The sequence below is a fragment of the Leucopleurus acutus genome, assembly GCF_964270905.1.
Source record: "Leucopleurus acutus genome assembly, chromosome: 15".
NCBI lineage: Eukaryota > Metazoa > Chordata > Mammalia > Artiodactyla > Delphinidae > Leucopleurus > Leucopleurus acutus.
This window is the reverse complement of record NC_139157.1, coordinates 75,561,093-75,705,271: the sequence shown is the minus strand read 5'-3', so window position 1 is coordinate 75,705,271 and position 144,179 is coordinate 75,561,093. Positions and strand designations below refer to the sequence as shown.

At 38.0% G+C, this 144,179-nt stretch overlaps 1 long non-coding RNA gene and 1 pseudogene across 2 annotated transcripts; one reads left to right on the top strand and one right to left on the bottom strand.

The window, feature by feature from the left end:
* The first annotated feature begins 88,987 nt into the window (after positions 1-88,987).
* On the top strand, positions 88,988-90,668 carry LOC309972390 (transmembrane protein 41B-like; annotated as a pseudogene). Its single transcript has one exon. The product of its transcript is annotated as a transmembrane protein 41B-like (transcript).
* A 4,955-nt stretch (positions 90,669-95,623) lies between these two features.
* Positions 95,624-143,416, bottom strand: LOC309972443. Its single transcript, XR_014326803.1, has 4 exons — positions 143,171-143,416; positions 121,975-122,045; positions 116,820-116,911; positions 95,624-95,813 (listed from the first exon to the last, which is right to left on the bottom strand). It is a non-coding gene; the product is annotated as an uncharacterized lncRNA (long non-coding RNA).
* Positions 143,417-144,179: the final 763 nt, after the last annotated feature.

Below are 144,179 nucleotides of genomic sequence, written 5' to 3'. Positions count from 1 at the left end.
GTAGAAATTCAGTTTAGTCAGATTACATTGCTGATGCATGATATTAATGAAAAAATGGGTATGAGGTGAGGTTTTCTGTTTGTTTTAGACTATCTCTTGAGTGTGGGTGCGTAATGCATGTAACTGAACCAGGTTCTGTGCCCTTCCATGCGTTTGCCTGCCCCACCCTCCTCCAGCCCAGGAGAGCACTCAGTCTACTGTTCTCTGTCTCCTTCATCTTTCAGTCTCCCCCCATCCTTGCTCCTGGAAGATAGGTCTTCATGTATAAGAATGCATCAAAACTACGCTGGGAGAGAGATCAATATTAGTAAGAGAAGAATCGGTTTATGTTATGCATCTCCCACTCCGAGGAAATTTAAAGATTCCGGGTAACTTAGAAATAAGTGGGCTTTGGCTCCAAGGGGATAGAATTTAGGTGGGGAGAGGCAAAGAAAAGGAAGAAAAGGTGAGAGACAGGAGGGCTTCCAGTGCCCACAAGAAGTGAAACTGGCTCTAAGAAGCGACCCTGAGGGGACACATAAGAACTGTTTGCAGTGTTCTGGACTCTCCATGTATTTCTAAGCAGCTGCACACAAGATCGGGTCTATTCTAGGAACAGACTGAGTCGGTAACTTTTTCCAGCTATTGCCAATATATATAATCAGCACAATTTCACACATGTAACTCTATGGGTCAGGGTGTTACTTGCCCACAACAGCTAATAAAAGGGGAAAAGTCAAGATTTGAACTTATGGTCTGTCTGAATTCCAAGTTTGCAATATTTTCTCTATATATCTTGCTGAAAGGTTTATTTAGGAGGTTGGAGAAAGGCAGAAGCAGAGAAAAGAAGGGCCAAAAAGAGGGGGTAAAACAAGTAAGAACTAATTTGAGCTTTTCCCAAAGGAGCAGATCTGGGTAGAGTTCAAAGTTAGCATTGTTTGAGATGGGAGAAGGGAAATTGGTAGAAAGCCAAAGATCAGAATGAAAACCCTATAGTCTAAGAGAGGGGAGATAGCACAAAGTAGCTTCTGAATTTTCCCTGAAGTTGGAGCTGTCCCTTAGTGCCCCTTCCACATCCGGTAGAATGTATCCTATGTAACTACCCTAATTCAGCCCAGCCCACTCCAGCTCCTCTCAGATCCCTTCCTCGACTCTGCCTAAGGAAAGGTTTTCAGCAAGATAGGTGTAACTCCCCCCCAACAGTAGTGATGATCTGATACAGAGGTGATTGATTGAGATTGTACCCTTCAGGGTAGTAAAGAATTCAGCAATTAGGCTGGTTTATGATAATACAAATACAAATGCCTTCCATGCAAGGCATTTCTCCCAAAAGCATATATTACTATAAACTTTCAGAGTGTCTGTTGCAAAAAGCAAGTTTGATCAGTCCTATTTCAATTGTATTTATTTATTGTCTTCCAACTTAAGAGGCTTACAGAGTCTTGTGGAGTCAATAAGCAAAAAAAAAAAAAAAAAAAAGTCTGTCAATCATTGATGAACATGACGAGGCAAAGAGCTGTATACATAATCCAAAAAGAAATTACTCCCCAAAAAAGAGGATCTTGGAGATTTTCTTGCTCTTCTAGAAAAAAAAAATTTTAATTTAGAAGAGGAGGGATTTGGTATTAATTCACAGATTTTCAGACACCCCATTGTAGAGGTCCTTCTCTCATCTTTCACTGGAAACAAGTCTGCACCATCTAGTATCGGTTATTCATTGTAAATATTTATTGAATATCGGCAGAATGACATCATATTGAGAGATCTGGCAAACAAAATAAATAAGATAAAGAGATGTAGTAATGAGTAGTAGTCAAGCGATAACTCAAAATCACCGTTAAAAAATAAAGCCATAGTCGGGCTTCCCTTGTGGCGCAGTGGTTGAGAGTCCGCCTGCCGATGCAGGGGACACGGGTTCGTGCCCCGGTCCGGGAAGATCCCACATGCCGCAGAGCGGCTGAGCCTGTGAGCCATGGCCGCTGAGCCTGCGCGTCCGGAGCCTGTGCTCGGCAATGGGAGAGGCCACAACAGTGAGAGGCCCGCGTACCGCAAAAAAAAAAAAAAAAAAGATAATGGACTTTTTGTTTAGAACTTATTTCCTATGAATTTTCATATCAATAGGTTAACATTAACAGTTACTACTTTAGGGACACCTACTCTGTGCCATGCACCTCAGTGAATTTCAAATGTTCACTCGGAAGTATAAGAATATTTGTGAGAGCTTGTTAAAAATGAAGATTCCTAGACCCAACCCCTGGGAATCTGACTTGGTAGAAAGGGTTAGGCCAGGAAGCATCCCCAAAGCCTCCAGATAATTCTATGCAGCACACTTACAGAAATCCCGACAATTATGATTTAAATGTGGTGTAAAGGGGTTTTATAAGTAGAAGAGTGCTCCCAAGCTGAGGCAGACAGAGGTCAAATAGAAGATTTATAGTAATAGTGTATTAAGAGAGTGAATTGGTTAAATTTTGGCTCAAGCCCAAGGACTCAGCCTTGGAATGAGATTCAGTTTTCTGAAGAAGCTCTGGGGAAATCACAGGCTTCTCTGTTGAACTTGGCGTGAATCCCCTTTTGTCTGTAGAGAGGAGCTGAGCAGGGAAACAGGCAGTCCCTGAGAGCACTGGATACTTTTCACTATGTGGGTCAATGACCACAACTGCTGCAGCAGCACTTTCAGAGACAGAAAAAGCCGGTGGGAAAGCAATTCCATAGGCGGCACCATAGGCTCACCTTGCATTATTGACCTGGGGCCTGGCTGCTCCGGATCAAAGGGCAGCAGGCCTGGTGGCTTCTGAAAAAGCAGGGCGACAGCAGTCCAGCCACAGACCAAGGAAAGTGACGTCCACAGCCAATGTGGAGCGAGCAAAACCCAACCGCCTGGGCTTCCCTGGTGGCGCGGTGGTTGAGAGTCCGCCTGCCGATGCAGGGGACATGGGTTCGTTTCCCGGTCCGGGAAGATCCCACATGCTGCGGAGCGGCTGGGCCCGTGAGCCATGGCCGCTGATCCTGTGCTCCGCAACGGGAGAGGCCACAACAGTGACAGGCCCGCGCACCGCAAAAAAAAAAAAAAAAAAAAAAAAAAAAACCAACCGCCTGCAGTTGAGCCAAAGTTCTGCCTTCTACTTAATCAAAACTAAATATCAGATCACAAATGGGGACCAACCTCATGGTCTGTGCATGAGGACAAACTTGTTTGTTCCCAGAATCCTTCCTACTCAGCCCTTGGGGGAAAGGGAGGAGGTGGATACTGTCTCTTTTCAAATCATGTTATTCACAGCATTCTGTGCTTCATTAATAACATCAGCTGTGAGCGCTCCACCGTCATCACTAATGCTATTCAGGTTATCAACGTGTTTGTTAAGGGCATTTGAAAAATAAAACTAGTAACCAATGTTGTGAAGTTACCAGAGTGGAAGAAACACCAAAAGAGTTTGCCAACTGTTTACCTACAAGCAATCTTGTTTGGCCAGTTACATGCTTCACAAGCTAAGCCTCTGTTTCATTAAAATCACTCTTTCTTGAACTTCTGCAGTAAAATGTGCATCAGTGGCCAGCCTCACCCCCAGTAACCTGTTGTGGCCCAGCACTTTCTTCAACCAGACCCACAGCAAACCCAGGACCACCATCCATTTTACTGAAGTGGGAGCCCTGCCGCACCTGCGATCTGTCCAGTAAAGTGCTGACTTCCAGTCCACATTGAAAAGCATTTCGATGGGCTAACAGATGGAGGAGAGCTCTTCTGTCTCCTGAGGAGCAAACCTAGTCTCCCCAGCATGCCACCAAGCGTGGCCACGCTGCAGGCCTTGGCCCTCAGACCTGTCATTTAACTAACAGAGATCCAGTCAAGAAAACCAGGAAGTTCTCAACTGGGGTTCATAGGTTTTGAAGCACTGAAATTGTTCTATTCTCTGGGGAGTTCAGTGTTCTAGATGCACCCCTTCAGGGTCAGTCCAGCCCTCCAAGGGGAAGAGCACAAACAGGAAAAAGGAGACGAATGTTTAGAGACATTTCCCTTTAAAATGAACTTTGTTGGAGACCCATGTATTTAGCAAATAGCTGCTGAGGATGTACCATGTTTCAGATGCCATGGTGGCACTGGATTTATAGTGATGTGGGTGTGGGTATGCATGGTCCCTGTCTTTGTGCAACAAACAAGCAATGAACATCCAATGAAGATGTTAAAAAAAAAAGAATAAATGAATGAATATGTTGTACCTATAAAAAAAAAGCAATGAACAACCAATAAAGATGTTAAAAAAAAGAATAAATGAATGAATATATAAAAAAACAAGCAATGAAAAATAAACATATATTTATGAATGCCGATAAACTCTCTGCTGATAGGAAAGCGTATAATGTTGTAAGTAATGAGGCCAACCTAACTCAGATGGGGTGAAGGGCGGCTCTGGGATTGAAACAACAGGCCAGCAGGGCCGGAACAAAATGTGCAGGTAGGAGAGAGGCAGTAGCTAATTCTGGGGGATGGAAAAGGGACAGACCACCCAGGGCTTGTAGGACTTGCGGTTTCATTTGAGCCGCAAGGTGAGCCGTTGCAGGATTTTAGGAAGAGGAATGACATAAACTGAGCTGCATTTTTAAAAGGCCACAGGCTGACTGTGCAGAGGAAGCAGGAAGAGAAGCAAGGAGACAAATACTGAAGGCATGTAAATATGGCAAGTGATGTGGTAGGACAGAAATGGACAGAGAGAGAGAGGTAGATAGGTAGACGGATAAATAAATGTAATTAAAAACAAAATCTCCCAACCCAGAGATCCGCACCACAAAGGTAGTGGAGAAAGAAAACACGTTTATTACTGAATAAACATGAAACCAGAATGTGATATGCATCACAGGCAATCTGCTAAGAGATGCAAAGACAGAAAGAAACCCCACTCTTTATACCACCATGAAGATACACCCCATTCCAGACATGTTCTCAAGATAAATAGTGACTAGACTCAGGCAAGAAGACTTGACAACTTCATTTGTCACACGCAGTTCACCTTAGATTCACCTGGTCACTGGGGTAGCCATCTGTGTTTGCTAATTGGCTTTATACAAAAAAAAAAAAAGAATAAACTTCTCATATCTTTAAGGAGATAGTTTTACAAGTTGCAATGAGGCACCCGCCAAGTCAGACTCCTACCCTCACACAGAGACTAGGAGACAGGGGTGCTATCTCCCTCCCTAGATATTTATATTTCAAAGAGATGGCTCCCAAGTCTTAGAGAAAGGCATTCCTGGGTCATAAAGCTGTGAAGAGAATATTTAGCTTTTAAAAAGATTTATATACATTTCAAATAGCCACAGAAAGAACTTACAAGTTTTCTAAAGTAAATGCTCTAGGAAAAGAGAGGAAGGGGGCAAGTCTCTTCCCTTATTTTCAGAAGAGAGAATTAAACCTCTTATTTTTATATGTGGAACCTAGAAAAATGGTACAGATGAACCTGTTTGCAGGCCAGAAATAGAGACACAGATGTAGAGAACAAATGTATGGACACCAAGGGGGGAAAGCAGCGGGGGCGGTGGTGGTGGTGGGATGAATTGGGAGATTGGGATTGACATGTATACACTAATATGTATAAAATTGATAACTAATAAGAACCTGCTGTATAAAAAAATAAAATTCAAACAAACAAACAAAAACTCTTATTTTTAAATTGTATTTGCCCTTACAATATATAGAGAGATAGATTTAAGATTAATGTAATTGGATTAGATGTGAGGATTGGAGAAAAAAGAGGAGAAGCTAAACTGATGACCAGGAGTTTATGTCAACTTACTGAAAAGAAAAAGGCTCTCTGTTCTAAAAGGCGGGAAATGCTTGTCTGCAGGCTGAAGTGGCTGTCCCATTTGAATGTGGTGAAAATTATGTTAAGTATACGCAGCATCTCCAGGGAGCTAATTTCACGAAGTTGTCCCCCAATTGCATCAACAGCAAAAACGCAGCCATGCCCAGCTCAGCAATTACACAGGCAGCCAGTCTCCATGAGGAGTAGCCCCGCATTTGCAGAGATCTGGGTACATCTAGGTGCCTACCCCCAAAGCAGGCAAATGACTTCTTCTGGTTGAGAAACAATTTTCTCTCAGCAACAGACCCACGCCTGCACACCGGGCAGTAGGCTCCTGCTAGGCCGTGCTAAGGGCTAGAGGAGACGGAAGGCTGGAGGAGGAAAAAACAGACCTGCACCCCTCTTGCTCTGCTTCTCGTTTCTCACAAATTGCTGCAGCACTGACCCTTTGCCCTGGTAGGGGCAGTTAGTTCCCATCTCCAGCTTTTTTCCCATCTTCTCAATCTCACTGTGCCCTTGCAAGGTACCAGCAGCCGCAGGATAGCGACCCTCCTCAGAGGTCTGAGTCCCAGGACCATGGGGCCCTACCTCTTAGCTTCTAGATTCTGACAACCCAAGCCCTTCCCTTTGTTCCCCCAGCCCAAGGGGTGGGAGCTGCTGCTTTCAGTTATTATCTCCATTCCCTCTACTCCTCTTTGCTTTTTTTAGCTCTCCAACACTTAACGAATTTCCTACCTTAACTTGTCTCTGTCAAAATCCCTAGTATGGGTTTTGTTTCCCTGACACGAGTGAAGGACCCTGTCAGTCATAGAAGTGATAGAGTGTCCTTTCATTCTGCCTTTAAAAGTTTGGCTGTGACAATCTTGTCTTGGAAAAATAAGAGAACAGAGTAGTGAATTCATTTTAAAATAAGACATTTTCTTTTTTTTTTTTGCATTTTATTTATTTTTTTTTTATACAGCAGGTTCTCATTAGTTATCTATTTTATACATATTAGTGTATATATGTCAATCAAGACTGATTTTCTAAATAGTAAAAATGTGAGTTCATTTCTACTGTTGCCTTATTTTGTATTTCTTTAAATGGACTTAGAAACCACACTCCTGTGAAAATCAAGTTTGCTTCTGAGTCATCCGACTTGGAGGAAGTGAACCAGTGAGAGCATTTCCCAGGTCTCAGAGGCAGGGTTCTGGGAAAGCAACACCAAAAGCCTGAGCTTCGAGCCAGTGATGCTGATGTACTCAGAGGAAGCTCTGAATACCGACTTTATTCCTTGGCCCCCGAGAAAAATCAACTGAGATAGAAACTGGGGAACACACATGCCAAGGCTCAGCAGGAGTTGCCGCCATCGACTCCGTCTCCGGACACAGGGACTGAGAATCCCCTACGTGGTATATGGGCACCCAGAGACAGGAATGACGTATAATGCCATAGGACTCTTTTATGCCCAAACGGGGCCTGTCTCAGTGAATGCTGTGAGTGCTCATTTAGCTGAACCATTTGGCTGGGTGGGAGCAGTTTAGAATAACATGCTCCTCTTTTTTTTTTTTTAATTAATTAACTTATTTTTTATGAGATAGTTTATTTACAATGTTGTGTTAGTTTCAAGTGTACAGCACAGTGATCCAGTTATATACATATATATATATATATATTCTTTTTCAGATTCTTTTCCTATATAGGTTATTACAAAATATTGAGTATACTTCCCCGTGCTACAGAGTAAGGAAACAAACTTATGGTTTCCAAAGGGGAAAGCTGGGGGGGAAGGGATAAATTAGGAATTTGGGAGTAACATAAGCATGCTCCTCTTTGAGAGACAGTCTTACCTTTCCTTGAGCTCAGCCTCAGCTCTAATGACAATAATTATAATAGTAATAATACCAGTTAATATTTAGTGACTGCATATTATGCTGTAAACACTACAGAGATTAGCTCACGTAATCCTGACAATGCAATGAGTAAGGAACCCATTTCGCAGATGAGAAAAGTGAGGCATTGAGAGGTTATGTAGTTAGTATGCAGACAGGATGTAAAGTCAAGTCTACTTCTGGTAGACCTCGTCTGAGCCTCTTTAGTTTTCCTGCCCCTGATCTCATCAAACAGCTCCTCTCCTGCCTGGGGACTTCTCTAGATGCTGCTCCCGTGTGCCCCATGGAGCTTCCCTGTCTCCCCGGAAGAATGAAGCCTGCATGGATAGAAACAGCATCTTGTTCACCATGGTCTCCCCTAAGCCTAGGACTATATCTGGCATATAACAGACAATAAATATTTGATGAATGAATAAATTATACATTTTTAAATGTTGCCTCCATAGTTACTTATCTTACCATTTTATTAGTCCCCCATGTTATGTAACTATGGCTAATTCAAACTTCAAAAGAATTATTTAGAACTCTGTGATACCTGAGTTCTCTCTCCAGGTAGGGGAAAGGCACTACAGGAAGCTAAACAAGACTTAAAAATCATGTTTAAGATATCACCTGCCGGGAGGGAGGGAGATGCAAGAGGGAAGAGATATGGGGACATATGTATATGTGTAACTGATTCACTTTGTTATAGAGCAGAAACTAACACACCACTGTAAAGCAATTATACTCCAATAAAGATGTTAAAAATATATATATATCACCTGCCATGTTGCATTTAGGGAAATACCATGCCTTTAGCTTTCCCAGGTAGTTTCCTGGCCTCCCCTGAGGCCACCCTGCGTGCAGTGGAGAGGTAGCTGCAGAGCGCAAGGCAGCCACCAAACCAGTCCACTGGCTGAAGAAAGTTTGCTGGGAAGGAGAAGTCAGGTAGAGCAGTAGCTAAAAGAAGCAGGGTAAAAGAGTTCTTTCTTGTGTTGCTGCTGTTGTTTTAATATAAGAAAGATTAAATTTAAATGCTTCTATGAAAACAGCTTAATGAGGAAGAAGCTGAAGAAAGAATGAGAAGTGACAACAGTGGGGGGTGGTTCCTAAGGTGTTTGGAGGGGAAGGGAGCCAGAGCCCAGGTCGGGATCACTTTAGTTACAGGCTCAGGGACATCTGGTAGAAGTGGCCATGGAGAGGGCCTTGAGAGCCAAGGGGGAGGGAGACAGAGTCACCTACAACCACATCTGGTGAGGACACTCAACCACGACATACTATTAATGGTTCTTGATAGATCTGACATCTTCTAGTGTGTCTGCATATTGCTCATGCTTCAATTCACAGCCAGAAAGCCAAGCTCAATAAATCATTTCATGTTTAACCTCCTCCGATCAAGGCATAAAGTTTTTTGATGGAACCAAAAATACAATTTTCTAGAATCAGAAAGTTAGAAACAGACAGATAATGATTAATTCACTAATTTTAGAGAATTTGGTCTTTATTCAAAACATACGTTTCTTGACTGTGATTAACAGGGACAATTGTATTCATTTCAAAAATGAAAATCATACAGTGACAAGAAGAGCAGGGAAGACTTTAAGCATTATTACCACACAATGAATCATCATAGCACATCCAACCTTAAAACAGCTTCAGAATTTTAAGAACCTAGGTTACTTGCTTGAGATCAAAGAGCAAATTCAATTTTATCTGTTACTGTAACTCAGAATCGAAATGTTATGTTATCATGTCAAATGTAGACCCCATGTTTTGGATTGTATTTTCCGGACTTTTTTTTTTGGTGGTGGGGCAGGGGGCCTGCAGTTTGGCTCAAAATTGCATGAATCAGTCTCTTATGGAACTGCAGTTGAATGTATAGGCCCTTCTCTCACACAGAGAAAATCAGCCATCGTGCCATCAGGAGGTATTTTGTCACTTAACAACCTACAGTAGAAGTAAACAAGAAAGTAAATTTTTCACGTCTTTTTTTTCTTTTAAGTCTTTCACAGAGACCTACAAACCATTATATTGTAAATATATCCTTTGGCACATAACCAATATATTTCTTTTCTGTCTCTAGCTCCAGTAACTTTTGTCTTTGTTGAGAGGACAGCATGCTACCAGTGCCTTCTGGGGTCTATAATTTATCTATATGACAATTTATCTATATGATTTTGTGGTGCAGAGAATTTTCTATCGGTCTTTCCTCCAACTGATTTAGAGCAAAATAAGGGGTGTATGCAATGTGAATTTTAACACCGTTATTACAAAGGGAAGAGAAATGAACACAAAAGCCTGTAATTTTTTAAAATAAGACATTGAATTTATCTCAAAGTAGAGAAAGGAAGTTAAGAGTCGTCAACCCAGCATCTTAAAAGCAATGCAAAAGCAATGATAATCTAAGACAACATTTGTAACTGTTGTTTCATCAACTTTTAGCTTCAGAAGGAAACTGTTGGAGAGAGCACAGTACTCTGCAAAATGAAGTAGTACCTCCCTAAAAGGGCTGTTGAGCGGATTCAATGAGATTACATTTCTAAAGCACATATCCTGACACAAGGAAAACACAGGGTACATAGCAGCTGAGAGAAGCAGTGGCAACAGTAGTCAAAAGATCAGGATCTCAGTGCACTGTCTTTACCTACTGTTGGCCTTGAGCATGTCATGTAACATGTCTGATCCTCATAGATAGAAAAAAATTATAATCCCTACTCAAGACCTTCCTCACATTGTTATGAAATCAAATGAGAAAATCAACATCACACGCGATAGAGAAATCATTTCTAAAGAATCTCTGGAACATAGTCATTCAGATTATGATTGAATGTCAGAATGATTAATAACTCACTACTTACAGTTCCAGCCAGCTCAAGGCAGGCAGGGACACACACACCCACAGACATCAAAGCATTTGTAATTTCCGCCTTTTGTCAGTAACCCAGGACCCATCTTAGTGGGTGGTCAATGGTAGCTAGAATTAGAAAAAAGGGCATGGGAATCATCGCAAAGCCTTTCATTCTTCTCTGAGTCCATTCACAGACTACAATGTATGTAGTTTAAACATATGATTAAAAATAAAGTACATGAGAGTTAAAGGGAAGAGAAGTCTGTGAGCTATTACTGTCTTCCAAGTCTTGACTTTACAGGCAAGAATATCTGGGGGAGTTTGTTTGAGTCAGGAAATAATTGATGTTCCATTAAAATTTCTTATTTATTTGGTTAGTGCATGCTAGCTGACCCTAATGAAAATAATTTACTTTCTCTTTCAGGTATGTGTACCTTTTGTTAAAGTTGAATACACAATAGTAGTATAAAATTAGATAATCAGATAGATTATAAAGCCATAGAGAGACAGAGAGAAAGAAAAAAGAGATAATATTTGCAAATGCTTTTAGAGTATGCTAATATTGACGGATCTCTAAAAGTTAGTTAAGACAACAGGAAACTGAGAAATTAAACCAACTCTTCATTTTCTTTGAAGTCTAAATGGCATATTGATCTGTGCATTGGGTTATAGGTTTAAAAGGAGACACACACTGATTAAGACTGTGACAGTGGAATAACTGTTCTTCTGTGCTCCATTATGGAGCTGTTTATACATGAAAGTAAGTGCCGCTCTTCACCTTAAACATAAATAATTACACTCTACCAGATAATCAAGAGGTACATACCAGTATACTGCTACTGTGTTATTAAAACAGCCACTTAAATGTTGTACTATTTGACAGTTATATGGCATAATTACATGCTAGATGAGAACATTCATTTTACAAAGTGTCTGTATAAAAAAATTTTAAGTATTTTTAAAAACGTCAAACATTTTAAAATAATGCCCGAGTCAAACTAAAAACTGCAAATAGCAATGAAACCATGACAAGACTGATCATATACTCAAGGCTAAAATGACGATGTGCCTGTGAATTAACATCTCTACAAGACTAAACTTAGAACGACATCTACATTGATCTGATCCAAAAATGTTCCTAGCATCAGACTGGGTGTGTGATAGACAATCATGAAAGAATCTAAGACATTTTAGACAAAACATAAAAGGATCATTATTAAATATTGCTGCTTTATTATTCAGACTCAAGCAAGATATTAATGGAATTCACAGTTGAACTAAATGTGAAACAAACTGGAAAGTTTAACTGATGTTGATGTTAGAAAGAGTTGACCAGAGTTTTGAGAGAAACTTTTAAAATCATCATCGTCAAGTAAAAATGACATGTGTATTGGTTTGAGGAAACCCCAGTATGCCCTCCAATAAAGCCTATCCCCACATATAACCTTGTTTAGAAAATGGCATTTACTAGAACTGAAATGTGGCTGATGCATAAAACATTTTGGAATACAGAAAATTAAAACCAACCTATTTGCTTTCCAGCTAACCTGGTTGGTGAGTAATAGCCTCAGATTAAAACACAAAAATGTAGCTTGCAATATAAAATGGTATGTATTTTTAACAACAAGGTTTATTGTAGAAGGAAATGAATGAAAACAGAAGTTCAAAATCACTAAAATTATATGACTTTTCCATTTGAATAAGTTAGGTATGTTCAAATAATTAATTTATTTCAAAATTGCCTGAAAGGAAACAAAGTTGGGTTTAGCACTCTGACTGCTACTCTCTCTTTTTCAAATCTGGAAGGTATCACTGTTTTCCATCTGCAGCTGGGGGCCTAAGTGGTATATCACCACATATATTCAATATAAACACATGATAGAATCCTGTATATGAAGGAGGCCTGAGAGTTCCTTACTATGGCCTGAGGAATAGTTCAGCAGACTACAAAAGATCGCATTATCCAAGAAAGGTGACTGCAGGACCTTGGTAATCATTAGAGCATTTTCCTACTCCAGCCCATGTCAGAGGTCTTTGTTGTGCCTGATCTTGCTAACACCTGGGCTTATTCTCCCTCATTGTAAAAGTCCAATGACAGGCAAAAGTCAGTAGTAGAACTGAAAAGATTTAGAAATATATGACCAAGCTTTCCATTCTCTCTGGGCTCCACCTAAATTAATAATGTAATATTTGACTTTCAGAGTCAAAAATTAATAGAGAAGCTTTTATCTCTAGAAGCAGGAAAAAGTTGTCTTTAGATTTTTAGATTCATATTCCTCATGCTCATTTGTCAACTTCATAGTAGAGTTGGTTGCATATTTTGGGGGAGAAATGGAATATTGTAATTAGTAGAATGAAAGCATGAAGTGTTATAACTTTTAAAGAAAGTTAAATCAATCATTTATGTGCAAGATTAAAGTTCCATGTTAATAAGATACTACACTGTATTGCGTTTATAAGCACCTCATCTTTTCCTCCCAAAGTGAGTATACACACACACACACATACACACACATGCATGTGTATGTTGGAAGAGAAGGAGGGAAGATAAATTGGGGTTTTTCGGGAAAAAAACATAATCCATAAAAATTAAAAATCTATACCATTCTATGGAATTCGTATCTTATGGGGTGGGGGGTAGCATATATTTCATAGAAGAGGGATCAGTGACTGAAAAACTAAACTCAAAGGCAGGTGAGACGGTGAAAGAACTGGGATTAGAAAAATTAGAGTTTGAATCTTGTAAGTGTAACCAAGTTCCCTTTATACTAGATTAGGTCCTCTTTCGAAAGCATTATTTCAAGTCAACAGGACAGCATCACTCCCGTTATTTAAAAAAAGTGATGCCCTCTAGTGGCTGCCTTTAAAATAGCATTAAATTAAATTTACAAGGTCATCTTTACTCCAAATGGTGAACACCAAAAAAGTCTATTTGGATACAGTGGGACAAGAATTATTGAACGACAAGAATCTAATACACCACCCCATTTAAAGCAATAGTGTTATCTGGAGGGAAGAACATTGGTGTGGAGGCCTCAGTCCTTGCCCTGATCTATAGTCGTCATTGAGCCATACTGAGTACATTCCTGCCATGAAATTCAAGAAGTAACTATTCAGATCGACAGTAAGTAAAATCCATTAGACATTTATTCAAAAATCCATTGTCTATACTTTTTCACTAATCAATCTTCAATGCTTTTGCCAGTCCTCTTTTCTCTTATTGATAATAAATCTAATTCTCTCTTTATTCCTTTTCACCTTCTTTCTGGAACATTTGATCATATTAACAATTCTTTCTCTTTATAAACTCTCCCCAAATAAACTCTGTGGTGTGTTCTCTTGCCTCTCTCCCTTCATACCAAAACCAAATGGCATTTCTCCTCTGTGTACCTAAAGCACTTCCATCTCTGAATATCCAAAGTCTACATGTCACTCAGGACTTATTCTAATGTCATCCTCATGAGGTTTTCATTGCCCCTCCTAGGCAGTACTTTCCCGATTCATTGGAACTTCCATAGCACTCTATACATGCCTCTTTTAGAATATCTACAATTTCCTGCGAGCATGCACTTGCCGCCAGAAGAGTTTTGCATATGACCACCACCACCAGCACTAACTGTTTCCGAGTATCCTGGAATAAAAATGTAGCCACCTAGCACATCACACCTCCTTGCTGGCCCTAATGTACACTGTTCCTCCTTTGTACCACTGCTTCTATTCTGCCTTCCACTAATTATCACCTGAATCCACTTTGGGACCCTTGAAGTACCTGCTGTCCGACAGTCCACCTCCAACTGAGAGAGAATTCTTCCAGCCCCTTTCGTATCACACTCAAATACAGGGCCATCAAATTAGTTCTGAGGCCCCAATATCTTACCTAAAAAGCACCACACGTCGTGTCCCCATATGGCTTATCTATGGACATGAGTACATGGTGGTCTGAGCCAGAAACGAATCTGACACATTGAAATCTCTCCTCCCACTGAATAACTAAGGCCTCATTACTAGGTTAGGTTGTCTTCCACATAAAATGAGCTCATTTCCAAAAAGCCCCACAGTCCCTATTAAAATAGACTTAGAGCACACTCACCAGTTTGTCACATAAGGCTGTGTGTATTTACAGTGTAGACTGAAACTGGATTTTGCTCTCCCATCCCCGCTCCGCCTGTGCTAATTCCCAACTGCACTGTGGTCAGTGTAAAGGGCAGGCTCCGCATCTATATCACCATTATTTCTCCAATCAACTTCAGCACAGTGCTTCTCATATAGTAGGAAGAGTTAATGATAAAATGCAAATCCAAATTCCATTTTTATCTATTTCTCATGAATTAATATACCGTTATATGAGAAATATCACACTCTACAACTGATTTCTATTAAAATCAGAATACATTTAAAGGAAAATCGAGAACCAGGGGTTTTTGCTTTCCAAAGCCTTGTTCGATTTTAAATAAGTGAGAAGTTTAAATTTTTGTAAATAAGTGCGTACAAAATAGTTACATTGAGGTAAATTTTCATTTCTTATGCTCTGAAGCCTCTATTTTTAGTCTCTGTAAGATGAGACTAATGTAGAAAATGGTATATTTTCTAAGAGTTTTGCTTTGGGTGAGATTTTTCTTGGTTCCACAGAGGGGTAATATTCTTCTGGTAGATGTTTCCATATTAAATATCATTCACTAACGTTAAAACAAAGTACTCGAAAAGTCCAAGTTTGGGGAACAAATACAAGACACAGTGAGGAAAACAAGAAATAAATGTTTATTAGCTAAGATTATTGGATTCTTTTCTCAATTAAACAAAATTGATAGGGGAAAAATCTGGTGTCTTCTGTGCAAGAGACTAACTTAAGAGACTTTTTTTGTCTTATAGCTGTTCTCTTCATCACAAACTGAAAATACAATAAAGACAATCAAAATAGACTTCATTATAATTAGTGGAAATATACCATGCATTTCATTACTCCCATGAAGTGTATTTGGACACCCAATAACTGATTATTATGGCCGGTAGTATCTCTAGTTGGGAATCATCATTATATTAACATTTTTATCCTACATCTAAAAATTTGCAGTAAATCGAGTTATTTTTGCAGGTATGGAAGAGTCTGCTAGATATTTTCCAATATCCACTTTCATTTTCTTTCTTAGTTGTACCTTAATTTTATTTCAAGATATTGCTACCTGACATAAAAACTATCCTTTCCACTTCTTTGGAGCTAGGTGGCCATATCTTGTTCTATTTCTGTATGCTAAATTTATCGCAGTTCAAAATTATATTTTTCCAAACCTTCAGACTTTTTCTCCTTGACTATTTGGTTAAAATACTATACTACATCCTGGCCTCTTGGAGTTTCCAGTCCAAGTTTCCAAAACATCTCTGGTGTGGGATATTGAAGCCAGAAAATTTTTCAGTGTTTCATATTTTGTTTGTATTTAACGTTGTCTGGTTCTTTACTTTTCTGTTTCACTTTCTTTCTTTGTGGCAATTTGGAAGTTCACTAGTTTCATGAATAGGAAAGCCTCAGTATAGAATGGGAACCCAAAACATATGTCCCATGAGATGAATTCTTCTGTGGGGGTGAGACAGGTAGAAGGTTTTTTTTTTTTTTTCCAACTTTATTGAGATTGGCATATCATGTGAGTTTAATGTGTACAATGTAATGAGTTGATATATGTGTATACATTGAGAATGATTACCACAATAAAGTTAGTTAGCACATCCATTGCTCATAGTTATCTTTTTTTGTGTGGTGAGAACTTTTAATACCTACTCTCCTAGCAACTTTCAAGCGTACACTACAGTATTGTTAACTACAGTAACCCTAGATCCCCCAGGACTTATTTATCTTATAACTGGAAGTTTGTACCCTTTGACCACCTTCACCCATTTCCCCCATGCTCCTGCCCCTGGCAACCACCAGTCTACTCTGTTTCTATGAGTCTGGCTTTTAGATTCCACAAATAAGTGAGATCATACAGTATTTGTCGTTCTCTGTCTGACTTATTTTACTTAGCATAATGTCCTCAAGTTTCAATCCATGTTGTCACAAATGGCTTTTGTATGGCTGAATAACATTTTTATATACATATGTATTTCATATTTTCTTTATCCAATCATCCATCAATGGACACTTAGGATGTTTCCATGTCTTGACTACTGTAAATAATGCTGCAATAAACATGGCGGTGAGACATTTCTTTGAGATAGTGATTTCATTTCCTTCAGATACATCCCCAGATGTGGGACTGCTGGATCATATGGTAGTTTTATTTTTAATTTTTTTGGAGAATCTCCATACTGTTTTCCGTCGTGGCTGCACCAATTTACAACACCAACACTGTACAAAGTTTCCCTTTTCTTCACATCCTTGTTATCTTTTGTCTTTTTTATAATAGTCATTCTAACAGGTGTGAAATTATATCTCATTGTAGTTTTGATTCACATTTCCCTGATGACTAGTGATTTTGAGTATTTTTTCATATACCTATGGGTCATTTGTATATCTTCTTTGGAAAAAATGTCTATTCAGGTCCTTTGCCCATTTTTCAATCAGATTATTTGTGGTTTTGTTATTGAGTTATATGAGTTCCTTATATATTTTTATATTAACCCTTTATCAGATATATGATTTGCAAATATTTTCTCCCATTCCATAGGTCACCTTTTCATTTTGTTGATTTTTTTTTTCTTTTTGCTGTGCATAAGGCTTTTAATTTGATATAGCCCCACCTATTGGTTTTTTTACTTTGTTTGTGCTTTTGGTGTCATATCCAAAAAGTCTATCTCAAAACTTATGTCAAGGAGTTTTTTACCTATATTTTCTCCTAGGAGTTTTAGTTTCAGGACTTATGTTTAAGTCTTTGTCCAGTTCAAGTTCATTTTTGTGCGTACTGTAAGATAGGGGTCCAAATTCATTTTTCTATACATTGTTATCCAATTTTCCCAAAACCATTTATTGAATAAGAAATATCCTTTCCCCACAGAGTTCTGGCTACCTTGTAAAATACTGGTTGACCATTTAATGCAGGGGGTTATTTCAGAGCTCTCAATTCTGTTCCATTAGTCTATGTGTCTGTTTTTATTCTAGCATCATACTCTTTTGTTTATTATAGCTTTGTAGTATAGTTTGAGATCAGAAAGTATAACGCTTCCAGTTGTATTCTTCTTTCTCAAGATTGCTTTGGCTACTCAGTGACATTTGTGATTCCCTACAAATTTTAGGATTTTTTTTCTGTAAAATTGCCATTGGAATTTTGATAGGGATTGCACTGATTCTATAGATGGCATTGGGTAGTATGGACATTTTAACAATATTAAGTCTTCTGATATGTGAACATGATATATCTTTCCATTTCTTTGTGTCTTCTTCAGTTTCTTTCATCAGTGTCTTCTAGTTTTCAGCACACAGATCTCTCATTTCCTTGGTTAAATTTATTCCTAAGTATTGTATTTTTCTGGATAATATTGTCAATGGATTGTTTTTCTTTATTTCTCTTACAGATAGTTTGTTGTTAGTGTATAGACATGCAATTGAATTTTGTATGTTGATTTTGTATCCTGCAAATTTACTGAATTTGTTTAATAGTTCTAATAGTTTTTTGGTGGTGTCTTTAGAGTTTTCTATGAATAGTATCATGTCATCTACAAACAGTGACAGTTTCACTTCTTCCTTTCCAATTTGGATGCCTTTTTTTTTTCTTGTCTGATTGGCTAGGACTTCCAATACTATGTTGAATAAAAGTGGTGAGAGTGGGTATACTTGTCTTGTTCCTATTCCTAAAGGAAGAGCTTTCAAATTTTCACCATTGAGCATAATGTTGACTGTGGGTTTGTCATATATGGTCTTTTTATTTTTTATTTTTTTTTTTTTGCGGTACGCGGGGCTCTCACTATTGTGGCCTCTCCTGTTGTGGAGCACAGGCTCCGGACGCGCAGGCTCAGCAGCCATGGCTCACGGGCCCAGCCGCTCCACGGCATGTGGGATCTTCCCAGACCGGGGCACGAACCTGTGTCCCCTGCATCAGCAGGCGGACTCTCGACCACTGCGCCACCAGGGAAGCCACTGTCATATATGGTCTTTTCATTATGTTGAGGTATATTCCCTCTATACCCACTTTGTTGATATTTTTAATTATAAATGGATGTTGAGTTTTGTCAAAAGTTTTTTCTGCATCTATTGAGATAATATAGTTCTATCTTTCATTCTATTTATGTGATGTATCATATTTATTGTTTGCATGTGTTGAACCATCCTGGCATACCAGGGATGAATCTCACTTGATCATGGTGTATGATCCTTATAATATTCTGTTGAATTCAGTTTGCTAGTATTTTGCACCTTTTTTCATCAGGGATACTGATCTGTAGTGTTATTTTCTTGTAGTTTCCTTGTCTGGCCTTGGTATCAGTGTAATGCTGGCCTCATAAAATGAGTTCGGGCGTGTCCCATCCTCTCCTATTTTTGAAGACTTTCAGTTGGATTGGGATTAATTCTTCTATAAGTATTTGGTAGAATTCACCAGTAAAGTTATAAGGCCCTGGACTTTTCTTTGTTGGATGGTTTTTGATTATTGATCCAATCTCCTTAGTCATCATTGGTCTGTTCAGATTTTATATTTCTTTGTAATTCAGTATTGGTATTCTTAGATTTCTAGGAATTTATTCATTTCTTCTAGTTTGTCCAATTTGTTGGCATATAATTGTGCATAGTAGTTTCTTATGCTCTTTTGTATTTCTTTGGTATCAGCTATAATGTCTTCTTTGTCTACAATTTCATTTATACTTTTACTCCCCCCACCCATTTTAGGTTATTGATGTTACAATTTATATTTTTATATTGTGCTTCCAGTAACAAATTATTGTAGTTATAGTTATTCCATACATTTAGTTTTTAACTTTTAAACTAGAATTGTAAGTGATTATGCACAACCATTACAGTATTAGAGAATATGAATTTGACTATGAATTTACCTTTATTGGTGAATTTTATACATTCATATGTGTATGTGGGCAGGGCTGCAGATTGTGCTCTGCAATCATTCCTGGTCAAGTGAGCTCTCAGGTTTATGCTTCCTGACCAGATGGTGCCACTTGCTGGACTTCATGTTCAGGTGCAGCTGCATGCTGTGTTCTGAAGTTGGGCAAGGCCACAGGCTGGGCTTTGCAATTGTGTAGGCTGTTGGTTGGGCTCTACTGTTGGGGGAGGTCACTGGCCAGGATCTCTGGTCAGCAGGACTTCCTGCTATACCATGCAGTTGGGTGGGGCTGAAGACTGTGGTCTTGGTTGGGTTGGGATGCTACCTGGGATCCCTGGTCAGGTGGGGCTGCAGGCTATGCTCTACAATTGGGTGTGATCACTCATTGGGCTCCCTTCCTGGACCAGGCCACAGGCTGTGTTCGGCAATCAGGCAGGGCCTTAGACTGAGCTCTGCTGCTGGGTAGAGTGGTAGGCTGGGCTCCATGATGGCAGGACTATATGCTGGGCTCTAAGGTTGCTCAGGGTCACTGTTCAGTTTCCCTGGTTACATGCAGCCAGAGGCTATACTTATCATTTGGACAGGGCTTCTGACTTGGCTCCCTGCCCAGGGATGTGTTCCACAGCTGCCAGGCATCCTGCCCAGGTTTCTCAGAGGGGCAAGACTGAAGGCTATGCTCAACAGTTGAGACTAGGAATCAATTCCAGGAAGACAACTGAGAAAACAAATGTGTGAAGACTAAACAACATGCCACTGAACAACCAATAAATCAATAAAGAAATCAAAGAGAAAATCAAAAATACCTTGAGACAAATGAAAATTAAAACACAATGATACAAAATCTATTGGAAGCAGTAAAAGCAGTTCTAAGAGGGAAGTTTATACTGTTATAAGCCTACCTCAGGAAATGAGAAAAATCTCAATCTAACCATACACCTAAAGGTATTAGAAAAAGAAGAAGAAATAAAACCGAAAGTTAATAGAAAGAAGAAAATCATAAAGATCAAAGCAGAAATAAATGAAGTAGGGCCTTAAAAAAAGAAATAGAAAAGATCAATGAAACTAAGAGCTGGTTCTTTGAAAAGATAAACAAAATTGATAAACCTTTATCTAGATGATCAGGGAAAAAAACAGAGACAGACCAAATAAATAAAATCAGAAATGAAAATGAAAAGGAGAATTTAAACCTGGCACCACAGACATACAAAGGATCATAAGAAATTACTACAAGCAATTATATGCCAATGAAATGTATGACCTAGAAGAAATAGATAAATTTCTAGAAATGTACAATCTCCCAAGACTAAATCAGGAAGAAATAGAAAATATGAACAAATCGATTATCCTTCTCAAACTGTTCCAAAAACTTAGAGAAGAAGAAACACTCCAAATCCATTATATGAGGCTAGCATAACCCTGATAGCAAAACCACATAATGACAACACAAAAAAAGAAAATTACAGGCCAATGTCATCGATGAACTTAAATGCAAAAATCTCCAACTAAATATTGACAAATTCAACAATACAGTAAAAGGATTACACATCATGATCAAGTGAGATGTAGCCCAGGGATGCAATCTTTTTCTACATCTATTGAGATTTCTGCATCTATCAAAATTCAACATCCATTTATGATAAAAACTCTCAACAGAGTGGATATAGACAGAACATACCTCAACATAATAAAGGCTGTATATAATAAATATACCCAATATCATACTCAACAGTGAAAAGCTGAAAGCATTCAGGAAAAAGACAAGGATGCTCACTCTCACCACTTGTATTCAACATGGTACTGGAAGTCCTAGCCACAGCAATCAGAGAAGAAAAAGAAATAAAAGGAATCCAAATTAAAAGGGAAGAAATCAAACTGTTTGCAGATGGCATGATACTATATATACAAAGTGCTAAAGACACCACCAAAAATCTACCAGTACTAGTAATAAATTCAGTAAAGTTGCAGGCCACAAAATAAATATACAGAAATCTGATGCACTTCTAACACTAATAATGAACTATCAGAAAGAGAATTTAAGAAAACAATCCCATTTACAATTGCATCAAAAAGAATAAAATACTTAGGAATAAATTTAACCAAAGAGGTAAAACACTTGTACTCAGAAACCTATAGGACATTGATGAAAGAAACTAAAGGTGACACAAACAAATGGAAAGTTTTACTATGCTCATGGATTAGAAGAATTAATATTGTTAAAATGACCATACTGGGCTTCCCTGGTGGTGCAGTGGTTGAGAGTCTGCCTGCTGATGCAGGGGACATGGGTTCGTGCCCCGGTCGGGGAAGATCCCACATGCTGCGGAGCTGCTGGGCCCGTGAGCCATGGCTGCTGAGCCTGCGCATCCGGAACCTGTGCTCCACAACGGGAGAGGCCACAGCAGTGAGGAGCCCGTTTACCGCAAAAAAAAAAAAAAAAAAAAAAAGACCATACTACCCAATCAAGGAAATCTACAGACTTGGTGCTATTCTTATCAAAATTACAATGGCATTTTTCACATAACTAGAAGAAAGAATTCTAAAATTTGTATGTAACCACAAAAGACCCCGAAGAGTCAAAGAAATCTTGAGAAAGAAGAACAAAACTAGAGGTATTATGCTCCTTGGTTCCAAACTATACTATACTATAAGTATTCAAAACAACATGGCACTGGCACAAAAACAGACACAGATCAATGGAACAGAATAGAGAGTCCAGGAATAAATCCACACATACATGTTCAATTAATCTATGACAAAAAAGGCAAGAATATACAATGAGGAAAAGATAGCCTCTTCAATAAAAGGTACTGGAGAAACTGGACAGCTACATGCAAAATAATTTTTTTTCTTTCTTACACCATATACAAAAATAAACTCAAAATCTATCAAAGACTTAAATGTACAGCCTGAAACCATAAAACTCCTAGAAGAAAACATAGACAGTATGCTCTTTGACATCTGTCTTAACAATACTGTTTTTTTGGAACTGTCTCCTCAGGCAAGGGCAACAAAAGCATAAAATAAACAAATAGCACTACATCAAACTACAAAGCTTTTGCACAGTGAAGGAAATTATCAACAAAACAAACAGGTGGCCTACTGAGTGGGAGAAGATATTTGCAAACAATATATCTGATAAGAGGTCAATATCCAAAATATACAAATAACTCATGCAACTCAACATCAAAAGAACAAACAACCCAATTAAAAAATGGTCAGATAACCTGAATAGACATTTTTCCAAAGAAGACATACAGATGGAAAACAGATATATGAAAAGATGCTCAACATCTCTAAAATGTAAATCAAAATCACAATGAGCTACCACTTCACACATGTCAGAATGACTATCACCAAAAAGGCAACAAATAACAAGTGTTGGTGAGAATGTAGAGAAAAGTGGAGCTTCATGCATTGTTTTTGGGACTGTAAGTTGGTAGAGCTACTATGGAAAACAGTATGGAGGTTCCCAAAATAATTAAAAGTAGAACTACCATATGACCCAGGAATTCCACTTCAGGGCATTTATCCAAAGAAATAATCACTAATTTGAAATATATATGCAATTTTCATTGCAGCATTATTTATAATAGCCAAGATATGGAAGCAACCTAAGTGCTGACTGATAGATGAATGGATTAAGAAGATGTTATATGCACAGACACACACATACACACACACACGGAATGTTACTCAGCTATTAAAAAAATGAAATCTTGCCAACTGTGACAAATAGATGGTTCTAGAGGGTACTATGCTAAGTGAAATAACTCAGACAGAGAAAGACAAATATTGCATGATCTCCCCTATACACAGAATCTAGAAAATAAAACAAATGAACAAAACAAAATGAAATTTGATTCATAGATGCAGACAACAAACATGTAGTTGCCAGAGGGCAGGTTTTGGGAGGAGCAAAAAACAGATGTATGGGATTAGGAGGTACAAACCTCTTAATAAATATTATTTATATAATAAATAAGTCATGGGGATGGAATATTCAGCATAAGGAATATGGTGAATAATATTGTAATAACTTTGAATGGGGACAGATTGTTACTAAACTTATCATGGTGATCATTTCATAATATATGCAAATGTCAAATCATTGTATCATTCACCTGAAACTACGTCAACTATACTTCAGTATAATTTTTTATTAGAAATAAATAAATAAATAACATCCTAATACAGTACCAGTGCACTACCTTTTAAACATTAGAGATTCAAAGATGTTTGCCCTGAAAGATCTCACTGCCTACTGGGGATTCAAATATTAAACAAATAATTGAAGTGCAGTCCAGGAAGTGCTAAACCAGGACATATAAAATGATCAGGGAAAGAAAAGTCAACTTTTATTAGGGTGGGTAGAGTATGGAAATCAGAAAAACAGGTACAGAGGAGAAAATACTTGAACCATGCTTTGAAAGATGTATAGCAATTTTCCATGCAGAAACTGTAGAGAATATCATCTCAAGTGGAGAGACCAACATCTCTATAAAACAGAATTTTGTTTTTAGAAACTACAAGGAATTTGTCAAGGAGATATTTGGTTGAAGAAGTAGGCAAATTCATATTCCTAAACTTGAGTCATATTTGAAAAACCTATGAGAAACAGGATTATTGGCCAAATTAGACAGAGATTATATATCATCTGTGTTAGAATCATACAAAATGAGGAAAGCAAAACAGCAATGATTGCATTTCCCAAAAAGAGTGAGAGTCTGAAACATAGAATAAAATGTAACATGAAATTCAAAGAGAACTGGGAAAGTTTTAAGAGATAATTTACATTGTAGGAAAGTAATTTCCTACGTGTGGCAAATTTCAATTTCTCTTTTGGATAATGAATGGAGAAGTGAGTTGGAAACAATGGGTACTTGACAGGAAGAGAAGGAATTTTGACTTTAGAAAAAGAACATAGATTTCACGGAGGAGTGGTATTCCCAATCTGCCTGACAAACTACAAATTTCCACAGCATAAGCCTGAATACCTTTGGAAGCTCAACCAACAAAATGCCTGGCACAGAGATTGGCATGGTACACAGCTAGAGATGGACAAAAAATAACATAAAAAAGATGCTTTGGAAATCACAGATAAGGTAAAGGCCAGTTGACTCCTGGTAAACAGCTGGTTATTAGTGTACTAAGCATTTTATATTTCGTGATGATGACAAGGATTCTAGTAAAGGCTGCTATGGGAAAGATCTAGAAACATTAAAAGTATACTTTATGTTCATAATTTTCTGATTATGCCTTAATTTTCAAAATACGTTTCCACTCCTATTCCACTGATTTTTCTCCCGGTAACCTTCCCACCTCTCTCTAACTAACTCTAAAGCAACGGTCCCCAAACTTTCTGGCACCAGGGACTGGTTTCGTGGAAGACAATTTTTCCTCAGACTGGGGGTTGGAGGGGTGACGGCTCAGGCGGTAACGAGAGCAGTGGGGAGCAGCAGATGAAGCTTCCCTCGCTGGCCTGCCACTCACCTCCTGCTGTGTGGCCCGGTTCCTAGCAGGCCCGGGGGTGGGGCCCTGCTCTAAAACATCCACTGCTTGATTTTTCCAAGTTCGTTTCCTCTTCTCAGTGTTATGGCTCTGTAACAGTGACTGCACGGAGGTGACAAAGGCTCTCAGCTACGACACCTCAACCTTCCTTTCTTTTTACCTATAGACGTCTTTATATCTCTATCAATTTTGTCTTCTTCCTCTTCTGTCTTAAGAGATGAAATGTCCTTGATCCTTTCCAAGGCTGACCTTTCAATCTATCACTTCTGAGCCCATGTGACTCCCAGAACTTTCCTCATAACTTCGCTCTTTCTTCATCACCATCTCTCATATCTTCCCCTACAAACATGATAAAGGCTTTCTGATGCTAAATAAGTTGCTCCTCACCTCTACCTTCCACGTTTTTCTTTTCATGCCTGTGAACACCCCCAGAAGTAACTCTCCCTCAATTTCTCCTCCTTCTATTGTTCAATTTCACCTTACCTTCTAGTCTGGTTTCTATCTACACCATTTCAATGAAACTCTTTCTTAAAAATCATGAGGGGGAACCTTCAGGATGGCAGAGGACTAAGATGTGCAGATCACCTTCCTCCAAACAAACACATTAAAAATACATCTACACGTGGAACAACTCCTACAGAACACCTACTGAACGCTGGCAGGAGACCTCAGACCTCCCAAAAGGCAAGAAACTTCCCACGTACCTGGGTAGGGCAGAAGAAAAAAGAAAAAACAGAGACAAAAGAATAGGGACGGGACCCGCACATCTGCAAGGGAGCTGTGAAGGAGGAAAGGTTTCCACACACTAGAAGTCCCTTCACTGGTGGAGACAGGAGGTGGTGGGGGGGAAGCTTCAGAGCCACGAAGGAGAGCACAGCCACAGGGGTGCGGAGGGCAAAGCGGAGAGATTCCCGCACAGAGGATCGGTGCCGACCAGCACTCACCAGCCTGAGAGGCTTATCTGCTCACCCGCCGAGGCGGGCGGGACTGGGAGCTGAGGCTCGGGCTTCGGAGGTCAGACCCCAGGGAGAAGACTGGGGTTGGCGGCGTGAACACAGCCTGAAGGGGGCTAGTGCACCACGGCTAGCCAGGAGGGAGTCCAGGAAAAACTCTGGAGCTGCCTAAGAGGCAAGAGACCATTGTTGCAGGGTGCATGAGGAGAGGGGATTCACAGAACCACCTAAACGAGCTCCAGAGATGGGCATGAAACGCTAAGACTGCTGCTGCAGCCAACAAGAAGCCTGTGTGCGAGCACAGGTCACTATCCACACCTCCCCTCCCGGGAGTCTGTGCAGCCCGCCACTGCCAGGGTCCCAGGATCCAGGGACAACTCCCCCAGGAGAACACATGGCGCGCCTCAGGCTGCTGCAACGTCACGCTGGCCTCTGCCGCCGCAGGCTCACCCCGCATTCTGTACCCCTTCCTCCCCCTAGGCTGAGTGAGCCAGAGCCCCCTAATAGCTGCTCCTTTAACCCCGTCCTCTCTGGGCAAAGAACAGACACTCTCTGGCGACCTACACACAGAGGTGGGGCCCAATCCAAAGCTGAACCCCAGGAGCTGTGCGAACAAAGAAGAGGAAGGGAAATCTCTCCTACCAGCCTCAGAAGCAGTGGATTAAATCCCCGCAATCAACTTGATGTACCTGCATCTCTGGAATAGGTGACAGACAATGAATCGTCCCAAAATTGAGGCAGTGGACTTTAGGAGCAACTGTAGACTTGGGGTTTGCTTTCAGCATCTAATTTGTTTCTGGTTTTATGTTTATCTTAGTTTAGTACTTAGAGCTTATTATCATTGGTAGATTTGTTTATTGATTTAGTTGCTCTCTTTCCTTTTTCTCTTTTTGTGACTGTGTATGTATGTGCTTCTTTGTATGATTTTGCCTGTATAGCTTTGCTTTCACTATTTGTCCTAGAGTTGTGTCTGTCTATTTTTGTTTTATAGTTTTTAGTGCTTGTTATCATTGGTGGATTTGTTTTCTGGTGTGGTTGCTCTCTTCTTGCCTTTTTTTATATTGCTTTTTTATTTTTAATAATTTTTTTTTACTTTAATAAATTTATTTATTTATTTATTTATTTATCCTTCTTTCTTTTTCTCCTTTCTCTTCTGAGCCTGACAGGGGCTCGGTGCTCTGGCCGGGTGTCAGGCCTGGGCCTCTGAGGTGGGAGAACCGAGTTCAGAATATTGGTCCACAAGAGAACTCCTGGCCCCATGTAATATCAAATGACAAAAGCTCTCCCAGAGATCTCCATCTCAACGCTAAGATCCAGCTCCACTCAACAACCAGCAAGCTACAGTGCTGGACGCCCTATGCCAGAAAACTGGCAACACAGGAACACAACCCCACCCATTACCAGAGAGGCTGTTAAAAATCATACTAAGTTCACAGACACCCCAAACACCCCACTGGACACAGTCCTGCCCACCAGAAAGACAAGATCCAGCCTCACCCACCAGAACACAGGCACCAGTCCCCTCCACCAGGAAGCCTACACAACCTACTGAACCAACCTTAGCCACTGGGGGCAGACACCAAAAACAATGGGAACTATGAACCTGCAGGCTGTGAAAAGGAGACTGCAAACACAGTAAGTTAAGCAAAATGAAAGACAGAGAAACACACAGCAGATGAAGGGGCAAGGTAAAAACCCACCACACCTAACAAATGAAGAGGAAATAGGCAGTCTACGTGAAAAAGGATTCAGAGTAATGATAGTAAAGATGATCCAAAATCTTGGAAATAGAATGGAGAAAATACAAGAAACGTTTAACAAGGACCTATAAGAACTAAAGAGCAAACAAACAATAATGAACAACACAATAAATGAAATTAAAAGTTCTCTAGAAGGAATCAATACCAGAATAACTGAGGCAGAAGAATGGATAAGTGACCTGGAAGATAAAATAGTGGAAATAACTACCGCAGAGCAGAATAAAGAAAAAATAATGAAAAGAATTGAGACAGTCTCAGAGACCTCTGGGACAACATTAAACTCACCAACATTCGAATCATAGGGATCTCAGTATAAGAAGAGGAAAAAAAAGGGACTGAGAAAATATTTGAAGAGATTATAGTTGAAAACGTCCCTTATATGGGAAAGGAAATAGTAAATCAAGTCCAGAAAGCACAGAGAGTCCCATACAGGATAAATCCAAGGAGAACCGCTCTAAGACACATATTAATCAAACTATCAAAAATTAAATACAAAGAAAATATATTGAAAGCAGCAAGGGAAAAGCAACAAATAACACACAAGGGAATCCCCATAAGGTAAACAGCTGATCTTTCAGCAGAAACTCTGTAAGCAAGAAGCAAATGGCAGGCCATATTTAAAGTGATGAAGGGGAAAAATCTACAAACAGGATTACTCTACCCAGCAAGGATCTCATTCAGATTCGACAGAGAAATTGAAACCTTTACAGAGAAGCAAAAGCTAAGAGAAATCAGCACCACAAAACCAGCTTTACAACAAATGCTAAAGGAATTTCTCTAGTCAAGAAACACAAGAGAAGAAAAAGACCTACCAAAACAAACTGAAAACAATTAAGAAAATGGTAATAGGAACATACATATGGATAACTACCTTAAATATATATGGATTAAATGGGACCTCATGAAACTTAAAAGCTTTTGCACAGCAAAGGATAACATAAAAAAGACAAAGAGACAACCCTCAGAATAGGAGAAAATATTTGCAAATGAACTGACAAAGAATTAATCTCCAAAATTTACAAGGAGCTCATGCAGTTCAATATCAAAAAAAGCAAACAACCCAATCCAAAAATGGGCAGAAGACCTAAATAGACATTTCTCCAAAGAAGATATACAGCTTGCCAACAAACACATGAAAGGATGCTCAACATCACTAATCATTAGAGAAATGCAAATCAAAACTACAATGAGGTATCACCTCACACCAGTCAGAATGGTCATCATCAAAAAATCTACAAAAAATAAATGGTGGAGAGGTTGTGGAGAAAAGGGAACCCTCTTGCACTGTTGGTGGGAATATAAATTGATACAGCCACTATGGAGACCAGTATGGAGGTTCCTTAAAAAACTAAAAATAGAACTACCATATAACCCAGCAATCCCACTACTGGGCATATACCCTGAGAAAACCATAATTCAAAAAGAGTCATGAACCACAATATTCATTGTAGCACTATTTACAATAGCCAGGACATGGAAACAACCCCTAAGTGTCCATCATCAGATGAATGGATAAAGAAGATGTGGTACATATATACAATGGAATATTACTCAGCCATAAAAAAGAAATGAAATTGAGTTATTTGTAGTGAGGTGGATGGACCTAGAGACTGTTATAGAGTGAAGTAAGTCAGAAAGAGAAAAACAAATACTGTATGCTAACACATATATATGGAATCTAAAAAAAAAAATAGTTCTGAAGAACCTAGGAGCTTGACAGGAATAAAGATGCAGACCTACTAGAGAATGGACTTGAGGACAAGGGGCGGGGGGGAGGGTAAGTAAGCTGGGAGGAAGTGAGAGAGTGGCATTGACATAGATACACTACCAGATGTAAAATAGATAGCTAGTGGGAAGCAGCCGCATAGCACAGGGAGATCAGCTCTGTGCTCTGTGACCACCTAGAGGGGTGGGATAGGGAGGGTGGGAGGGAGGGAGAAGCAATAGGGAGGAGATATGGGGATATATGTATATGTATAACTGATTCACTTTGTTATACAGCAGAAACCAACACACCACTGTAATGCAATTATACTCCAATAATGATGTGAAAAAAAAAAGAATGTAAAGGAGAAAAAAAATTACTTAACCTCTCTATATCTCATTTTCTTTATCTGTGAAATGGACCTAAATAAATAAAAAAGAAATGAGACTGTTGAAGTTAATCATGTACTGGGAATATGTTTTAAATGACATGTACCCATTAAATATTAGCTTTATAGTATTATCATATAGATACATGTGATGTTGAGCTTGAAGTCTATAGATTCTTGACTGTAAAATCTAAAAGAAGCTTGAAATATTTACCAAGGAGAATTCTAAGTAGAAAAGTCTTAGCTATAAGAAAAGAAAAGCAAACATACATTTTATTAAACACATATTATTTTCCAGACATTGTGTTAGCCACTCACATGTTATCTCCTTTGATTCTCAAATCAACCCTGCATAGGTTGCATGTATCATGACTACACAGGAAAGAAAACAAACTTGAGACTTTCTGACATTTTCACAGGACTACCCAGCTTATTTGAGGCAAAGATGACTTCCTAACACAGGTAGATCCACCCTCCAAATTCACATGCTTTCATCAAACCATGATGCCTTCACAATATATTCAGTGAACACTTCCCACCACTAATTGTGTCAGTTCCAATGAATCAATATGCCCAGTGTGAAAACAAATCAGCTTAAGTTATTATGAAGCATTTGTAACAATTGCAGTAATTTCAACAAAGAGAATATACAACAATTAACATACCTAACCACCAGGGAGTAAAGATAAAGAGTTTACTCATTTTAACTGTTATTAGACCCATCAGCTGTCATTCTGACCTTTACTACTTAGAAAAATACCCTTTGCAGGATAACGCAAAAGGAACATTAAAGAAGCCAACCTTTGTAAAACGCTTTTTTTCACAAGGAGGAAACTTTATTGGTGTCAACAGATTCAGTGATGTGCCTTCAGGTACGTGAAAACCCTGCTTGCCAGCTGCTGTTCTGGGGTTAATATTTTACTATTATATAGCAACTTTTCCCTTCTGAGGGTTCCTAAGAGCTTTATAACTTTACAATCTAACATCTCTGCAGTCAGTATTCTTCGTTTCCTAAATGAATATAAATTCTGCTCAAATTCATCAGGGAAAAAGCACAATGACCACTCCATTGCTTCATTAGCACTGGCTATGCCAGCCACTGGACTGGAGCTGCACTTTTTAATATAACTGCTATAGCTCTTGCCACATTGTCACATAATTATTAATTCATACTCCTGTCTCATCAAATAGCCAGTGGGCGGGCTTCCCTGGCGGCGCAGTGGTTGAGAGTCCGCCTGCCGATGCAGGGGACGCGGGTTCGTGCCCCGGTCTGGGAAGATCCCACATGCCACGGAGCGGCTGGGCCCGTGAGCCATGGCCGCTGAGCCTGCGTGTCCGGAGCCTGTGCTCCACAACAGGACAGGCCACAACAGTGAGAGGCCCGCGTACCGCAAAAAAAAAAGGAAAAGAAAAAAGAATATGGCTCTCTACAACTAGGAAATCAAACCAGGATTGTGGAAGAACAGAGCAGTGAATCAGAACTTGGGCTCTTCACTGCCACAGTCTCCTGCCTCACCTCAAAATACATTCATAAAACTAAATTAAAAGAGTAGTTATCAAGTGCTTGTAAGACAGGAAAATCCTGCCCTGAATATTCTGGTCAGGAAGAGAACACATGCAAGACATTTCTTTCTCAGTTAAGGAAAGGCCTCTCTTGTTTATTATCTCATCAATAGGCCTGAAGATGGGATTTGTTATCCACAGGAAAGAGAAACTTTCTCTTACAAAGAACATTCAAGCTCAGTGCCAGCTAGTTATCTGCCCGATAAGAATAAGCACAGAGAAAATGCCAGCAAATCAGAAGCAATACTAAGATACAATTAGCCCTAGATTCCATTAAGGCTCTTAAGTAAGGCTCTACCTGGAACTCAGTGCTCAAAACATTTTTTAAATGAACGAAAGAATGAAAGAATGTATGTATAAGCTGTTCCTGTGTATGCAAAGGCCAGTTCTGAGCAGCTCCACAGCCCTGAACATTAATAGCCTATAAGGAAATTAACATTAATTGTGCTATTTAAACTCTCACACATATTCCTGAAAGTAATATATTATTTTTGCTTGCTTATAGGAGAGGAAACCAAGATTAAGAAATGTGTTCAAGATCGCATAATAATGGCAAAATTGGGATCAAACCCAGTTCTGACTGCTCGTATACTCTACCATGATGCTTCTATGATTTCCCAGTAGCTAAGCATGATTTAATGCTGACCTTGGAATGTTATTTCCTCTCTGACTCAAGATTCCAAGCAGATAGCCATTTGATTACACTACAGGACACAAGGCCCGAGCATCCTGGGAGACAGTGTGGGGCTGCCATCAAGGAGGTCTTCCAGGTAGGTAAATTAAACCAATTCCTTAAAATGAGTATGACGGTTTTGTGCTGCAACATAATCAGGCATGATTTATGAGCAAGTGACTTTAATGACTGGAAATTATTAATATTTTCACACACTCTCAACAAGTATCTAAGGGGTTAATTATTGGAAGGAAAGAGGAAAATGAAACAGGAATAAAGCTGCTCTGACTCCCTTCTAAAGACCTACCTGGATTGAGGCATCTGATCTCATCAATTCTCCATCTGTGTCACTCCCTGCCCAGCTGACAGCTAGAAGGAAATACCCAGGGCTACCCAGGTTTCTTTCCCCTTGCCTGTCCCTAGAGCCCATACATGTAGACTTCTGAGTGCTCAGTCACAAATTATCACCCCCGTTTTGGCTGAAATCACAACATGCAGTAATTAATTTTGTTTAGTAAGCAAGTGTCCCTGGTAGATAGGAGGTACCAGGCATTTACAACTTAGAATCAATTTATTAAAGCAGCTCCCTCCTAATTCCGTGTTGGAATGAATATACTATAAATGTGGTAGTTCTAATAGATGGAGAAGAATGGATAAAAATTTTGGAGAGAAGGGTAAAGCAGAAGGGATTGTCACAGGGGAGGTAGCCAGAGGGCAATGAGAAATTCAGAAATCCTAGGTTCTTTCTCCAATCTTGACAATGGCATCAGTCTTACAAGCGTGCTAAGGCAGGAATATATTGGGTATAAGAAGCAAGTACAATGGCACTGCCTAGGGAAGAAGATACACATATTGGGTTACAGCTAAGCTTCCCAATCAATGTGCTACCAATACTAAAGCCCTCAGGTCTCACCCTCAGGGAGAGCAATTGGGGGTATGGATTGTTGCTGGAGCAGCTGGAGCCCTGATGTGAAGGATGTTGGAATACACTGAGTTAGAGCATGGGCTTTACAGTCAGGAAAATACAGCTTTACTAGTTTACCTGCTGTGTGATCTCAGGTAGGCAAGTTACCATCTCCGAATGTTCCAGTTCCATGCATGTAAAAAGAGAATGCTTGTCTAGGGTCACAGGTATTGTGAAGTTAAATATGTGAAAGGCTTAGCAGAGTTTCAGACTCATATAGGTATTTATGGAGGAATAATTGGCTAATTCAAACTATTACATTTACTATAATACATCCATGAAATGTAAGACTATTCTAGCTGTTCGTACATTTGTTGACTTTTTACCATGTAAAATTCTAAGGCAGATCTGGAAATTACACCGAGAGATAACCTAGAGTGCTGTGAACAGAAAACAAAGATTTAATGGCTAATAATCTCCAGAGAAAAATGGTTGCCATGCTGTGTAGATGTGAAGAACAGTGTACGTGTCAGACATGCTCCTAGAGCTGCTGTTTCTGGGAGGGACAGGATGTAACTATTCCTTTCCTTGATATTACTTAACATCTGGAATGTCTACCAAAGCAGGGAGCCCATAAATGCTCTTGCTGATGGCTACCTTAAAATCCTTGCCAGCAGGCCTTGGGGGGACCTAAGTTCCATCCAACAGGAGTTAATTGAAGGGATGCAAAAGGTAAAAAGGCAGTTTGAATTGTATTCTGGTCAGTACAACAATCTCATTAAAGGTTGAAAAATGTGTCTGTCATCTAAATAAAACATGTATGTGTACTAATCATTGCTTCTGTTGCAGAGGTTCAACTCTTTCCCTTTTTCTGATTTTAATATCAAAAACCAGAATTCTGATTGGTTTCCTGTAATAGATTCGGAAGATAGTTCTCTAAGCTCTGGTCAGCATTAGTGGCCTAAGGAAGTTGGGAGGTAGCTTTCATCATTCCTTCCATGCCTTTTATCCTCAAGCCCTACTCATACTGTGCTTGTGGGGTTAGAAGTGCAATTTTACCCAATTATAGAGGTGCTGGAAGGAGAATGGGAAAGTTGAACTAGTTCTCTTTTAAGGGAGGCATAATAAAATCTTAATTTGAAAACTGCCTAAGAAAAGCCTTCTCAGTCAATGTAAGGAGAAGAAAATTCATCTAACTATGCAAAACAGTATGAAGAATTCACAAGTATTGTCCTTATTTTAGATATATCATTTCAGCCCTCAGGAAAATTCCACTGTCGTCCATGGTTATCAAAATGATTTTGTTTCTAGAAGCTGATATTAACTATTCCAAATCTTGGAAGAGTTTTCCTATGCCAGATTTGTATACAATTCTTAGAAAATCTCAAAATAAACCAAAATATTCCCCAGCAACATTTCCTGGAGTGCTTACTGCTCCATGAGGTTTAGAAGAGACCCTCTAGAAATCCTAAATTCTGTCTTAAAGAGTATTTGTACTAGGTAGTTCCCTATCAAGTACAAGGAGCTGCTGTTGCTTCCATAGAAAGTACATTTGTTAAAAATGGACACCGTATTTATAAATTCCTAATGGGTTAGTCAAAACTCTTTCAGTGACTGCAAGGATATAATTTTAGTTTGTCACATATTTTGTGGATGAAAACAAGTACTATTCTCAGTTTTAATTCTGGAGAGAGTAGATGAGGGGGTAACTTTTAAACAGCTGTACAGTGGGCAGGAACAAAAGATGTGCAAAGGAGTAAAACTTCTTTCCGTTTTTCCAAGTGATATAATAAAGAAGCATATTTTAGGCCAGACCAATATTTTTCTTCACAAAGTAAGCTGATAAGAATGTTGGAAAACTTCAAAGCACGAGGCCACATAAATCAGAAGGTGTTTAACTGCGGACAAAATTTCAATTTCTTTAGTGTAACTCCCTAAACCCCAGCTAGAAATATGACTTGAATACTCTAATGGAAGACCAAAGGATTACAAAAACTTAATCCAGAGTTTCTCCTTTAGCTGAACACTGGGAGACAGGCAAAGCCCTGAGCCACAGGAAAAGCACTCATTCAAAAGGACTAATTCAAAAGTGTATTAGCATTATGGATGTGTCTAATAGCCATTTAATAAAGAGAGCCTCTTGGGAATGAAAAATAATTCATCCAGTTATTAAGGTGCACCAAAATACAATACATTATAAATTCATTCCCCCGAAGCTGTGACAGTTGGCTAATTCTGTTCCTTGCATAAGAAGGATATTGAACAACTGGAGACATAGCACAATCTATGAAAAATGAAGAGCTTTCAAAATGTGAAAAAATAAAAGAATGAATATTAAAGACTAGGATTTCTCTGGTTTTCCTCCCAAACATCAAAGCTGGACTGCCTCCAAACTTAACCAGACTGCCTTTAAGATGTACTTGAGGGCTTCCCTGGTGGTGCAGTGGTTGAGAATCCGCCTGCCGATGCAGAGGACACAGGTTCGTGCCCCGGTTCGGGAAGATCCCACGTGCCGCGGAGCGGCTGAGCCCATGAGCCATGGCCACTGAGCCTGCGCGTCCGGAGCCTGTGCTCCGCAACACGAAAGGCCACAACAGTGAGAGGCCCGCAAAAAAAAAGAAAAGAAAAGAAAAAAAAAAGATGTACTTGAAATTTAATCTATTTAAAGGTGTTGAGGGGGACGGGTCCCAGAAAACAGGAGATATAATGGATTGTGATCTGAATGACAGCAGGAAAGACTAACTTCACCCAATTTGCCTCTAAAACCATCCTGGCATAGAAGCTAAAACACTCATTCACAGCGTCATTTCTTTGATTTAAGGTTTGGTCTCCGAAAGCCGTCTAATGAAATATAATTCCTTGAAACAGAATACACAATAAAATCTACTGATAGAATAACTTGTAAGTCCATGTCTCCACTAGCAAAGACATGAGTTGACTAATGGAACAGGGAAAAGAGTATTTCAGGGGTTAAGGACCATAGCCTTAAACACATGAACTGAGGATAGTTGAGAACAAGGGGATAGACCACGACACGTGGAAAGTCAGACCTTGAGACGAGGGTTGAAGAGGGGCAGACAAATGAGAAAAGAAAGTCTTAGACAATTTTTTCCCTTTTCACCTTTTTTTCCTAGGGATGGTCCTAGGTAGTGAGAGTCAGAGTTCTCTCCCTAACTTTCTCTCCAGCTCCACAGTGCAACTTTGTCTTCTCTCTTCTTTTCTCTCTTCACTTTCCTGTTACTATCGCCCTACCCTAAACAGGCAGTTTTATATAATAATCTATTTCCTACACTGAGTTCTTACTTTGTGCCAGGAATTGCTCTAAGTGTTTTTCATGTTATATATTATTTAATGCTCATATGAACCCTCAGAAATTATCATTTTTAAAAATTAGGTAATAGTATGATATTATTTGACAGATGAAGAAATTGAGGATATCCCATATCTCACAGGTTTCTTAGGCAGATTAAATAAGATGACACACTAAGAAAGGTGCTCAATCAATACCATGCCCCTCTGTTTACCTCGCCCTCACTTGTGGCTTGGGTCTCACCTTCGGTGACTGGGAAATCCATTGTCCAGCTGCTTATCAAGTCAGGCTAACTCCTGGAGAGCATAGATTTTTCTGTGTCTAACTGGTTCCATCACCTTCCATTATCCTCTTCAGTTAACAATCACTTCAGACCCTCAGCTTCACCTTTTGGTGACTACGTGTGCTGCTGCTAGAAAATCGCTTACTCTCAGGAGACAAAATCTGAAAGCACCTTTAGCCGTCCCCCCTCCCTCCATTATAAAACATCCCTGACTCATTTTGTGTCCCAGGGTGCTCTTTGGAATATGAAATGACATTACAGACGGCCTATCACAAGGAAGATCCACCATCATGGAGCCCCAGTCGCCCAGTGTTTAGTAGGCATGCAACAAAGATTTCTGAGTGAATAAAGGAATTAAAGAACTCCATTACATTTTTAAATCAAAGAAAATAGTTTAACGTTCTTTGTGCTGATAATTCTGTTCAAAATCGTACATTATGTAAGGTTCAGAGGCAAATATGGCTAGTTTCATGTCCTCCATCTGTCATATTCATTTTCTGAAGAAGAATTTTTAGAGCACTGGGAAATCTCAGGGAAGACATTTTAATTAAGTGAGTTATAACGATGCCTTATTTGAAGTTCACTACTCGGCGGAAGATAATTTAGCTAAATCAGAGCCTTGAAGGATTGCTCTCAGTGATATGGGCCTTCTTCCAGTCCATTCATTCCTTCATTGGGCAGAATAAAGACCTCAGCCACCCCAGCACTAAAGTGAGTTGACTGTGCAAAGGCTTCTCTCATTTTACATTCATAGGAGACTGGAAATAAATCTAGAACTTGCTGACTAATTCTCCTGGCAGATATCAGCTTTTAACATGTATGAGATATTCCCACTGTCATTTGTCTGAAGGGCATCAGAGGAAGAGAGGGAAATGTACTTCCTCAGAGTGAGCTTAGTCTAACTTCTCACACAATCAATATTATTACATTTTTCTTGGATTCCAGGCACAAGGAATTGTGACACATAACTAATAAAAAAGAAAAAATCTGTCACTATTTCATCATCACATCTCAGTAAACATCAAAGTGGAACAGCTCAGATGCAGTCAGCAATTTCTTCTACTAGGATTCAATGGCTTCAATGACTAGACACCTTCTGATTGGATAGACTCAGTTGGACAGTTTTGGTGTATCCTAGTCCTCTAAGTATAGCATCTTCTTGCTGATATAAGCACCTATGACCATGACAGGACTTGAACTGCTCACCATTACTCACCATTTACAAAGGGAAACAAGAGCCATTGCTTATGTTCATTGGTTGTCTCATTAATTACCAACAACAAATCCAAGTCATTTGTTTTCTCTCTAAATTAACTTAACCTAATAGGTAGCCCACTCCAGTTGTTAGAAAAGCATAAGGCAAGGTAAGAGATACATTTTTTAAAAAAAATTCTGAATGAGTTAGCACTACCTTTAGTAAGTATAAAAATACTTACTAAAAAAGAAGTGGGGGCAGTGATGAGAAGGTATACATCAGAGTCTCCAAAATTTCAATACTGATAAGTTACCAAAACAATCTCAATGACAGCACACTCTGCAAGTAGAAGAGCCTTTCAGCTTTACAAAGAAAAGTAATTTCATTTCATTACTCTGTATGACCAGCATGAAAATGAGCGATAAGCATACAGAAACTGGAAGAAGCAGAGAGAAAACAAAAAGAACACAAATGAGAAAAAGACAGAGCCAGAGAGAATAAAAAATTAGCAGAGGAAGACAGACGGGAAAGAGACACAGCAAAAAAATTAGCAGAGGAAGACAGAAGGGAAAGAGAGCAAGAAAGAAGTATGCACTGAGCAGAAGATGACATGGTATAAACAAATCTTGGTTTGTACCTTCTTCCCCCCAATCCTATGGCCTGTGAATGTTAACACTCATCTCAGGACCTGTGCAAATGGTGGGGCTTGCGGGGAATAAGAGGCTTCATTGATCCCAACTTTGAATGTCTCCAAAAGAAAGCTGAAGCCACCCCAACATTTTACCCCTTTTAGGTAACAATCTTTTTGCTCAAACATCCTACATTTCTTCCTCTATCTTTGAAGTTCTATGAGAAGTAAGAATTAATCCATGGAAGACCAATCCCCTGCAGGTTGGCCCCTGAAAAAAGTGTTGCCCTTCTACAAAACTCCTTGGAATTCAGCCACAAACAGTGCTATGGAAATCAGTCCTGGTCAACTTCAAGGCTGGGGGCACAGTGTCCTGATCACACCAGAGTAAAAGCTGAGGTAATGAATTTTGCTACTAGTTCATTATGTCACAGGCGCAATTGCAAGGCTTGACTCCAAATCCCATATTACATCAGAGGTACATAGGGGGCTCCCCTAACCATGAATGCTAATCTGGCAGATTAAGGTGGGAGCCAAGATTTTGCCACAGTGAAAGACTGTTGATCTTGATCAGTCAGAAGGCAACCAGTGCTTCCTTAACCATACAATTTATAGGCTCCCCTGTTCAAGGGTTAGAATCCCAACCCTGGAATCTGACATTTAGTCCTGCCACATCTCTGTGCACTGACTCAGAACATAATCATTTCTCCTGTCTCCCTGAGTTTCCCACCAATAAACATCACTCCATAAGCCTAACAGGCATGCTGCAGGGTTATGTAACATTGTTTGCATAATAGCTAGTGGTTTTATAAAGTGTATCTTATTATGGAAATTTTACCCAGATTTTAACATGACGGACTACAAAGTCTGTGAAACTATTTGAATTTAATACTACCTACACTGCTACTCTATTCCCCACCTCCAAAAATATATATATTTTTTATCACTAGGACATGTAATTAATGGGATTAGAACCAACCCAAACCTTAGTTTGAAGCACAGAGCCTCTTCACTCGTGCCTCACCGTGTCTTGCGTAAGAAGCCAGTCCATTCCTCTCTGAATGACTGCCCTGTGCACTCTGATTCCGAAGCACTTCTCGTGGCAACACAGAGAGATGGTTAGAGGAATGTCAGGAGAGGCAGTTATTCATTTCATCTCCAGGTGCAAGGTAGTTGTGATCGCTTCCAGACACTAGGTTGCTATTTTTACTGCAGTCAGCCACAGGTGACACAAGTAAAAGAACAAGAAAAAACTGACACAACCTAGTAACCCTACAGAAAAAAAAAAAAAAAAAAAAAGAATGCATGCTGGTAATATTGGGTAATCAGCATATATAATCTTTCTACAGAGCAATCAAAATGCCAGCATCACTGTTTGGGATTAAGGGATATACTTAGCAACAAAATGGGTTTCCCATGCTAAGGGAGGAATATGAGTTCTGCTTGAGGAAGAAAACACCGATTTCCACAATTATAACCCGTAACTCTCATAGCCTCCCGTCCTCTAGTTAGACAGGAGTCTCTCTGGTTGTGACAACGCATCAGCACACTAGCAATCTCTTTGTATTTGAACAATTTAAGGAAAATAATAAGAGATTGGCTTAAACAGCATTGAGGACCTTCTTAGTCTCCGAAAAATATAACCTCATATAAAAGTGGATACCTGGCTAATTTCAAAATGGAATTGAAAATTCATTTCGGTGTTACTTTTAAATTTTTGATAGTCCTTTGAAATTGCATTTTTAAACTACTTCTTGTTCTGTTCTCAAAAGACTTTTTTCCTCCTATTTCTCTCTGAAAATTTTCCCTCAAACAAAAATTTTATCTGAAGTTCTGAAAAACATGCTGCTCTGTTCTCTTTTTTATTTTGAATTACTTCTCCCTCACTCCCAGCTTGTTTTTTTCTCTTCTGATTTGAAAGCAGAGTTGGAAATTCTATGAGACATGGAAACTTTGAAAAGTAAAAAAGGCTTGTGTAGACTTCTCTCCATCAGTTAATAAAAATAAAACCTTTTTTCTAAGTGCTTTTTGCTTGTGGAGGCTCACTTACACTGAACTAGGTTTTTTTTTCACTGAGCAAACAAAAAAATCTGTCAGCAGGCATTTCTCAGTGTAAGAGGTCTCAAAAAGGCAACAGCAAATCTACTTTCTTTGCTGGAGATATTTTTGATGTTGATTCTTAGCCTATTTCAAGAAGTAGGTGCCCCAGGGGACTGATTATAAGCTGCCGTATCTTTCGTGACTAAATAATCAGCTTGAATTTGACGCATCTTGGCACCAAACCTATATCCATGCCAGCTGAAGACCTCTTACAATCTTCTCTCCCAGGTGACACTACTAAGAGGCTGTGTGCTAGAGGTTTGAGTACAGGCTTGGGGATCCTAGCTCTACCCCTTATCAGCTGGACAAGCTTCTTAATGTCCCACTGCCTTCATGTCCCCATTTGTACATGGAAATGATGCTGATGAAAGCACCTAATTCACCTTAGGAGAGTCCTTGGCACAAAGAAAGCACTCAAAAGCATCAGTGATTGCTCTGAAAATCACATGTTCAGAGGGCAATGAATTAAGCTGTCTTACCACAGTTCCTACAACTTCATTTTTATGAATCTCTTTCTGATATTAATTACTGCACAGAATCACTCCTCTATAATGTTTTGATAGAAAAATCAGTTATGGAGTGACAGCAGGTTCCAGAGACACTCTGGAAGGCTCTCGTTCCCCTTCATCTGACAACAGCTCTTTTCAGAGAACTGAGAAACCAGCTCTATGAGGCTATGGACTCAAGAGCTCTTGATTCAAAAGGGCCAGTTTCAGAAATTTCCCAGAGTCAGAAGTCTAGAGCCTGAGCCTACTGAAGTGAGCAATTCCCTCAGGGTACCTCAGCAATGACAGGTACGTTCCCTAGACTAAGCTTCACGCTCCCACCCAGTATACTAACCCAGGCATGTCTAAGTTATCTCATCCACAACCTCAATCCCTGATTCAACTAAAAAATACAACCTATATAGATAAGTCTCCCAGCAAGCCAGGCACATGGCAGTCCGCATATGTTTGCTTAGAGTTTCATGACTCTGTTTTAGGATCCTTCTCTACCCTGTGAGACTTTGGGCAAACTGCTCACCCTCCCTCAGTCTCAGCTTTTATGTACAAAAGGATGGGGATAAGAAGAGCCACCCTACAGCATTTACCATGGGAATTCAAGGTAAAATACTTAAAGCTTCCAATACGGTCCTTCACAAAGAACAGATTTAAAATACATGGGTATTTTATTATTGCTATTATACTCTGATAAAAAAATATAGTATATATGACTTCCTTACGCATAAGGAACTCTTGGGTGGATCTGATGTTAGTGAAGCTGGGGAGCAGGAGAAGGAAAATAAGAGGGAAAGTGATCAGAGTAAAAGCTGAGAGAGAAATTAGAGAGGACAGACCTATGGACTTGTCTTTTATGTAGCTTTACATCAGAGGCCATAGACCTTTTGAGAATCTGATAAAACCTAAGGATCCTATCCCTAGAAAAACAAATCCATAAATTTTATGGCCCCAAGAACTCCAGGATATGGACTACGAGAGTCTAAACCAGTATTTTCCAAACTGTACACCATAATCCACTGTGGGTAAAATCTAATCAGTCTGACCAGCTTATTTTAAAGAAATACATATCCTATCTATGTCCACAGAAAATAATATAAGAACATATTGGGAGGTATCACATATAATAGTATTATTACATAAAATCTTTGTTTCAGCTGTGTACGTGTGTGTGTGTGTGTGTGTGTGTGTGTGTGAATTCATAGGTACACCAGATCACAGGGTTAAATACATTTCTTCCATATTTTATGGTCAAAACGTTTGCGATACACTGCTTAGCTAGAGTGATCAATACAACTAATTACCTCTAATACAAATTTCTCTAACAAGAACCCACCCTAATTTGAACTCACCTGTGATGAACTGCTTAAGAAATATCCAAACCTTCTTCTCAAACCTTAAACATAGTAAGAATACAAACTCAAAGGTAACCATGCCTATTATTAAATAGTAGGCATGTTATCAATACAATAAGAAATATAGTATCGTTTCAGTGAATAATATAGAGCTACAACTTGAGGACATCAGGGTAACAGAAATTATTTTTAAAATTCAAAAGAAGCTCCAAATAATGTGCTGAACACAATGCAATTGCTGTGTTACAACAAAAAACTTTTGAAATTTAACATACACCCTTCTGTTTCATGTGAGGAGCAAACAAGTTAGCACATAAGTAATCTAGATCATTACCTAGAAGTAATGTAGATTCTATCTTTGAGAAGAGCCTGAGGGAGAAGAGACATTGAGCTCTTTTCAAACATGTGTGAAATGTGAAATCACTCTAGCAAGGGGAGCCTCTCATCTGTATGAAAATGAAGAACAAACAGGCAGAGAGAACACTTCTCTTCAAGTAAGTACCAAGAATCAACAGGTAAGGCTGGATACTAGGAGGCATGTTATGGAAATACACAACACAAGAGGAACCATTGTATTAAGAATAGGCCACCAATAATCAGAGCTGCTTTCACTTTTACATAATAACATAAGAATCCACCCAGGACAAAAGTCTGCCACCCTTTCTCTTATTCCCCAGACCCTTAAGAGAATCTCATCTATGTTCATGCCCCTTTCCATCAGTCATTTAAAACTCAGCACACTGTCATCCTCACTACAGAGCCTCACTCTTAAGATGCATATCGTGTACTCTTAACAGCAAAAATGTTATGGAATAGGGATTGTGGATAAGAAAAATCTTTAGTCTCGATGCTTGTCCTAATACTGTTACTGAAACAATGAAAAAATATATTCCTTCGGAATTCCATATTTGTGTTTCAGGGACAATTTGCAGAGAAATAGGAGAAGATGGGATGAGAAATGGCCTGACCTATTTTGAAATTCCACTATCAAACCCATGATGTATAAGGGAAAAGTTAAAAGAGGAAATGACAGGGCACTTTGCAGTGTGGGAGTTTGAGGTGAAGGGTTCCCAAGGTGGTAGCAACTTCTCAAGAGACCTGCAGAGACAGAGCATTTTTTCCAATAAGCAGAGGCAACAAGTCTCCTCATGCTTCTGATTATCTTCATCAATATCTTCTCAATAGAGTAACAACGAAAAAAATCTACATCACTTTATAAGAACTTTAGACAATGTAAATTATCCTAACTCTTTAATGTGATTAGTCTTTTTTATTACTCCACTTGAGTCAGCATTTTATGGTTAATACAAACCTAAAAAACTAGTATTGCAGTTAGTGGAGAGAATATTATTAGCTCAAAATCTGGGGTAGAGTATGGTCATAGTTACTCTAAAAGTGGCAGCTCTTCTAAACCTAAGGGGCACTCAAAGATGGAATACTGGCAAGAGCCACCACACCAGTTAATAAATGCATTCTGAATCAACAAACAGCACACAACGTTACCAACTTACAAAACACAAAGAAGTAATATCCAGGCTCTGCCAAGGAGAACTCGAAGAATGTTTTTTCAAAATGAAATGACAAACTCAAATCCGGCAAAATAGAAACACCTCCAAATATAAATTGGCTCAAATAATCACAATTTTAAAATAGGATAAAGGTTCTTCATAACATCAATGTATTAAAATATTAAAGTAACTACAGAATAAAAAACAATCAACACCTTCAACAATAGAATAACATGAGTAAAAATCATGGCGGCACACCCCACCACCAGCCTAATGAACATAAAATAACTAGTAACAGATATATATTGCTAGGAGAAGGGCAAGATCATGATAAATGGCCCTCTCTGAGGCACGATGCAAAGGGAAAACCTAAAGATAAACATGGAGCAGGCATTTAGAACAATCCCCTGGAAAGAGAGCCCCCGGCAAAGAGAAGGTAATACTGAAGGACACTGAAACCCACAGATCACTGAGAGTAATGAAGGAACAACAAATCCCAAACCCAGCTCAGTCCCGGACGAGATTGACTCAAAACCCCACACTGAAGTCCTGGTCGAAGGACAGGAGTGCCCATATACAGGCACAAAAACTACTCACTTCAATCTCTACTATTCCACACAAGATGCATGTCTTTCATCAGTAAATTAAGAAACACACAAAAACGAAGAGAAAAACAAACAAAAAGCACACCATCAAGAGACAAAGCAATCAATATAACTAGACTAAGATATGACACAGATGTTGGAACTACCAGATTATGAAATAATTATAATATGTTAAAGGCTTTAATGGAAAAGACAGACTCCATGCATTTGTCAAAATTCATGGAACAGCACAGTAAAAAAAAAAAAGTGCATTTTACTGTATGTAAATTAAAGGACATATAAATATTTTTAATATGGGTTCAAAGAATTTTAATACTGTGGAAGAAAATGTTTTAAAGCCAAACCTGAGAAACCTCTTTCATGGGCCCAATTTTATAATTATAAAAATATTACATTGAGTAAAGCTCCCAACAACCTAAATGGGAGAATTTGAAAAAGAATAGATATGTGTATATGTATAACTGAATCACTTTGCTATACACCTGAAACTAACACAACATTGTTAATCAACTATACTCCAATATAAAATAAAAAGTTAAAAAGTATATATGTGTATGTACATAATTCAAAGAATAAAAACTGGGTAAAAGTACAACAAAATACTGATGGTTGTCTATGTGGGGCAAAATTATACATTATATTTTCTTCTTTATATTTTTCTGTGATTATCAAAACAAGTACATGCTAACGGGAAGAATATTCAAAATGTGTCATGGTTTCAGACTATTATAGCATATTATATATGTTATATTATATATACCATTATAAAACAAGGTTTGCCCTGTAAGTTTCACAAGGTTCAATTTGGATGGTTACACTTTAAAATCTTAGTTTTTAAATGTATATTAGAAAATCAACCTTAGTTTCTACACATTTTAAAACATAATAGTATCCCCAAGTAACATTCTCTGGGTACTTAATTCTAAAAAGTTATTCAATAACTACATTTATTTCACACTGAAAAAATAAACAAGCCTCTCTAAGGCTTTCTACTCACCATGGACCTTTTGGATCACAAAGCACCCAACAGTGCTTCATATCCTCATTTCATCAATAAAACATTTTACATTTGTATGGTGCTTCTCATATTTTAGAACACATTTGTCATGTTGTAATCGATTTCTCTTCCCTCCATATATTTTCAGACGATCTCACGATATCTTATCCTAGGAACCTACTGACCATCAAAACCCCAGTTCACTTCTGCTGGTAAAGTGAATAAATATGCATAATTGTTATTTAACTTTAAGAATAGTCTCTCACAATCAAGTTCTGAAGGATCTATTCCAACTAATATGTAGTTATAAAAGTCAAGGAGGGGACTTCCCTGGTGGCGCAGTGGTTGGGAATCCACCTGCCAATCCAGGGGAAATGGGTTTGAGCCTTGGTTTGGGAAGATCCCACATGCTGCGGAGCAACTAAGCCCATGCACCATAACTACTGAGCCTGTGCTCTAGAACCCATGAGCCACAACCACTGAGTCCACGTGCTATAACTCTGAAGACCGCGTGCCCAGAGACCATGTTCCACAACAAGAGAAGCCACCACAATGAGAAGCCCGCGCACCGCAATGAAGAGTAGCCCCCGCTCACCGCAACAACTAGGGAAAACCCACGCACAGCAGTGAAGACCCAACACAGCCAAAAATAAGTAAATAAAATAAATTAATTTATTAAATAAATAAATAAAAGTCAAGGAGGGTGAAATGGAGTAATGTAGAAAGACATGAAAATGCATTGCTTTGATTTTTTAATTAAATAAGCCATTTGAAATATCCCACACTTACTTTCTTCTTCCAAAAGGGAAAATTTTACTTAATACCTAGACAAAAAAACCAATTGATATACTACTACTATATCAGAGTAATTTGGAACAAATTTTTCAAGCTATAATACTAACTTTATTAGTAAGTAGATATATTCTCCACATGACATAACCCTAACATTTGCTATGTACGTGTGAGATCATTATCTTTCTCATATAAGTTTGCCAACAACTAAATTGATACAAAGTATTAAAGAAAATTGACTAAGAATTTAGGAGAGCATATTAAAAGATGATTGCAGAGAACAATCTATTCAAAGAAATCCAAATGAATGCTTTTTATAAGAAGGTATTGGTGATCATGACTAAGACAGGACTACCTCATATTATTGAGAAATGTATCTTACAATAAATGAATAAACAACTGACAGTAGGAAAAACAAGTAGAGCATTATCTTTACTTAATAAGTTCATATATAGAGACAAGGGTTGGTCTGACGGTTCAACAATATCAAGATACACATATTTTCCAACCATCTTATCAACCATCATCAACATGTTAGCATTTTTCCATGATTTCAGGTATCATGACCACGTTCAGAAGCAGGAGGAAACTGGTAGCCTGGCTACTCTCTCTTTTTTTTTTTTTGCGGTATGCGGGCCTCTCACTGTTGTGGCCTCTCCCGTTGCGGAGCACAGGCTCCGGACGCGCAGGCTCAGCGGCCATGGCTCACGGGCCCAGCCGCTCCGCGGCATGTGGGATCTTCCCGGACCGGGGCACGAACCCATGTCCCCTGCGTCGGCAGGCGGACTCTCAACCACTGCGCCACCAGGGAAGCCCCTCTCTCCTTTTCTAACTTTCTCTGACAGCACAGTGAATTCCCTTTGTGTAGCACTGGGTAGAACTTGGTCAGATAACCCTCCTAACAAAAAAGGAGCCTGGGAGATTGAGTCTGTGGCAAAGAACATTACTGTCATGATTGGCTTAGACAATGGCATGCTGCTTCACAACAAATTCAGGATTATATAAGAAGGGAAGAAATTGTTGTTGCTTAGTGTCTGCCACACATATGTAATTATACAGCCAGTCGTACATTGAAGCAACAGAAAGCTGGATGTGATATTTCTACAAAATTCCCTGCCTGCTAAAAATATAATTTTACAGATTTTTGTCCTTCCCTATAATCAATGCCTTCAAGGTTACGTTGTCAATATGGTCTGGGCTATGTATATAGCATTTCCTGCATTCTGCCTGATTATATAATTTCAGTTTTACTGATATTGATAATTCCCTCAGAAACATACAGGCGAACAAGTAACTAAAACCCCCTTTCAGGTCTTAGCAAAGTAAGAGAGGTTGCTTTTACTAACACTCTCTTCAATAACCTTATACGAAAGGACAACTCCAAGATGGAGATTAGACCATACCTGTGTGGCATGCAGACCATAGCAATGGTGCTAACAGAAGCTAAGCTGATCCTAAGCCTTTTCAGAACTAAAGATGAGTTGCTCCTGCTGCCTCCAGACTAGAGAAAGTTCTTAGAAATCCCAGCAGCACTCAGGGGAATACAAGCTAATCTACGTAGTAGCCCGAAAGGCTGAACAGGATAGCAGTCCTTGGGCAGTCTCCTTGAAGTCTATGGGACTTCTCCAAGACTCTGAAGGGTCCCAGAAAGTACCAGGACATCTTTAGGTTCCCATCCTCCCATCCTTCCTTGAAGAGTCACTGGTTTAAAAGGAACCAACCCTTCTCCCATAATCTGGACATGCTCCTCCAGAAAGGAGAAGAAGTAATGGGGTAGGAGAAATGAGAATGTAGGGCAACAGAGGCAAGAGGTAACTCAAAGTGGAAGAGGTCGTCAACACTGTGAAATATTACAGGGTGGTGGGAAAGGGAGATGCCAAAGAAAAAGTTGTTTAACATTTCAAACTTTTAGAGGGAAATTTCTATATAGTAGTAGAAGTTGACACCGGGACCTAAGAATAGAATGGGAAATGAAGAACGGAGAGAGCTTGTGAAGACTACTTTTTCTAACTCTTCTGCTCAAGACCAGAGAAAATAGAGTGGGAGTTCAAGTGGATATCACTGGCAAGAAAAGTTACATGGAATGGAGATGTTCCTGGACTCCAGATCACAGACAGCTCAGCCAGGCGTCTGATTCTCTTCTAAATATTTTAAACATATAAATTACCATCAAATGTTCATTCTTAATAACAATCATCTGGTAAAATACTTCATAGACAGTTGAACACTATGGAAATGGTCTTTTCCTAAAAGCTTACATTCCTTCTTAGTTTCTTAAAGGAAAAAAAAAATGTGTATGTGAGGCAAAAGTAAAGAGAAGCAAACAGACAGCGATTCCCTAGAGGAAATTAATGGTTCAGAAGTAAGATGACTATATCGGGAGTGATGCTGACCTAAGAGGTGAACAAGAAAACTCCATTAGTGTGGTTTTCCTTTCCTCTGAGCTGTAGTGCTCTATCCCTTGAGAATGTTAAGGGAATTTTTACAACATAAGGGCTTCTCATTTATTGCGGTGATTCTCCAGAGTTGCAGAGCTTTTTCAGATAAAGACCCTTCTGCTGTCTGTCATGGCATAGTTCAAATGATTCAAGTGTTTCTTACCCAGGTTTAAAGCCAAAGTCTCTCAGGTTACTGCAGGGGCCTGTAGTATTTCACCTGCTGTTAAGCTCACCTTCAGCTCAGGCAGTGGGTTCAGAGAGCGGGGGCTGCATGGGTTACCTGCAGGGTACTTAAGTCTTAAGTAGCGTGTCCAAGTGAGATTCCTCTTCGTTTTCCAGCTTTCTGGACTAACCCTTTTTCCTTGGTCTCCAAAAGTCTGGAGAAACTACATGCAATCATGCAGATAGGACACAGCCTTTCTTTCTTAGAAGAGCCAAGCCGCTAAATATTACTGAAAAAAAATACATTTTTACAATCCTTGGCATAGCAAATGCTCAAGCAATAAGTAATTGCTAAAATAAAACTGCACTGTCAAAGAACAAATCTGCAAAGACAGCTTCTTCTATGAGCATGTTTCGCTGGATACCCAAAAAGCCTATTGCTGTCTGTATCATTTTTATTAAGTCTTATTTGGTAGCAAAACTCTGATATAGATCTGCAAATAGGATATCCAGGTAAAACTAGTAACAGCTACCAAAACTGCCATGCAAAATCTTAAGCTTTTGGCAAGACATTGCATAACCATCTTTTCCTAGCTTGGCAGATGGTGGTTATGTATTTACTGGAGGCTAGCAGGTGGTTGAAAGAGCAAGCTCTGATTCAAGCTGCCTGAATTTGTATCACATCTCCACCACTTACGAACTATGTGACCTTGGGCAAACTACTTAACGTTTATTAGCCCCAGTTTCCTCATCTGTGAGTGGGGATAATACCTTCCTTAGAAGAATGTTGTAAAAATTAGATAAGGTCTTAAGGGAATACCCAGCACATAGTAAAGTTTTCAAACTGTTGTTTACTTATTAGTAGTAGGAAAATACTTTTCTCCCATTATTTTAGTAATTTCATTCTTGGCACCTTCCTTTCAGAACTTAGTCTTTACACTCTCAGTCCCAGTTTGGACTTGCCCTTGAAGGAAATGCTAAAAGTCAAATTTGGCCTCCCTCAACAACAAAAACTAATAAAAGGACGAATTATCAAAGAATGTACCTTTTTTTGGTGGGGCACAGTTTTTCTTTAAGCCAACAAAAAAGTGAAACATTCAGTCCGTATATCTTGGATTACAATACCCTGGATTTGGTCACCTCTGGGTTACAATAGCAGCAGCAAGTTAGAAACTGGGTGAAAGGAAACACTAAAACAAGAGAGTATTTCCTCTTTTCTAAATGCCACTCATGGTGATTCAACATTCAGGTCTCATATGAATTCTGATTTGCACAGTAGTTTGGCACTTTAAAAGCACTTAATTATGCAAGATCTCATTTTTTTTTAATATCCACAACAATCCCTGTGAAAAAGAAAAACTATCACATATCTTTTCCTAGATAAGGAACTTGAGGCCTCTGGAGGACAAGATTTCATCCATGCTCACACTGTTAGTGGTTGGAGAACTGAGGCTTTCTGTCTCTATTACTGATGCCTTTTGTTTTTTGGGTTTTGTTTTTTAAACATCTTTATTGGAGTATAATTGTTTTACAATGGTGTGTTAGTTTCTGCTGTATAACAAAGTGAATCACTTATACATATACATATATCCCAATATCTCCTCCCTCTTGAATATCCCTCCCACCCTCCCTTACTGATGCCCTTCGAAATATTCCAAGCTTCCTCCAAAATACAATGATTACCAATAATAATAACAGATTCACTAATCCTCTAAGTAAATTTTTTGGAAACATTGAGACAAACAGTAGTGACCAAATCAACAGATGCTTTTGGAGCATCCTAGGTCATTTACTGAAGGAGCCTTGAGTCAGTTCCTTGTTCTCTGTGTTTATTGAGTTCTCAGAAAAGGGAATTAATGAGCAGGTCCTTTAAGTATTTAAAAAGTGCTTCTAGGAGCACAAAGAAATATGAAAGACTATATAGCTTTTAAATCTACCACATGCACTCAGTAATCACTCTCACACCCTCACCCAGAGCCTGTAGGTAGGGCAGGTGGTTTTACTATATCAAAAATTCCATCATCCAAAATACATTACAACTATGCCTGAAGGATCAACTGGTCCAATTAATAATATTAAGGTCTGAGATCATTTCAGATCAAGCAATAACTAAGAAATAAGAATTTACTTGGGTTGGAGTATACTGACACTGGTTTTCTGAAGGAAACTCATATTACATATTGATCCTATCTGTTTAAAAGTTCGAATTTTACTTTACTTTGTTTGGTTACTGGCTAAGGATGCCAGGGTAGAATGTACCATCCTCATCCACTCTGAAGAGGCAAAACGATGTCAAAGAAATAGTCTGAGGTTTGGAGACAGAGAGCCTAGGCCTATATCCCAGATCTGCTATTTACTAGCTGAGAGCTTTGAAAAGGTCCTACTATATTTCAGACCCTGCATTGTCCAGAAAAGGGCAATAATGATGACATTTTACCAGCTAGTTGTGAAGATTAAAATAGATCATTTATGTAAAGGGCTTATAGTGTTTATTATTATATTTTCTGATTATCCAGCACTTTTTGAACACCTTTCCAAAGTTTCGGAAATTTCCAGCCTTATGGCCCCTTCTCCTGAAACTAGAAGCCAAGAACCTCAACCGTCCTTACATCTAGAGTGCAGACATGTGACCTAGGCTTCCTTGCCAGTCACACGCACCTCCCAGTGGGCACGCCCAGTGTTGGCAGTATGGATTGGAACCTGTACCCTGCAACATAGCGAATAGGATTATCCTGGAACAATCTAGCAATGTGATTTCAGCTAATATCACTTCATAAACCAATGTAACTTAATAAACTTTTTTGAAAGACTAGCTGGAGTGTTTTTTTTTTTTTTTAGCAACAAAGAAACCCTAATTAAAGCAGCAACAATTCTAGAATATGACAGGAAGTACACACCCAACAGATGCCAACCATCCTGCTGTGTAGAGTCCACTATATTAAAGAGCACAACCTAATAGTTAAATTTTGTGAGTACTTACTATGAGCCAGAAAAACACAAAAACTAAAGCAGAAGGATTATATCAATTTGCGAAGTTCAAAGGGCTAGGAAAAACAATAGAACCTGACTGGATCATCGTCATCTTCATAAATAAAAATGAATTTTATAGATAAGAACTCCCCAAGGTCACAGAGCTCAGAAGCTAAGCAGCCAGGGTTTCATATGGTACTACTACATTTTCCTCTATTTTCAGTCAGAGCAACAGGTCTTATCCTTTTTTTTTTTTAACATCTTTATTGGGGTATAATTGCTTTACAATGGTGTGTTAGTTTCTGCTTTATAACAAAGTGAATCTGTTATACATATACATATGTTCCCATATCTCTTCCCTCTTGCGTCTCCCTCCCTCCCACCCTCCCTATACCACCCCTCCAGGCAGTCACAAAGCACCGAGCTGATCTCCCTGTGCTATGTGGCTGCTTCCCACTAGCTATCTACCTTACGTTTGGTAGTATATATATGTCCATGCCTCTTTCTCACTTTGTCACAGCTTACCCTTTCCCCTCCCCATATCCTCAAATCCGTTCTCCAGTAGGTCTGTGTCTTTATTCCTGTCTTACCTCTAGGTTCTTCATGACTTTTTTTTTCTTAAGTTCCTTATATATGTGTTAGCATACGGTATTTGTCTTTCTCTTTCTGACTTACTTCACTCTGTATGACAGACTCTATGTCTATCCACCTCATTACAAAGAGTTCAATTTCATTTCTTTTTATGGCTGAGTAATATTCCATTGTATATATGTGCCACATCTTCTTTACCCATTCATCCGATGATGGGCACTTAGGTTGTCTCCATCTCCGGGCTATTGTAAATAGAGCTGCAATGAACATTTTGGTACATGACTCTTTTTGAATTATCGTTTTCTCAGGGTATATGCCCAGTAGTGGGATTGCTGGGTCATATGGTAGTTCTATTTGTAGTTTTTTAAGGAACCTCCATACTGTTCTCCATAGTGGCTGTACCAATTCACATTCCCACCAGCAGTGCAGGAGTGTTCCCTTTTCTCCACACCCTCTCCAGCATTTATTGTTTCTAGATTTTTTGATGATGGCCATTCTGACTGGTGTGAGATGATATCTCATTGTAGTTTTGATTTACCTTTCTCTAATGATTAATGATGTTGAGCATTCTTTATAATTGCTTTACAATGGTGTGTTAGTTTCTGCTTTATAACAAAGTGAATCAGTCATACATAAACATATGTTCCCATATGTCTTCCCTGTTGCGTCTCCCTCCCTCCCACCCTCCCTATCCCACCCCTCCAGGCTGTCACAAAGCACCGAGCCAATATCCCTGTGCCATGCGGCTGCTTCCCACTAGCTATCTACCTTACTACGTTTGTTAGTGTGTATATGCCCATGACTCTCTCTCGCCCTGTCACAGCTCACCCTTCCCCCTCCCCATAACCTCAAGTCCGTTCTCTTGGAGGTCTGCGTCTTTATTCCTGCTTTACCCCTAGGTTCTTCATGACATTTTTTTTCTTAAATTCCATATATATGTGTTAGCATACGGTATTTGTCTTTTTCTTTCTGACTTACTTCACTCTGTATGACAGACTCTAGGTCTATCCACCTCATTACAAATAGCTCAATTTCATTTCTTTTTATGGCTGAGTAATATTCCATTGTATATATGTGCCACATCTTCTTTATCCATTCATCCGATGACGGGCACTTAGGTTGTTTCCATCTCCGGGCTATTGTAAATAGAGCTGCAATGAACATTTTGGTACATGACTCTTTTTGAATTTTGGTTTTCTCAGGGTATATGCCCAGTAGTGGGATTGCTGGGTCATATGGTAGTTCTATTTGTAGTTTTTTAAGGAACCTCCATACTGTTCTCCATAGTGGCTGAACCAATTCACATTCCCACCAGCAGTGCAAGAGTGTTCCCTTTTCTCCACACCCTCTCCAGCATTTACTGTTTCTAGATTTTTTGATGATGGCCATTCTGACTGGTGTGAGATGATATCTCATTGTAGTTTTGATTTGCATTTCTCTAATGATTAATGATGTTGAGCATTCTTTCATGTGTTTGTTGGCAGTCTGTATATCTTCTTTGGAGAAATGTCTTCTGCCCATTTTTGGATAGGGTTGTTTGTTTTTTTGTTATTGAGCTGCATGAGGTGCTTGTAAATTTTGGAAATTGATCCTTTGTCAGTTGCTTCATTTGCAAATATTTTCTCCCATTCTGAGGGTGGTCTTTTCATCTTGTTTTGGTTTCCTTTGCTGTGCAAAAGCTTTGAAGTTTCATTAGGTCCCATTTGTTTATTTTTGTTTTTATTTCCATTTCTCTAGGAGGTGGGTCAAAAAGGATCTTGCTGTGATTTATGTCATAGAGTGTTCTGCCTATGTTTTCCTCTAAGAGTTTGATAGTTTCTGGCCTTACATTTAGGTCTTTAATCCATTTTGAGCTTATTTTTGTGTATGGTGTTAGGGAGTGATCAAATCTCATACTTTTACATGTACCTGTCCAGTTTTCCCAGCACCACTTATTGAAGAGGCTGTCCTTTCTCCACTGTACATTCCTGCCTCCTTTATCAAAGATAAGGTGACCATATGTGCGTGGGTTTATGTCTGGGCTTTCTATCCTGTTCCATTGACCTATCTTTCTGTTTTTGTGCCAGTACCATACTGTCTTGATTATTGTAGCTTTGTAGTATAGTCTGAAGTCAGGTAGCCTGATCTCCGTTTTTTGTTCTCAAGATTGCTTTGGCTATTCGGGGTCTTTTGTGTTTCCATACAAATTGTGAAATTTTTTGTTCTAGTTCTGTGAAAAATGCCAGTGGTAGTTTGATAGGGATTGCATTGAATCTGTAGATTGCTTTGGGTAGTACAGTCATTTTCACAATGTTGATTCTTCCAATCTAAGAACATGGTATATCTCTCCATCTATTTGTATCATCTTTAATTTCTTTCATCAGTGTCTTATAATTTTCTGCATACAGGTCTTTTGTCTCCTTAGGTAGGTTTATTCCTAGATATTTTATTCTTTTCGTTGCAATGGTAAATGGGAGTGTTTTCTTGATTTCACTTTCAGATTTTTCATCATTAGTGTATAGGAATGCAAGAGATTTCTATGCATTAATTTTGTATCCTGCAACTTTACCAAATTCATTGATTAGCTCTAGTAGTTTTCTGGTAGCATCTTTAGGATTCTCTATGTATAGTATCACATCATCTGCAAACAGTGACAGCTTTACTTCTTCTTTTCCGATTTGGATTTCTTTTATTTCCTTTTCTTCTCTGATTGCTGTGGCTAAAACTTCCAAAACTATATTGAATAAGAGTGGTGAGAGTGGGCAACCTTGTCTTGTTCCTGATCTTAGTGGAAATGGTTTCAGTTTTTCACCATTGAGGATGATGTTGGCTGTGGGTTTGTCATATATGGCCTTTATTATGTTGAGGAAAGTTCCCTCTATGCCTACTTTCTGCAGGGTTTTTATCATAAATGGGTGTTGAATTTTGTCAAAAGCTTTCTCTGCATCTATTGAGATGATCATATGGTTTTTCTCCTTCAATTTGTTAATATGCTGTATCACATTGATTGATTTGCTTATATTGAAGAATCCTTGCAGTCCTGGGATAAACCCCACTTGATCATGCTGTATGATCCTTTTAATGTGCTGTTGGATTCTGTTTGCTAGTGTTTTGTTGAGGATTATTGCATCTACGTTCATCAGTGATACTGGTCTCTAGTTTTCTTTCTTTGTGACATCTTTGTCTAGTTTTGGTAAAAGGGTGATGGTGGCCTTGTAGAATGAGTTTGGGAGTGTTCTTCCCTCCGCTATATTTTGGAAGAGTTTGAGAATCATCGGTGTTAGCTCTTCCCTAAATGTTTGATAGAATTAGCCTGTGAAGCCATCTGGTCCTGGTCTTTTGTTGGTTGGAAGATTTTTATTCAGTTTCAATTTCAGTGCTTGTGATTGGTCTGTTCATATTTTCTATTTCTTCCTGGTTCAGTCTTGGAAGGTTGTGCATTTCTAGGCACTTGTCCATTTCTTCCAGGTTCTCCATTTTATTGGCATATAGTTGCTTGTAGTAATCTCTCAGGATCCTTTGTATTTCTGCAGTGTCAGTTGTTACTTCTCCTTTTTCATTTCTACTTCTATTGATTTGCGGCTTCTCCCTTTTTCTCTTGATGAGTCTGGATAATGGTTTATCAATTTTGTTTGTCTTCTCAAAGAACTAGCTTTAAGTTTTATTGATCTTTGCTATCGTGTCCTTCATTTCTTTTTCATTTATTTCTCAGCTGATCCTTATGATTTCTTTTCTCCTGCTAACTTTGGGTTATTTTGTTCTTCTTTTCTAATTACTTTAGGTGTAAGGTTAGCTTGTTTATTTGAGATGTATGTTTTTTAAGGTAGGATTGTATTGCTATAAACTTCCCTCTTAGAACTGCTTTTGCTGCATCCCATAGGTTTTGGGTCGTCGTGTTTTCATTGTCATATGTTTCTAGGTATTTTTTGATTTCCTCTTTGATTTCTTCAGTGATCTCTTGGTTATTAAGTATTTTATTGTTTAGCCTCCATGTGTTTGTATTTTTTACAGATTTTTTTCCTGTAATTGATATCTAGTCACATAGCATTGCGGTCAGAAAAGATACTTGATATGATTTCAATTTTCTTAAATTTACCAAGGCTTGATTTGTGACCCAAGATACGATCTATCCTGGAGAATGTTCCATGAGCACTTGGGAAGAAAGTGTATTCTGTTTTTTTTTGGATGGAATGTCCTATAAATATCAATTAAGTCTATCTTATTTAATGTATCATTTAAAGCTTGTGTTTCCTTATTTATTTTCATTTTGGATGATCTGTCCATTGGTGACAGTGGAGTGTTGAAGTCTCCTATTACGGTTGTGTTAGTGTTGATTTCCCTTTTTATGGCTGTTAGTATCTGCCTTATGTATTGAGGTGCTCCTATGTTGGGTGCATAAATATTTACAATTGTTATATCTTCTTCTTAGATTGATCCCATGATCATTATGCAGTGTCCTATTTTGTCTCTTGTAATAGTCTTTATTTTTAAGTCTATTTTCTCTGATATGAGAATTGCTACTCCAGATTTCTTTTGATTTCCATTTGCATAGAGTATCTTTTTCCATTCCCTCACTTTCACTCTGTATGTGTCCCTAGGTCTGAAGTGGGTCTCTTGTAGACAGCATATATGCAGGTCTTGTTTTTGTATCTATTCATGCAGTCTATGTTTTTTGGTTAGAGCACTTAATCCATTTACATTTAAGGTAATTATCGATATGTATGCTCCTATTACCATTTTATTAATTGTTTTGCATTTGTTATTGTAGGTCTTTTCCTTCTCTTGTGTTCCTGCCTAGAGAAGTTCCTTCAGCATTTGTTGTAAAGCTGGTTTGGTGGTGCTGAATTCTCTTAGCTTTTGCTTGTCTGTAAAGATTTTAATTTCTCCATTGAATCTGAATGAGATCCTTACTGGGTAGAGTAATCTTGGTTGTAGGTTTTTTCCTTTCATCACTTTAAATATGTCTTGCCACACCCTTCTGGCTTACAGTTTCTGCTGAAAGATCAGCTGTTAACCTTATGGGAATTCCCTTGTATGTTATTTGTTGTTTTTCCCTTGCTGCCTTTAAAATTTTTTCTTTTTATTTAATTTTTGGTAGTTTGATTAATATGTTCCTTGGCATGTTTCTCCTTGGATTTATCCTGTATGGGACTCTCTGTGCTTCCTGGACTTGATTTACTATTTCCTTTACCATATTAGGGATGTTTTCAACTATAATCTCTTCAAATATTTTCTCAGTCCCTGTCTTTTTCTCTTCTTCTTCTGGAAACCCTATAATTCAAATCTTGGTGTGTTTAATGTTGTCCCAGAGGTCTCTGAGACTGTCCTCAATTCTTTTCATTATTTTTTCTTTATTCTGCTCTGCAGTAGTTATTTCCACTATTTTATATTCCAGGTGACTTATCCGTTCTTCTGCCTCAGTTATTCTGCTATTGATCCCTTCTAGAGAATTTTTAATTTCGTTTGTTGTGTTCTTCATCATTGTTTGTTTGCTCTTTAGTTCTTCTAGGTCCTTCTTAAACGTTTCTTGTATTTTCTCCATTCTATTTCCAAGATTTTGGATCATCTTTACTATCATTATTCTGAATTCTTTTTCAGGTAGTTTCCTATTTCCTCTTCATTTATTAGGTCTGGTGGGTTTTTACCTTGCTCCTTCATCTGCTGTGTGTTTCTCTGTCTTCTCATTTAGCTTAACGTACTGTGCTTGGGGTCTCCTTTTCACAGGCTGCAGGTTCGTAGTTCCTGTTGTTTTTGGTGTCGTCCCCAGTGGCTAAGATTGGTTCAGTGGGTTGTGTAGGCTTCCTGGTGGAGGAGACTAGTGCTTGTGTTCTGGTGGATGAGGCTGGATCTTGTATTTCTGGTGGGCAGATCCACATCTGGTGGAGTGTTTTGGGGTGTCTGTGACATTATGATTTTCGGCAGCCTCTCTGCTAATGGGTGGAGTTGTGTTCTTGTCTTACTTGTTGCTTGGCATAGGGTGTCGAGCACTGTAGCTTGCTGGTCATTGAGTGGGAGCTGGGTCTTGGCGCTGAGATGGAGATCTCTGGGAGATTTTCGCCATCTGGTATTACATGGAGCTTGGAGGTCTCTGGTGGACCAGTGTCCTGAACTTGGCTCTACCACCTCAGAGGCACAGCCCTGATGCCTGGCTGGAGCACCAAGAGCCTGCCATCCACACAGCTCAGAAAAAAAGGGAGAAGAAAAGAAAGAACGAATGAACAAATGAACAAAAGAAAGAAAGAAAGAGATAAAATAAAATAAATTTATTAAAATAAAAAATTATTTTAAAAATATTTTAAAAGTAATATAAAAAGAAAGAGCAACCAAACCAAAAACAAATCCACCAATGATAACAAGTGCTAAAAACTATACTAAAAAAAGAAAGAAAAAAAAAACACAGACAGACAGAACTCTAGGACAAATGGTAAAAGCAAATCTATACAGAGAAAATCACACACAGAAGCATACACATACACACTCACAAAAAGAGAAAAAGGGAAAAAATATATATATCTATCTTTGCTCCCAAAGTGCACCTCCTCAATTTGGGATGATTCGTTGTCTCTTCAGGTATTCCACAGATGCAGGGTACATCAAGTTGATTGTGGAGATTTAATATGCTGGTTCTGAGGCTGCTGGGAGGGATTTCCCTTCCTCTTTGTTTGCACAGCTCCCGGGGCTCAGCTTTGGTTTTGGACCAGTCTCTGCGTGTAGGTCGCCTGAGGGCGTCTGTTCTTCGCTCAGACAGGATGGGGTTAAAGGAGCAGCTGATTCGGAGGCTCTGGCTCACTCAAGCCGTGGGGGAGGGAGGGGCATGATGCGGGGTGACCCTGCGGCAGCAGAGGCCAGCGTGATGTTGCACCAGCCTGAGGTGCGCCGTGCGTTCTCCCAGGGAAGTTGCCCCTGGATCCCAGGACCCTGGCAGTGGCGGGCTGCACAGGCTCCGGGAGGGGAGGTGTGGACAGTGACCTGTGCTTGCACACAGGCTTCTTGGTGGCGGCAGCAGCAGCCTTAGCGTCTCATGTCCGTCTCTGGGATCCGTGCTATTAGCCGCGGCTCACGCCCGTCTCTGGAGCTCCTTTAAGCAGCACTCTTAATCCCCTCTCCTCGCGCACCAGGAAACAAAGAGGCAAGAAAAAGTCTCTTGTCTCTTTGGCAGCTCCAGACCTTTACCCGGACTCCCTCCCGGCTAGCCAAGGCACACTAACCGCCTGCAGGCTGTGTTCACACCGCCAACCCCAGTCCTCTCCCGGTGCTCCGACCGAAGCCCAAGCCTCAGCTCCCAGCCCCGTCCGCCCCGGCGGGTGAGCAGACGAGCCTCTCAGGCCGGTGAGTGTTGGTCGGCGCCGATCCTCTGTGCGGGAATCTCTCCGCTTTGCCCTCCGCGCCCCTGTTGCTGTGCTCTCCTCCGTGGCTCCGAAGCTTCCCCCCCTCCGCCACCTGCAGTCTCCGCCCGCAAAGGGGCTCCCTAGTGTGGAAACCTTTCCTCCTTCACAGCTCCCTCCCAGAGGTGCAGGTCCTGTCCCTATTCTTTTGTCTCCGTTGTTTCTTTTTTCTTTTGCCCTACCTAGGTATGTGGGGAGTTTCTTGCCTTTTGGGAGGTCTGAGGTCTTCTGCCAGCGTTCAGTGTGTGTTCTGTAGGGGTTGTTCCACACGTAGATGTATTTCTGATGTATTTGTGGGGAGGAAGGTGATCTCTACGTCTTATTCTTCCGCCATCTTGAAGCTCCCCCCACCTTGTCAGTTTCTTAACTTTGTGCTTGTCTCATTCCCGGAAATACAATAAACAGAAAACAAAAGAACCAGAGACACAGAAGCAAAAGCTGTTCAAAGTGTTCCTATTCACACTAGCAACAGGAAACCATAAAACCTAAGAAAATATTCTTAGTCTCATTTCAACCCTAACCAGATCTGAATGATCTGAGGGATGATTTGACTACACACGAACACTTGATGCTCAGCTGAGACATCAGATTTCTTTTGACATCTCCAAGACAGAAGTGACACAGCTGTGCCCACAGTTTTGAAAATGAAAACCTAGGCAATAATCTCAATGTTTGAGAAAAAGAGGTTAGACTCAGTTTTTTACTGCATCCATTTGATCACTTGTTTTGGGCTCATTGCTCTGCAACACTTTTTTTAGTTTAAGAACAAAAGGAAGCATCAAAAAGGCAGCATATCTCTTGGAGTCATGTTGGGACAAAAGAAGTACATAACTGAAGATTGGCAAGTCAGGAGAGGGGGCATTTCAGGCAGTGAGCAGCAAGCGTCAAACTGAGGGAACACAGGGCTTCTGCATCTCCTAGAGAAAACACAGCTCTAGGCCTGCTGTCCCTTGGCTTGTAACAGCAGAGACTGATCCTTGAAGTCTGAAGGCAAGCGTGCACGTGACTGTATTACACTACCAGAGATGCCCAATACTAAGGAAAGGGAGACAAGGTGCCCGAGCAACAAGGCTGGGAACACAGCATGGGATCTTGGGGAACAAAAAGATACCGGAGGCGCATGAAAATGCCAACCAAAAGGGCACTTTGTTTCCTTGGCTCTGTGTGTGATCACCCACGGCTAATCATGCTAAACACCAGAGATCTAACATCTTCTCTGCAGACCCATTAGAGAGATGTCAGAGAAAACACTGGTAGGATGTTTGTAAGGCTGAATCTCCAAAGTAGCCTCAAAGGGAATTGTAAGATGTGAGAACATCAGGGGAAAACAGTGCTGTATGCACAAAGGAAATGTTCAGCTGTACCTACATATCTGTTCTTTCGTATACTTGTTCCAACATGAGATTCATCAAAGCTTAACTGAAACTTACACAGTTACATAAGAGGACATGTTTCAGGAAAGAGTAGACAACCAGGATTTAGATAGGATGTCCCAGTGTTCCTTGGTCAGTGACAACTTGTTCTTAGTAAAAGGAATTTAAAGTCTGCTTATTCCCCTGCTTTTCCTCCTTCCTCCTAATTATTAAACCAAATTCCCAGGTACTAAGGTAACATTATTTTGATTAATTTGGTATTAAACAGGAAGTAATATACTTAAACTTCTCAAAGGAAATTTTTCCCCCATAAACACTCTTGTTAACCAAGATCAATCACCAATGGATAGACAACTCTCCCTTCACTCTCCTAACAGCAGGCATTTCAGACTAGAGGGACTTTTTGTCAGCAATCTTCAAAATATACCTCGGAGCTGACTACATGGGACTAAGCCTAATACTAGCTGTGATCAGTACATTGGATTTACACCCTGAATTCCCTCTGGTGCTAATTAATATTTGCAAAACGGAAATTTTTGATAAAATTTTTGTCACTAAAGTACAATAAGAACCAACATTTGTAAAAGACTTTGAGCTTTGCTGAAAAATAAATGAGGTTAAATATACCTTTTTATCACCATGTAAAATTTAGGGAAGTTTCTAGTCTAATGTAATCACATATTTTTGTAAAATATGTAAAATTAAAGTTTTAATAACTAAAATCAAATAAAAATACATATATCAAGGATTCTTTTTTAAAAAATACTAAAAATAAAGTCTATAATATTGCATCTTTGTATGTACAATATTTCATCCATCTCCCCTTGGAAAGCTAATTTTAAGAATAATAGAAGCTTATAAATATTAAATTTATATCATAACTATTTAACTCTATAAATATGTTCACTGAACAATTTAGACAACTTTAAAATGCCCAACTCAGAATGATACAAGAAATATGACAAGATAAATGAATACCAAAAGAGAACTCAACCTAGTATATTTTAGATACTCATTTTTTTTTTTTTTTTTTTTTTTTTTTTTTTTTTTTGCGGCACGTGAGCCTCTCACTGTTGTGGCCTCTCCCGTTGCAGAGCACAGGCTCCGGACGCGCAGGCTCAGTGGCCATGGCTCACGGGCCCAGCCGCTCCGCGGCATGTGGGATCTTCCTGGACCGGGGCACGAACCTGCGTCCCCTGCATTGGCAGGCGGACTCTGAACAACTGCGCCACCAGGGAAGCCCCTAGATACTCATTTTTAAGTAATAGAAATCTTTAAATAATCTCAAAAGGTGAGAAATTTTACATTGTATATTGAGCCAAGAGCTAGGATAATAATCAGGGATCTACTAAGTTATAGTTCTAGTCATCACTTCCTGTAACAAGTGTAATTTTTTTGTCAACATAACTGGACCACTAGGTACCCAGATGCTTGATTCAAACATACTCTCAGTGTGCCTGTGAGGCATTTCTAGATGAGATTAACATTTGAATTGGTAGACTGAGTAAAGCAGATGACCCTCCCTAATGTGGGTGGACCTTGTTCAGTCAGTTGAAGGTCTCAATAGAACAAAAAAACTGATCCTCCCTCCAATAAGAGGGAACTTCTCCTGCCTGCCAGATCTCAAACATTGGTCTCTTCTGTCCTTTGTCTTAGACTAAAACATCAGCTCTTCTTGAGTTTCAAGTCTGCTGGCTTCTAGACTGGACCTACACATTGGCTTTCCTGGGTCTCTAGCTTGCTGATTACAGATTTGTGGACTTCTCAGCCTCCATAATCACCTGAGCCAATTCCTTATTATATATTTTATAGGATATAGATATAGATATATCCTATTGGTTCTGTTTCTCTAGACAACCTTGACTAACACACTAAGTGTAGCAGACAATGTTGTGATAAAAGAAACTCACTAACCCTGCAGGTGACCCAAGCTTCCCTTTTCTGAATAACTTCAAGGAAGTTAATATTTGTTAAAAACAGAATGGGCTACACTTCCTAATGATCAAATGAAACTATTTTTTAAACACTGAAAACAAAATATGCGTACAAGACCAAAAAAATTCTTGAAACTTTCTTAATGGGTCAACAGATTCAAAACAAACATGAGAAATGTACAAACAAGCTAACAAGATCTGAAATTCAGTCAATGATTTCTTATATTTAAAGAAAAAAGCTTATTAGGTATTTTATCAAAGAATACAGTATCATAGTGTTCATTTAAAAGAAAAAAAAAGAAAGAAAGCTGGACTAGAAAGAGAACCCAAAAGAAGAAGAAAGTCATCAAAAAAAAAAAAAATCTAAAAGGAAGGACAGAAATTCCCCTTTGTCTATTTACCATGATCTAAAGGAAAAAAAAAAGAAGAAGAAGAAGAAAAGAAAAGAAAAGGGAAAAGGGAGCAAAGTTTGACCAAAAGCAACTCAATGGCTTTTCAATAAGAAGAGTAAGCTTTCAATATTTGAGGTGCTTACAGAAAACTGGAGTATTTTCTTCTGATTAAATTCATATCAACTTCTCTTAAATCACCACTTACTCCAAATTTCCAATAGATTTTTTCAATTCAAAATATCCTAGACATGTTTAGTCAAGTGAAGATTTGGTAACAAATCTTCAACAGAATTTGTTATAAACCAATTTATCAAATATTTAGATGGAATAATAAATTCATTTAAAGGTTCCTCACTACTGGGGAAAAAGACATACTATTCAGTAAAGAGACTTGCCATATTTGAAGGGAAAATATAGTAAATATCTGCATCTCACACCAAATATACAATAAATTTCAGATACACTAAAGAGCTAAATACAGGGGTAAAAACATAAAAGTGCTAGAAGAAAATATAGAATATCTTTTTATAGTCTTCTGGTGGACTAGGTAAGACCCCAAACTGAGAAGTCATAAAGAAAAAGACTACTAGGTTATAGATGGGTGGGATAAGGAGGGTGGGAGGGAGGCTCAAGAGGGAGGGGATATGGGAATATATGTATACATATAGCTGATTCACTTTGTTGCACAGCAGAAACTAACACAACATTGTAATGCAATTATACTGCAATAAAAATATAAAATAAAAAAAGAAAAAGACTACTAGGTTAGATTATATAAAATGCTAAATATCTGTGAGGCAAAAATACTTATTTACTGTAATAATAAGTCACAATCTTCAGTCCACATTCCCATCCTAGTTAATTAACATTGACTCTTTGTAGGAGATGTTATCATTGGCAACATTCTAGAAAATTTCTCACTCAGTAAAAGATTCAAGCAGTAACATCCATCCCCACCCCACCTTCCCAGCCAGTCACTTCTTGCCTTGTTACTTGTTACTACAGGAGCAGATTCAGATTCTGTGGGCCTCAAAGTATATATAAATTTATATATAAAACTTCATGAAAACTAATATCATATTAAAAATATAAAATTAGATACACAAGTTAATCTTTATTGAAAATGAGAAAATAAATCACCTTTAAAATTTTAAAAATTGATATGCAACATAAAAATTATAAAATCTAGAAAAATAACAGTATTCTTATTAACTGTACAATACTATACATTTTCTACACTTTTGCCTCCTATTCTTCGATCCACTTTTATGATAATTGTGTACTACTATTTTCTAGAGAGGGTAAAATGATAATTCAGTCTTTCTTCTACAAAAGTTGATGGAAATTTATTTTGTTAACAGATTTACAAATATTTTTTCTAGCTTCACAACAATAAGCACCAGAGAACACATTCACATTCACTTTGGTCGTGAATCTGGATGAAGTAGTACCTTTCCTGGAAGCCATTCCTACACCAGATGGCCTAACAATAGTTTAACTATATATAGAAGTGACTGAGAGTCATCTACAGCCTACTAAATCCAGACTAAATGACGATCCATCTCATTTTCCCCTTAGCCAGATCCCAAAAATATCCACAATAATTCCAAATCCACCTGACAAGAGAAGAAATGGGATGGAGGGGAAACGTGATGGAAAAAAGAGAAAAGTTTTAACTGATGGTGATTAAAGTGTCTTACTTTGCAAATTTTACAAACATATATAGCCACATAAAAGCATTACTAGATTCCCTCCCAGAGCCTTCAAAGGTGCCCTTGCCACTGAGGGGTTGTGAAACTTAAGCTGTATTAGATTAACAGTAAATCCATCTCTAGTTTCTTCCCATGACAGGCAAGTGAAAAGGAGCTGGAAGGATGAGAGGCAAATGAATAGAGAAAGCAGTGATATTAAGAAGTCCATAATCATAAGTCAGCATACAACCTGGCCAATTCTAGGCAGGTGGTGAGTGGGGAGGGGGCAGTTGTTGGTGTGAAGTAGAGAAGGGAATACAATCAAAGTGAAATGCATTAGAATGTATCAGTCAGAGCAGGAGCCATGTGAGCACTGAATGTACTATATCATGCAGCAGATTCACATGTACAGAACATACATGCAACGGAGGAGGTCTACTGACAGGGAGCAAAGAGAGAGGAGGAGACTGGCACTGGCTAAATACTTCACAGACATGATTTCATTTAACTCTCACAACAATCCTAGACAGTGGGTATTATTATGCTCATGCTCTGAAATTAAACATCAGAGATTATATAATCTTCTCAAGGTCACAAGCTAAAAATTACTAACCCTGACCCCCACTACCATTGTGCCCTACTGCCCACCCTCACTGGCAGTAAAGAATCTTTCACGCAACTCAGAAAATAAATGCCAAAACATAGGGACTTTTCAGTACAAGGTCACAGCCATTCATACGGGCCTGTGAAAGTGACTAAATTCGTAGTTAGAGAAAACAAAGCAAGTGATTTAGTCTGTGGTCAATCTTGTGTAAAGTCGTTGAGGACAATTGAGAAAGGACTTCCCAGCAGATGGCAGTTCAGTAACGAGGCTGTTTTGCAGCTTTCCATCAGACTTCTACCTAAATGCTATTGTAGGTATCTGTACTTCCTCCTGTAAACTGAGATGACTGGAGATTATGAGCTTGAGTCAAGAGGGCATTGAATGAGAGGTGTCCATTCGCCTGACAGGGACTTTGCCAGCAGTGTCTCATGAAATACAGGTTCCAAGCTGGGAAAATTCAAAGTGTGACTGGCATGGGAAAATTGTCAATATAAATAAGAAGTGGGCTACATATATGAGAACTGGACAGACAGTACACATATAGATAAATAGATCAGAAAGGAGAGTTCTGTGAGGTGAGTTTGGGGGGTTAAGATGTCAGTATTTGGAAATCACAAAATTAGTGTGTTCTTCATTGTTAGAAAATAGAGGCAGGATTAAACAATGACTCATTTACATCTTAGATAACTTAGGCCTATTTTCTCCTTTATTGAAATAATACTTTCAGTGATATAATCTCCAGAAAGTGAGATATACACATGTGTATATATTTTTTTTTCCAAAACATATTCTTTTGTACATTACCAATACATGGTGATATTGTAAAAGAGCTAAGAGAAAATATTTTAAAGGCAGTTGATGAAGGGGGGAAATTAATCCTCAATAGAATTTTCAAAAATCAGTGAAAGTACAAGTAAATGATAAGTGAAATTGTATATTTCAATTGAAATTGTATGCACATAGGCACATAAAAGAAGATAACTTTTGAAAGACTGAATTTCCCTCTTCATTCTGGAGAGAAAAAAGTGAAGGTTTTATTTTACATAGATGTTATAGAGTGGAGCATTTGCTGTCCCCAGCATTTGGAAGTGTAACAGATCTCAAGATTGGGCTGCAGAACCTCCTTTAAAGGGTATCATATGTATGAAATCCATACAGTCACATGGAATGAAAGCTAACACCTTGGTTTTCATGGATACAACTAGTCCTTTAAATAACTTCTCAGATTAGGGTTATACTAAGGAAAATGAGAATCTGCCTAGAAAACTACCCCATTTAGAAACACAATTAACAGACAAATTCCATCCCAGCTCAGGTTTTTTTCTCCAGCAAATTAAAAGCTAGTGAAAGTTAAATATTTTGAGTTTTTTTCTTTCTTTTTTAAATAGACTGCATTTTTTAGAACAATTTTAGGTTCACAGCAAAATTGAGAGGAAGGTACAAAGATTTCCCACATACTTTTTACCTCCACTCATTACCAACTTCTTCACCAGAGTGGTGCATTTGTTACAACTGATGAACCTACTTTGATACCTCATTATCACCAAAAGGCCATAATTTACATTAGAGTTCACTGGAGTTGTACATTCTATGGGTTTGGGCAAATGTGTGGTGACACACATCACACATGTAACGTATCCACCCATATAGGAAATACTTTGAGATTTTTTAAATGTCATTTATTCATATTTTAACTAAAACTATGGGATGTGTTTTCTCCAAATCATCTTTTCTTTTCCCCACACATCATAATCTTTAAACATGATAGTTAGTGGTTTTGTTCTGTATGGTATTTAGATATAGGTCAAGGTACTTTGGTTAGGTAATCTGTCTATTAAAGACAGAATCATTGTATTTATGATAATAACTAGAACATAATAAAGTATAACTAAATATAAAACCGCATGAGACATAATTGAATACTTTTATTGTAATTGTAATTTGGGCATGAGGAAATCATCATAAACTCCAGTTACCTCTCTGCAGGGTAGCTATGGCAGTAACTGAGACACCTTATTGACAGAGACCTTGTTCTCACATTAACTTCAATGAGCCGAGTTGACTAATCAGATAGCTAAGCAAGTGTAGGGTACTTGTCTCTAAACTCCCAAGGACAGATTTTCAATTGATTTGTAACTACTAAAAACTGGTGTATTATTAGAAGAAATGCTTGTATAAGTGAAAATGGGGGTGGGGGGAGTCAAGGAAGGCTCAGGGAGCTGTCAATCTCTATGCAAATCTGAAGCAAGTTTGAAGGGAAGCATCCTGGAACGCTGTGCTATCTAAGCAAGGGCATCAGGGAGGCCTCAAGCCACAGCCGACTGTCAGAGGACTTCTTTATCCTACATGGAACTAAGTATTCCTGCCATACTCAGTCACTGACTCCAAGTAGCCCTGGGGAAGAGCAGCCTCAGTGCTTCACATAATATATCCATCCGTTCCAGGACGTTCACTTCCCTCAGCCTCTGTCTTCCCACCTATACAGTCTGCCAGGGCAACCTGGGCAGTTCTGTTTTACTGAGAAGTCGTCATATTTCCATGTTTCCATTAGCCACCTCAATAGCCAGTTTGCCCCAGCTTCTGGGGTCTTTGCTAGGGTATAAAGTCTTGTGACCCAAGAAAGTGCTCCCAGGTCAAAAAGACCTAATAAGACCATTAAAACTCCCATTGAGTCCCCATTTCCTGGCCTCAAGTGTACCCAGCCTAACTATTGCAACTATCATATGATGCTTAGAGGAGACAGAAGCAGGTAAGCAGGGCCTATTACAGAAACAACAAGGGCTCATTGGCAAAATTAACATTCCTAATTAAGCATCATCCTCAATACCATACTGAATATACCACTGGATCCCAAACTTGGCTGTCCATCAAAACAACCTGGGAAGATTTTTTTTTTTTTTTTTTTTTTTTTTTTGCGGTACGCTGGCCTCTCACTGTTGTGGCCTCTCCCGTTGCGGAGCACAGGCTCCAGACGTGCAGGCTCAGCGGCCATGGCTCACGGGCCCAGCCGCTCCGCGGCATGTGTGATCTTCCCGGACCAGGGCACGAACCCGTGTCCCCTGAATTGGCAGGCAGACTCTCAACCACTGCGCCACCAGGGAAGCCCCTGGAAGATTTATTTTTAATACCAATTCTCAGCCCTCCTCTAGAATTTATTGAATTTAGACCCTTCAGAAGTACAGTTCAGTAAGTTGAAAACAAGATACATTGAAATTAATCCTTGTGTGAATTGATTAACTGGCTTTGAGAGAAATTTCAGGGAAATAAAAGGCATCTCAAAAAAATTTTTAAGCTACAGCAAAATTTTGAATAATGATTTGACTCTCTTTTACAGTTATATTTTATACTAGTGTTTTGTTTTGTTTTGTTTTTTAATCTCAGTGAGTAAGGAAGAACCTGCTTTCCTGGTAATAGATATCTGAGTAGTCTCTTTCAACTGTAAAAAATAGAGGTTTAACATCCTGACCTCCATGCCAAGAGACAGTCAAGACCACAGCATTAAAATCAAATGCTAGTAAAGTAATAGAATATACAATTAATCTAGTGCCCACTGATGCAAGGACTTTTAAGGCTTTTACTCAAGTAAGTATAATTACTCTCGTGATTATTCTGCCTTTTGTGAACATACTGACTGCTTGTAGATGTTTTAAAATAGGATAAATGAGAAAAACAGTCCATATAAAATCAAAATCCCAGCAACATAAACATACACATTTTATTTCTCCAGTCACACAAGTGCAAGGATTTACCACAAAGCCCAAAACGATCATTATATTGATATTTCATGATTAAACACACATTTTTCTGAAACAGCTTCAGGAAAATGTGACACAATTTTTAATACATTCCTAGGCGTAGAAATCACCTGTATCTTCATTGAATCACCTCTAAATTCAACAGCAATCTAAATGGAGATTCATACAGACACAAAAAAAGCAAAGAAAATAAGTAGAATTCCAGTAATTCATGAGGTACGTGATGAAGGAAGAAATATGTGTGTATTGGTGATGAGAGAGAACCACATGCCTCATACATGACTTAAGGCCTTTGTAAATAGTCTAGTTTGTGTAAATAATCTGAATGGCTTGTCAGATTTTTGTATTAAATTAGTATCTGTCACTCACTCTTTATTCAACATATGAATGCTGATAGATGGGCAGATGGATGGATGAATGGATAGATGGTGAAAGTAAAATGAAAAAATTAAATGGCATATAATTTCAAAGAAACTATGTGGCATCACAGTTAAAACGTGAGCTTGGAGCCAAGCATACAGGGATTAAATCTCATATCTATTTACTAGCTATGCAATCGTAGGAAGTTACTTAGATCATCTGAGCCTCAAAATTTTTTGTCTGTGAATTAGAAGTACTAATATCTACTTTGTATGCTGTCTGGGAGGATTAAATAAGCGAATCACATACACACACACACACACACACACACACACACACACACACAAGTACTACACTTTACATGTAATAAATCTTATTACCAGTCTCCCTCTTTTCTCCTGAGAAGTATAATGCACCTAAGTCTAGCTACAGCAAGTCTTTGGCATTCACCATTGATCCATAACATAAAAGACTTTTTTCACTAGACCTACGAAATGTATTAACTATTAACTTCTTGGTTTTCACAGAAGTGTGCTTGTATAAAAGAAAAGTAAGTACATGAAGCTGTAGACAGGAATCCTCTAAGTCTAAACACAGGTCTTGAATAACATGAAATGACATATAAGTTGTCAACGTGAGGTTCATATACTAGCAAAAATCTATACTTAAAAACTTTTGCCACCTGCCTGTAAGACAAGTTTTTTAAATACTCCTATCCTTCTTATGGTTTTAAATTATTTTGTTGTTCTTCTTTGCAAACAATTATATTTCATGTTTTTAATATATTACAGAATATGTAGTATTTAACATCCTTGTAATTGGCAACAGGTTAACCATGAGCTTCCCTAAAGCAATCCTGCAAGGGAAGTAAAATTAAAAGTGCAAGTATGAGAATAATGGAGCCTATATCAGGAACGTGAGGAGATAGCTCTAAGAGGAGGGACCTGAATGACATGATTTGAGAGGCAAAACTAAGGGTCCCCTGCCCAAAAGCTGTCTTCCCACTGCCACTGTCAATATATAAATCTAAATGGTTCATTGTTTTCAGGGAATTTATGTATTTTTAAATAAACCATTTGGTTGAAGTATACATATAGAGAATCACATGGGCAGCATAATGAATTTTGGCAAAATATACCCACCCATGTAACCATCACCCAGTTCAAGTAATAGGACTTCATGGGCACTCTGAAGCACTGTTCCTCTCCCCCAGGGCTTCGATATCAATATACCTCCTCCTTTCCAGAGTTAGCCATTATCCTGACTTCTATTACCATAGATAAGTTTTTGAACTTCAAACAAATGGAATTATACAGAAATATTCTTTTAACTCTATTAATAAATTTTCTGCTTTCTAAGATTCCTCCATGCTGTGGTATAATTATGACTCATTCATTGTCATTGCCATGTAGAATCCCATAATATAAATTTACCACAATATAATTATCCATTATACTGTTGACAGACACTTGGATTTTTTCCACTTATGAATTTGTTCATAGTGCCACCATAAAAATTATTGTGCATGTCTTTAGGTGTATGTATGTTATGTGTGTCCACCTAAGAGGAGAATTGCAGGGTCTTTGGATATGCTTACATTTAACCTTAGTAGACATTGTCGTTTTCATCCCTGATATTGATTATTTTTAACTTCCTTTTATATTATTTATAAACTTTGAAAATAGCTTATCAATTACATTCATCTTTACAAGGAACAAACATTTGAATTTTCTTTATTATTATTTATTATTCAATTTTTTATATTTGATAAATTTCTTCCCTTTATCCTTTCCTTCCTTCAATCTTATTTGCGTTTAATTTTGTAACTTCTTAAGTTAAATATATAGCTCAGTGTTTTTCTGCCTCTTTTTTTCTAATATATGAATGTAAGATTATCTAAGCTCAGATTTACCTACACTTCACATATTTGATATACTGTATTATCATTCTTATGTAGACAATATTTTTATACACTGCAATAATTTTATAACTTTATTGCAATATATTCTTTGACTATAAGTTATACGCTTGAGGATATCAGTGAAAATCGTGGAGTAAGGAACTCCAAAATTCTGCCCCTCCATAAAAGTGATGGAAAAAACTGTCAGTATCAAATTTTTCAGAACTCCAGAACTTAACCAAAAGCTGCAGTAACCCAGAGAGCATTTATTCAAGAAAAATACACCATTTATTGAAGAGACTGTCCTTTTCCCATTGTATATTCTTGGTTTCTTTGTCCTAAATGATTTACCATGTATGTGTGAGTTCACTTCTGGTCTCTCTATTCTGTTCCATTAATCTGTGTGTCTATTTTTATGCCAATACCATGCTGTTTTGATTACTGTAGCTTTTGTAGTATAGTTTAAAATCAGGGAGCATGATACCTTCAGCTTTGTTCTCTCTCAAGATTGCTTTGGCTATTCAGGGTCTTTTGTGTTTACACATAAATTTTAGAATTGTTTGTTCTAGTTCTATGGAATAAGCCATTGGAATTTTGATAGAGCTAAAACTGAATCTGTAGATTGCTTTGGGTAGTATAGACATCCTAATAATATTAGTTCTTCCAATCCGTGAGCATAGAATATATTCCCATTTATTTGTATCTTCTTCAATTTCTTTTATCAGTGCCTTATAGTTTTCAGTATACAGGCCTTTCACCTCTTTGGTTAAATTTATTCCTTGGTATTTTATTGTTTTGATGTAATTGTAAATGGGATTGATTTCTAAACTTCTCTGATAGTTCATTATCAGTGTATAAAAATGGAATAGATTTCTCTATATTAATTTTGTATCCTACAACTGAATTCATTTATTAGTTCTAATAGTTTTTTGGTATAGCCTAAAGGGTTTTCTATATATAGCCATGTCATCTGTAAATAGGGACAATTTTACTTTTCCCTTTCCACCTTGGATATCTCTTTCTTTTTCTTGCCTAACTGCTGGGGCTGGGATGTCCAATACTTTGTTGAATAAAAGTGGTGAAAGTGGGCATCCTTGTCTTGTTCCAGATGTTAGAGGAAAAGGTAGGTTTTCACAGTTCAGTATGATGTTAGCCATGGGTTTGTCACATATGGCCTTTATTATGTGGAGGTGCATTCCCTCTATACCCACTTTGTCAAGAGTTTTTATTATTAATGGATGTTCAATATTGTCAAATGCTGTTTTGACATCTATTGATATGATTATATGATTTTGTTTATTCATTTTATTAATGTGGTGTATCACATTGGTTGAACTGCAGATGTTGAATCATTCTTGCATCCCTGGAATAAATCCCACTTGATTATGGTGTATGATCCATCTTGATTATAGTGTATCCTTTCTGTACAATATTGACTTAACTTTGCTAATATTTTGTTGAGAATTTTTGCATCTATATTCATCAGGGATATTGGCCTATAATCTCCTTTTTTGTGGTATCTTTATCTAGTTTTGGTATCATGGTAATGCTGGCTTTGTAAAATGAGTTTGGAAGTGTTCCTTCCTCTTCAATTTTTTGGAATAGTTTGAGGTCAGATATTAAATTTTCTTTGGATTTTTGGTACAATACACCAGTGAAGCCATTTGACCATAGGCTTTTGGTTGTTGGGAGGTTTTTTTTTTGCTGATTCAATCTCCTTACTAGTAATTGGTATATTCAGATTTTTTGTTTTATCATGACTCAATCTTGAAAGACTGTATGTTTCTAGTAATTTATCCATTTCTTCTGATTTATTCAATTGTTGGTGTATAACTGTTCTTAGTAGTCTCTCATGATCTTTTGTGTTTCTGTGGCATTAGTTGTAACTTCTTTCATTTCTGAGTTTATTCATTTGAGCCCTATCTCTTTTTATCTTGGTGAGTCTAGCTAAAGGTTTATCCACTTGTTTATCTTTTCAAAGAACCATCTCTTAGTTTCATTGATTTTTCTGTTATTTTTTAGTCTCTATCATTTATTTTCACTTGGATCTTTATTCTTGTCTTGCATCTAATAACTTTGGGCTTCATTTGTTCTTCTTTTTCTCTTTCCTTTGGGTGTAAAGGATTTGAGATTTTTCTTGTTTCTTGAGGTAGGCCTGTATTGCTATAAACTTCCTTCTTAGAACTGCTTTTGCCACATCCCACAGATTTTGTAATGTTGTATTTCCAATTTCGTTTGTCTCAATGTATTTATAGATTTCCCATTTGATTTCTTTGTTGACCCATTAGTTGTTTAATATCCATATATTTGTGCTTTTTCCAGTTTTATTCCTGTAACTGATTGCTAATTTCATACTATTTTGGTTGGAAATATGCTTGATATGATTTCTGTCTGCTTAAATTTATTGAGACTTGTTTTGTGGCCTAATATGTGACCTATCCTGGAGAATGTTCCATGTGCACTTGAGAAGAATATATATTCTGCTGCTTTTGGATGGAATGTTCTATACATATGTATTAAGCCTATCTGGTCTAATATGTCATTTAACATTGATGTTTTTCTTATTGAGTTTCTGTCTGGATGATGTATCCATTAATGTAAGTAGGAGAGTAAAGTCCCCTACTATTATCCTATTGTTGTCAATTTCTCCCTTTAGTTCTGGTAATATTTGCTTTACACCTCTAGGTGCTCCTATGTTGGATGCATATATATTTACAAATGTTATATCCTCTTGTTGGATTGGCCCCTTTATCACTATGTAATGCCCTTCTTTTCTTTTATTACAGTCTTTGTTTTAAAGTCTATTTTTGTCTTATATAAGTACAGGCACACCATCTTTCTTTTTGTTTCTGTTTGCATGGAATATCTTTTTCCATCCCTTCACTTTCAGTCTGTGTGTGTCCTTGTATTTGAAATAGGTCTCTTGTAGGCAACATATGAATGAATCTCCCTTTTTTATCCGTTCAGCCATTCTGTGTAATTTGATCAGTGCATTTAGTCCACTTACATTATTGATAGATATGTACTTATTGCCATTTTGTTGGTTGTTTTCTGGTTGTCTTTGTAGTTCTCTGTTTCTTTATTTTTCTCTTTGTCCCTACCCTTGCGGTTTGATGACTTTCTTTAGTGTTATGTTTGGATTCCATTCTCATTGTCTTTTGTATATCTACTATGTTTTTTGGCCTATTGTTACCATGAGGTTCACATATAACAACAACCTATATAAATAACAGTCTATTTTAGGTTGATAGCAACTTAAGTTTGAACACATTCTAAAAACTACATTTTTACTCCCTCTCTCTCTGTTTTATGTTTTTGATATTATATTTTACATCTTTTTATTTTGTGTAACCCTTAACTAATAATTGTAGTTATAGTTAATTTTAGTCCTTTTGACTTGCAGCCTTCATATTAGCTTTATAAGTGGTTAATCCACTACCTTTATTATATATGTGCCTTTACCAATGATATTTTTACTTTCATACGTTTCCTTGTTGCTAGTTAGTGCCTTTTTTTTCCAGCTTAAAGAAGTCCCTTTAACATTTCTCATAAGGTCAGTTTAGTGGTGATGAACCTCTTTAGCTTTTGCCTGTCTGGAAAGCTCTTTATCTCTTTCACTTCTGAATGATAACCTTGCGGGTAGGATATTCTTAGTTGGAAGTTTTTTCCTTTCAATACTTTGAATATATTGTGCCACTCCCTACTGGGCTGCAAATTTTCTGCTGAAAAAATCAGGGGATAGTCTTATGGCAGTTCCCTTGTACATAACAAATTGTTTTTCCCCTGGTGTCTTTAAGATATTCTCTTTATCTTTAACTTTTGACATTTTAATTATAATATGTCTTGGTATGAATCTCTTTGGGGTCATCTTATTTGGAACTCTCTGTGTTTCCTGGACCTGGATGTCTGTTTCCTTCCCCAGGTCTGAGAAGCTTTCAGCCATTTTTCTTCAAAAAAGTTTTCTGCCCCTTTCCATTGCTTTTCATTTCTACCTGAATTACCATGTTTCTGTATTGGATTTTTTTCTTTTTACTATTTAGTATTTCTTTTAGTGCAGATCTGCTAGAAACAAGTTTTTTTTCTGTTTTTTTGTTTTTGTTTGTTTGATTGTTTGACTTCAAACATCTTTATTTTATCCTTCAAAATATTTGAATGATATTTTTACTGGGTAAAGAACGCTAGGTTGGAAGATATTTTCTTTTAGAACACTTTTTACTTTTTCATTGCTTTCTGGCTTTGATCATTTCTCTTGAGATGTTAGTTGTCAGAGTTGTCATTGCTCCTTTGACAGTAAATTTGACTTTTTTGTCCCTGACTGCTTTTAGGTGTTTTTTATTCCTTTTATTTTTTTGGTCTTTGTTTATCAGCAGTTTTATTATAATGCACCTAGGTGTGGTTTTATTTGTATTCATACTGCTTGGGGTTTGTGATGCTTCTTGTATCTATAGATTGATGTCTTCTAGTTTGCATGAAAAATACTCAATTTCTCATCAACTACTGTATCTGCTCTATTCTCTCGCCTTTCTCCTTCTGGGACTCCAATTACACATACATTAGATGTTTTAACAGTGTTTTATATATCTCTGGTGTTGTTTCTGTGTTTTTCTTTTCCATGCTTCAGTCTGAATATTTTCTGCTGACTCATCCTCCAATTCACTTATTTTTCAGCTGTTTTTAATTTGGTGTTAAATTCACCATGAGTTTTTAGGTTTTTTTTTTTAATTTTTCAGTATTTTTTCTATTTTTTTGTTCAAATTCCCTATCTCATCATTTATATTTTGAAAATATTAATCACAGTCATTTTTAAGTCCACGTCTGATTCATCCAGTACCTGGATTGCCTAACGGTTTATTTGTTTTTGTCTATTTTTTCTCTTGGTTTTTCATTTTTTGAGCCTGATCTTTGGTATGCTTAGTAAGGTTTTTTATTCAATACAAGCATTTTGAAGGAACGAGGAATTAACTGAGGCTTTAGATGTTATCTGCTTCCACAGAGTATTTACTTATGCTTCTGTCAGAAAGAATAGAGGCTGATTACCTTAATTCAATCATGATTGATCTATCAATATTTCAAAGCAGTTTCAGTCATTATGATGGTTTCTTTTCCAGTTTGTCATTATTCTTAGAATATAGTCCTTCAGGATTCCCAAATAAAATCCTTCATGATTTATCAAGGCTCTTGCTCTTTAATGGGCATTAAATTTGAATTTTTTTCTCCCCAGTGAATAGAAATAACTGAAAGTTCTACTTAGATTTTTAGTCTTTCTATAATAATTTTTGCTCAGTCTCTCAACCTCTCAACTGCTGCTTCCAAATTAGTAAATCACTCAAAGGACAAGCATTGCAGAATACTGGACTAATCTCAATGCATTTATATTTCTTTTGGAAATACTGGCATCAAGCCTTGTTACTTTGTAGCTCTCCAATATCTTCAAACAAACATTTCCCCCCAAAATGTTTGGGATTTATCCAGCATTTCTAGTTGGTCTCAATGCGGAAATAGGTCTGATATATTCTACTTTCTTATCTGGAAGAGGAAGTTGGCCTATTTATTTGTAAAAGGACTCTTTCAAGGTATGTTGATACAATAATTGATTACCTAGTTTTTAGAGTAACAATGAAGTGTTAGTTTACTTTTTTCTGGGAAAATATATAACTGTTAATATATTTCACATATACAAATATAATATAGGTTTATGTAGAACTTTGAAAGTTAAAAAAGCATAAAGAAGAAAATAAAATCACCTGTAAGCTTACCACCAGAGATAAATCCTGCTAGACATTTGATATATATTCTTCTGTTGTTTTTACTCCACAGTATTTTTTCCCCAAAATATGATTATAGTATATACACAGTTTTGTAACCTTCTAACTTAAAATATATTGTTAAAAGATATATTATCTTTTATATTTATATCTAATAATACATAGACATATAGTTAAAATATACAAAATGTATTATTAAAAGATATAAAACATCTTTCTATGTCATTGAATATTTTTCTCCTGCATATTTTTGTTTTAGACAGTTATCAAAATTTAATAAATTATCATTATTAGATAGTAGGTTGTTTCTCAATTTGGGATTGTTATAAACAGTATTTAGATAATTATCTTTATATACATTTATGAATTGTCTAAATATAAATTCCTATAAGTGGGATTGCTGTGTCAGAGTACAAATACCTAAAGGTTTTTGATACATATATATAGCTAAATTGCCTTCTAGAAAAATTATCAGTTGACTTCCTTCCAAGAGAATATGAGAATGCCCATTTCCCTACAGCATCTATCACTGAATAAAATTCATTTTTATTGCCAAATTGATAGATAAAAATGGATCTTGGGGCTTCCCTGGTGGCGCAGTGGTTGAGAATCTGCCTGCTAATGCGGGGGACACGGGTTCGAGCCCTGGTCTGGGAGGATCCCACATGCCGTGGAGCGACTGGGCCCGTGAGCCACAACTACTGAGCCTGTGCATCTGGAGCCTGTGCTCCGCAACAAGAGAGGCCACAATAGTGAGAGGCCCGCGCACCACGATGAAGAGTGGCCCCCACTTGCCACAACTAGAGTGGCCCCCACTTGCCACAACTTGCCTCACGCAGAAACGAAGACCCAACACAGCAAAAATAAATAAATAAATTACTAAACTCCTACCCCCAACATCTAAAAAAAAAAAAGGATCTTTTTTACTTGCACTTTTGGTTGCTAGGAAAATTTGCTTAATAATTTAATTGTTAATTAGCTGCAAAATTCATTTGCTAACCATACTGGAGAATTTCCTATGGATCTGATAATATAATAAATAAAACACTGCCATGATTTGGAGATTTCTGATTATTTATGTTTGACTACATACGCTATGTAACTGCAACTAAAAGGCCATTTATTCAGTACCATCTCATTATCTTCTCTTCCTAAGAATGCACCACTAACATGCATAAATACAGTTTGCACAAATGCATGAAGGAAGCAGAGGAGACTGGCTAATTATGAGAAGAAGGGCACAGGAAGAGATAACCGAAGTGGCACAAGAATGATAATCTTTAAATAACTTATAACCAAGTAACATCAAATCAACAGATATTTATTAAGATGCTCCATCTTTTCCATTCTTGATTCCTGTATTATTCTGCATTTTTGGCAGGTTGCCGACAGGCAATCTTCTCTCAAAAGTATTGTTGGGCTCTAATATGTCTGTAAGATCTGTCTTCAGACTCTCCTATTGCTGACTGGTATCAATTACACAAACCTACTCTATAGAGATGCAACAGGCAAAATCTTCTTGCCTGGCACTTTAATGCAGTCAAATTCAGCACCACGATAGCAGTACTTACCAATTCATTTCTAGTATAGCAGCCAATAAGGAGACCTTAATTTCTCTCAGAACCTAGGTAGCATGTAATAAATTCTCCATATCTTCACAAATTTTTAAACGAAATATTTTTACTCTTATTCTAACCTTCAAAAATGCACTATAACCAGAACGCAAAGACTAAAATCAAATGTAATAACATCATATGACAATAACACTTCATTTTATTTAAAAAAATTTATCAATATAAATTGATATATAAATTATAAAATTATAACTAAAAGTTGAGAAAGCAACTACCACAGCACAGTGGTACCAGACAACTTGAGTTCTAACCCTGCACCCACCACGTACTAGATGTGTGGCCTCTGCATATTTCTTAACATCACTGTGCTTCATTTTATTTGAGTGTAAAATGAGAACACTAGTAAATACTTTATAGGGTAGTTGCAAGGATTATATGGATTCCTACGTGTAAAGCCCCTAGTGCCTGACACATAGTAAGCACCATAAATTGCGTCTGTTATTATTGTTATTACTACTATCGTCAAATAATAAAAAAAAGGCTATCCATGAGCTTTCAGGGAAAAGAAAGTGATGATCGTCAGGAGCCAAAATGTGTTCACAGTGAGTTACCTTTCTTTTACCTTACACAACTGCCAATTCAAAACATGTACAAAACTTGCCCATCTTTCTTTTTTTGAAGTTTCAGTTTTTATCTGTGGAAAATAAGTAAAAAGAAAGACTACTTCCATAATTAAAGAGATTTTTTTAAAGAGATATAGGAAGATAAGTTATTAATTCAACAATTAGGGCTTCCCTGGTGACGCAGGGGTTAAGAATCCACCTGCCAAAGCAGGGGACATGGGTTCAAGCCCTGGTCCAGGAAGAGCCCACATGCTGTGGAGCAACTAAGCCCGTGCGCCACAACGACTGAGCCTGTACTCTAGAGCCCACAAGCCACAACTACTGAAGCCCGCACGCCTAGAGCTCATGCTCCGCAACAAGAGAAGCCACCACAGTGAGAAGCCCGCGTACCACAATGAAGAGTAGCCCCCTGCTCGCCGCAACTAGAATAAGCCACGCAGCAACGAAGACCCAGTGCAGCAAAAAATAAATATTTTAAAATAATAAGATATTAGAAAAAAAACAATTAAGCAGCCTGAAGCCTTTAGCTCTGAAGCACCTTGTTTCTTGCTGACTTACACCATACAAGTTATTAAAACAATCAGACTAGCAAGAAAGTGCCTCCAGAGTTTCATAGAGCGAAGACCCTACAAGGACTCAATACTCTAAGTGAAGACTAAGAACAGGCCAGCAATATTAACACTGTAATAAACGGCAATTGTCAATAAGAAGAAAAAATTAAAAGGAAGTGGCGGCATCTACAAAAGGCAGTATTTTACTTTCTTGCTTGCTTTATATTTAGATCTTGTCTTTTAATGTTTCCTGTAGACTCTGGATTTATCCATATGCCAACCATATCCAAACCACTGATGTCTGAATAAAAAAGTGTTTGTAGGTGCTTGTGTATGTGTGTATTTTAAACAAAACTGGTTTTCTTTGACTTCTTAATCCTTTTCTTTGGATGCTTAACATAACATTCTTGGAAACAACTCGACTGCACAAACATGCAAACACTGCCACCTAATGGCAGCAACCCATTTTAAGGTAGTCAACCGACACAGACTGCTGTGACATTTGAATGTCTTTCTCAAGGGAAACAAATATCACACAATCAGGCATCATGGCTCAAGTTCTAAAACCATCCATCACCCTTATGGTCTCTTGAGAAATAAGTAATCACAAGAAAAACCTCCCTAAAACTCTTCCCTGAAACTTCCCTTCAGCCTTGCTTACAGGATCCTTAATCTTTCTTGTCTTTCTCCTATCAGTGGCTTTCATCTTGGCTGCTCTCCTCTTTTACAGCATCTTATCTGTAAAAATTATTTTAAATATAACAAACTCTATTTTTAAAAATACAAAAATGGATTTAATTTGACACACTAAGGTCATCAGTTACTCCTTGGTCTTTAATTAGATGACGAACTTCATATGAATTCTTTCTCATGAACTTAAAGGAAAAAGAAAAAGAAAAACAACTCAGCCATTCAGTTCAATTTTGTTTCTCCCTTCTTGTCTCCAGCCACCAAGTATCTATCAGCCTAGCAGGACAGTGGCAGAAGCCTGGAGTGATGCTGGATTCTAGATCCTTCTAAGCACATTCACACACAACCTTTTCATAAGGGAGTCAAATAGCCCCCAAAGCTTTCACGTTTGGCACGTCCTCCACACAATCTTGTTTTTTAATTTCTTCTCCTAAAACCACTGAAGCCCAATGAAAGATTTACTGTCTCTTCCCTTTTCCACTTTTTCCATTTAAGCAGGCTTATTTGGCTCTGGACTCACCAATTCAGCAAAAACAGTTAATTACTTAAAGCAAGAATAGATTGTGCCCTATGATATTGTCTCCATCTGCCATAAAAGAAAATTGCAAACCCAACCTACTAGCTATCATTTTCCAGATTGTGCTGATAAAGAACAGGCTTTAAGTGACTTCCCTGGTGGTCCAGTGGTAAAGAATCCGCCTTCCAACGCAGGGGACGTGGGTTCAATCCCTAGTCAGGGAACTAAGATCCCACATGCCACGGGGCAACTAAGCCCACGCACCACCATTACTGAGCCCTTGTGCCTCAGCTAGAGAGCCCACGTGCTGCAAATTACAGAGCCCACGCGCTCTGGAACCTGCGCACCACAACTACAGAGCCCACACACCCTGCAGCCTGTGCACCACAACTAGAGAGAGAAAAATCCGCACCCCACAACTAGAGAGAAGTCCGCACGCCACAACGAAAGATCCCCCATGCCACAAAGACCCGATGCAGCCAAAAAATTAAAAATAAATAAAAATTTTAAAAAAGAGCAGGCTTTGAAAGTCAGTAAATGTTCTTGTGAGCAGAGCTGACGACAAAATTTGTAAGGCCTAGTGTAAAATGAAAGCACAAGTTCCTTTTTCAAAATACTGGGGATAAAATTGCTGTTGAAGTTACTAAAATGTAAAGCTTTTTCCTTTCTTCCATAGTCTTTCTTTTGACTAGTTACAGTGTTTTTTATTTGCTACTTAATGTCATCTAAGTTAACAAAAATTAAAATTTTAAATTATTATTATAAATTAATAAATTGAATTATTATTTAAATTTTATTTTTTTAATTATTATGAGTTTTACCCTTCATATTTATATTATGCAATAACAGTTTTTAAACACAAAAGGACTTAACTGGTTGCAGAATCATTGAAATTACATAATTCATGTTTCATAGCTCATACATGCATATGTACTTCATTCTAGCAGAGACGTAGAAACGATGAACAACACTAACTCAACTGTTTTTATTTCATTTCTTGGTACCAGCACATTCTACCAACACTCTCTACATTTGGTTTACTAGTAAGTAAAGGACTGAAAGAAAAATAACTGTCCATTTCTATATTATCACTTCTAGCATAAGGACTTAGCTAGCAGAGGGCCAGCCAATAGAGGTTTCCACAGACATTTCTATTTCTGAGAATGCCATTGCCTTTTTTTAAATTTATTTATTTATTTTTGGCCACACCACGTGGCTTGCGGGATCTTGGTTCCCCAACCAGGGATCAAACCCAGCCCCCTGCAGTGGAAGCACAGAGTCTAGCCACTGAACCACCAGGGAATTCCCAACCATTACCTTCCTTTGGCATTCAAAACAAATTCTAGTTCAAAAAAGGTGTGTTATCAGGACTTCCCTGGTGGTCCAGTGGTAAAGAATCTGCCTTCCAATGCAGGGGACAGAGGTTCAATCCCTGGTGGGGGAACTGAGATCCCACATGCTGCAGGGCAACTAAGCCCGCACACCACAACTACTGAGCCCGCGTGCCTCAACTAGAGAGCCTGCGTGCAGCAAAGAACAGAGCCCACCCACTCTGGAGTCTGCATGCCACAACTAGAGAGAGAAAACTCACACGCCACAACTAGAGAGAAGCCCACGCGCCACAACGAAGAGCCCACGTGCCACAACAAAAAGATCCCACATGCCGCAACAAAGACCCAACGCAGCCAAAAAATTTAAAAAGAAAAAAAAAAAAGTGTGTTCTCAGGGCTGTCGTCACCCCAACTTAGTCATAGACATAAAACTTCCCTTATGTTTGTTTGAGTCTCACTAAACTCCCATGCATCATGCATTTGCTGGAATTCTGTGCTCAGAGAGCATTGTGAGCAGTTTATGTGAATGGAGTGGTAAGAAAAGGTGGACAACATATTAAATTTACCTCTTCTGCTCATATACATGCTCCATCGCCCCAGGCTTCACTTACATACCATAAGCTCAAAGATAAAGTTATTAATGATTTCAAGACAGGGACAGTAGAGCATTAAACCAAACGTGGGTCCTTCTGAGCACAGAGCCTGGTGTGACTGCACAGGACATAAAACTAGCCCTGCTTACGAGATTTCTTAGGACAGAAAAGCTTCACTTTTCTTTAATGAGAGGGAAGAACAGGAACTTTGTTTATTGAGTATTTACTTTATGTTGAGCACTAGGTTAAATCCTTCACGTACGCTACCTCATCTAATTATCAAACAACACTTTGGGGTAGGTATTTTTATTTAATTTTTATTGAAATATAGTTGCTTTACAATGTTGTGTTCATTTCTGCTGTACAGCAAAGTGAATCAGTTATACGTATACATATAGCCCCTCTTTTTTAAGATTTCCTTCCCATTTAGGTCACCACAGAGGACTGAGTAGAGCTTCCTGTGCTATACAGTAGGTTCTCATTAGTTATCTATTTTATACATAGTAGTGTATACATGTCAATCCCAATCTCCAAGTAGGTATTTTTATTCCCATTTACAAAAGGAGAAATTGGGAGTTGTAGAAGCTAAGTGGTTTGCCCAATATCTCTCAACTAAAAGGTGGTGGAATAGGGATTTTAACTCTGGTTTGATTGATCCCAAGGCCTGTTACATCCCACTACCTCCTTCAGAGCATTTACTTCACATCTTTTAATGATAAAATATTTTTAAACTGTTACTTTCATATATATCACATATAATAAACGTATATATGCTAACATGCCAATAAGAACAAGTATGAATTACTAAAATAGCATGATTCACATGCTATTAAAAAGAAATCTCCTCTAGGCTTCTAGTTTAATATGACAGACTAAGCGTACACATTTACCTCCTTCCCCTGCTGAAGTTTCATTAAAATGATAATAATGCTTTCTTTAAAAGATATAAACTGTCAACTGCAAAGAACAGAGAATGGAAGTTGTTGGTAAATAAGCAATCCCAAAATCAAGAGAAACAATTCATAAAGAAAAACATGCAGTGGAAATCCGTTTATAAAGTTAAGAAACAGGCAAAGCTAAATAATCAATGCTTAGGAATACATACATAGATGATAAAACTATTTTCAAAAGAAAAGGAATGATTAACACAACCTTCAGTGCAGGAACTACCTCTGGAAGGAAGGGAATGTGATTAAAGAAGAGAACACAGGGGCTTCTATAGTGCTGCTGTTTCCTTTCTTACCTGGAGTGATAGGTACATAGGGATTCATTTTGTTATATATTTAAAGTACATAATAATACTCTTGAATGTATAATGTATTTCCCCTGAAAATATTAACTTTTTAAAAAGATACTGCATTCATAAATAACTACAAGACAGTATGTACAAGACAGTATCAGATAACAAGAAAACTTTTGGAAATTAAAATTTGATTGCCAAATAAAAATTCAATGGAAAAGTTAGACAATAAATCTAAAGAACTCTTCCCGATTGCAATACAAGGAGACTGAAACATGGAAGAAAAGATGAGAGACTCGAAAGATTATTTCAAGACATTTTACATCCAAGTAAGAATTCCAGAAAGAGAAAACAAAATTGAGGGAAAAATTATCACAGAAGCACTAATTGATAATTTCCTTGAAGATTAAGTCAGTCTTTAGACCAAAAGGACTCATTCTGCACCCAGGATTAGACACGTCCTGGTAAAATGTCATAGCTCTGAGTATAAAGAAATGATCCAAAAAGCTACGCAGGAGAAAAGACAAGGGAGTGAAAATCAAAGATATTAGCCACCTCATCAGAACAGGACGTGGAAAGGCAATACAGGAAGGCCTTCAAAATTCCCAGGGAAAATGATTTTTACCCCAGACTTCTAAAGCCAACATAATAATCATTCATGAGGTCAGAGTAAAGACGTTTTCAAACATGCGAGGACCCGGAAGTTTACCTTAAATGCAATCTTTCTTAGGCATGAAAATGTATTTTAAGAAAATAGGAAAGTATACCATCAAAAGAAAGAAAGAAGGCCATCCCCCCCCCCCCAAATAGTCATTCCCAACTCAAGAGAGCAGTGAAGCAAAGTGATGGCCACACTCTAGCTGTCCTAGAGAGTCCTCGTAGAGACGGGAGCCAGGAGACAGAGGGTTGGGATGGAAAGACTCAGGGAAATTTTGAGAATATATAGAATAAATAATATGGATGGGAGTTTGGAAAAACTTGAGGATAAAACAAAGGCACTTGAAGTGTAAAAAGGAAAATCTATTTAATGTGATACGAAGAACATTCTCCATTGAGTGGCGGAGTAGTAATAACTTGTATCCCACAGACAAGGACATGCAATACTGGCTGTTACTTGACTCTACAGTGAATGAACATGCATATGCGCCTGTGTTGGCTCTGGCCCTCCGGGAAACAGTGGTCAAGGCAGAGTTAGAAGGGCAAGAGATGTTTTGGGTGGAGAAGCCTGTGAAAGACAAAGGGGAGAGGGTGTAGGAGTAGGCACAAAAAGCTTTCAGTGCTCAGTGTAGATCTGATGCCTGTGAAAGGAAAGGAAAAAAGAAGGAGGCTTGGATAGGAAGAGCCCAGACTATGGTACCACTCAAAAAACTCTTAGCCAGCCCCACAGGAAGTTACAAGCAAAAATTGCCCTTTGCATGAGTTTCATGTTGGGCAGCAATGGCCACACCTAGAACCCCACCATGCTCAGTCACTGGCTAGAGTCACCCAGAGAGTGAGGAAGAGTGTGTCCTCTGCTCCAAGAGTTTGGTGGATCTCAAAGGTGCTGCTGCTGACTGCACCTCTTGCTTGAGAAACTCTCTTAAAAGGAGACCTGAGGGGCATAGTATACTTCTTCCAATATATGCAACACACTCACCTAGACCTCAAAGGACACCACCTCAAGACTGTGTCCAATTACTGCATCAGCTCAAAATCCAGGTTTTGTTGTTTGGTTGTTTGTTTGTTTTTCAGTGATATGCCCTCCTTTATATCAGGTCCAGATGTGGTCTAGTTATTTACCAAAAAAACAAAAGCAGTTGTCTTACCCAATATACTCAGTGGTAGGGGAGGTACAGGATAATCACAATAAAAGCTACCCAATTATCAAATATCTTTGATGACATAAAATACACTTTACATGAAAAACTTCATGAAGTTCACTCATATAGCTTATCTTCTAATTTACGTTTAAATAACATGGTCATGGTGTTAAGTGCCTCTTGGCATCATCAGTGATAACTGAGACTGGTCTTCCTACTATCCTTGATTTCTTGCCTCTCATCATGGGGGAAGTTACATTCTGCACTGAGCCTTAGGAGAGGAAACAAAGGCAGGTTCAGGGACTATGATAATGGATAAACTAGATTGAAAACATTACCCATAAGTAATCATATATCTTAAAAATTATTTAATATGGGGCATATTTTCATGAGATAAAACTTTTATATGATATGTATACTTTAAAAAATGAATCTTAAATTTGAAAAAAAAAAAGTGAGCCTATATTGTATAAATTCCCAGAGCTCACAAATGTCTCCATTAGCCAATCTAGAAGGCCTCAGTTCTTCTGTCTGCTTGTCCATTTTTCTCACAGGCCTCTGGTTTGGCCTTCCAGGGGTTTCTTTCTTGTCCGTTATCCTCCTTAGACACTTCTGAAGTGAGGCTACATAGCTTTCACAACCTACTTCCCACCAATGCAGGTTTGAAGATTTGCAAGTTGCTTTAGAGGTTAAAAAAAAATCACAGGCTTTTGCAGCCCTGACATGTGGATCATTTGGTAATAACATTCCCTCAAAAACTTACTAGGCTTTTGCAGCCCTGACATGTGGATCATTTGGTAATAACATTCCCTCAAAAATTTACTAGGATTCTAGTCTTTTAGTTTTCAAGGGATGAACTCAGCCAAAGATTTCATCAAAAAATTGCTTCAAGACTTGAGGACTGACATTTCACTTACAACCTCTGTACCCTGCCTAGGGCAGTGGCAGCTACTGGAAGCCAGCTGAGACTTGGGGACAAGGCAACACCCTTAATCTCATCTTCACAGCCAGACTGGTTCCCATAGTCTAACAGGGGTGCTTGAAAATGTTTGTGGCCCTATTCCTATCTCCTGCTAAAACTGACAGTTCTATAATTGCTTGAATTTGTATTACAGAATCAGTTTATTTCCTCAGCCCTGTGAGGCCCCAAATTACCAGAACCCCAGTCATCTGAGATTGCCTCAGGCACCAAGTCCTTCATCAAAGTTGTATTTCCCTCCATTTCTACTTGCAAACCAGCTAGTTCTAGCCTGAGCTCTCCTCTTTGTTGCCAGGCCTTTTAAAAGAGGTCAGAAGCAGCCAACAGACATTTTTTTTTTTTTTCCCCACCATTTCCGCTGGAGTTATTGGCTCACTTGGCCCATAATCTACCCATCCAAGTGTCAGAGGTACATTTGCCACTGTTTTGCCACACCATAAAAAATGTGACCCCCTTTTACATTCTGCAATGTCTGTATCCTTGAAACTATCAAATAAATGCACCTAGTTACCTTTCTGTTACATATAGTACTCTACTTTCACATACCAAATTTTATTAGTTAGGGTATAGGTTCAGCTGCATGAAATACAAACCTGAGCTAACATACCTTTAAAAAGATAGAAGATAGTTTCCCTCTCCCATAGAGCAGCAGCAGGATAGAAGAAGGAGGGATAAACAGTACAGCCCCTTCCCTTAAGGACATGTCTTTAGAAGTATCACATATCATTTTCCCTCACAACTTCCAGGCTGGAACATAATGACGTGGCCATGGTTCAGTGGAAAGAAAGCTGGGAAATGGATGGCCATGTGCCCTGCTAAAAAAAATCCCAGGGTTCTCCTGCTGTAAAGAGAGAGACTAGAAATCAGGGACAACCAGTCTCCTCTACTACTCTTCCCCAAGTCTTGCCCCCTATTCAACGGAGAATATTCAAACTAATTCTCCTAAGACAGAATTTCCCCCATAATTTTCCCAGTCAAGACTGATGAATAAAATCAGTTCCTCTATGTCCTGACTTTCAAGGCTCCTTAATCACACTTCGTTCAAAGCCAAGCTCAAATCTCATCTCTTTCATAAAATCTCAGGCTGCTCCAACCTGATCTCTCCATTCTCTGCACTCTCAGTGAGACAGTTTAGCACTTGATTGTTCTCTACTTTTTCGTATGTGTGTTTTCTCTAAAAAGAATGATCCTGTGCTCATTACAAGAAAGTTCCATGATTTATCATCCTTCTTTTTTGGCTCCACAATATGTATTGAGGTGTTAATAGCCTAGAGAGTGCTCAACAAAAATGATTGATGGATCAGAATCCTAAGTCATTAAACACACAAGAATTATGAGAGCGATAACAAAACTACAGTGAAGAATCTTTATTTTCTCTGATGCCGTGTTTGGGGTTGGATTCCTCTTACAATTAAATTTCTAAGCGTTCACAAAGACATTATTTCTTTTTAAAAACATGTATTTCGACTGTGCTCGCGGGCCTGAGGTCGTCTCCGGTGAGGCGGTCGTCCTGAAAGCAGCTGCGGCTCTGGCCCCTGGGCGTGGTAAGGAGCCTGCCGCGTGCTTGTTGTTACTGGGCCGCAGCATCACCCCGCTTCCTCCACCTTCCCTGCAGCAGCCATGGCGAAAGGCAGAGGCGACGAAAGATCGCACGCGGGGCGCTCCATACGACCCCTCGGGGGACAAGGCAGCGGGGCCGCGGGGTCCCTCGGCGCCAGGCAGCGGAGACCACCTGAAGGAGAAAGCCTGTGCAGCAGTTGGGTCAGCAAGGATGTCGCTTCTTTATACTGGTGTCCATTTTCTTTTCTGCAGCTTTTGTTATGTTTTTGGTATATAAAAATTTTCCTCAGCGTAGAGAAGAAGGAGTGAATATGAAGGTTCCCAGAGATATGGATGATGCCAAGGCTCTAGGAAATGTTTTATCCAAATATAAGGACACCTTTTATGTACAAGTACTTGTAGCTTATTTTGCTACATATATTTTCTTGCGAATATGTGCTATTCCGGGCTCTGTATTTCTCAAAACACTCTCAGGGTTTCTTTATCCCTTTCCACTAGCCTTATTTCTTGTTTGTTTGTGTTCTGGACTCGGTGCCTCATTCTGCTATATGCTCTCCTCTTTAGTCGGGAGGCCGGTTGTATATAAATACCTAACTGAGAAAGCAGTGAAATGGTCACGGTAGGTTGAACGTCACAGAGAACATCTCATTAACTACATTATATTTTTGAGAATAACACCATTTCTGCCTAATTGGTTTATTCATGTCTCCTGTGATAAACGTGCCATTGAAAGTTCTTTTTACTGGCACTTTTCGAGGTGTTGCATCTCCCTCTTTTGTAGCAATTAAGGCAGGAACACTGTACCAGCTTACAACAGCAGGGGAAGCCGTTTCCTGGAACTCAGTATTTGTTCTAATGATTTTGGCTCTTCTTTCTATTCTGCCAGCGATCTTCCAAAAAAACCCAAAGCAGAAATTTGAGTGAATAATCCTCTGGGTTTTAGTTTTCCTATCACCATCATCATCATCATCTCTCAGGATTGGCAGATTTATGTGTTAAAATCACTTCTTCAGTAAATGAAACAGGAATTTGTAAAATAAAATTTCCTATCGGGTGGTTAAAATAATGCATTTAAGTGGCAAAGGAGAGAAGTAAAAATGGAAATTGGTATACCATGAAAAGTGCCATCAGTAGTTACGACAGACATCTCCTAAATTACTATTCCAAGGCCATAGATAATAAATGTAGCAGCATAGTAGGAAATTCTTGACCCAACTGATTAGCCCAATATATTTCATGAACTGGCCAGAAATACTTACCCTTTACTTGATAATTTAATATTTTTCTCTCTATTCCACACTATAACTAAAACAGAACAAATACAAAATTCAAAAGCAAAGATACAATATTGCTGTTCTGACTGTTGTTGGCCTTCTTTCAGAGCATAAACTTGAAAACTAAAGCTCAAAAGAGATTTACATTTTCTTCCTTTTTACCTTTGAGGTAATAGACTTGTTTAGAAGTTGCATCTTAGTGGACTACTGAATTTGGAAAAGATATCAAGTTATATCTATTTAGTGAATTTTATTTTTGTCTTCTTCTGTTCTAGATTATCATGGATTAGTTTGAAATTTAAAATTCTGACTAGTCTGTTTTCATCTGTTTCCTTTCAAAATATTTCCACTGTGCATATACAGAATGGCAATTACATGATAATTGTATCATATTGGTGTTGATAATTTATATTCAGATAATATTTTGTTACACAGTACCCCTTTACTATCTCAAAAGGGGATCAAAAAAGCAAACATTCAAAGTATGCAGTTTTTAGATGTTAGATTAATTAGATTCCTTTATATTTTGAAACAAAAGCAGTGTCGGTACAACACTTAAGTGGTTGAATATAGTTTATTTGTTCCAATGACTGTAAAATTTACCTCATTTATTATTATTAGTCTGGTCATTAAAGCATGTATTATGTAATTACCCTTCTTCTGCATGGTATGTAAGAATGCCTTGTTTCATTTCTGTTGATGGCTTTTTTGTTTGGGGCTGCTTTTGATTAGTGCAGTTTCCCTATTTAGGGTTTTTACTTCTTATATCTCAAAGTAAAATTAAATTCTCATATGGTAACTACTATATTTAAATAGTCCTGGAAAAACTGAACAGCTTTTTGCTGCTTGCTTAATGGTTGGTAATATCCTCGATTCCTTGATTCTAGGACATAAAGTAAAGTACTCTGTCAGTTTTACCTTCACCCAACACTGTCATGTTGAAAAGTACTTTAGCTGTGGAAGAATCCTTGTATGTTTTTATTGTGAGAGGTCTGATCAGCCTCAAAGCCTGTTTCTACTACATAATGTGGACTGATTATTTTCTCTATCACAGTATTAACAAATTGATTTATTGTAAATACAAAGAAAATATATTAATTAATATACTATTCTTATATCACCTGGCCTTTTGTGTGAAATTATTTATTGTTATTTCTAGCCAGGTTTTCTTCCTTTCTTATTGACCGGAGACTGAGTGATAAAGCTTTTGTTATTTTTACAAACAAACTTAAAACATAGCCTTTTTGGACAAAGCTCACTAAATATTACTGTATAAAATGTAATTGAGTAAATTTTTATCAGACTTTTAAAAATACGAGTTTGGACTCAGGAGCAGCCTCACTATTTATTCCATTATGTATATATTGTACTTACTCTATTCTCAGAGTATTCTCCCTATCCTTATCATTGATCCTCTCTCCCTTTGCTGATTATTTTTTCTGTTAGAAAACTGTAGCTGTCACTTAAGGTGGAGTATATTTTCTTCTCCCAAGAGAATAGCCAGTCTTTCCACATCCATCATCATTGACTGTCAAGAAAGAACCTTCAGCAGGCTGTACCCTAAATGCATTTGGTGGCCTATATTCATGGATTCACAGACTTGGCCTGATGCCAGATGTAGATTCAAGTTTCAGCCACATCTTGAAGATAATTACATAGTAATAACCACCAGAAGGCAAATATGTGTAGTGGGGAGGCGAGCAGGCTAACTAGGAAGTTGGCACACTAAGACTGTTCCCCTCTTAGTTAATGGCCTCTCTCTGGAGCTCTATTACTTTGAGTGTAATATTTCTAAGATACTTAATAAATGTAAAGTAAAATGTAGGAAGAATAAATTGTACTGAAAAACTTTAAAAATAACGTATTTCTTCTCTTTCTTAATGTTATTGTAAAAAAACAAGGAATAAATGACTAGAAAATATAAATAGGGAAATAAAATTACCTATAATCCCTATAAGAATAGATTACACCTAATAATACTTTAGTGTATATCCTTCAGTGAAAGATATGATTTCAAACACATTTCAATGAGAATTACATGCACAGGGTTCGAATTGTCAGAAACTATTAAGAGTATTGTCTGAAACAGCTTTAATGATCTTTCTTATTAGTATCTAACAGGACTTCCTCAAGCCTGCTAACATTCTTCCCTCTCTACTACTCTTACCAAGGCATATATTTAAGCTGATTTTATGCTTCCAGGATTTATGATAGACAAATGCTTGGCTTTCAGAGGTATAGTGACATATATCATCTACAGTCATTAAACAAAGCATACAGTATTTTTATGTGTTTCATTTTTCTACCCTATGGGTTACAAGCATCAATATATAAATTTTCAAGAAAAAAAGGGATACCTACACTATAAACATATATTTATATGTTTCAATATATTTTATGGTCTTTATAATTCTTGGTAAGAAGCAATAAGATATATTCTCTTGACTTTCGAATAAAATATCCCCAAAATACATTTTCCCTTCAGAATATTAATCATTAAGTTATATCTATCCTTTCTTATCTACATCACAGAGCTATAATGAAAATAAATGGAGAAATAAATTTGAAAAAATTTTGAGCTCTTGGAAGGAATAGTATCATATAAAGGTGAAATACTATTTTATTTACAAATTCAAGATTATTTTGAAGTAGAAGTCACCCTACCATTGCACTGTATATAGACAGATATTTCTCAGAATCATTACTTTCCATATCAATAAAAGTCAAACCATAGATTGCTTCACTTTTCTCTGTATGGAATTCTCAGATCCAAAGTATTTCATTAAAATGTTCTTTTCCCTATATTGAAAAATAGTGCATCCCACTGAGTATGAATGACCACCCACTTTTTTCAAAGGGGGGAATTATAGACATGAAGATTACTCATGAAAAACTCAGAAAGGAATTCACTCATAATGGGCAAAAGAATTGCAAAATGAATACTAGGTGTAGCATAATATCAAGAAGAGGTACTATCCTGATAAATAGCTCCATTCCTTTATTTTTGACTTATCAAACTATTATTGCTAACTTAATGTTTTCCATATTGGCATTTGGCAGTATTAGAAACCCAGAGAAGGAACTGATCCCTAGGCAATATGTGAATAATTATTAAATCCAGGTGATAAGTACATGGATGTTTGTTTAATCACTCACTTTTCTGTAGTTTTTTAAATTGTCATAATAAAAAGCTGCTTTATCCTAAGGTTTCAATCACTTCCATTTTACCAGCAAATAGCTCCTTGTTGGCCAGAATTAGGCCCAGCAAAGCAATTCACTTTATCACTTTTATACCTTCAAAAATGAATTGTCAAAGTAGTGTCTGATTTTAACTAAATAAGCCAACTAATAGATGTCCAGATAAGGAAAAGATCTGCCTTCATTATCTCTTGCCTCTGTGCAATTTCTGTGATCTATTTCAAGAATACATCACACACGTTCATTTGCCCAAGCAGTCTCTGCTACTCTCCAACAGTATCATTTATGTCCAAATCCCAAAAGGATTTCCTGGGTACTTCTGCTTGTAGGTTCATAGATTTTTCTACAAGAATATATCATTTTCATAGGTATCATATTTCTTCTTGCCTTATAATAAGACGTTTTCTTTTGAGAGTCATATTGAAGAAAAACACTGGCAAAATAGAGGTTTTATCAAGTGAGTTCAGTTGACCACTCACGGAGTACGCTACCCCCCAGATTAAACTTGAAAATAACTTTAAGTGACAGCTAATATTTGTTGAGCCCTGTTTTCCTAGCGCTGGGCTAAGCACTTTAGTTGCATCTTTGCATTTAATTCTCATAACAATAATGACATTATGTTTACTATACCTGGAGAGAAAATCCACCTGTTTCTCAGAGAACTGGCACTTGAGATATTACTGTGTTCTTGCAAAATTTAGAAATTTACAGTGGTGTCAGCCTTAGTCACCGGGCCTTATCTGAGGTAACTTTCTTGTACATTCAAAACCTCTTCATTTCCATTTCCCCTTTGAGCCCTGTGTTTACTACACTCTTGTGACCAGGAGCCTTGAGTCCAGTGCTATAGCCTCTGCCTCAGGGTATGAAACCAGGTAGGCCTATGGACTCTATCTCCCCACATTTGTTTAGGCTGTATAATCACCCTCCACAGATTTCTATTGTTTATCTTATCCACTGTGTTCCTCCAACAAATCCTTTTACTAACACCCTCCACCCTGGGCTGCAGCCATCTATCTTCTATATACATAGTAAGTGAACAGAGACTTCAGTCTCACAAGGATTTCTTCATGGGGTTTCATTGTTTTTAGTTCCTTGAATTCATTTTTACCTCTTGATTTTGTAGTTTCTCCAAGGTTGATTTGGGGGAGGGAGCCAACCACCCTGGCTCATTCATCATCTTCTTAAGAACCAGAAACGTTGATGTTACTTATTTCTTTATTACTTAATCCCACACTTATGGATGAAGCTACAATTTGTGTTAAATTCTAAAGTAATGATCAGGCTTTATGTAACTAACAAACCCAGAGTCGACTGAGGCCATGTGATAGGAAGAATATCCCCTACAAGACTGTCAACAAGACACACACAACACAGTCAGTCTCTCTGCATGATCCTCCCTTGGCCCAGAATGACTTGAAAACAACATAAAGAGGAACAGATTTGAAGTCACCTCTCTTCTCCACCTACCTCAGGCTGCTAGAAATACACATATCAGTGCTCTAAGCCACTCGTGAAACTTAGTTGTAGTTTTAAGTCCTGACCTGTAGACTTTTACAGAACAAGCATCACATAATTTTTCTAGGCCTTAATATCTAAAAGTCCTATATACTGAAAGGGGAAAAAACCTCCTCCTTTGCATCAGCTGCACCTACTTCCTAAACCTTCTGGGGCTTGCTGTCATCTGACAAGGCTCCACTTGGCCCAAACACACTGCTAAAACCACAGCCTCTATAGTTCAAAATTAAGCTGCAACAGCTATACACCACGAGGCCTGAGACTCTATTACTTCCGGTCAGAGGTTAATGAGCCACCTCCCTCCACCTCATGGCCACCATTCCACCCTCACCCCTTCCCCCGGCCACCCGCTGCCATCACGTTGCTGAGGTCTGCATGGCACATGCCCCTTTCCTCTCACAGACCCCCGGCAACCACTGATCTTCCTACTGTCTCCATAGCTTGGCTTTTTCCAGAATGTCACATAGTCATAATCACAGAAAACACAGCCTATTCAGATTGACTTCTTTCACTTAGCAATATGAATTTACATTTCCTATATGTCTTTTCATGGATGATAGCTCATTTCTTTGTATTGCTAAATAATGTTCCATTGTATGGATGTACCACAGTTCGTTCATCCATTAATCTGTTGGAGTCTATTTTGGCTGTTTTCAGTTTTTGGCAGTTCTAAAGAAAGCTACTGTAAACATGCATGTGCAGGCTTGAGGGTAAACACTTAGAAGCACAATTGCTGGATCATATGGTAGGCCTATATTTAGCTTTGTAAAGAACTGCCAAACTGTCTTCCAAAGAGGCTGTACATTTTGCATTCTCACCAGCAATGAATGAGTTTTTCTGTTGCTCCATATCCTTGCCAGTATTTGGTGTTGTCAGTGTTTTGGATTTTATCCAGGAATCTATTTTTAAAAATTAGAACAAATGAATTTAACAAGATTGTTGGATTCAAGGTCAGTATACAACAATAAATTGCATTTATATGTACTAGCAACAAACAATTAGAAAATATTTTAAAATACTATTGACAGTAGCTTTAAAATACTTAAGAATAAATTTAATAACAGATGTGTGAAAGTTCTACACTGAAAACTAAAAACCATTTCCTGAGAATATTTAAGAAAAACCCCAAATAAATGGAGAAACATGTTTATATGTTTATAGCATAGCAACATTAGTAAGACACCAATACTTCCCTAAATTGATCTGCATATCAAATTCAGGTCCAATCAAAATCTCAGGAGGATTTTTTTAAAGAAATTAACAAACTCGTTCTGAAATTCATATGGAAATTCAAAGAATTTAGAATAGCCAAAACAGTTTCTAAAAAAACAAAGTTATGAGATTTACACTCCCAGATTTCAAGGTTTACTATAGAGTTATAGTAGTCATTACAGTGTGATCTTGACCTAAGGGTAAACAAGCAAATCAATGGAACAGAATAGAGTTCAGCCATAAACCCATGTGGATATAGTCAATTAATTCCAACAAAGATACTAAAGCGGGACTTCCCTGGTGGCCCAGTGGTTAAGGCTCCACGCTTGCACTGCAGGAGGCACAGTTTCAATCCCTGGTCGGGGAACTAAGATCCCTCATGCCACATGGCACAGCCAAAACAGACAAACCAAAAAAGCCCAAACAAACAAAGATACTAAAGCAATCCAAGGAAGAAAGAAAGGTCATTTTAATAAATGGTATTGGAACAACTGAAAATCCATTTTAAAAAAAACTTTGACCAGTAGCTTATACCATGTTGAAAAAAGGTAGGATAATATCTTCATGACTTTGATACAAAGATTTCTTAGACCAGACCAAAAAAATCACTGGCCAATAAATTTTACTTCACCGAGATAAAAAAAAAAAAACTGTTGTTATCTAAAAATATCATTATGAAAATGGAAAGACAATCAGACTGGGGGGAAAAAAATGTTTCCAAAACATATCTAAGGACTGGTATTAAGAATATATAAAGGGTTCTACATCAATCAGGGCTTAATCTAAGAAACAGAGCCCCTAGGAGATGTGTATCTGTATGTGCGTGTGCGTGTGTCTGTGTGTGTAGACAGAGAGAGAAAGAGAGAAAAATTTTATTATATGAATTTGATTGACCTCACAAAATTATGGGAGACTGTCTCTGTGAAGCTGTTGCCTCTTCACATGATTCTAGAACCTCAGATCGGTAGATAAAGCAGTTTGAATGCAGTAGGCAGAATAATGCTCTCCCGAAGTGTCCACCTTAATCCCCAGAACCTGTGAATATGTCCGTTTACATGGCAAAGGGGAATTAAGATTGCAGAGGGAAGTAAAGTTACTAATTAGCTGATGTAAAAATAGAAAGATTATCCTGGATTACCCATCCAGTTGGACCCAGTGTAATCATAAGGGTCCTTAAAAGGGAAAGAGGGAAGCAAAAGAATGAGGGTCAGAGAAAGACTTCATTGTTCTCATTTTACAGATAATAAAACAGGAATCTTAGGGCTCCATGCCAGGGTTCCTTCCACAGTGCCAGCCAGCCTTCTCTCTGTGTGAGCAGATTAATGTCAATATGAGACACAAAGAAATGAGAAGCAGTGAGACTTAGACTTGTAACAAGTTGTGGCTTTCTGATAAGGAAGTCATACACATTTTCACTCTCAAAACTCCAAGGATTAGAATTGAAAAAATATAACAACAGTATTTTAATTAATCTTGCTTTGTCCAAAGATATGTCCACTATATACCCTACAGACTAAAACCAAAATTTTCCATTTAAAATATTTAATCCAATACCTAGAAGACACTAGAGCCAACCACACATATCAAAAACTTTAAACAATTCTAAATCAATTTATTTGAATGAGCCTCCCCTAACTTAATACCAGGAGTCCCAGTTTGTAAGAAATCAAATAAATCCTGACCTTCTTCAAGAATTGAAAAATGGTTTAGAGAACTAAATTGTTCTATTTGGACAGTTAGTCAATTGTCAAAGTTAATATAGCTCTTAGAGAAACTGTTTTAACCCATTAAACTATGAAGCAATCTAGAATGTCCCCTAGGTCTTCTTCTTCTTCTCGACAGATTAAATAAATAATTTAGAAGTAAATTAATATACGGGAGAGCACAGCAGCTCTACATTTCCCAATGGGGCATTGCTCACGTGAAAGACATGTGAGTAGTGACCCCTAGAATTGAGCATTACTGTGTCCCTGACAGTTCAAGGATAAACAAGATTTTTCAGGACTGCATACTGTTCTGCCTTTCATACTCATAAACTCTGTCCTTGTTCATAGATGGGAAAGGTAGTCAGTTAAGCACTGTGATTTTTGGAAGGAAGACAGGCAATTCAGAAGCCATGAAATTCTACCTCAGATATATTCCTTTGAATGGAGGCTTTTTTTTAACCCCAAATACCTTTTTATTACTTTTATTATTATTAACGCTTACACAAACACTACCCATTTATGGTAGAAAAATTTTAAAACACAAAGGAAAAAAATCCATAATTCTATCACTTAAAAGAGGCCTCTTCGGCCTTTAGATAGTATACACCATCACCCACACTGGATCTCTCCCCCTTAGTAGGTGTGGCTTCTGTAGTCACAGAAGGTGAGGTGAGGAAGACTAGGAGATACTACAGAGGCCTCAGAAGGCAGACAGTGACACCACCAGCCAATCTCAAGGGATGTGGTTTTTGACCATGACATACATGTATCTCAAGAAACCACCTCCCACAGAATAATATTTCCCAATCTTCCCAAGTCTTGTCCATCCCACCTCCACCCCTATAACTCTGTATTTTATATTATATAACAGGGGTGGGATCTTTATCAGGAGAAATGAAAGAAGTCAGGAAACTTCATCCCCAATTTGAAGATGCTTGTGTTTGACCATCACCTCTATCTTCTTGTGAGCTCTTGGTATCCATTGATGTTTAGCATCTTTCCCAAAACACCAAAGCCAGGCTTTAATGATAACTCAATGCCAAGGAGATACCTGGGATTCTACCCCATGAGCAGGACCAGTACAATGGATATAAACAAATATTAAATAAAGACCACATATTGAGTTGGAGAAGATGAAAAGCCTTCTTAACAATAAGAAAAGGTAGGGTTTCACTGGGTGACCTACTGATAGAGGGATTGACATCACTTAATACTGGATAACAGGGAGCTTAAAAAATATTTAAACCTGAAAAACTCATGAAGAAATGGAGGAAGACAGCAACATCTCTCCAATCCCAGCTTTGTAAATATTGTAAAATATATTTTGTTACAAGCACAAGAATTAAAACACATTATGACTATTTTTCCATGTTAATAAATATAATTCTCAAACATGAGCATAAGTAGTCTAATTCATGGATATGCTACAATTTATTCAGCCAGTCCCAACTGTTGGATATTTAAAGCTTTCCCAGTTTTTGTAGAACTGCAATAAACAGACCTGTATGTAAGTCTTCAAACATCCTCATTATTTTATGAATTTCTGAGCTAAGGAGTATATGCACATTATAAGGGCTTCATTACATATTGCATATATAATTACATATAATATATTTCATACTGACCTCCCAAAGTCAGCACACTCGTGACAGCCTTGCATTAGAGTACTTGCCTCCCCACAGCTTTCCCATAATTAGCTATTATCCTAACTCTGAATTTTTAACTAATTTGATAAGTAGACATCCCCTTATTTTGTTCACTGATCAGAGTTTGCCAACCTCTGGTTTAAGGGATTCAGATATAGCACTTGCAGAAAAGAAACTACTAGGCTGAGGAGATGCAAGCAAGGAGGCAATGAAGAACTAAGGACTTTGAAGAGGGTAGAGCTACCACATCACGGGGGAGGAAACCTGCCAGAGGATCTGGTCCGTACAAATGTCCCAGCCAGGTAAGGAGGTAGATACCTGAGGATGTGGCCAGAGTTGCCACAGAAACAGCCATTAGGTGGGAGGCAGGAGCCAGTCCACGAGGGCCCCTGAGGCCAGTCCCACGGGCCATCTACAGGCTGACCCACTGAGTTCCACGATGAATACAATGGATTGAGTACTGGAGCCTGGAAAGGGAGGGTCTTTTTGTTACCATCACTTCAATAGGGTCCTTCCAGCATCTTATATTGACAGATTAGCATCAAGGCAGCTGTCAAAGGAGAAATGTTTATAGGGTTCAACCACAGTTTCACAAAGCAGGGCACAGAATGGTGGATTGGGCCTAAGAGACAATGTATTTAAAACTGGTGTACAGGTATAATATTTCTGAGTGACCCAACTTGATTCGAAGGTAAACCTTAAAAAATACAAAGGAAAAAAAAAACTTAGCATGTCCTTTTACTCTAAATATTAATAGTCTTGGCAAGACTTTTGATAGACTATTAGTTTAACTGGTAAGTGCCCAAATTAGCAACTGTGGTAAATTGATTGCATAAATGATTTCAATTCTTCACTCTCTTTATCCACATCGTTTGCCATGTGCCTTTACAGTTTTGCTCCCTAAAAAGGAAGAATGAATTTCCTTACCTTTTGAATCTAGGCTGGCCTTGCAACTTGCTTGAGCCAATGGGATGTTAACAGACATGACACAGGCATAAGCGTGAAAAAGTACTTTTATGACTCTGCCCACCTCTTTCCTCTGCCATTGCCGTGAAAAAATATCCAGGTTAGTCTACTAGAGGACAGTAGACACGTGGAATCAAGCCAAGTTAGCCACTGGGATAAGAATATCCATACCAACCAGCAGTCTGCCAACGCCCCGTCACGGGGGCAAGACTAACCAAACACAGCAGAGCTGCCTAATTGCCCTGCATAGCTTGCAACAGACACATGAGTAAGCCCTGCGAAGCCCAGCCCAGGCCAGGGAAATCACGGATTCGTGCATTAAATAAATGCTTATTGTTGCAAAATACTGGGATGTTTTGGGTTGCTTGTTATATAGCATTATAGTGATAACAGGTAACTGATATTCTGCCATTCTATATGTTTACAGAAAAGATCAACATGATTTGTACATCCCACAGGTATATGGATAACTGATGCTTCACTACAAAATTTGAGGTCATTCCCTGTTTTCCCACATTAACAACATCCAACGTCTGCTTTGAAGTAATGAGTAGGTGTATTGTAAGGCAGGGTGCAAGCTTTTCCCAGGAACCATCTTTGGAGTTGCTAGGCATGAGAGTGAGCAAACTGCTATAGGTTCTGTTGAGGCATAAAAGAAGAACCCAGAATCTGTAGCTAAAGGAGGATTTCCTTTCATCTTTAATCCCTGCAGTTTACAACCACCTAGCATATGCATACAGACACCCAAACTCACCTTCTCAATCTGAAAAGGACCTAACATAAAATCCATGTAAAACAGTGAATATAAAAACATTTTTTCTTCACTCCATTCCTACTAGGCCATTTCAGGGATCCCCCTCAACAGGGTACCTCCTTCCACATGTACTCAAGATCCTCATGCCATGCCCAGGCAGCCTCTTGTGGCCTCCCACCCTTCCTCTCTCTCCCACTCCTAGTTTCTCTCCATCTTACCACATATAAAACCTGCTCTCAACTGTAAGCATCTACAAAACTCATACCCATGGAGATTATAGTGACTGATACCTTAGGGGCAATGGTATCTTACCAGGGAGAGGATAGAAGTGCACAAGATAGACTGATGGGCATCATTAGTGAAACAGGGAGAAAGATGAGTAACACTTGGAGGATTAGAACACTTCCCTGGCACCCTGGGCAAGCACAGCCAGAGGAAGGGCTGGCTTCATGGGCATGAGACCTATTCAGTCACACAGAGCCCTGCAGACCTGGTGTCATGCTCTGCTGTAACTCTTCCAAAGGGCTCTGCATTTTTGTTTTGCACAAGGCCCCACACATTAGGTAGCTACGTCCATCCAGAGGTAACAGGTAGGTCTGCTCCTCACCAGATGTGTTCCATCTTGTACAAAACAACAGGTTTTACGTATGGAAATCATTTTATGTACAGTCTTCCGGGTGCTATTGATTTAATAAGCTACCAAAGGCTAATCCTCTGGGATTTTAAACCTCATTTTTTCTGCTTCTCCATAATCATCCATATAACAGCACGTACACTCTTAAAAACGGAGCTGAAATAGAATATTGCTAAAAGTCTGAAAATGATCTCTGATAGGGCTGTTTTGATCTCCCGCAAAACAGAAGACATTTATCATAATACTCCAGCACCATGTTAAGTGTACAGCTGGGACTGCTGTATAAATCCTTGTCTTTCTTGCTTTAGTTTCACATTCTGTTCTGTGGCAGAGAAAACGAATATCTAAACTGCAATTTTTCCCTAGAGGTAATTATGTACTATTTATTAGACCTACATTGTGTGTTAGGTATCTAAAAGAACACATAAAAATGACCTCATTCTAAAATAGCCTTTTAAAATTACAGGCACACCTCAGAGATATTGCACATTTGGTTCCAGACCACCGTAATAAAGCGAGTCACATAAATTTTTTGGTTTCCCAGTGCATGTAAAAGTTATGTTTATACCACATGATAGTCTATTGAGTGTGCAATGGCATTATGTCTAAAAAAACAATGTACATACCTTAATTTAAAAATACTTTATTGCTAAAAAATGTGAAGCATCATCTGAGCCTTCAGCGAGTGGTAATCTTTTTTGTGGTGGAGGTTGCTGCCTTGATGTTGATGGCTGCTGACGAAGCACGGTGGTGGTCACTGAAGTGGAATGGCTGCAGCATTTGCCACATCAATGGACTCTTCCTTTGGAGAACAATTTCTCTGTAGCATGCAATGCTTTTTGATAGCATTTTACCCACAGTAGAACTTCTTTCAAAATCGGAGTCAATTCTCTCAAACCCTGCCACTGCTTTATTAACTAAGTTTATATAATATTCTAAATCCTTTTTTGTCATTTCAACAATCTTCACAGCATCTTCACCAGGAACAGATTGTGTCTCAAGAGACCACTTTCTTTGCTCACCCATAAGAAGCAGCTCCTCAACCATTCAAGTTTTATCATGAGACTGCAGAAATTCAGTCACATCCTCAGGCTACACTTTTAATAGTAGTTCTCTTGCTGCTTCCACCACATCTGCAGTTACTTCCTCCACTGAAGGCTTAAACTCTTAAAGTCATCCATGAGGGTTGAAATCAGCTTCTTTCAAATGCCTTTTAAAGTTGGTATTTTGACCTCTTCCCATGAATCATGAATAGTCTTAATGGCATGCAGAATGGTGAATACTTTCCAGAAAGTTTTCAACTTACTTTGCCTGGATCCATCAGAGGAATCACTATCTATGACAGCTATGGCATCAAAAAATGTATTTCTTAAATGACAAGACTTGAAAGTCAGAATTACACCCTGACGCGTGGGCTATTAGCAGGCAGGAAAACAACATTAATCTCATTGCACATCTCCTTCAGAGTTCTTGGGTGAACAGGTGCACTGTCAATGAGCAGTAATATTTTGAAAGGAATATTTTTTTTCTGAACAGCAGGTCTCAACATCAGGCTTAAAGTATTCAGTAAACTATGTTGCAAGCAGATGTACTATCATCCAGGCTTTGTTATTCCACTTATAGAGCACAGGTAGAGTAGATTCAGCATAATTCTTAAGGACCCTAGGATTTGTGGAATGGTAGATGAGCACTGGCTTCAACTTAAAGTCACCAGCTGCATTAGCCCTTAACAACTAATTAAACTTAATAGCATTTGCACAGCAATGGAAACCATAAACAAAACGAAAAGACAGCGTACAGAACAGGAGAAAATATTTACAAAAGATGTAACCAACAAGGGATTAATTTCCAAAATATACAAACAGCTCATATAGCTCAATATCAAAAAACAAACAATGCAATCAAAAAAGGGCAGAAGGGGCTTCCCTGGTGGCGCAGTGGTTGGGAGTCCGCCTGCCGATGCAGGGGAAAACGGGTTCGTGCCCCGGTCCGGGAGGATCCCATATGCCGTGGAGTGGCTGGGCCCGTGAGCCATGGCTGCTGAGCCTGCGTGTCCGGAGCCTGTGCTCCGCAACGGGAGAGGCCACAGCAGTGAGAGGCCCACGTACCGCAAAAAAAAAAAAAAAAAAAAAAGGTCAGAAGACCTAAACAGACATTTCTCCAAAGGAGACATCCATATGGTCAACAGGCACATGAAAAGATGCTCGACATCACTAATTATTAGAGAAATGCAAGTCAAAACTACAGTGAGGTATATCACTTCATGCTAATCAGAATGGCCATCATCAAAAAGTCTACAAATAAATGCTGGAGAGGGTGTGGAGAAAAGGGAACCCTCCTACTCTACTGGTGGGAATGTCAATTGGTGCAGCCATTATGGAGAAGAGTATGGAGGTTCCTTAAAAAACTAAAAAATAGAGTTGCCATATGATCCAGCAATCCCACTCCTGGACATATATCCAGAGAAAACTCTAACTCAAAAAGATACATACACCCTAATGTTCATAGTAGCACTATTTACAATAGCCAAGACATGGAAGCAACCTAAATGTCCATCGACGGATAAATGGATAAAGAAGATGTGGTATATGTATATACACAATGGAATATTACTCAGCCATAAAAAAGAATGAAATAATGCCATTTGCAGCAACATAGATGGACCTAGAGATTATCATACTAAGTGAAGTAAGTCAAACAGAGAAAGACAAATATCATATGATATCACTTATATGTGGAATCTAAAAAAAAGATGATACAAATGAACTTATTTACAAAACAGAAATAGACCCACAGACATAGAAAACAAACTTATGGATACCAAAGGGGAAAGGGAGGGGGGTGGGATAAATTTAGAATTTGGTATTAATAGATACAGACTACTATATATAAGATAGATTAACAACAAGGTTCTACCATATAGCACAAGGAACTATACTTGATATCTTATAATAACCTATAATGGAAAATAATCGGAAAAAGAATGGATGTATATATGTATAAATGAATCACTTTGTTGTACACCTGAAACATTGTAAATCAACTATACTTCAGTAATTAAAAAATTTTTTAAGAAAACAGAAAAAGAAAAGAGAGCATTGGCTTCAACTTAGTCATCAGCTTCATTTGACCCTAACAAGAGAGCCTGTCCTTTGAAGCTTTGAAGCCAGACATTAACTTCTCCTCTATAGCTATGAAAATTCTATATGACATCTTCTTCCAGTAGAAGACTGTTTCATCTGCATTGAAAATGTTGTTTAGTGTAGCCACATTCATGAATTATCTTAGCTAGATCTTCTGGATAACTTGCTGCAGCTTCTACATTAGCACTTGCTGTGTCACCTTGCACTTTTATGTTAAGGAGATAGCTTCTTTCTTTAAACCTCATGAACCAACCTCTGTTAGCTTCAAACTTTTCTTCTGCAGCTTCTTCACCTCTCTCAGCCTTCACAGAATTGAAGAGAGTTATGGCCTTGCTCTGGATTAGGTTTTGGCTTAAGGAAATGTTGTGGCTGGTTTGATCTTCCATCTAGACCATTAAAACTTCCTCCATATCAGCAATATCGCTATTTCAATTTCTTATCATTCATGTGTTCACTGGAGTAGCACTTTTAATTTCCCTTAAGAACTTCTCCTTTGCATTCACAGCTTGGCTAACTCTTTGGGACAAGAGGCCTAGATTTCAGCCTATCCTGGCTTTCAACATGTCCTCCTCACTAGGCTTAATCACTTCTAGCTTTTGATTTAAAGTGAGAGTTGTGAAACTCCTCTTTTCACGTGAACACTTAGAGGCCATTATAGGTTTATAAATTGGCCTAACTTCAATACTGTGTGTCTCAGGGAACAGAGAGGCCCAAGAAGAGAGAGAGATATGGGGGAACAGCTGGTCAATGGAGCAGTCAGAACACACACATTTATCTATTAAGTTCGTCATCTTATATGGGCATGGTTCATGGCACCCCAAAACAATTACAATAGTAACATCAAAGGTCACTGATCACAGAGGGCCATAACAAATAAAATAATAATGAAAAAGTTTGAAACATTGCGATAATCACCAAAATGTGACACAGAGACACGAAGTGAGCAAGTGCTGTTGGAAAAATTGTGCCAATAGAGTTGCTCAATGAAGGGTCGCCGCATACCTTCAATTTTAAGAAACAGTGTCCGCGAAGCGCAATAAAGCGAAGCACAATAAAATGAGGTATGCCTATACCTCTTGGTACAATATTTTTGTCACTCTTCCTGGGGCTATAAAGCCCAAGGAAGGGAATTTCCGGGAAGTGTCATTATTGCTGGTAGGCAACAACAAATATGCTCACTGGGTTTTTTTCCATAGCTTCTCCTTGTACTTGTTTTATTTCCCTCTCTTATGTAAACATTCCCCCCCAGTCCATTCACATCCCATCAATATAAGGGAGAAAAATCCAACCCATGGGCTTTGGTTCCTCCTACTTACAAATGGATGTGGCTGACTACCTGCCTGTATAATAAAATGACACACAAACTCCCATTCTTCTCAAAATATTTCTACCACTAACCTGCTAAAGAGTCTGAAATTCCAACTTCTAGAGTCATACCTTTGTAGTAGGAATTATCATCAGAATGATTGTGAAAGTAAAACTGATACCTGGAAAAGACAATATAATCTATATAATATTGAGCAGGAAACAGTTAAGTAGTAAGACCTCCTCCACTCTTTCCTGAGTTTCTCTTAGATAATCAGAAGAGGTCAATGATGTTAGGGGTGTATCTTCTTGCTGCAAGTTGAGGGATCACGTACTTAATTCACATAACAAACAGGAAGTGACTATTTCCACCAAGAGGGGTTTAAATAATCTTCCCCATTGATGCAGCCCCTGCAGGGCCCAATTGTAGCAGACAATGCAGATTGTGGTAGAACACAGAAAATGCAGCCACTAGTGAGAGAAGGAAGGATCAAGACAAAGATAATGTTACCAAGTCCAAGCTTATACTGCTCGCCACACGACAGGCCAATAAATCAAAAGAAGAGGTGCTGGGCAAGAAATAGCAACTTTATTCAGAAAGCCAGCAGACCAAGAAGATGGTGGACTAGTGTCACAAAGAACCATCTTCCCCGAGTTAGAATTCAGGCTTCTTTTATGCTAAAAGGGGAGGGGGTGTGACTGATTATTACAAACTTCTTCATCCCAGCCAAGAAGGTATGTGATAATTCTTTGTTCTTGCAGCTGTCCACTAGGTCTGATCATGATGTTCCTATAAACCTCCAACAAGACAAATGTTATTCTCTGTTATAAGTGTTATACCATTAAAGGTCAAGCCTGGGAGGCAGAGCCTTGAGAAAGTGCTATTATGTATATTTCAGGTTATAGGCAGCATTCTTTTACAAAAGGTACAGAGCCAGCATGACTAAGCACAGCAACAGAGCACAAAGGTTAGAGCTAAAGGAATAGATCCAATATGGAGTCAGGTTGGTTCTCTATTACAATAAATCTTGGGCTACAGAGAAAACTGAAGGGCCAAGCAAGCTGTAAAATCTATTTCTACACTAACAGGGAATTTAACTGCCTGAAATTCTCGGACCATATCAAAAAGAAGCAAAGCCTTTTTTTAGCATGAATTTTGATCACTGACAGAATCATAGTCCAAGGGATGACTGCAAACAGTAAGGGATCTAAAATGAGAAAACAAAAACCCAGTGCAAGCATCACAGAGCAAACTTTTATGGAATACACAGAGGATATCAGAATAACTGAGACAACACAAGATGTGTGTAACCAAGCAGGACCCTATAGAGCCTTCCCGGGACAAACGCCTTGCCCATATACTCTGCTCTAGCGTCTCTCTGAAGTACCCAGATAACAGTATCCAATATACATTTCCTGAGTTTTTTTACAGGTGCTAAAACACCCATCAAATGGAAGCTGTTAACTACTTGATGACCATGAGCTCATAGCCCCCAGACCTACTGGAGCCTAAGGATTGATAATGTGACACCGCCCTGTTACCTCACCGTCAACCAATCAGAGAATTGTGCGTGAGCTGACCACATACCCTGCAACTCCCGTACTTCACCTGGTCTTTAAACATGCTTTGCTTTATCTTTAGCTTTTTAAGGAACATCCATGCTCTTCACCATAGTGGCCATATCAATTTATATTCCCACCAACAGTGTAAAAGGGTTCCCTTTTCTCCACACCCTCTCCAGCATTCATTGCAGCACTATTTACAATAGCCAGGACATGGAAGCAACCAAATTGTCCATCAACAGAAGAATGGATAAAGAAGATGTGGTACATATATACAACGGAATATTACTCAGCCCTAAAAAGGAATGAAATTGTGCCATTTGCAGAGACATGGATGGACCTAGAGACTGTCATAAGAGTGAAGTAAATCAGAAAGAGAAAATCAGATATCATATAATATCGCTTATATGTGGAATCTAGAAAAATGATACAGATGAACTTATTTGCAGAGAAGAAATAGAGACACAGATGTAGAGAACAAACATATGGGTACCAAGGGGGAAGGTGGGAGCTGGGATGAATTGGGAGATTGGAACTGACATATATACACTGCTATGTATAAAATAGATAACTAATGAGAACCTGCTGTATAGCACAGGGAACTCTACTCAGTGCTCTATGGTGACCTAAATGGGAAGGAAACCCAAAATAGAGGTGATATATGTATATGTATAGCTGATTCACTTTGCCGTACAGTAGAAAGTAATGCAACATTGTAAAGCAACTATACTCCAATAAAAATTAAATAAATAAATAAAAATGCTTTGCTGAAACCTACAGGGGAATTGGGGCTTTTTTAGCACTAACTGTCCTGGACTCCTTGTCTGGTGCCTTACAATAAACGCTGTACTTTCCTTCACCACAACCCAGTTCAGTAGATTGGCTTTACTGCCTGAGGGCAAGTGGACCCAGGTTCGGTTCAATAACATGTGGACAACAGATCAGAACAGAGACTGTTCCTCGGGTCACATCTATCTAGGATGAACTGAAAGATGATAACACAACTGAATAATATTTGTATTTTTTAAATTAAAGCATGTTAATTAGCTCAAATTAATATTTTTACTTGTTCCAGAGACTAAATATAAGACAACAAACTTTGGTTGTCTTCATAAAGTTCTTAGTTTATAAATCCCATTAAATCTTTAGTATTAAAATATCAGCATAAAGACAGACCTGTTTACCAATGGAAGTCATTCCAAGAATGCAAACTCCATCTCCATCTCCAATATGAGAAATGGCTGCTAAGTTTAGCACAAGATAAATTGGAATGTGGGAAGCTTTCAAGAAAGTACTTTTATGTCTGTAAATTTCAGAAAGTTGAAAAATCTTGGTAGTTCAAAGTTAGTGGCACACCCAGAGAAGAGCAACAGAGAGTGATGACTGAGGAATCACATACTCATACAAAGCAGCCTCATGACAAGGCAGGGTAGAAGACATATACTCTATATCATGCACATATCTGAAGTTACTTGGCTCTGTTGGCTGAAGTAAAATAAAGGTTTATAGACAGCATATACACTCAAAGTTTTTTTTTTTTTAACATCTTTATTGGGGTATAATTGCTTTACAATGGTGTGTTAGTTTCTGCTTTATAACAAAGTGAATCAGTTATACATATACATATGTTCCCATATCTCTTCCCTCTTGCGTCTCCCTCCCTCCCACCATCCCTATCCCACCCCTCCAGGCGGTCACAAAGCACCGAGCCGATATCCCTGTGCCATGCAGCTGCTTCCCACTAGCTATCTACCTTATGTTTGTTAGTGTATATATGTCCATGACTCTCTCTCGCCCTGTCACATTCAAAGCTCTTTTATAAGGAAATTAAGTAGAACGTCCTGGTCTGGGGAAAATTCAATTCATCTAAAGGTGTGTAAAAATTAAATGAGAATCAGTATGAGATTCATATAAATATATAATAGAAAAATAGAGGAAAGAAGCATGAAAAACATATGACAGATGAAGAATATTCATATTAATGTTGCCAGTGAATAGATGAAAAATGTAACCAAATATAAGCCATAGATATAAAACACTTAGTAAACAAATGCCTGTATAAAGTAGAGCTTCAAAACAGAAGGATGCAAGATCAAGGAAGATACAGTGAAACAGCAAAATTAGTGAAAGATAAGTTTGCAAAAACACAAAAAAAAGTGAAAGAAAAAATAAAGCCCTTCCAAAAATTAAGACCACAGGAGTCATGAAAAAAATGCAGGCACATAGACAGCAGGATTGAAAGAATACATGTTTTAAAAAACTTAAGTGAAAATGATTAAAGATCAGAGGGAAAATGAGAGCTATGAAAGGCAAAGGAAATTCAACATACATATAATTGATATTCCTGAGAGAATGGAAATAAAGGGAATAGGAAAATATTAAAGTATCATTCAAAAAAGCTTTGCAGAAATAAAATAAGACTTGAATCTACAAACCGAAAAAGTACATTATGTCTCTGGAAAAAATAACACAAAATGATCACCGCCAAGATTTATCTTAGTAAATGCATCAGTCAGAGTCCATCAAGGGACAGAATCCATGCAACAATTTGATCACAGAAAGTTTCATACAGGGAATTATGAATATAACAGAAGATTGAGGTAATAAGGAATTGGCACGTAAGAAGTAAAGATAACTCTAAAGAAAACAGGAATAGCAGTTATAAAGAGCAGGCCCTACCCTTAGGACTGAGGTAGGAAGAGGCACCCTCCCTACCCTGCACCAGAACTAAAATCCAGACCTCGTTGGAAAAGACATAACATGAGCATGGCTCATGGGATGTTGCAGTCACTGAGAAGTAACACTAAGCAGAACCTGCTGAAAATCCACCCCCTGGGAAGACTATCCACAGGGAGGTGCTATGCCTTCAAACTCATCACAAAGCTTCCGAAGAGAGCGCCAGGAGAAGCCATTCAATGGGGGAGGTGTCTTGCTGGTGGCATTACACTGAGAAGACACCCAAAGAGTACTCAGGGGAAGTTGCTGGCCACTGGGTGCTGCTGATCAACAGGTATTACAAAAGCCAAGTGCCAAAGAAGTGGTGCACGGTCAGCGCCAGGCACCAGAGAAGCCACATACTACAGGAGCCTGGCAACGGGTACTGCAGGAGCCACTGGTGCTGTGGGACTGTCTGGAGAAGCTGCATGCTGCAGACGCCGTCCATACTTTCAGAACCAGGCCAGGAGAACCACCCACACTGCAGGAACAAGGTGCTGGAGAACCCCTTTGCCCCACAGAAGCCCGACAGGAGGGGCACGCTTTCTCCTCCTGCGCCCCTCCTGCACCCCCTACAGACAGAGCTCACCATTAAACCATCTGACAAAAGAGAAATATTCACAGTTCTCTTGCTCCCCAGCCCGGGGCCTAAGGGCCTAGCAACCTGCCAATGGGGCCCTGTAGGTACATTAGGATGGGAAGTGTTGTTTTCATGTCCAATTTTTCTTTTCCATATTTGGAACGAAATTATCAATATAAGAAATTATTTCCTCATGTATTCTGTGGCGTTTTCTTTCTCCAGAGGTAGTGGGAAATGAAGAATGTGTAAGAGAATAGAATAGAAAAGGATGACTTTGTTTAAACTGATAATAAAGTTTCCTTCCTAACTGTGAAGTTATCTTCTGAATAGCTAGCTGAGAAAGGAAAATAATGCTTCCATCGCTGAGTTTCTCTGTTTACTGGCCTACAAGGTGATTTCTGTGTGAAATCCCCTTTCATGTAACTAGTCTGTCCCTAAGGGCACTCAGGAGAGTTGACTCACACTGAGGAACTCATAACCCAGGGAGAAAGCTCCTGTTGGCTCCTGCATGGGGCTGGGGGCAGACCCACACTGCCCGCTGCCCTGTCTGCAGCACACATTCACTGCTCTCCTTCTGTTTTCTTCTTAAGGAGTGTTGGCATGTGGAATATCCAGAGCCGAATATCCAGACACAAAAACAGACTAAATTTAAGACAAAAAAAAAAAAAAAAATCTTGCTAGAAGCAGTGATTTTATAAATTCTTAACCAAGGGATTGAGAAGCCAGCAGAGTCTGACAATGCTTCTTTCAAATAAAAAGATTTTTAAACATATATGTTTAAAAGCTACAGCTGGGATACCAACCCAAGGTTGAACACTATTTTACATAAATTAATGAGTAGAGCTTAAATATTGATAAAAAGCCCTTCCCAGATGATAGTGTTATATTTTGGGAGTCTGAGTGTTACAAGAGGTTTTGGAGAATAATATATAGAAAGGCATTTTTTATGGTTACAGGAAAAACAACAGGAGAGTCACAAGATACGGCACAGATTTAAATCTGACAACCAGTTTCCTTTCCTAAAACTGGATCTGGATTTATTTTCAATCGTTTTAAAGAATATGCTCAGACTTCAGTTTTATCACAGGAGATTCTAATTGCTGTACTGCTTAAAAATGAAGCATTTGAGGGTGTCCCTGGTGGAGCAGTGGTTAAGAATCCACCTGCCAATGCACGGGACACGGGTTCAAGCCCTGGTCCAGGAAGATCCCACATGCCGCGGAGCAAGTAAGCCTGTGTGCCACAACTACTGAGCCCACGTGCCACAACTACTGAAGCCCACGCGTCTAGAGCCTGTGCTCCGCAACAAGAGAAGCCACCACAATGAGAAGCCCACACACTACAACGAAGAGTAGCCCCCGCTCACCGCAACTAGAGAAAGCCCGTGCACAGCAACAAAGACACCACATAGCCAAAAATAAATATAAATAAAATAAATAAATTTATTTTTAAAAATGAAGCCTTTGAGCAAATAAGCATTATACCAGAAAATGCTTTTTCACTAAGCTTGCTAATTAGAGGCTTACAGTCCCTAGCTTTAGTCAGAACCTATTAGCCAGCATTTAAACAAAGACATATCTGTATGGCTAATGGTATCAAAGTGCAAATAAAGAACAGAATAGGGAATCCTGGTTTTTACGCTGAGACATTATGGGGCTTATAATGCTGTGCATCCACTTCTTTGATCTCCACATCAGCTAGGGACTGCCAGAGACCCCAAAGGGACTTTGGGCTAATTCTTCATTTCTATCATCTTGTTTAGCACTGCTTTTACTTCTAATAGCTATTTGAACCATTGAGACATTGATATAACACATGATTTGATTGATCTTTATAACACTCATTTGTTATCTACCATTTGTCTTGTTGGTAGCTGTGATATTTAGTCTCAAAATCTTAAAGAACAAAGTGTCCCATTATGGACTGAATGTTTGTGTTCCCCCCCAGATTCATATCTTGAAATCTAATCCAAAACGTATTTGGAGGTGGGGCCTTTGGGACATAATTAGGTCATTAGGGTGGAGCCCTCATAAGTGGGATTATTGTCCTTAAAAGAAGAACCCAGAGAGTTAGCTCACTCCTCTTTCCTTGATGTGAGGATGCGACGAGAAGTCAGCAGTCTGCAAATCAGAAGGGAGTCCTCACCAGAACATGCTTTGGGACTCCCAGCCTCCAGAATAGTGAGAAAGACATTTTTGTTTATAAACCACCCAGTCTATAGCAGCCCAAACAGACTAAGACATGTCGTATCAGGAGGTAATGCCAGCCTTCAAAAATGTGCGTGTGGAATTCTAAAAGCTAAGCCAGTCAAAGTCCCAGATAACTGTGTCATTTCACCTCCTGAGCTTCATCTCCTTTTCCAAGCCCACAACTCCAACCAATTGAGCTTCTCACCACTTCTGAGTATACCTTAAGTATTCCCATAGTTGTATTTTTCTCCACAGAAATATCTGCTGCCCTTAGCTTTGTATGTCCAAATTTCACCACATCTACATAGTCCCTAGAAATGATACCTTTTCTAAAAAGCTTTCCCTGATTGTCCCAGCTCAAAGTTTACTCTCCACCCTCTGAACTATAGCATTGCTTCTGTACTTTTCACATGGTGTGTAAGACTTTGGGTCCTGTCTATAATACATATCTCTTCTGCTAGATTATAAGCAATTACAGGCAAGAATCATGACTTACAGATTTTTCTTAGCTCTTTATACAACGTAGCATCATGTTTTGCACATATTAGATGCTCAACTAGTATTTGTTGAATCAGAAATTAATCCCTAAAGATGGCAGAGTTAGAGAGACCCTGAGCTCACTTCTTCCCACAGACACGCCAAAATTACAACTACTTACAGGGCAACCATTTCTGCGAACAACTTGAAGACTAGAAGAAAAGATTTCTACAACTAAAGATATAAAGAAGAAGCCACAATGAGATGAGTAGGAGGGGCAGAGACAGGGTCTAGTCAGGACCCACACCCCTGGGTTGTTGACCCACAAGGGGGAGGGATATCCCAACTGCAGAGGCCCTCCCTGGGGAGTGAGGGATCTGAGCCCCACGCTGGGCTTCCCAAGCCTGTACCAAGAATTCAAGCTCCAAAATACCTGACTTTGAAAACCAGCTGAGCTTACATTAGGGAGACCCAGAGGGCTGTAGGAAGCTGAGACTCTGCTCTTAAAGGGTGCACACAAAATCTCACACACTCTGAGTGCCAATGCAGAAGGAGCAGTTTGAAAGGCGCCAGGGTCAGCCCCACTTGCTAATCCTGGAGAGCCTCCTGGAGAGGCAGGAGGCAGCTGGGACTCCCCCTGGGGACTGAGGTGGCAGCTGGTCTTGTGATCTTGTTCTACCATGCTGACACCAGCACTGGAAGGCACCATTTTGGATTCGTCCCTCTAGTCTATTAGTGCCAGGGACTTGCTCCACCGAACAGCACACCTGCATCAGTCACACACAACCAGGCCTCACACACAGCCGTGTGGGGAGCCTGCCTCACCCAGCAGAGCACCCGCAGCAGTGGCAAGCGGCCAGGTCTCGCAACCAGCTGTGCTGAGGGCCTGACCTGCCCACCAGCAGCCCCGCAGGAGTCACACACAGCTGGGCCTCACAGCCAGTGATGCCAGGGGTCCTGGCTCACCCACCACAATACCTGCAGCAACCACACGAGGCGGGGGCCTACAGTCAGGTGGGCTGGGGGCCAGTCCCACCTACCAGTGTGCTCTCAGTGCTTGGTCTAACCACAACAGAAGGGCACACACAGCCCATGTGAAGGACACCCCGGGAGCTTCCAGCTCTGATGGTCAGAGGGAAGCGTGCTGCTGGGCTGCACAGAACCTCTCCTACACAGGGCCACTTCTCCAAGATCAGGAGACATAAAGGACTTACCTAATACATGGAAATAAACATAGAGAATTAGGAAAAATGAGGAGACAGAGGAATATGCTTCAAACGTAGGGACAAGACAAAACCTTAGAAAAAGAGCCAAATAAAATGAAGATAAGAAAACCCTGATAAAGAGTTCAAGGTAATGATCATAAAGATGCTCACCGAACTCAGAAGAATGGATGAGCAGTTAGAACTTCAAGAGTTAGAAAGTATAGAAAAGAACAAGTCAGAGCTGAAGAATACAATAACTGAAATGACAAATATACTAGAGAGTATCAGCAGTGGATTCGATGATACAGAAGAATGGACCAACAATCCAGATGACAGAGTACCAAAAATCACCCAAGTCGAACAGAAGAAAGAATCTTTTTAAATGATGATAGTTTAGTGGGAGGGAGGGAAACGCAAGAGGGAAGAGATATGGGAACATATGTATATGTATAACTGATTCACTTTGTTATAAAGCAGAAACTAACACACCATTGTAAAGCAATTATACTCCAATAAAGATGTAAAAAAAAATGATGATAGTTTAAGAAACCTGTAAGACAAAATCAAGCATACTAATATTTGATTGTAGGGGTACCAAAAGGAGAAGAGAGAGAGAAAAAGGCAGAGAACTTAAGCGAAGAAATAATAGCTGAAAACTCCCCTAACCTGGGGAAAGAAACAGACATCTGTGTCCAGGAAGCACAGTGAGTATCAAACAAGATGAACTCAAAGAAATCCACAACAAAACACATTATAATTAAAATGTCAAAATTTAAACAGAGAGAATCTTAAACGCAGCAAGAGAAAAGCAACTAGTTATGTACAAGGGAACTCCCATAATACTATCAGTTGCCTTTTCAGTAGAAACTTAGCAGGCCAGTAGGAAGTGGCACGATATATTCCAAGTGCTGAAAGGAAAAAAGTCACAACAAAGAATACTCTACCTGGCAACGTTATCATTCAGTACTGAAGGAGAGGTAAAGAGTTTTACAGAAAAGAAAGAGCTAAAAGAGTTCAGCACCACTAAACCCTCAGGTACTGTTGGTGATACTGTAAACTGCAGCACCCACTATGAAAAACAGTATGGAGGGTTCTCAAAAAATTAAAATAGAACTACCATATAATCCAGCAATTCCACTTCTGGGTATTTACCTGAAGAAAATAAAAACACTTATTTGAAAAGATATATGCATCCCTGTGTTCATTGCAGCATTATTTAAAATAGCCAAGATACGGGAGCAACCATCAATAGGCGAACGGATACAGAAGATGTGGCATATATATACAATGGAATGTTATTCAGCCATAAAACAGAATGAAATCTTGCCGCTTGTGACAACATGGCTGGATCTAGAGGGTATTATGCCAAGTGAAGCAAGTCAGACAGAGAAAGTATAGTATGATTTCATGTATATGTGGAATCTAAAAAACAAAACAAACAAAACTAAATAAAACAGAAACAGACTCACAGATACAAGAATAACTGATGGTTGCCAGAGGGGTGGGGGTTAGGTGAAATAGGTGAAAGGCATTAAGAGCTACAAACTTCCAATTAATACAATAAATAAATAAGTCACAGGGATAAAATATACAGCATATGAAAAATGGTCAATAATATTGTAATAACTTTGCATGGGGACAGATTGTTACTAGACTTGTGATCATTTCACAATGTATTTAAATGTCGGATCAATATGTTATACACCTGAAATTAACATAATATTGTATGTCAACTCTACATTAATAAAAATACGTAAATAAAAATAAAAGAAATTAATCCCCCAAAAGGGATATTTAGGACATTTCTTACCTCCAAGCAGGCAGAGTTCAGTCTGACAGATGGAACCTCACGGAAGGGAAATTCACACCATTGAACAGTACCCCATCAAGGTCAACTGGAGCCTAAGGCAAAAGATAAAAATCAGTAATAATGATCCTGTCATTATTTAAAATTTTAATATTTTGTTCATTATGGATATTTAAAATTTTAATTTTGATTATTCAAAATTTTGATCATTCAAATATTGCATTAAAATACTGTTTATCTTGATATCTGAACTTTTTGAGGCCTCTTTAGATTTGGCATCTGAAGCAAGTACCTCACTCATTCACTCCAGTCCCAGCCCTCTAGTAGTCAGTTATGTGGATAGTAGCTTCAGGGATCCAGGCAATTTGTCTACTCTCAGCATGATGCTGGCCATTGTGTATGTTGGGAAAGAACCAGACAGACTACCAGATTCTCAGGCAAAGCTTCTATTGTAATGTTGAACTAGACTGTTACCTAGCCCCACAAACACTATGCCAAGAGGGAAGAAAGACACAGATGGCTGGGAACGTTGGACTCAAAATCTACAGAGGTAACCATGATCATCGCTGGGGCAGTGAAAACGTTTTCATCAGAACACAAGACTCTCCTTCCAGGTCCAACCAGATGGTAAACTGGAACTGTGGCTATACATCTTGCCTTGGAAAGGAATGGTTCAAGAACTCAGGCAGACCTGAATCAATTCATGGCATCAACCAGTAAATAGAGCAACGGATACCTGTAGGAGACATGATTGACAAAGATGGGCACATCCTTTCTAGGGTTTGGGGTTTTTTGTGGGAGGTCTCTCCAGAGAAGTTGATTTTAGTGCTTTACATCTTTACATGTGTGAGGGATATTCAAGTCCTTTGCAACTAACTTCCCAATCCACAATTACAGTTATAGCTTATAATATCCCCCACAAAATGCAATGTAGTAAAATTGAAGTGCTTAAGTGATCCCTTCAGGCCTTTAATGATTTTATGACCAATAGTAAAGAGACATCCAAAGTTATTTTAATCCCAAACTATCATTGTCTTAGGCCTCCTGATGTCTATCACCAGACCTAGCAGATGGATTTTTTAAAATTATTTTTCAAAATGAATTCATTTTTATCCAGTCATGGGGAATATTGAGTCCCAAATGACAAGAGAACAACAGAGCCTCTTCACACTTTTTTATTTGTGGTTCGCTTATTTACTGTTTCGAGACAGAGAAAATCTATTGATAGACTTTTTACCCCTTGGCATTGATTTCAGAAATGTAAACTACAGTAACAAGAGTGTTGCCAGGTTTTAAATCCTTCTCAGTCAGCTTTTCTTTCATGTCCTGGTTGGCCTATCACCCTCCGTACTTGCAGAAGTCCAGTCCCCTTCTCCAGTGACTCCGAAGACACTAAGAGCCCACCATTTACCATTATTCACTCAAAAATGTTAGTATGGTAGCTTCAACTTATCTCCCTATCTCCCTAAAACCTACCTCCCTAAAAGTAATGCTGCTTCATCCAATTGTCTATCACCTGTAGAATGGATAAATAAAATGGGTATAGTCACAACTTTATCTGGAATATTTTACAGCCATGAGAATGAACAACTTCAGCTACATGCAACAACATGGCTGACTCTCAAAAACATCAAAAACATCAGGTTGGACAAAAGAAACCAGACATGAGAGGGCACAAACTATATGATTCTATTTATTAAAATTCAAAACAGACCAAACTAATCTTGAATGGTGGTTACTCTTTAGGGAGATATCATGTCTGGAAGGGGGAGGCATGGTCTTCTGGGGGACAGGGTAGTGACAATGTTCTGTCTCTTGATCTGAGTTCTGGTTACGTGGATGTATAAATTTTTGAAAATCCACTGAAAATTTTCTGAGTATATGCTATACATCAATAAAAGTTTTGTGAAAATAATAATGCTATTGACATGTCATTGCTTAAATCTATAGCTAACCAATTTTTAAATAAAGGACACTTAGAAAATAGGGTATTCCAAATATTCTTAGAAATAAAAATACATATAACTTATTCTAATTCTGTTTCTGGTAGAAAATTTTTTTCCTGAGCTATAAATATATATTCCTAACTACACAGTTGGAACCTAGATTCTCTTCAGGAATCTATAACTGAAAATGTCTAAAACTAAATTCACTGTTCCCCCAAAACCTACCTCCTCCCCTCCTACTTTCTATATCTCAACAAATGACACCACCATCCACTCACTTGCCCAAGTCAAAAACATGGCCCCTTCTTTCTACATTTTCTTTACTGCCCAAAACAATAAACACTATCTCCTACCAAGTTGCCTCTTTAATACCATCATTTCAGTCCCCTATCCTCCATTCCCCACTTCTCTGGCTTATTCCTGTACTTCATTATTTTTGTTATGGGTGATTGCAATGTTTCAGACCTCAAAAAACTGAGTTTTTAGATTTTTCCACAGTTATATGAGAAATTGCTTTTTTTAAGGCTAGTAAAATGAAAGCATAATTAGTTTGCTGAAACTGTCCAATATCAGTGATTTCCTTCGGAATTTGTGGAAATAGTTTAAGACTGAAGTAACAGGCAATATTGATAGATTCCTCCACTATGAGAAGCCGCCCAGGAAAGAACTATAAATGATACTGTACGATATTCACTGGGAAGCTTGCTGGGGAACTGTGAGTGGAGCCACGTTGCTCATTGAGGCTGCACGGGTAAGTATTGGTACATTGTGGGTATGTCAAATAGAAAAAGACAGGGGTCTGAATATAAAGATCGTGAAACTAGGACCACAAGCAGAATAATAATGCAGTTTCTTTTAAAAATATTTTTAAACCCCTATTCAAGAATATTTTATCCCTAACTCTTTAACAAAATCTGGTAAAATGTTAATATAATACTATTGAATTAAAAATAAATTTTTGTTGTAACACTATGAAATATTTAAAGAAGTATTAAGTAACTAGGGAAAGAAAAGATCAAAAAATGTTAATACATACACTTGAAATAATAAACATGTAATGAACAGAAATAAACTCTATTATACTTTTTAATTGGTTAATAATAAAGTTTAAATGGTCAGAAAGCAATGAACATAAAACTACAAAATTCAAATTTAAAATAATAATAGCAATCATACCCTACAATTTCATCTTAAATTATGGCTTGTTATAGTTATTTACTGACACGCTCTAATAACTGCCAATTTGCAGGTCTCAAAGTTCAGTCTGACCACTGTTAGAATGACAAAACACCAGAACACTGACACCAAATGCTGAGTAGGATGTGGAGCAACAAGGACTCTCACTCACTGCTGGTGGGAATGCAAAATGGTGCAGTCACTTTGGAAGGCAGTTTGGTGATCTCTCCCAAAACTAGACATACTCTTAACATATGACCCAGCAATAGCACTCCTTGGCATTTATTCAAAGGAGTTTAAAACTTATGTCCATACAAAAAGCTGCACACAGATGTTTAGAGCAGCCTTATTCATAATTGCCAAAACTTGGAAGCAACAAAGATATCCTTCAGTAGATGAATGGAAAAGAAACTGTAGTATCTCCAGACAATGGAATATTATTCAGCGCTAAAAAGAAATGAGCCATCAAGCCATGAAAAGACATGGAGGAAACTTAAATACATATTACTAAGATGAGAAAAGTCAATCTGTAAAGGCTACATACTATAGGACTCCAAGTCTATGACATTCTGGGAAAGGCAAAACTTTGGAGACAGGGGTTGAGGAGGTGGGTGGGATGAATAGGCGGAGCAAAGAGCCTAGTGAGGGCGGTGAAGCTACTCTGTATGATACTGTAACAACATGTTATTATACATTATACTTTTGTCAAAACCCGTAGAACAACAACAACAAAAAGCCCATACAACACAAAGAGTGAATCCTAATGTAAACCATGGGCTTTGGGTTACTGTGACAAGCCAATATAGGTTTATAAATCGTAACAAATACACCACTGTTGTGCAGGATGTTGATAGTGGGGGAGGTTCTGTGTGAGAGACCAGGGGGTAATGGGAATTCTCTGTGCTTTCTGCTCAATTTTGCTGTGAACCTAAAACTGCTCTAAGAAAAATAAAGTCTATTTTAAAAATTCCAGCTATATATCAGGTTTGTAATATGCTTATAAATTCATATGTTTAATTGCACATTTTATTGGGTTTAACGTACATGATGTGGTAAAACAAAGCTATGCACCAGTCCACCGAATCCCAAATCCTCAGTGTTTATCATTTTAGAAGAAATGCCATACTCCTTAGTATTCTAGAAAGTTAATACGGAGAATTGAAAGGCAGTTTGCTTAATCAAAAAGTAAGAGTTGAACAAGATCACATTTGTCACCTATGAAGTGTTTCTCCCATGGTAATTTATTCATTGGATTGTGGATCTCAGTTCTCCACGGATGACAACAAATCCACATAAAGATTCTACATAGATAGATACAATGTTTCCATTCCCAACTTGGCTTGTCGACAAATGTGCAGTGTTGTCCATGTTCAGATGATGCCCTGGTGCTTACAGATTGATGTTAAGGATACTGAAGTTGTTTCAGAAAGATAAGTGCAAATTTAATATTAGAAAATTTCCCTCCAACTTTTCTTCACTATTTATCAGTACACAATCATTATGGGTCATCTTCACATGTGGGCTTCTCAGATGCAGAGCGGCACAAAGCAATTTGCTCATCCTTTTGGAAAGCAGCAAAGGACATCAAGCCTATTGTCAATCTCATACCTAACTACACCCTGGAAAACCTAGCTCATCTCATATTAATTTTCTAAGATTTAAAATAATGGTATACTCTAAAAAATAATCCAATCCAGTAACGCTTGGGAAAAAAACAAAAAGGAAATGGTTAATCTCTGGAAATATACCCTTTTAATGGGGTTTACAGTGCGCAATAAAATACTCATATTTTTAGGATGCTAAAATATTCAAAGAAATCCTGATTTACTCTAGTAAATCACAGCTCCACAAAATTCAGCAAAATTTTAATTTTTAGAGAGTTAGGCAGAGAAAAGTGAACGAAAATATAACACAGTATATGATTCCTTTAATAACGTTCCATTAAAAAGGAGGATGAACAGCCAAGGAAAATAATAATTGTGAGAAAATTGGCAATCCAAAATAGCTATTATATAATTGTGTTTATTATACTTCACTGGCTGATTCGTGTCTCTCTGAGTGGGAACATTTATAATCTCCTACTGCCATCTTATGTAATGTCTTGTCACTGCACAAAAGGAGGAATATACATTAAGGAAAAATAAAAGCACTTTCTGGAAGTTGTATATCAACCACATTTTCCAAATAAAAATTAAATATCTATTTTTCCATTTCCCATTTATTTACAGCAGGATTTTTTTAAGTTTGGTCATTTAGCAAATTATTTATAATTCCTTTCCTATTAATTTCTTAAACTTTCTATTCTGGTCATATTTATTATCTCATATATAGTTTATTGTAAACTGAAATGCTATGTAGCATTATATATTATTCAAATGCATGAGTAATGCAAAAGATGGAAATTAAATTGTATAAATAAAGCAGAAACAAAGCACAGTTCTACCCTTTAAAGCAACAGAAGTCAACAGACTTTAACAAGTTTATCCTGAAACCAGCCAAGTAATAAGCTGCCAATTTTATATAGAAGAATTTTAATTTAATGTGTAATTACAAACATATGCCAGCATTTTAATATAAAAATAACAATGCAAGTAGGCAAATTTGTATTTTTTTCTATAAATCCTGACAATTCTTTTTTATTACATCACTAGTCAATTACTATTCAGAAGACCATATAACGCAGTGCAATTTAGAAAGTTGTCAGTAGGAGAGTCTCCCCACTCTTATTTGACTATCTAATGCCAATATCCCAACTATTAGAGAAATATAACAAGTAGAAATGTGTTTATCCACAAGTAACAATAAAAATGCCAATTAACCATGGCTTAAACAATTAAAAGTTTGTCTACACAAGCAGGATATATTGCCTTTGATTCTATTTCTCAACAATGTCATCACTTCCTAAATTTCTTTCTAGATTTCCATTTCACCATCCTTGGTACACTGACCTTCGTCCTCATGCTTGTCACATCATGATCACAAAATTGTTGCTATAGTTCCAAACAATAAAATAGCGCCAAGATTGGAACAAAGTAAAAAAAGAAAGTGCTAGATACATCTATTCTCCCTATTCTCATTATTAGTCTCATGGCCATTTCTAGCTGCAAGGGAAGCTGGGGAAGAGTTTTTAGTTCAGCACAGTCACTGTGAACAAAATTAGCAAGATACAAGGGAGAAATCTGTAGTGGGAAGAAACAAACAATATCTACCATAAGGAATGAGATTAACATTGATCTATAATTAAGACTTTAAGTTCAGATGGTAGGTTAAGCTGAAAGTAGAAGCTTCCCTCTCCAAACACATAATAATACTAGGTAAAATGTTAGAGAAGAAAATAAATACTTGAAGCAAGTAAGGGAAATCTTCAAGTGCCATAGACAGAGAACCAATAATAATGCTTATGAGCACTTCACAGAAGTAACTGGAATGAATATACCCAGAAGGCAGAAGTGGAGATGCCAGACCCAATGCACAGGCAAGAAGAGGCCTGGCCAGGAGAACATCTCCCAGCAATGTAAAGACCCACACAGATATGGGCAGTGTATCCCAGGCCCAGGCCAAACCAGAATCTTTTGTAAGAAATCAGAGCACCTGGCCTGTGTTGCATGCAGATGTAGAGCCTGAGTTCTCACACAACCCACCCAGAGTAAAAATCCCAAGTAGATAACTAATGGGAATGGTCTAGAACGGGTAAACCTTGTAGTACACTGTAACTGGCATCCGTAAAACCTCTTCAAAGGAACACTTCCAAAACCCAGAGCACACAGAAGATAATTGCTGCAAAAGATGAAGTTGCTAGCAGATAAGGAAAAACACACAAAGAAATGCCACGAGTGGCACAACAAATGGGAGAAATCATGCCCAGGGAGCCACTGTTAATAGAGCAGGCTGGTCTTTGTCAGACTCTTCCAACTTTAATAAATAAGCACCAAAAACATAATCCACACTAGCTCCTGGGGAGTTAAGAAAGGGGAACAAGAAAAAATATTAAAGAAACAGAACACTTGACTTGCCCTTTTCCTCCCGTGGCCCTAAAATGAGCTTACATGTCCTTCAGAGAAAAAAAATGAAAGGGCTAAAGGACACAGTGTCATTTACAAGAACAAATCAATATAAAACCAACTGAATTTTAGAGAGCTAAGGTGTAAAGAGCAGAGGTCGTACAATGGAAAATTGCAGACACACTCCCTATCCCTGCAGTTCTCCAAAACATCCTCACAAAGATGACTGTAGTAGACCCCATAAGGGCATCAGCTAAGGAAAGCATCCTCAACAAGGTGAATTTTCAACTGAATTCTGAAAGATATGTAGGGCTGGGGAAGGGACACAAATTATCAGAATACTGCTGACTCATCTTTCTCTATCCACAGGCTTGTGTCCAGTCCTAATTTCATTGTATCACAAATTTAAATGTGTTTTAGAGAAACTGGAAAGATCCAAAAGATGTACAGATTTGCCCAGTAGATGGGGAATATCCATATTAGGAGCAAAAATTGAATGGATTTGCTTCATTTCGCATAGGACATACACGAGTGTCATGTTTAAATTCTTCTTTCAAACTATTTAAGGTTTTAAGAGGAAATTAAGTTATTGTTCTCAGTGAGGAAAAAAGATCAAAATTGGAACAGGAATGATACTCAAAAAGTAGAATCTATGACTTTCAAGATAATAACCCCTGAAATCAGGTCAGGAACTAACTTCCATTTCTAGACGTCTATTAAGAGTAACCCCTGATGGGATGATGGGTGATTTTCATTTTCTTCTCTGTATTTTGCTGGATTGTCTAAGTCAGTACTACCTTTTAAAATAAAATAATATCAAAAAGTAAAAACTGAAATGCTAACTAATATAGTTTGGATCGTCGGTTGCTGGAAAAATGAGGGTGGAGAAAACGTGCAAGTCCCTCTAGGTCTTTTATTCTATAAGGAAAAAGTCCTTCCACAAATTAGGTTCTGTGTCAATAATTTTTGTTAGAGTATTAATTATCTTAATACAAAATCTAGAAATGTTAATATATTCAATCAGTTCTTCAACATCTAAGTGATAATTTTTAAGATCTTAACTGTTCAATCACTTGACGGTTACTTAACTTCTTTAGCAAGAGGTATAGATGGTAGAGAAGGTAGGAGCCGCAGCTTCGCCCTTCAGAATAAAAATTTTCAAAAGAAAAAGTCCAAAAGAGAAAAGACCACATTGTACTAATCATTTCAGGGGAAAAAAAAGAAAAGGAAAATAATAACAATTGTCCCACATACTCACCTTCCAAGTTTTTAAGTAATTTTTTTATAGAGAGAAGTAAGACATTGAACATATAGGAATAGATTCTGAACAATGACCGTGTTCTTCATTATATAGTAAACTATAAAAATTGCTCAACAAAGTCACAAAGGAACATAAATAAAATAACTCTTCCACAAATAGCAATAGACCACATAAAAACTAAACAAAGTTTAGTCATAGTGATATATAACATTTCTTGCTAAGACAATGACACATACAGGAATACATATACATAACAGATCAGTTTTCAGCCTGGTTTCCTAGGATAAAAGTGACTATACAAATTACTGTTAAATCAATTTTAATGACCTAGTCAATTTAAACCAAATTAGGCCTAAAGCCACATAAGGCTCCCTTAGTTTCCTAGAGCTAACAGGGTTACTTACTAAATAAACCAAGTCATTCCTCTAATTCTATGTTTTGCAAGGTTGGCCTGAACTTCCTAACCTCAATTCAGAGTACTGAAATCAGAGGACTAGGCTGAGGAAATTCTACTTGGATGTCATCCTATTCATGGTGCTAAGGGACACAGATATTGGAATTCAGAGATGGAAAGTTAATAAATATTGTGCAACAAAGAAGAAAATACATACAAGAAACTGGTGCCTCTCTACCTGGCTACAAATTTGAATCTCCTCATGAGCCTTTTTTTAAAGTACCAGATCAATTAAAGCAGAACCTTTAAAACTTGAGCCCATGCTTTAAAAAAAAGTCACCAGATGATTCTAATACAGAGAAAGTATTAAAAAGCATAGCAATAGATGATATCAAGAAAACAATATATTCAGATTGAATGCATCCGAAACAGAGAATTGTGTTCCAAACCAAGAGTCAACTCCAAAGGGAATAACATAAATGACATTTTTTGAACCTCCAGAATACAAAGATGACAATTTATAGTAGCCAGGGCACCAAGAAATTATCTGAGGGGCTGATTGCTGAAATACTGAAAGCAAATAAAGCAAAAATTCGCTCTGGTGCCCTTACTCTTCAAGGGCTGTGAGTACAAATAGCTAATAAAATCAAGCAGTGGAGCTATTAAGCTCCGGGTACTTCTGTGCTAGGAAGAATCAGCAGTTAAAAAAAAAAAAGTGTTTCCAGAATTAATACATCTGTTGTTCTTTGGGTGTTGTTACCAGCCTCAAAGTAAAAAGCCTTGGAATCAACTATATAAGCAATTTTTAAGGCATTCATCCAAATTCGGGTCATATGGAAACCCTGAATCTGTTTGCCAATAAGATTTATTTTTTAGCCTGAAAAATTAGGAAGAGAACTTTAGTGACTGAACTTTCACAAAAAGTTTTCTCAACTTTCTGATGACCCTAAGAATCACCAAACTTAGAGTGGATCAACAGTGCAAAATTAAAATTTAACCATTATGGGTGGAGATACAAAATATATATTTCGGGTAAACAACAAGGTATAAAGAATAACAAACACCTGTATACCCATTATGTAGCTTCAGTAAAATACAATGAAGTCTTCAGCATTCTTCCTCTCCCATTACCTTTCCCACTCTTACCAACCCTTTCTAAATGAATGGAACTGTCCTAAAGTTGGTGCTCATCATTTCCAAGAATGTTTTTATAATTTAACCATGTATGTATAAATCTCTAAACAATATATAGCATGATTTCTTTTATGTTAAAGTTTTATAAAAATAGTATCATAATATACGTATTTTCTCACATAAAGATAGCTTTTTTATTCAATATTGTATTATTATAAGGTTTATCCATGTTCATACACATAGTAATTCATTTTAACTGCTGTATAGTAGTTAAATAGTACCACAGTTTGTCCACTGTAACACTACTAACATATTGAAATACATATTCTCACACATGACTCTGGAATAGCAGAAATTTCTCCAGACAGTGCTTCTCAAATTTCTATGTGCATATAAATCACTTGAGCATCTTGTTAAAATGCAGGTTCTGATTCAGCAGGTCTGAGATTGGGTCTGATAGTCTACATTGCTAACAAGTTCTCAGGATATGCTCTAGGCTACCCTGTTCAGTATGGTAGTCACTAGCCATATGTGGCTATTTAAACTTACTTAAATTCATATAAATAAAAGATGTGGTTCCTCACCCACTCTAACCATATTTCAAGTGCTCAGTAGTTATTGGACAGCACAGAGAACACTCTCATCATCTCATAAATTTGGACTACTGAACAGCACTGCTCTGGAGTCTTTTTACTCAAAGTGTTGTCCAAGGACCAGCAGGCAACTCTTTAGAAATGGAGAATCTTAGGCTCCATCTGATGAATCCTAACCTGCATTTTAGCAACATCCCCAGGTGATTTGTTTCTCTCCTAAAGTTTCAGAAGCGCTGCTTTAGGGTGTTTTATACCTAGAAGTGGAATTGCAGGCTTGAAGGGCATGCACGTCTACAACTTTGCTACCTATTGCCAAGTTTCTCTCCAACACAGTTTAACCAGTCTATAATCCTCAAAGTAATCTGCAAGAGACTTAATTGCTCCACCCCACATCCTTACCAACACTGGATATTGTCAGACACCATGACTTTTGTCAATATAATAGTATGAATGTATTTCTCTATTGTTTTAGTTGGCCACTCCTTGATTAATAGTGAGATGGAGCATGTTTTCATATGTTTATTAGCCATTCAGATTTTCTCTTCCATCATAGCCTATTTATATTCTTTGCCCACTTTTTAATTAAGGTTGATTATCTTGTTCTTATTAATTTGTAAGAATTCTTTACTTGGGCTAAATACTACTCACTTGTTTATTGTATACATTGCATATATCTTCTTCCAGTCTGTGGCTTCTCTTTTCACTTTGTTTATGGTGTCTTATGATGTACTTAAGTTTTTAATTTAATTTTTATCAGTGTCATCAATCTTCTCTATTCAGGTTATAGTGGCAGGGCAATCTTCAAGTACCACAGGACAACTAGGTTGAAGCATGGTTTTTCAATGTAAATTCTTTCCCCTCTCCATCTTAACTCAACTAGGAGTAAGGATTCTAACAATCCTGTCTTCCACCAATGAAATCTTGTCTCTACAAGCAGGCTTCGGGCTTCTCTGAGCAACTAGGTCGCCTGACAACTGAATAAAGTGAGGGAACCACCTGACCCCTCTTCCATTCACAGCCATAAGTATTGGCCATACTTTGACACAGAGATTCTAGATCTACTAGAGCATTTTCTATAAGGAGAATGAGAGGGACTTCATTTATAGCTAACTTGAGCCACAGAGGCTTGTTTTATTTGGTCTTTTTTTCCCTTGATATATCAAAATGGGAAAATATGCTAAGGCAAAAGGAGTTTGTTGTCCTTTATCCATTAAATAATGTAATCCATAAGGAAAAATCAACAAGTATAAATAGTAAACAAGCAGAAGTTATACAATTCAGACTATAATTTTTTTCAATTCTGAAATATTTATATGGAAAATTACTATTATAAAGGGAGAAATATGTCCACTATAAAGGGATTCCTCCTATTATTTATAATGACCTACTGATCATATTTAGAAAGGAAAAATACCAGATGCTTGGATCAATACTGGGACATCTTTCTATATTTCTAAATATCATTTGCTTATTCCATAAATCAGCTCCAATAGCAACAACAGTATTCATTTATTTCATCTTTCCATTGATTTACTAAAAGTATTTATTAACTATTTTATGTTGTCATAAGCTAGATTTATAGAGCTATGATGATGAATCAGAATGGAAGTATCTATATGTCCTCCAGAGTCTTTTCTTAATATTTATCAAGCACTCACTGGGTGGTAGTCATAGTGCCAAACTTTTTACATTCATTATTTTATTTTACCTTCTCAAAAACTCAGCAATAATTCATCAAATGTTTATTGAGCACCCACTTTGTGCCAGGGACTGTTCAAAGCACGGAGGAGTCAATAGAGGAAAAGATTCCTGCTCTCGTGGAATTTTATAAACAGAAGATACACCTCATATACTTTTTCAAAAAGATGATTTCATGTAGTAGAAGTGCTCTAAAGAAAATATTACAGAGTAATGGGGTAAAGAGTGCAATCTAAGACTTGGAGAGACTAACTTACCCAATCACACAGCTGGAGAGTGGCACTGTTTGGACTTCCATCCCATGCCAACTACTTCATCATCTATTTACATTTTAGTGTTTACCTGCCTCTACACCTCATTTAGCACTGGACAGGATACGGCAAAGAGAAGGAGGTGCAAAGAGTCCTCCCTGATGTGGCTCAGACACCAGACCAGCAGATCAGCAGACCTAGATTCTATTAGCATCTCTGCCTCTACCTCCATGTCTCCTCCCTACTATTCAAACAGATAGACTTGCCTAGCTCCAAGCCTCAAACCAATTCTTCAAAATTCTGAGTGCTGGTAAGGAGGCAAGATAAAAACATGGCAAGATCATGAACAGAAGTTATGAAGAACAATGTGACACCACAAAGCTATGCATAACTGCTAACAGGAAAAATTAATTGAGAAGAATCTTTAGAGTATAAATGTGAAGACTCCCTTAACTCAAATTTTCATTGGGATACTGAAAACAGAACCATGAATATTTTAAATAGATATTTATTCTACAGACATTTAATATTTTTAGGTGATTTTCTTTTCCAAAAAACCTGCCATTAACTGGGTAGTTCATAGTATACATCATGGCTTCACATAACAGAAGAAATACAGTAATTCATTTATACAAAAATATGTAAAATAAATACTATAAATCAGAGAATACAAAAAGTAAAGCTTATAAGTATCGAAATGAAAGTCTTTTTTGGAACAATGAGCACCCTTTGCACCCAAATTCTTGTCTTGAAATTCCATTCTTCACTATAAAGAACCAGAACTCAGTGAAGGAAAGATTGACCAGAAGTATGGAGTAGGAAATGTGTAAGATGAGTCTATACATTTTGTCATAACAGATAGCAAGGAAATGATCAACGACTCTGAAAAGGGGGACTATTTACCAAAAAAGCTTGAAAACCCAAAGAGAGGCACCTACCAGTCAAATACAGAATAATTTAAGCCTCAATAAGATACTTACTGTAGTGGACTAAAAGACATCACATATGTTTAAATCAGGACTTCATCATGATTTTAAAAACTACTTGGCCACTATTAGCGAAATATGTGTCGATGAAACTATAACATATCTAGCTTTTGCCTCAGAATAATATGACAGAGGAAGTTGGTGAGGGTAGAAACAAAATAACATTGGCATGAGCTGGTAACTGTTGAAACTGGGTGATGGTACATGGATATACTCTATGATATTCTATCTACTTTTGTACATGTTTTAAATTTTCCAAAATAAAAAGTTACAACAAAAGAATTCAGTCTTTTACCTGAAAAGTACTTTCTAAAATTTCTGAAGAAAAAGCTACAGTAAAGAATGTTTGAAAGCAGAAAAAATAATAGCATGAATGATAAGAATCCTGGTTACGATGCTATTAGACATAAACCAGAGTTAAATATTTAAATAATCAGAGAGGCGATGGATTATTCAAAATAGCAGATGCAGATTAGGCTATGCAGAGACACTGAGCAGAATTCAAAATAATCAAAACTATGTTTTAAAATACTCTTTCTGAAAATTCAGAATTTGTGAATCACTTTGTTACCTAATGGTTTAATGGCAGACTCATCCAAAACTAACATTCTAGTACAGTGAGTGCTAAACAAAATTACAAAGAAGATTAATTCTGGCTTCAGCTCTAGCCACCACTTCCACTGCTGTCTTCTATTTACCCTTTAAAGATATCCAGGATCTTCTTCCTCTTTCCCTTATAAAAACCTTCTTTGAGAGAAGGATATGATAAGCACATTCACACCAAACTGTAAATGACTCAGATGATTTACCACTGGACTCCTGAGTGCCTAACTCAGTCTTACACTTAGGTAGCTAAGCAAGCATATCTCCAACATGCAGACATGAACAGGTGGTCAATTACCAATAAAGCATAAGAACCACAACAGTGATTATCAGTAAATACATAAGACAGAAGATTCACCTGAAAAAAAAAAAAAATCAGGGAAAAAATAGAAAAAAATTTATTTTACTATAAATTCACCTTTCTTATACAATGTATATTTTAACAATTAAATGTTATAAAAACAATATAACATTGTGATAGAAGAAGCAGTTTTAATAAGAATACATTACAACTCACTTTTTGTATAGTAGATAACTTAATCTAAGAAAAGGACTTGATGCAATAACTTTGATTTTGGAGAGTGATACTTCTTTAAGCCCCCAAGTGAAATCTAAATTAAAATACTTAATATTTTCCTAAGCTAAGCTTTCAGTAAATCAGTCAGTGAAAGGCAAATACAATTTACTGACAAATGTCCTATATTCTCTCTCACTATTTTCTTGATATATTATTGACAAAAGGGAATCAAATGTGATAACAACCTAGTTGTACTGCCATATGGGATGACATTTAGTTGATACCAAAGCTATACCGATAGAACTCAAGTATAAAAATAAAAGTTTAGGGCTTCCCTGGTGGCGCAGTGGTTGAGAATCCGCCTGCCAATGCAGGGGACGCGGGTTCGTGCCCAGGTCTGGGAGGATCCCCCATGCCGCGGAGCGGCTGGGCCCATGAGCCGTGGCCGCTGAGCCTTTGCGTCCGGAGCCTGTGCTCCGCAACGGGAGAGGCCACAGCAGTGAGAGGCCCGCGTACCGCAAAAAATATATATATAAAAATAAAAGTTTAAAAGTAAACCTTTCATTTTCAAAAATTCACAAGTGCTCATCATCGGTGCTTTATTTAAAAGGTAAAAAATATGCCTTACAACTTCTCAGTATGCCTCTCAAGAACTCTCCATCTGGCTTCCCTTGCATTTTGCTTTTAAGCCACATGACTGAATGCATGTTTAATGCACAGAACATTGCCTAGCATATGGTAAGGGCTATTGATAGCAGCTATTTTATTATTAATACATAGGTCTAATTATTAATACCATTAACATTAGCTATTATAATAATATTAGATATTAATATCATTATAATTATTCCTACCATTTATATTAATGTTGACTGTTCTAATTATTTATATTGATATTTTCATAATTATTATTACCATCCATGCTACCATGTCCACTTTTACTGAAAACCCAAAGGTACTTAAGCTTCAGGGACTGTAAAGCCAAAAGTATAGTAACTAGTCTTTTCAACAAATGGTACTAGAACAACTGAACATCTGCATACAAAAAAATTAATCTAGACACAGTCCTCACACCCTTCACAAAAACAGACATATATGCAAAATGCAAAGCTATGAAACTCTTAAAAGATGACACAAGAGAAAACCTAGATGACCTTGGGTATGCAGATGACTTTTCAGATACAACACCAAAGGCACGATCCATGAAAAACACACTTGATAAGCTGGACTTCATTACAGTTAAGAACTTCTGCTCTGCTAAAGACGATGCTAAGGCAGCAAGACATGAGTCACAGGCCTAGAGAATATATTTGCAAAAGATGCATCTGATAAAGACTCTTATCCAAAATATACAAAGAACTCTTAAAACTCAACAATAAGAAAATAAACAGCTCAATTTAAAAAATGGCCCCAAGACTTTAACAGAGAACTCACCAGAAAAGTTACACAGATGGCAAATAAGCATATGAAAAGATGCTCAACGTCATAAGTCATCAGGGAAATGCAAATTAAAATGACAATTAAATGTCACTACACACCTACTAGAATGGCCAAAATCCCAAACTCTGACAACACCAAATGCTGACAAGAATGTGGAGCAAAGGGAATTCTCATTCCTTACTGACAGAAATGCAAAATTATACACAGCCACTTTGGAAGCCAGTTAGATGGTTTCTTACAAAACTATGCATACTCTTACCATACAATCCAGTAACACACTTCTTGGTATTTACCCAAGGAGCTGAATACTTAAATATACACTAAAAACTGCATGCAGATGTTTATAGTAACTTTTTTGTAATTGTCAAAATTTGAAAGCAACCAAGATATCCTTCAGTAGGTGAATGGAAAAATAAACTGGTATATCCAGACAATGGAATATTATTCAGCACTAATTTAAAATGAGCTATTGAGCCAAAAAGAAAAAATGAAAGAAATCTAAATGGGTATTACTACGTGAAAGAAGCCAATCTGAATAGGCTACATACTGTATGATCTCAACTATACGACATTCTGGAAAAGGCAAAAGTATGGTGTCTCCATAATTTTTACTGCTGTTAAAAGATCAGTGGTTGGGGGGAGGGAGGGATGAATAGGCAGAACAAAGAGGATTTTACCAGTTGCTTTATTTTTTTATTTTTTATTTTTTGCGGTATGCGGGCCTCTCACTGTTGTGGCCCCTCCCGCTGCGGAGCACACGCTCTGGACGCACAGGCTCAGCGGCCATGGCTCACGGGCCCAGCCGCTCCACGGCATGTGGGATCTTCCTGGACCGGGGCAAGAACCCGTGTCCCCTGCATCAGCAGGCAGACTCTCAACCACTGCACCACCAGGGAAGCCCAGTTGCTTTATATTTTAAATGAAATATAGGTATACATATGTGTATATATCTCAGAAAATATTAGTAACCACTGGTACTGTAGTTCCACTTAAGAAACTGTCATCATTTAGACAAATGCCTTGATAAACTTCCATGAGTGTGGAAGGTGAGGTCTTTAGAGTGAGGTATAGAAGGAGACTGCAATACAAGGAGAGAATATTATCTCAAACTACTTTGATAAATTTTTCACTTTTTTATCCTGATGAAAATATCTGTATAGCTACCAAGAAAGCCAAGGTAAAAATCGTGTACCTTCAAATGTTATAACAGATGGTCTGAGTCTCGCAGCATCAGCGTCCCATCTATAGTGGGCCCTCAATAAATGTGGAATTCATGAATAAATTGATTACTGAAAGAACACATAATGCAATTTTCCTGATTTTTGGTTTTTTCTACTCTGGAAATAAAACTTATATATGTATTGCTTTACACTTTCTGTGTCATACTTTTCTGAAGACACGGATGATCATGCACTTTTACCAAGCATTTGATGGAGTGGGAAACCTGTCAATCTGAATTGGAGAGAATATTTGGAGTATTGGGAATTTTATGGTTTGAAACCTTATGAAGTGTTATTGGGCTTTTGCTTCAGGAAAGAAAGTATGCACTTGTCAACTTAGCTCAGATCAAGCATTTCAAGAGTAATGTTCATAGAATGCTTGGTGAGAAGAAAAAAGGAAACACCAGAACAGAATAGTTCTTACAAAAACTACCTCCCTACAATAAGAAATAAACACAATAAATTAGGCTCTAAAGTAAGTTAAAGGCATGCATAAGATGCATGAAAAGCAACTCTAGTCCTCAACACTGTCTCTTTGCTTTTTAAATAAGTCTGATGATTGAAAGCATGGGCACTTTTGATTTTTAAATATTGTGTTCAGAGAGAAGATCATGCTACAGAAGTATCAAAATATGAAGGCACAGAATAAAAGGTAGATGAGGAATCTGCAGTGTAAGTAGGATAGGTGACTTGGCCAATTTCATAGAGCTCCTCAGGAGTACAGCTAGAAGAAAGAATGCAACAGAACCAAGAATCCCACTGTGTCTTTCCTAAATTCCAAAGAATCCTAATATAACACAAGCAGGTCAGCTTTTAGACATAACCTCAGGAATTACGTGATTTCAGAGATAAGAATTTTACTTTGTTCAAAAAACAAGTCTCCTGCACAATATTGCCTAAAATTTCAATAGGAAACAGAGCCTTTAATTAACAGAAGATTAAAAGGCCAGAGTGAACACATTAGTGTGAATGTTCTCACATGCAAATGAAAAATGAAACCTCTTGATAGAGATAAATGACTAGAAATCAGGAAGAACCTGCGTACTTAAAGGGTAAGAGTGTATTTTCTGAAGGAGGAAAGGTTGTTAAAATGTGACAATGCAGAGACTTCTCAATTCCGCCCTGATCTAAAATCTATATCAAATACTGATTAGAAGCTAAAACCTGAGAGTGAGAATTTCCCTCAAATAATACCTAGATATATGACCAAAGCAAGTCACTCAAACTTTCTGAGCCTCAGTCCTCTCATCTTTAAAATGAGTACATTAATATCTATCTTAAACGACTGTGTGAGAATGAAGAGTTAATATATTGAAAGAATCTGGCACAATGCCTGGCATATAATAAACAGTTAATACATGTTTGTTATTAATATCAGTTCACATACCTCTTGAGCACATTGACTTGTTAGGAGTAGATATGTTTAAGTCTCATTCATCAGTGTTCAGCAAAGAATGTAAGTTTCATCAGTGTTATTTTAGGCCTTTCAAATTAGGTCATAACCTATTTTGATTTCTATAAAAATATAGCCCCCAAAAGTAAAACTGCATTATACTTCTTGAGAATCTGTTTCAGGTAACTGTGTGATATATTAGATATGTTAATTAACCAGATTATGGTCATCACTTCACTATACTACCTTGTATACCTTTAAAAAACTTGTACATGGGCTTCCCTGGTGGCGCAGTGGTTGAGAGTCCGCCTGCCGATGCAGGGGACGCGGGTTTGTGCCCCGGTCCGGGAAGATCCCACATGCCGGGGAGCGGCTGGGCCCGTGAGCCATGGCCGCTGAGCCTGCACGTCCGGAGCCTGTGCTCCACAACGCAGAGGCCACAACAGTGAGAGGCCCGCGTACCGCAAAAAAATAAATAAATAAAAACTCGTACAACCTAAATAAATACAATTTTTATTTGTCAATCATACTTCAGTAAAGTTGAAAAAATACTTATAAATAAAAAATTTCAATCACTAAAAAAATCTGTTTCATGTTATTAAATCCAATTTTTCTTATCTTTGTACTTCACCCAAATATGTTTCTGTTTAACTTTTATAATTACAAAATAAAAAGCAGTCAGCATACAAATGAATGCTGTAACTATATACCTTGGTTTGAGAGCAAATTCAGTATGTCCCTTTCAATAACTTTTATACAGTTGTGTCTGTCATTCAAATATATCCACATCTGATATGATATTGGTTTATAAAAAGATTCTTCAATGGCAAAATCCCTATTAAGAGAAGACAATTTAAATTTTTAAACACTTTTTAGCGTAACAATTATAGGAATATTTCTATGTATCTGGACCAGCAATATCATGTCCTAGAGAACTTGTTAGAAATGCAAATTTTCACACCCTCCCCAGAGCTAATGAACCAGAAATTCAGAGGACAAAGACCAAAAATTACATGTTAACAAGCCCTCCAGGTGATTCTGATGTATGCTGAAGTTTGAAAATCACTGGTCTAAACTCTAGTCAATATGATTGCATGCTATAGATAGCCCTAGCTGAAACTTCTTAACAGCTGAGGCGCTGTGCCTATGGATGATAGAGAACTGAGAATTCTTGGTCCATGCCTTGTGATTACAGGGAGAGGCTCCCTACTACACCACCAATTACCAAAAGTCCATAAATTGCAGAAGGGAAGGATACAGCAAAACTTCAAGTCTTAAAACATCAGATCATAATTAAACAGCTGAAGGTCTTGAATTTTAGTCCCTATAGGGAATCCTAACCAGGATCAATCCAGCTACAATTAGTGTAAGGAACTCCTTTGCACCATGCCTGGCAGTGAAACTGAATAATGTTGACCAGAGAGAGCAGCAACACAGGGGCTTTCAGGGAAGACTTGACTTTGGAAGATCCTTTCAATATTTCAACTCCCTTTTAAGAGAAAACCCCAAATACCTTAAAGGCTTACTCCATTTTGATGAACTTAGATTCTGCGCTTTCTAAACTATGGGATTGGAAACTCTAGGCCTCAAAGTAATTTCAAAGGATTATCAGCTGGTAAGCACACTAGGCACTGTATGTAGACAATAAATAACCAAGCAGGCAACATTCATTCATCACTCAGCCTGTGCCAGAAACTTCTATGTATTCACTCACTCAATAGCCCAATGTGGTAGGTACTGTTAAACAGAGACTTAGAAGAGTAATTTACCCAAGGTCATGCCTAGCAGGTGATGCTATTGATAGCAGTCTGATTAGAGAATAAACACTCTTACCACTACCATCTGGGGTCAGAAATGTACAGGCATATCTGGGAAACTGAGTCACTACACAAGACAGAAGTTTTTACATGAGAGACTGAGGAACAACAGAAGACAGGACTTATTCTAAGAAGTAGAAGAACCAGGCACAATAAGTTTGATCAAGTAACAAAGTCTTATTTGCCAAATTTTTACACATTCTAAGTAGCTGTCATTCCATCTGCCCCAGCCTAGCTGTTTGCACTCGTGTCTGTGGCCTAATGTGAAAGAGGCTTTAGCAAAAACTGCACAGTCATTTCACTAAAATCTAGTAAAGTACAGTACTGTTTAAGGGTACCTCTAATGGAGAGTAACACTAAAAGCGAATGGATGAGGGCACTTTTCTTGGCTTCCCTTCCCCCTCCCATCCCCTAACCCCCATCTACATATAAGGGCAGTATTTAAGTAGAGCCAGGCTGCTTGGGAAATGAAAACTGGAAAATCAAGAGCATAGATCCTTCTTGCTGTCTCTCAGGAGCTGCCTAGCCACTAATCTCTTTTTTTTTTTTCCTGCTATGGCTAAGTACACTGATTTTGATACCTAATAAATCTGAGTTTGAACCTCAATTCTAAACCCAGTTCTAACCCTTACTATCTATAAGACCATAGACAAACTTTTAACCTCTTGAAGCTTTCACTCTTTTATTTGTAAAATGGAATAATAATTAGTACCTACCTCAAAAGCAGTGATATGTTACCCCATAGGCAGAATAAGGATGTACTCATTGTACCAGTAAAGCAGGGTTGTCAAGATGAAATGATAAAACATTTTTAATGGATATGAAAAAGCATCAAAATGGTCATCAAAGTAGTGATATTAACAACTAATAGTTATTTGAAATTCCATTTGGTGTGTGCTCGCATTAGGGGAGGGATGACAAAGCACCATAATCTTTTCAGTGCTTATTGCAATTGTAAGTTTCAACATGGCTCTGCTCATAGCATGGATATGAGGATCAAAAGAGATAGAATGCGCTTGAAGTAACGTTTGCCCAAAGTGAGCTCTCAGTAAATGTTAACTGTTATAATAATCTGCATTAGCTTCCACTAATACCTTCTGCTGCCTCATAACTTTAGCTTGTGGAGCCAACTCTAACCCTTGCTCTACAAGACCTTTCAACTCAAGTACGCCGTAACTGAACACAACAGTCTATGTCTCTTTGTTCAAATTCTCAAGAAAAAAAAAAAAAAAGGTGGATTGGACCCAAGCAATTGTAGGCTGAAGTGGAGGTTGGTGGAACAGAGTTGAGTTATATAACCTCCTAGCCTCTCCCTTTTTTTTCTTTCAACAAGGTCTATAACTACAGTCTGAGAAGTCAGCTTTTGCTAGTTTCTGCTGTGGTTAAAAAGCAACCCTCAAATCTTGTTGTTTACAAGAATGAAGGTTTATCTCTGGCCCACATCACATCATAAACTGACTGCAGATTGGCTGTGATTCTGTCCCACACATCTTTCCAGGATCCAAGCTGAAGGAACAACCCCTATCCATGATGCACACTTCTTGTGACAGAGGGAAAAGAACAGTGGAATGATTGATGGCAAGTAATGTTTCTGCTTAGCCAATATGTATCTATCATTCATGCTCACGAAGAAAAGCACATTGCCAAGCCTGGGGCTGGGAAGTACAATTCTCCTGCAGGAAAGGCCGTGAATAGCTGGGAAAAATAATACAACCGAGGACAGGGAATAAGGGGGAGCAAGTCTTTTAAAACATACCTATTAAAATCATGTGAAAAACAGTAATATTTAAGTACAAAACTTACTAAGTAATGTACATTTTTGGGAGCTACTGCTTAAAATGTTACTTCAAGTTCTCTCAAGCCACTGGACAATCTGAAGAAGTTTCTAGTCAGCATGATGGCATAGAAACTCATGTTTTTCATACACGAACCAGTCAATACCAAAGTGTTTTGGAGACAACAAAACTTAAACATATGCATTATCCTAAATTTTAATATAGTGCCTATGCCTTTCCATACTCAGTACAGAAATGGCTCCTTAAAAGAGCCATTTTTAATTTTTTAGTAAACGGAAGAATTTAGTAAACAACATTTCCTGCAGCACGAACTTTATGCACTTGAACCTAATCAGTTTTCTTTTTTTTGCTTCATTAAAATGTGAATTTAGGGGATTATTATTAGCTTTAAATAGCATGGGGAGCATCCATACTTAAATGTCATAGAAATTTAGCATTCATGTCATATAATTCTAGAACAGTCCAAGGAGTCTCTAGATGATACTATATAATGAAACTATTATTTTCCAGATTAGCCATAACAGGCCAAAAATGCATAATTTAGGTATCCACAATTAGAAGTAAAAGGCATGACTGTATATTTCATGCTTTATGAATACATGTTCTGACTGTAAACTTTTGAAGAGTTGTGGCAAACAACCACGGAAGTCAAGGAACAGTTCCATTGCTGTCTTCTCTCTAGAAATCAAAGTTTTTCACTGCTCTCCCTACTTTGTCTGTCAGGAGACTTGTACAGTCTGCTGCTCCTTGTGTCAAGGGGCCATTATAGCTCAAACTTCCAAGAGACCCACAGCAAATCCAGGGTACTAGTCACCCAAAGTAGGGATTGAAGTTTTACAGAGGTGAATCAGTATTTTCATCCTACTTAAGAAAAGTACTTATTTTGATAATGAAAGTAAAAGAAACTATCAATATCTTTCTGAGAAATCATATTGCTTCATTTTCTACATATCTTTATTCTTCTTAAGTTAAAGCCAGTGAAGATACAAAAAGATGAATTAAAGAACTGAATTTTTCATTGGTTCAAACAATTTATGCTGAAATTTTCTTATAAGGGTTAATTTTTTTTTAACTATTATGAATCTTCCTTAAAGGCAAGGCAATTTTACCCATCAGGCACTATAACTACAGTGCTTAAGGCCTAAGTTCACGTAACAAAAAACTTGTTTAAAATTTTCTTACCCAAAACTTTCTTTTCCTGGCCCCTTCAAAAGTAGAGAGAAAGAAAGAGAGAGAGAGAGAGAGAATCCATTTTGAAAGTAAACAATCCAATGATATAAAGCAAGGCTGTAATAATTGTAATCAGCAGTTTTTTTTAAGGTCAGAATCATCTGACCTTAAAAAATTAATAAATGTAACTTCTTGATAAATTTTCCAAGAATAAAACATTGCAAAATGTATTCTAAGTCACCTAATGAGCCAACTACTAAATTGATAGCTACATGCAAGTTGAAGGCCAGAGAACATCTCCCCAAACCTATGGCTTTGCTTTTGGAGAGTTCATCTAAAGCCCCTCTGTCTCCTACCGGAAGTAAAACAGCTGAGCTAGTCCTCTATTCCTAGTTTATGATTGTGAAGCCATGCCTTTTGCATTAAGAGCAAGCCTAGTCTTCAGTTCTCTGTAGTGTGGTGGGTAAGGAGTAGCTGGAAATGACAGTGGAGAAGTATGATTGCTGTATCAAATGGTAGCTCTATTTTTAATTTTTTGAGAAACTTGCATAATGGCTGTACCAATTTACATTGCCACCGACAAGACAGTGCACTCTAATTTTAATATACAGTGTGTTTATAAGATAAACAAGTACTGGGGATATATTATACAACATAATGACTATAGTTTTAAATATATATAGTTATGTTAAACATGACCTCTGGGACTTCCCTGGTGGTCCAGTGGTAAAGAATCTGCCTTACAATGCAAGGGATGCGGGTTTGATCCGTGGTCAGGGAACTAATATCCCACATGCCATGGGGCAGCTAAGCCCGTGCACCACAACTACAGAGCGCATGCACCCTGGAGTCTACATGCCACAACTAGAGAGAAAACCTGCATGCCACAACAAGAAAGAAGCCCGTGCACCACAACGAAAGATCCCACGTGCCATGACTAAGAGTTAACACAGCCAAAAATAAATTAATTAAATAAATAAAGAATAAAATAAATCTTTTTAAAAAAATGACCTCTTTCCATTACCATTTAACAATCTGCATTTAGCTTTATTAATTTTTCCTTATACCATCTGATTTGTATATGTTACTTTCCCCCTAACTCCCCCATATATCTAACATCTAACTCCTCATATACCTAATCTCCCTTCTGTGATGGAAGAGGAAAACGAGGTAACATTTTTTTCTTAAAACCCTATCTTTTCTAACCATCAAATGTTATCTCTGGTTTCTCTAGCACAGTGTGTTAAATTCTTTTTTGGTGATTTGAATATCAAAGACATTATTTCCTTTTCATGAAATGACATCTTATGTAAACCATTTTCTTTCAAACTTGCAACATATTATTTCCTTCCTAGGAGGGACTGCCTGACATCTTTAAAGTAACTATTCTATTCAAATACTGTTTACTTTGGTAAATCCAATGTCTTTGAACTAAACTCTTTTTTTATACACTGGAAAGTGACTAATTCCTATGCTTTCATTAAACAAGGATAGATGTGCATTTCAATATACAGTAATGGATTTCTGAAGTCTATGCTTTATACAAAAATGTTAAATTTCCTTTGAAAACTGAGGCCAGGAGTAATTAGTTTTTCCTTAAGAAAAATAAACATTTTATTGCTAACTTAGACATTGGGGGTTACCATATACCAGGATCTTGCATGGCTTCCCTTAGCACACAAGCTCAAAATGTTAGTTTTCCTGTAAAAGTTATAAATATTTTTATTATAAATTTATGAATGTTGAATACATAATTGTATGAACATTGATCATCCCATTGAAGACTCTCAGTAAGAGCCTTCTATGTACAAAGTACCACAGAAGATAGAGCTACAAAGAAGGTTCCTGACTTGTATCTCCAGATAAATGACACCTATAAGTAAAATGTCCATCTCCTGAACCTGATGATCTGAATGTTTGCCCTCCTACGTCTAGTCTCCCAGAACAATAAGAATAATGCTATCCTCTCTCTACAAAGAAAATGTAGCACATGACTTAGAAGATTTTTTTTCAGAAGTGGTGATAGGTCTTTTCATTTGCCCATTCCTGAGCTGTATAATATGGCAGCCATTATGCAAATGTGGCTATTGAACACTTGGAATCAGCCTAGTCTAAATCAAAACAGGCTGTTGGTGTAAAATACACACTGATGTCAAAGAATCAGCATGAAAAGAAGAATGCAAAGAATCCTGATTACATGTTGAAATTTTAATGTTTTGGATATACTAGGTTAGATAATGAATTATTAAAATTAATTTCACCTGGGTTTTATTAAACTTTTCTAACGTAACTATCAATACTAGAAAATTTTAAATTATATTTGTGGCTTGCATTGCATTTCTACTGAACAGCACTAGTCTAGTCTCTCTCCCCTGGATCCTAAATGGTACACAATCACAGTATGAAACATGTGACTTAAGTTAGGGGTATCACATGGTACAATGACAGAGAATAAAATGAACAGGCCAACAAAAGGATTAAATATGTGATGTCAAAATCTATAACTGGATGTTGATTAGATGTAACGTGGTAATTGTTTCAATAAATGCAAATATCGAATCATTACATTGTATATCTGAAACTAATATAATGTTATATGTCAACTATAACTGAATTTAAAAATCTATAACTAAATGAATTAATCATTTATAATTCCAAGGAATCTGAGAAATACCAATGGGTCTAACTGTAAGAGTAGCAGGAAGAAGTCAGTCCTGCCAACTCAGATCCTGTCGGTCTGATCATTTGGGGGAATCCTGGTACCTGCAATGCCTGAATACTCACATGCTTATACATGTAAAGGATGATGGTGACAATAACTGTCATTTACTGAATGCTTAATTTATGTCAGATACTTTATAAAGATTCCTCGTGTAATCTTTATAATAATCCTAAAGGTGTATTAGTTGGGGTAGGCTAACTGCTGAAACAAACATCCTCCAAGTTGCAGTGACTTACCAAAATAAATGTTATTTCTTGCTTACATCTGATGGGGTGGCAAAGGAGTGGCAGCAGACTCTGTTCAAGGCTTCTTCTGTCTTAAAGTTCTTGTTTCTCATAGGTCTCTGGAGTCCTCCCCAGTAAGCCAGCAGATGGAGAAAAGAAGAGAAGAGCGCACTTGGGGGATTTTTATGAGCCAAGCAGGAAGTGGTGCTTTTTCTTTCCAACCAGCAATCCATTGCCAGAATTCAGGCCTGGACACACCAGTCTGCAAGAGAGGCTGAAAATATTTATTGTGCCCAAGAATAAAAGGGAAACATTAGCAGTCTCTGCAGCAGGCACATTTTACAGATAAGGACACTGAGTCTCTGAAACATTCAAATAAATTCCCTAAGGTCACAGATCTAGAAAACAACATTCAACCACAGGTCTGTAGGACCCAAAAGCCCATGCTCTTTCTAAGTAACACTGCAGAACTCACAGGAACTGTCACCACCTCAGTATACTGACCTCAGTGGGATGATCAAGCAAATGGTAAGGACAGAACATGAAATGATTAAGATGAAAGCGGAGTATTTTCTTCATAGGCAGATGCCTAGTGAGCTGGCTATGAAGGGTTGATAAAATTGTTGTCTCCGTATAACAATTTTTATATATTTCCATATATAAAAAGATATATATGGAAATCATTAAGCTAATTTGGCTATAAATGAGATAGAAATCAAGACACATCAAAAGATTAGATAGGCAAAAACTACTAGAACTACAAATAAGAAACATGGAGGTTCAAAGACTTGAAACTTGAATTTGATATGAAAGATCACGTTGGGCTCTAAATTACTGATGCAAGTGAACAAATTTCTTTTAGTGGCCATTGAATTATGCAATTGGTTTGGGTGCGAAAGTCTAGAAGCAAACAGACAGGAAAGTTATCTAAAAGGATGGTAACTATGATAAAGAAAAAGGGAAGAGCCAATGGTGCTAGTCATTTGCTATGTTTTTTTTCTCTGTTTCTGTATTCATTGCA